Below are 107,128 nucleotides of genomic sequence, written 5' to 3' on the forward strand. Positions count from 1 at the left end.
AAAATCAGTTTAACTAATCTACTAATAATATAAATAAAAAAGTTAAAGTAACAAATAAAAAATATATAAATTATATAATTATAGTATTAAGTATTATATTTTATAATTTTTAATATTTTTTATATATTGGCTATTAAACTAATTAAATATTTATAAATCTTATATTATTTGATTTTGCATTTTTATTAATTTTTTGCAATTATCTTATTATTATAATCTAATAATTTAATTTTAATAAATATTTTTTCTTTATAATTTTTAATAAAAACTACAAAATGAAAAAAAATTATTTAAATTAAATAATAAAATAATTGTAAAAATTAAAATAAATATTATTACCTTTTCATATAATGGTATTCATTTTTATTTTATTATTAAATCTTTTTTTTTAAAAAAAAAAATAAGTATTTTTATTAATTAAAAAAAAAGTTTTTAATATACTGTATATAATAATAATAATAAATTTAATAATTAATAATATAAGTTCATTAGAAATATTTGCTAATTGAGTGAAGTATTTTAGAGGTTAATGTTTATAATTACGTAAACTTTTTACCATAATTAAATATCAATTTCTATAAGGATAAATAAAAAAAAAATAATTAATAATTATAATAATTTAATTTATTGTAAAATATAAATTATAAATTTTAAATAATATATTAATTAAATCTAAATAAAAACTAAAGTTTTTTATTTTTTTAAAAAAAAGTAATCAATTTTTTATTAGGCCAAGTAAATAAATTTATTCATTTCTCATGACCGGGCGGATCATGTAAATGTTACGAAAAGATAAAAAAATTTATTTTATTTGGTTATGTGATTTTGGTTTTGACCAATCATAATCATAAAAAAATGATTTTTTTTTCCATCGATGGCCGGCAAAAAATTTATTAAATCAACCAATCATCATCTAGGAATCAGCTAAATTTTTTTTGAAAATAAATTTTTTTTCCAGGCGGCCGGGTCAAATTTAGCAATTTTTTTTCATGAGAAACAAATAATTTTATTTCTTTGGCCTTAGTTAAAATAATAATATTTTTTTTTAACTGTATGGTGGCTATCACCTAGTATAAACAACAATAGTCCGAAATTTTGAAATTTATTTATTTATATTGTGTAACTTATTTTTTAAAGTACTTTATTAAAATATTAATTGCTGCGTGAAGTCGTGAACAGCAAAATTTTTTTTTTGCTATATTACATGGAATTCTTGTGGATTTCCATGGAATTTTTGTAAAATCCATAAAAATTACACAAAAACTAGTCTGAAATTTTATATTTTTATTATTGCTACTTATTAAAATTATCCAACTTTAACCCATAATATTAATTAAAATTCTTATTAAATTCTATAAAATAATCTGATAGAAATGTTCAGTACATGTTGCTCTATCATTTTATCGGTTTAGTTTTTTCTTTTTACTATTTAATTTACAATTTATAAAAATTTGAAGTCATTTAAATATTAGTGTGGTTATAGGTGACAGCCACCATAGTACATGTACATTTGTAAATTTATTAAAGTAATAAAAAAAATTTATATAAAAGGGTAAAAATTATATGCTATTCTAATATAATTAATCTATATTATTTATAAAAAGAAATTCCATATGTATACTATTAAATAATCATTTTGATCCTATAAGTATATTATATGTAAAATAAGTATTTTTAATATAAATGTCCTACTATTAATACTTAATAGACCATAAACCCCCAAAAATAATAATATTTAAACCAATCAGTCCTTTAGCTTGTTAATAGTTTTTTGATTTTCTTTTTTATTTTTAAATAAATAAAAAATATAATTAAATAATAATAATATGACTTTATATATTTATTAAAAACTATAAATATAATATTTAATGTAAAAAAATTTGATTTATTATTATTTTTACTTATATTTTTATTTTTTTCACCATTTATTCTAATTTAATTAGTATTAAATCCCACTTTTCAAATATATATAATTAAAAATATTAAATAAATTTTTTTATGTAAATTAAATTTTTAAATCCATTTTAACTAATTACAATTTTAATATATAGTATTTTATTTAAAATTTGCAAATAATATAAATAATATATAATATTAATTTTTATAATAATATACAAATATCTACTATATAATAATTGTTTTCCTGTGTGACAGTCACGTTTAGATTACATATTTATATCTGTGTTCCTGTAACGTTTAGACTACAATTTATACCTGTGTATCTGTAACGTTTAGACTATGAATTTATACCTGTGCACCCGAAAGACTATATAAAATCGTGTATAACATTTGACCGTCGTACCAATCACGTGTATGTTTATCTGACGTTGCGGAGCAACGGATTCAACAGCTAGTATTATATAATAGATAAATTTTTAAAGAATAAAAAAATAAATAAATTTTTTTAATATCTTTTATTTTGTGGTGATAGTGTGGTGATTATTAAATATTAAGGGTCAATAGCAATCTTGCTTTTTCTTCTGAATTTTAGTTTATTAACTTCTTTTTGTTTGAAATTAAGACTATTAATAATTTTATAAATATTAGACATTGTTAAAGATTTGAAAGAAGTAAAACAGAATGAATGAAAAATGATTTTAATCAATAAGTAATGACTTATTTTGATTTCCTATTTATCACTTTGCTGTAAACTACAATTTTAATAGAAGTGATGACTTATTTTGATTTCCTATTTATCACTTTACTGTAAACTACAATTTATTAATAGAAATGATGACTTATTTTGATTTTCTATTTATCACTTTACTGTAAACTACAATTTATTAATAGAAATGATAACTTATTTTGATTTCCTATTTATCACTTTGCTATAAACTACAATTTAATAAAAGTGATGACTTATTTTGATTTTCTATTTATCACTTTACTGTAAACTATAATTTATTAATAGAAATGATAATTTATTTTGATTTCCTATTTATCACTTTGCTTAAAACTACAATTATCACTTTTTATTTTTTTTTTGTTTGAAATCAAGGCTATTAATAATTTTATAAATATTAGACATTGTTAAAGATTTGAAAGAAGTAAAATAGAATGAATGAAAAATGATTTTAATCAAGAAGTAATGACTTATTTTGATTTCCTATTTATCACTTTGCTGTAAACTACAATTTTTTTAATAGAAGTGATGACTTATTTTGATTTTCTATTTATCACTTTACTGTAAATTACAATTTTTTTAATAGAAGTGATGACTTATTTTGATTTCTTATTTATCACTTTACTGTAAACTACAATTTATTAATAGAAATAATAACTTATTTTGATTTCCTATTTATCACTTTGCTTAAAACTACAATCATCACTTTTTATCTTCTTTTTGTTTGAAATCAAAGCTATTAATAATTTCATAAATATTAGACATTGTTAAAGATTTGAAAGAAGTAAAATAGAATGAATGAAAAATGATTTTAATCAATAAGTAATGACTTATTTTGATTTCCTATTTATTACTTTGCTGTAAACTACAATTTTAATAGAAATGATGACTTATTTTGATTTCCTATTTATTATTTTACTGTAAACTAAATTTATTAATAGAAATGATAACTTATTTTGATTTCCTATTTATCACTTTACTGTAAACTAAATTTATTAATAGAAATGATGACTTATTTTGATTTCCTATTTATCACTTTGCTGTAAACTACAACTTTAATAGAAGTAATGACTTATTTTGATTTCCTATTTATCACTTTACTGTAAACTACAATTTATTAATAGAAATGATAACTTATTTTGATTTCCTATTTATCACTTTACTGTAAACTAAATTTATTAATAGAAATGATGACTTATTTTGATTTCCTATTTATCACTTTGCTGTAAACTACAACTTTAATAGAAGTAATGACTTATTTTGATTTTTTATTTATCACTTTACTGTAAACTACAATTTATTAATAGAAATGATAACTTATTTTGATTTCCTATTTATCACTTTGCTTAAAACTACAATCATCACTTTTTATCTTCTTTTTGTTTGAAATCAAGACTATTAATAATTTCATAAATATTAGACATTGTTAAATATTTGAAAGAAGTAAAATAGAATGAATGAAAAATGATTTTAATCAAGAAGTAATGACTTATTTTGATTTCCTATAAATCACTTTGCTGTAAACTACAATTTTTTTAATAGAAGTGATGACTTATTTTGATTTCTTATTTATCACTTTGCTTTAAAGCTACAATCATTACTTTTTATGATCTAAACTACAATTTCTAATTACTTGACAAAGAAATTTTTTTTTTTTTAATATCAGTATTTATAATTTGCAATTATAAATAATCAGTAATTTGCTTAATATTTTTATTAGAAACTATGTCCATTTTGTAAGTTCTGTACATTGAAAATTTAAATCCTGACATATCATCCTTCAATTTTCTTCCAGAAGTTCTTTCTATCATGTTGTGAACTTGTGATATTACATTATTTATTGAGTATTTATAATTTTTACAGATTTTATAATAATATTTAACTAAATGAAATAAATATAATTAGATTTTTAAAAATAGAGAGGATGGGTAAGCAGAAGATTTCTAAAATTTTTAATGTTAGAGTATAAAATACAACTGGGGTTAAAATATTAAAATAAAATTTTGAATTTGAGCGTCAAGCTTTGCTAATTTATGATATGGTGGTACTAATTCATGAGGTGGTGTACGCCACAGGTATAATCTCTTTGTAGGTATCTGTTCTTTTCAGTCTAATATCTGAAACGTTGCACGCTGTGTAACTTCGATATTAACGAATTTTTGCACTTGGGGGGAGAGTGGGTAATAGCACAAAAAAAATTTCTTTTGGGTACTTTTGGGCAAAATCTGGCCTTTGGCCGTAGCCGAAATTCCAATATATGTTAAAACCAATTAGGTTAAAAATTTGGTGCGTCGGTAGTTGATCAATTATAGATATTAAATTGTAGGCTATTATACTGAATCAAGTTTAGAATATGTAAAACTAATTTTTTTTGACCTTTTTTATATTTTCGTTCAATTATTAAACTCTTTATAGTTTCAAATCATATACTGTATATTTATAGAATCAAACAGAATAGATAAATGTTATTGGGCAATTCATTTAACCAATGGTTATACGAAAAAAGCATACGAATTGATATTCATAAACTGATAATGTACAAATGATCGGCGTACAGAAACAAAAATTATGTGCAGTACTTTGCAATCCAAAATCAATTAATAAATAATTCAATGTTTTTTTTTTTTTGAAACGAAAATAGAAATATTGTATAATAACTTTTTTTTTAATAATTATAATTTTTTTTTACTTTTAATAGATAATAAAGAATATTTAAGAATTGATTTTAACCTTATTAACGTTAAAATAATCTAATTGGTTTTGAAAAGTTGTTGTATAAAATTAATTGAACATAGAAAATACTAACTATTACATTCTTAAATAAGACGAAAATTTTTTTTTTAAAAAAAATAAAAATCATCCAAAATCAGTTATGAAATTAGGGAGATGAAACTTTGAGAAAGTTCTGTATTCTAAACATAGAATCGCTCAATAGGAAAGGTCATGTAATATATCAAAGTTGGATTAATTTAAAAAAAAAGTATTTGTGTAATTAATTATACTTTTTAATCAATAAATCAATGTTTGAATATTATTTGTACATTGAGAAGTAATTGAAACTTGAATTATATTAATAACTGGAATTATATAATTATATTATTAATCAAAGTATTAAAAATAAAACCACATTTCATTGAAAACAAAACTTTCAATGTAATTTCAATTTTTTCTTTTTAATACCATAATTATTTTTTTACCTTTTTTATTCGGGAAATTTTCAACCGATTTAGTAGTAAATATGCTACTATTGCATATTGTTTGCTAATTTAAAACAATGTTTTAAAAATATTTTATAAATACAATTATTTTCCAAAAGAAGAAGATATAATTTGATTGAATTTGGGAATAGTGAAAAAAGAATCGAAACAAATATGCAAGTATTGTGTGATTATAATAACCAATCCCCAGGTATTAAAAAGTTTAAATACGCAGCTTTTTCAAAACATAGGACGATCTAGTTGATTTGATTGAAGGAAATTATTTAAAATTTTTTAAATACCAAAATTATGGCGCATATGTGCATGGCGTGTGCAAGCAAGCAATGCAGGCAATGCAGTGCAAGCTGCGCATGTTTTATCAATAAATACTCGGTATTATCACTTAAATATCACGCGAATTTTGTTTCTCTGATTGTTTCACGGGTTTTATAAACCTATCCCTGAAAAAAAAAAAAAATTCACCCCTTAAACCCCTAAAGAAACAGATAATATTTAGCATAAACAATTAATAATATAACCCGTGAAAATCAATCGCGTATATATAAGTTGAGTAACGATTAAAATAAATCTCCTTTTTTAATATATCAATATGATTATACCATTTTAGAATTTTAAATATGGCAACACCAATACTAACATTTTAAATATATCAATATACCCAATATAACCCAATATACCCAATATAAACATTTTAATATATACTTATATACTTATATACCGCTAATATAACTCAATGTAACCATTTTAATATACAAATATACCAATATACCAATTTTAGTAACAAACAATATAAAATCCTTTGTCATGAGATAAATTACCAAAAAAAAAAAATTAATATATATTTCTATTTTTATTATTTTTATTATTTATTTTAAAAATTTTTTTTATTTGAACCTGTTATCACAGTATACCTTTTATCACAGGTATATCCAGTATATAATTGAACCTGTTTATATAAATTGTACCTTTTTAGAGATTAAAAACCTTTTATTATAATACATATACAGTAGTACATTGTCATATATAATAGTATATTGTCATTATATATTAAAACAGTTTAAAACCGCGTTATAATGATATAATTTCCGATTAGGTTTTAAACAGGAATGTTTTTTGGGATGAGGTCATGGAAGTAAAAAAAAACTTGGATATCAGTGTTATGACGTAAAAATAGTCAAACCCCGCTGATTTTCTTGGGAGTTGAGTATTTTCATCATATTATTTACAGTTAATTACAGGCAGTTATTAAATGCAATTCTTATTAATGCCAAGGGATCTCAAGGATCAAATTTTTATTACAAAAAAATATAACTGATAAAATGCTAAAAAAGATATATATATGTGTAAATTATATACAATAATAATAATATGATAATAATAATATAATAACAATATATAAAAATATATAAAAATAATAAATAAAGCAATGAAAAGAAAAAAAAGAGAAAAAAAAGAAAATAAATAAATTAATTAATTATAATATAATAATAATAATAATAATAATAATAATAATAATAAATTATTAAAACCACAAAAAAAACTTTTTCCGTCTCGATCTATTTCCATAATAGGATGATAGGAAGAAATTTTATATCTTAAACGTTCATTAATTAAATCTTGTGGTCTATATAAAGTAGTTAAGTAGTCTAGAGGGATAGTAACAATTTTTTTCTATGAATTGTTCTTTTTTAGATTATTATTTATTATATTATATTAAACTAAATTGAAAAAGATTACGTGTATTGTTTTTTTTATTGTCGAATAATAAAAAAAATATTTTTTTTTGTTTTCTTTATTTGAAGTGTCTTTGGATGATTTGTAAAACGGTATCCGTAAAAAAAAAAAAAAGTGAAAAAAAATGGAAGAAAATCATGACGAATTAAAAAAAAAAGATAAGAAAACGTAAAAATGCTCGAAAAATGCTATGTTATAATTCAGAATTTGCCGATGTGTTATATTATTCAGATTAAATTTGCCAATTTTAAACGAGATGATCGAATTTTTTTCCGTTGAATATTATTTACAATTGTCCCCAACAGTCTAATTACAGAAATTTAAATAAAAATCTAAAAATTGTTTAAAGTAAAAAGAATACGAGGCCGAATAAAATATTTTTTTTTTTTTTGGTTTTTTTGGTTTTTTTTGGTTTTTTTTTGGTTTTTGGAATATCATGAAAAGTCATCTACATATTGACTGGTTTAAATTTTTTTGCACCAGAATGTGGAAGAGTAGCTTGAGCACAAGGAAGACCACTATCAGAACGAAGATGACGATTTAAAGCATCTAATCTAGCAAAAGCACGACTACAATGACTGCAAACATGAGGTTTGAAACCTAAATGTAAATTATAATGACGTTTACGATCATGTTGTCTTGCGAAAGCTCTCATACAACCTTGATATCCACAAAGGAATGGTCTTTCATCAGTGTGAGTACGTAAATGACTTTTTAAATTATATTGACGAGTAAAGGTTTTTGGACAATCTTCATAAGGACATGCAAATGGTGCAGCAGTTTTTGATTTACGAGCAGGTTTTGGTGGTGCCAAATTCATTGTATGTAATCTTTCTGCCATATCGCTTGGAAGAGATTTACGATGACCTCTATGAGAAATTGTAGATCGAGTTCTGCCACGTAATACATTAGAATCTGATTTTCTATTATTTGTCTTATTATTATTTTTTGGTTGATCTTGAACTTGTTGTTGTTGTTGTTGTTGATGATGTTGTTGTTGTTGCTGTTGTTGTTGTTGATGATGTTGTTGTTGCTGCTGTTGCTGTTGTTGCTGTTGATGTTGAACTCCTGCGAGAACTTCCTGTACTTCCTGTTCCATAATATCTATTTGAGAGTTTGTAATTGCCATTGTTGGTAATTGATCATCAGAAGTTGATAATTGCATAGTATAAGGATAAAGACTATCAGCAATAGCGGCAGCTTTTATAGGAGTAATTGGAGTAGCAGGTACAAAATTAAACATTGGTTGATCAACTGACAAACATTCAGCAAAAGTATTTGGAGAAAGTCCATTAAAATTATCGTTTAAAAAATTATTCGTACTAGTATTTTGATTAGTAGAAGTAATATTTGTATCGAGTTTAAGTGAACCGCCAACCGAATCAACGGTTAAATCATTATATTGATATTGAGAAATATCATCCAAAGAATTCGAAAATAATTGAGTAGAATCTTGGGTATAAAATTCATAAGAATCATCTCTTCTATTATCATGATCAAGATATGTTTGTTCATTTGGAAGATTTGGTGAGGAAACTCCAGAACTTATATAACCATCAGATGAAGGTTCATAATCTGAAAGTGAAGGTGATGATCCTATACTTGAACTTTGAGCTGGGGAACCATAAGATGGAGTATAATAATTATAATATCCAAAAGTTGGTTGAATAGTAGTAGTTGATGGATTATAATAATCAATATCAGTAACTGGGAGTTCTTTTTGAAAAAGATATGCGGTTTGAATTTCCATTGCTAATTATATTCGTTTTTTGTCGTTAAAAAAAATAAAGAAAGAAAGAAATACGATTTTTTTTTTTATGATCGATTTTACGAAGAAAAATTTTTTTTTTTTTTACGAAATTTTTATGGAATGATTTTAGACAGATCGATATATATATATGTAAAAATGACAATTAATATCCGTAATAGTAACAACAGATTACATTTAATGGTTAAAAATAGAAATTAAAATGATTTGCCGAATATTCCGTGTAATGTAATGCAAAAATAGTAAACACTTTTTTTATGAGAGGGTGATTTTTTTCTTTTAAAAGAGATATAAATAGACTTTTATCGTAATAGTTTATAGACTAATATAAAAAAATAATAATTGTATACTGTATATATATATAAAAAAAAGTAAAAGCTTCTTCTTCTTTTTTTTTTTTTAAAAAAAAAAAAAAAAAGTTTTTATATGATTTGAATAACGAAGAGAAGTGAAAGTACAAAAAAGAACTTGAACTTCTTCAAAAATATTTTAACTTTTTTTTACTTTTTGAATTATTTTTAAACACACGCTAAAAAGTGTTGGTGTTGGAAAAGAAAAAGGACATCCTTGTTGTTATATATATTTTTTTTTTCTGCATTTGAGGTGATACAAAATTGAGTTATTTTTGGATTTGAATAATAATATTTAAAATAACATCAGGTTGCATGATGGTTTCCATTATTAGAAATATCACAGTGATAACTAATAGTTAAAAGTACCTCAACGGCCGATAAAAATAGATTTTTGTTTTTTAATGTAATCAAAAAGATTCGGACAAATTTCCGTCTTTATTGTAATTTTAAAAAATATAATTCAAGTTGGTTTAAATTGTGTAACAAACAATTTTAGTTATAATTACCAAATTATTGGATTATAATACCTGTATTTAATGTGCCACTTCCCTTTGACGTTTATTTTTGCCACCTTTCCAGCCTTACCATATTTAGTTCATATTCAATGCACGTGCTTTCATTATAATACCCGAAGTTATTCATAGGTCGTCAGTCCAGCATTTCAACGATCTTTTTTTCAAATTATTTGAAATTAAAATTGATTTACGTTAGTAGCATAATGTCTTGGGATAGGACAAAAGTTGTGTGTGTGGGAAAAAAATAAAAATAAAGTTTTCATGAATTTAAAATTTTTTAACCAAAATCATCATATTTCTAACCTTTTTTCTTTCTTTCTTTCTTTCTATTCTTTCTATTCGAATGATATAATAATATATTTGTTAGTCATAATTAAAACAAAATAAGATAAATTAAGAAAAATTAAATAAAGTTCGGTTATTAATTTTTTCCCCACAATAATTAGACAAGAAAGATTAGATGTATTTTTAATCAACCATCTTTAAAAAAAAAAGAGAGAGGAGATATCATAAAATCTCGCTTTTTACATTGTAAAAAAAATTGTTATCCGATAATTCTCAGATATGATTTGTTTACTGTTTAAGGAATGGATATTAAATTTCCTAAAAGTAGGAAATTATGAGATAAGATAAAAAATATTATTGGTTGTTCAATTAAGATTATTTAGAAATAATCAGTTAAATATTATTATCATTGTTGAAAATTAAATTTTCATTAACATTATTATTTTCTCGCCCGAATTATGAATATTATGAATATCTTTATCAATTATTTTAACGGAATTGTCCGCTAATTATTTACCGCAGTATACGTGGCTTATCGTCCGAAAGTTACTCAATTTACCTATTTATAATAATATCGACAAAGTGGCGAGTAAAAATATTCATTATCTTATTATCAATGAAAGGGGTAAACTATAAAGTTAAACAAAGAAATTTGAAAAAAGTGCTATCTTTTACTAAGCCTACTTAAGCCATCGACTCATAAATCAGTACGACGTTCTTAACATATTTATCAAATATTAAAAAAATCATCTGATGCTTTGATGATCATCAAAGGTACCAAAAAAGTAACTAGGAGAGGACGGAGAATGGGAGAAAATATAAAATACAAAATTACATTTTACATTTTACATTTTTTTTTTTCTTGACAATCTGGCAAAAAAACTCCCATTTTAATTCACATTTTCACACTCTTTTATATGAAAAAATTCATCAAATTTATTAAACTTGGCACAACATTTGAAACATTAAAGAGAAAATTACTTAGTTCCATTACTTCCATGATTACCAGCCACTAAACTAAATTAAGTAAATGAGATGAAAGATCCATGGTGGCTTGATTAAATAGAATTTTCTTTTGAAGGCTGAAACATGCACAAGGAATTTTCGGATAATGTGGATGATGCAGAGAAACATGATAAGAATATGTTGGAATATGTATAGAATAATAAACAAATACATCATTGCATCATATGTAACCATGGATATTTTTAAATCAGTATAACCGTATAACACTGGTAAATTAATAATGTAATAATAAACAATTATAATTTTAAAGTATTATATATTATAGTGGCAAGAACCAATAATTATGAAATTCTAAAAATAAAAAGTTTTTGATTAACTTGACAATGGTTATATAATAAACAATGATATATCTGTTATAATGATATTCATAATAAGATGACGTATTAAATCATTTATCATCCCCTCAAAATAACAAAAATAGTTTAGCCTAAATAATAAATTAAGATGGCATCATGAATAAATAAATGAATAATTCAAATAATTCATATTTTTTTTTTTTTACAACTCTTTACCAGGTTTTAAAGAATATATGTAGTTTATCAAGATTTTTATGCATAATACAGAAAAAAATTTTTTTAAAAAAATTTTATTTATTTTTTATTATTTTTTATTATTTTTATTATTATTTTTTTTTATTATTATTTTTTTTTTATTATTATAAAAAAAAAATTAAAATTAAAATTAAAATTCTTATACATGTATATACATTTTTTTTATACATTTGATATTTTAAAATTACATTGTTTCGTACTCATTTTAGTAAGAAATCCTGAAACTCAAAACTATTTTTCATAAGGAGAGAATTTAAAGTAGATCATCCTTGTTATAATGTTACATTATATACAATTATATCATTACTCTAAATTCCACGTTATTTGCTTATTTATTCACCATCTATTATTTTTTTTCTGTAACATGAAAGGGGAAGGATAAACAAATATTTGGTAATTAAAATTTTTTAATAATATTTTAATAATTTATTATTATTATTTTTTTTTTTCAAAAATAAACAAATCAAGAAAAATAAAAAAAAACAATAACGCAAAAAACAAAAAAAGTAACTGTTATTAAAAAAAGTGATAATCAAAAATTTTATCACCAAACACTGAAAATTGCACCATATATACAATGACGTAATTTCTTAGATGTCATTCGTGAAACAAATAACCCAAATAAAAAAATTTGGTTTGATTATATTTGATAATATAATTTAAATCTATTTTTATATTCTTATCACATTTAAATAATACCAGGAAATCTGTCTTATTCTAATAATATAATTATTTGATAAAATTGGGGCATTGTTATATTTATTATTATAATTTCTTATATTATTTTTATCGAAAAAAAAAATCCATTAGATTATTAATGGATTCATTAATTAATTATTAATTGTTGTTTAATCATCATGCCAAGATCTTTTTTCCTTGTAATTGGAGAAGAAAGAAAATGGGAAAAAAGAAAAGTCCTGAAGAAAAAAATATGAAACACTGAAACATTTAAATAATTAATCGTATGATTTTGTATGATTTCACAGCCTTAATATGTCTGAGACCGTTTTTTTATTCTCGATCAATTACTTCTCAATTCTTTCATTCTATTTTACCCGTTTCATTCATGCATTTAATTAATTTGAAATTAAGGAGTAAATAAGTAAAAGTTTAAGATTAATAATAAAGAATTCATTTTTAAAAAAATTACGCGTGATTTTTTCTTCTCTTTACTTCTTTTAGAAATTTTTCCTCTATAAATGACTTAATTTGAATCACAATATTATTTCCTTTAATTCTACCTCATTGTAATGTTGTGACTACGAAAAATAAAAAAGAAAAGATGCAAGGAAATAATTCTAAAAATAATTTCTACCGAATTAAAAAAATATTTTAACGTGTTCTTTTAATGTATCATTTGATCTACCGTTAATCTAAGCCTTTTTAATTTTAGCTTTTTTGTGTTACACTATTACACTATTACACTAATGTATTATAATTGTATTATAACAAATGTAGATCATTTTTGTAAATCATTTTCATTTGCATTTTTTTTTATAAAAAAAATAAATAAATAAATTCTTTTTTAAAAAAAAAAGGGCGCAATAATAAGATTTGAATTTTTTTGGAGGGGTAAATCATTCTTTTTTGGTTTGATTATCATTAGTAAAAACCTGGTAAAAAACTTGATTTTAATTAAAATTCTAACCTAATTACGGTATTGTGAGGCGGTGTTTCTATTTATGATTATCTTGAGGTAATTATTTACTTTTTGGGAAAAAAAATTATTTGAAAAAAGGAAATTTAATTAATCAAATTTCTAATTTTGTACATTGAATAAACTAAACTAATCCATTTAAGGTTAATACTATGATGAAAATATTTATATTTTTGGAAACGCTTAGTTCATATTTTGTCGAAATTCGGTTAACTCCGAGGTATAATTATTATTATTAGTTATTTCATTCTATATTAAGCACACGTTACAATTTTATGATGATACCTTTTTTTTTGTTTGTAATGCATTATTTCATAATTTGATATGATTTTCTTTGTTCTTTTTTCATTTTTTTTTCTTCTTCTTCAGAATTCGGTGTAATTTTCATGCTTACTATCTTTTACTTAGCGTGATTCCCTCCCTCTTTTTTTTTTTTTTATTGTATGAATCGTGTTATTAAGATATACGTGTGATTTTCAAATATACTTGTGATTTTCGAATTATCCTGGAGAACCTTTTTTTCTTTCTTTGGTTAAATTTTAACTTGCTCGATCTGGAATATCCTATTTTGATTGTTTCATTAAATTTACCGATAGATTATCATGTAAATTATGTAAATTTAAATTACACGTTACTTCCACGTTACTTTCAACGCTACTTCCACGTTACTTCCACGCTACTTCCACGCTACTTCCACGCTACTTCCACGCAAATAATCGTTACTCCACAATCCACATAATAATCGTTATTCCGTTATTCCACGCAATAATCGTTACACCGTGTTTCCTCCATGCAATAACCTTGGAGTGACACTTTTTGTTTAAAAAAATAACGTCCCTTATGCCAGGGTATCGGAAGGTAAGTTCTAGTATACCCACAAACCTGGTGAAGGTATCATATGAAATCTATTTAAAACTCGTGATAATTAATCGATCTTCCGATAATATAGTATTCAAATGCTTTTCATTTTCTCCGATCATTGATTTTCTGTCCGGATTTATGAGTTCCTTTAATTGGAATTATATATCCCTTTTTTTTTATCGCTATTTATATATCCAAATATTAAGAAATCTCTATACATCTATAATATTATTTTAAAAACACAATCTCTTGATTATATTAAAAGATTGGTTTGATTATTATAATGCTTCATATGAACTGTTCTTGTTATTTTCATATCAACATAAAAACTTACTTATATTGTTAGTTTAATGTATCCAAGTCTATAAGTCTCTGATAATATATTCTAGTTTATATTACGGTATTAAGTCTCTGATAATATATATCCAAATCTCCGATATCCAACTTAATTATCCAAGTTTATATACTCAAATCTCTATTAATCCCGTCAGAATAATTCATATAAAATGTGTAGCAGATGCTAGCTGTTTTAATGCTTCTTTTCGCAATTTCAAATTTCTAGAATTCTAGTTCAAGTTCGAACATTTGTTTGGATGTATGTAAAATCGTTCTTGGAACTATACGTTTTGTTCCTATAAAAAATATTTTTTTTTTTTGATTGCTTTCAGTTGCATGCCATGTATTCGATGTGGAGGTAAAAATTATCGATTCTTATTTCTTAACAACATTTATTATTTCCAAAGTTATTTTTTTGTTGAGAGTATTGAAAAATATTTCATATCCTTTTGTTGTTAGTTCAAGTCATGATCAAGTAACAGCTAACTTGTTCTTTCCTAAATTTGCTGAACAGTTATTATATGATCAAGTAATAACAATCTTACATTTATCATCTCCAAAATCGCTAACTTGTTCTTACATTTGCTGAACTTTTATTATATGATCAAGTAATAAGAATCTTACATTTATCATCTCCAAAATCGCTTCCTTGTTCTTTCTTACATTTGTTGAACTTTTATTATATGATAAAAAATAACAATCTTACATTTATCATCTTCCAAATCGCTAACTACATTTGCTGAACTCCTCCAGCTGGCAATCACTGGAGCCCGCAACTTTTGTCATAGTTTAAGCATCCAATATCCTCTACTACTATCCCAATAATTTTTCTTTGAATATTCATTTATAGAAAAATAGGTACTCGAAAAATTCTCGAAAATTAAGTTGCATACAACGACGTACTCTGTCTACTTATTTTGTACCTCTTCTTCTTATATTCTTGTATTCATATTCAATTTTTAGATGAAAAGAGAATATAGAATAAAATTTATAAAATTTTAATTTCTTTTAATTATTATTATTTTGCGGATTTAGATCAATTTCTATAATATCCGTCTTAAAATATTTATTGTTCAGAAATTTATTATTTATCATTCAAAAATCATACAGTTTGTCCTAATGATTTAGGTCACTCTTTCGGGTAACCAATGTTTTTTTTTCAAATTCAAATAAAATAAAGAATATGCAACCAAACGTTACAAGGGTTACATGACTTTCAGTGATGACCATGGAAATCTAAATATATCAATTTATTCAATAAATGACAATGAAGATGTTCACATAATTAAATAATATTGAAGTTTCTTGTATATCGGTTGATACTGCACATTAGAATTGATAGAAAAAAAAAGATAAATAAATACAAATTTGAATAAAAAAATAATATTCAAAGATTAATAATAATACATACCATTATTAATCTTCTACAAGATAAAATTTTGTAGTTTGTACCATCTATTTATCGCCATTATCTACGTATCATAAATTTTATTTCTCGTTTATATCTTTTTTTTTGTTTATCGATGTAACAGCGGACAAACGGACTTCGCCACATGATCCAATATGTGATTAACGTTCATAAACATATACAGTCCTTCGCTTCGCTCTGGGCAATTAATCATGTTCAAGCCGATTACCATCACATTTCTTTTTTTTTGCGTTCGCTATACTGTACACAGTAGAGTTCATTATATATATCTAGGAATAAAGGTAATGGATGAATTGGAGAAAATTTTAAATCACTTTAATTTGTAATATACTTTAATTTTGTATACATCGCAATTTTCAAATAATAATAAACCATTACCTTAATTTACTTGATGGTCGTTTAATTAATGCTTAATCGTCTAATTAATGTTTACTAAATCATTCAATCCTATGCTTACTTATAGGACTGAATAAATTATGTTTTCTCTCCAAAAATTTCTTTCGCGTTCAGATATATTTGTTTTGAATATGATAGACATTTTAGGGTCTATATAACTGAAAAAGGAGTAAACCCGATGGGTAAACACCACCGAGAACAAGAATAATTTCCATAATACGGAAGCAACTCTGAAGAATCACCTACAAGCAATGGACTATCTTTTTTACAAGAGTATGTATAACTCTGCTTAGCAATACTTCAAATTTTGACAAGTTTTATCTAAATCTCCAGATAAAATTCAAACCACTTTATTCAGAAATTGTATAAATTGTCCAGTTTATCTATTACTTCAAAGCATTTGCTGAATAATAATTTACAGTTTTATTTTTACGAGAATATTATCTTACGGCTTGTGTTTGCAAAAAAAGCAGTTTAACCCAACTATTGGCTCTGCTTAGAGCATTATTATGTAAAATTGTAACCAAGCATAGTATAATAGGTTGAAGGTATATTTATGTTTTCAGAATGTAATTGCTAATTATTCTTGTAGGTGAAATGTGCTCGATTCTATTATTGTCCATTGTAGTCATTCGCCATATTTCAAGAAATATATATTTCTTCTATTCGAATTAAAGACCAAAATGATAGTAAATAATGACGTGAATGACAAGTGAATTCTTTTTTGTAAATTTAATATGAATTTTAACTATCGTATAATTTCTATTCTAACTTGATAATACCCGAGTATTATAAAGAAAGTTATAAAAAACCATATCTTTAGTCAAATATCAATGAAATGGAAGGGAATGGGGTTTGAATGATGTGAATAATGGAAGTTCTGCGAATTCTAGAGAGAAATTCTGAGAGAAATTCAGAAATTCTTTTTATTCTTTTCTTTTTTTTTTAGAGATCGATAATCGTGATCATCGATCATCTGGGTCTAGACCGTCTAAGACCTATAATAAATATGCAAATCAAATATATATACCTTTTTTTTCTCAATTTTCTTTTTTTAATATGATACGGTTATCTTCAACAAAATTATCTTTTTTTATTAGATTATCGCATAACAAAACAATATTTCATGTATGTCAAGTTAGAAAACCGCCAAACCATATTTTAGTTGCTTCATTTACTCAAAGTTCTACTGTATCTAATAGTTTTTTTAAAAGTACACCATTTGGAAGCGAAAAAGTTAAAGAAGAAGAGGAACAATTAAATGATGATAATTCAGAACATGTAGTTATAGATGAATTTAAATCAATTCTTAAAGATGATGATGATTATACTAAGAGGTTTCGTATTGAAATTTAAAAATTGATAATAATTATTATCATACATTATATTTATTATATAATATATATATATTTTTTCATATTTGATTGTAAAATTAAAATACTTATATTTTTCTAGCCCTAAAAAAATTACGGATCCTAATGAAATCAAGGAAAATATTTTTGTAATTTTACAAAAGTATATTGAATCATCAAAAGGAGATTTGATGCAATTTGAATTAAAGGATTCGAAACTTAAATTTGAGGTATGTTAATTTAAAAAAAACTAATACGAATTTACCATTATTACATAATATTTATATATATATTTTTGATAGGTTTTAAGAGATTGTACAATGATAATAGGAAAGAAAATACCAAATTTTGAACTTAACAAAATTAATACAGTTAAAGATGCTATCGATTTTTTTACTCAAGAAGAAGAATCTGATCAAAGAAAAGGTCATCCTGTTGCAGAATGGTTTATAAAACATAAAGATGAATTACCTTCAAATATGATGTTTATTCCTTATGTAAAAGAAAGAGGTGTAAACCGAGAAGATCGATCTAAAAGACAAAAATTCAAAATTAAAGAACACAATTAAAAACTTTTTTAACCATTGTTGTAACTCAAAATTTATCAATATTACATGCGGTACAATTAAACTTTGTTTTATTCGTTCAATTTTTTTTTAATTGCCACTGCTTTAGGAATTGAGTATGCAACGTTTGACACACTAAGCATTACATTATGCACTAGGTGATCACATTTGTACAAATACCAAACAAAACTCAAATGGGAGCACTGGGAAAGGAATGGTATTTTTTCATTAAGAAAAAAACCATACTAATTACTACTAAAGATGTTACTTTGCAACAAGGGTCCAATCAATTTGATAGTTTTGGTGGTAGTAGCATTTAGGGTATATTGTCACATTTCGTCGATATGTAATTTCTAGCCCGCCTTTTTGACTGGTAAGAAAAAAAAGAGAAAATTATAATCTTGGGGTTTTATAAAACCAAAGACTTTTTTAATCCGAACGTACAAAAAAAAATTTTCCCTGCGACAAAAGTCCAACTCTGTTCAATCTCTTTTAATTATCTTTGCAAAAAAATAAGTCGCTCCTTTTATCACTATACTACCTATAAAATATGCCTTTGGTACGTAAAAAAAATTTTATAATCTTTTCGAACTTTTACTTAGTACCAAGTTATATTAAATGGTTTTCTTTTTATCATTCGTAATCGACTTTTTTATTTTCTTTAGGAATACGCTCTTCAACACAGGTAAATAATAATCTCTAATAGAGACAGAGATGACCTCGAAATGTTTTTTTTTTTTGAAATCAGTATTAATTAATATAGTAGTTGAAAATTACGATGACTGTTATTGAAAAAGTTTATTCGATCAAATTTATAAAAACAAATATAATTAATGTATGTAAATTCACTTTTTTTATAATCAGAGGACTTTTCCCAGATCCTGGACCATGGAAGATTCCTCAAACTCGCGCAGTTATCCTTAGAGATAATCTAGGAATTGACGCTTTACCACGACAACGTTTTAATAAAACTAAAAGAACACCTTATGTACTTAATATTATGGTTGTTGGTAAGCATAAATAGAATTTTATAATCTTAATTTCAATCTTTTTATCAATATTATTTGAATAAATTTATACATTTTTTCATAAACTGAAAGAAATTGACGAAATTCATTCTTGTTGCGCGAATTATTAAATACATAAGGCGAGAGTGGACTCGGAAAAACCACTTTTATGAATACTTTGTTCAATACACCCCTCAAAGAGGAAATCCTCCCGAAAAATCCACAAGCCACACAGACAGTTGAAATTGTTCCCGTACATTATGGTTGGTTATTCCCTTTCGGAATAAATTTAACTTGTTGACCTTTTACAAGTTCAATATTTAAAATTATATAATATTATAGAATTGGTTGAAAATGGTGTAACTCTTAACCTAACTGTCGTTGACACGCCCGGATTCGGTGACCAACTTAACCGTGAACACAAGTACGTTAATCTTAGTTTTAATAAATGAAGTTCGTCAATATCCTCCACTATATATTCACATTTTTTTTTTTTCCAACAAGTCTCAATCCGATTGTTGAATATATTGATAATCAATTCGAAGCTTACCACACGGCTGAGCGCAGTTCCGAATTTAGACGTGCAATTCCAGATACTCGTATACATGCTCTATTGTATTTTATTCCACCAACTGGTCATGCGTATGTAATGATTCTTAATTATTATCACAAAAAATATATATATATATATATATAAATAATGATTTACTAATTTAAACTTAAATTAAAAAAGTCTTAAAGAACTTGATATCAAAGCCCTCCAAGTTTTATCTACTAAAGTTAATGTAATTCCCGTTATTGCAAAAGCTGATACACTTACACATGAAGAAAAATCGGCATTTAAGAAAACTGTATGTTATTCATTTTATTCAATTTCATGTTTTATTTGTTTCAAAGATAGACTAATTTATAACCTTTATATAATAAATATTATTATGATTAGATATTAAGAGATATCGATTTTAATAATATCAGAACTTTCCCCACAGCTTATCCAGATGATCGGGAGAGTGTTGAGGAACTTGAGGTATGACTAATTATTATTATTATTATAATAAAAATTTTGTAAAATATTAATCTTTTTTATATTACAACAGAAATATATTCCATTCACTGTTATTGGCAGTGACACATTTGTGGAAGTAGAAGGTAAAAAAGTACGAGGACGATTATATCGATGGGGTGTAGTTGAAGTTGAAAACGAACAACATTGTGATTTCATTCATCTTCGTGAACTTCTTATGACACATGCGCTTCACGATCTTCTTGAGACAAGTCATACCGTTCATTACCACAATTTTCGAGCTCAAAGACTTCGTTCAAGTGGTCGTCCAGAATCCATTCTTGCTTGTGATGATTCTTATGAGCACAGAATTGAAAGAAGCAAACAAAATATGGCCGAAGATATGATCAAAAAGGAAGAAGAAATGAGACAAAACTTTGTGTTGAAGGTTAGAGAGAAAGAAGCAAGCTTAAGAGAAAGAGAAGAACAGGTAATGTATTTTTTTCTGGTAGCCAATATGTAGTTGTTTACGAGGCTTCTTTTTTACTAAACGCATTATTATTTGTAAATATAGCTTAATCAACGCAGACAACAACTTATGGCAGAATTAGAAGAGCAACGTTTGGCACTTGCAGCTGAAGAACGTGAATTCCAAGAATTGTATAATGCAAGTCGGAGCACTAGGTAATTATTTTGTTCGAATTTAAGTTTGTAATTAATGTTATTTATATTACAAATAATAATTATATTAAATAAATTATATTTTTTTTTTATTTATATAGTGTCTCAAAAGGCAGCAAAATTTTTGGCAAGAAAAATTGATCACATTTAATTTCATAATTTAATTTATCCATTTATTTTTCTTGTATTTTTATTCAAATGTCATTTTTAAATTCATCAATCCTATTATTTTTTTTTTTATATAAATAGTAGAAAGGTCATTATTTTTGAAATTTCCTATTTTATTTCATTATCTTGTATTAGTTAAACAGTTGACCAAATTTATTGCTTTAGACAAATATTTTTTTTTTCTATTATGGTATATTGTTTGGATTTTATGTTGCTGGGTGACTAGAGTTTTTTTTTTTTTTACCTTGAAAAAAAAATATAATTACAAGTTTCTTTTTCATTTTATTATTATCATTATAATTAGAAAACATATATATATATTTTGTACTAAAAGTTATTATTTACTTCCATACCTACCTTATTATTATTATTTAATATAAAAAGGGGTGAATTACGATAAAAGTATAATAATCAAAGATTTTTTTTTTTTTTTTTTAATATATTTAGGTATGGTTTATTGATAACTTGTATTAATAATATTGTTGTTTTTGCTTTTTTTTTATAAAAATATAATTAATACTATTTTTTTTAAAAAAAAGAAATTTAATTTTTTTTTTTAATATAAAAGATATTAGAATAAATTTTATTTTTTTTTTATAATTCTTATTACAAAAGAATAAAAGTGATTATCAAAACAATGAAAATTTTATAAAATTATAAAATAAACAGAGTTTAATCAAAACTCTTTTTAACCATTAGTGCATCAATAACGGCTAAAATAGTCCATTTGCGATTTTCGGCTTCTTGGAATACAAAAGATCTTGGGGAATAAAATACCTAAAAAAAAAAGAAACACAATTAAATTAAAAAAAAATTGAATAAGAATTTATATTAAAAAAATTGTCAACCATTTACCTCATCACTAACTTCTTCCTGTTTCCTAGGTAAGCAATGTAAAAATTTCCAATCAGATTTTGCACCACCTTCTTTTGCCATTTGAGATGTGACTCGATATCCAGCAAAATCTTTTATACGTTGAGCTTTTTCTTCTTCTTGTCCCATACTGATCCTATTAATAAAGAAATAGAAATTTATTAGACTTTTTACTCCAATTTTCATGCTTCATATTTTTATAATCAATCTAATATACCAAGTATCAGTAACAATGACATCAGCATTCTTAATGGCATCCTTTGGATCAAAACTAAAATTTAAATCAGTGTTGGTTTTTCCAGCTTCTGTTTGTGCATATCTAACTATTTCTTCGTCAGGTTCATATCCTCTCGGTGTAGCAACATTCAAATGTACACCTAATTTAGGAAATGTGGCCATCATGCTGTGTAATATATTATTACCATCACCAACCCATGCTACACGTAGCCCTGGAAGTGTTTTGCTTGGATGAGTTTGATGAGCTACATATGATGATGATGATGATGGTTGGGGTCCATATATTTCGTGTAAAGTCATTAAATCAGCTAAAATTTGTGTTGGATGATATTTAGCAGAGAGAGCATTTATTACAGGTACTGTTGAATATTTTGCCAATGTCTTAAAAAAAATATATATATATAAGATTATAAATATTAACTTTTACACGTACGCAATTGAATATAATGCATACCTCAATATCAGAATGTGACCCAACACGAGCCATTATACCATCTACCATACTTGAGACCACTTTTGCCGTATCTAATAACGATTCATTTACTCCCAACTGAATATCTTGTGATCCCAAGAACATTGGCTGTCCACCTAAAGGAAGAACAATGAATTTGAATTTGCATGAACTGATTAGCCATCACGTGATATACAACGATATTTTGGCCAGAATTATGTAAAATTGAAAAATTCGGATCTTACCAAGATATGCAACTGCACTTTCAGTAGCAACCCTGGTTCTGGTACTTCTCTTTGAAAACATAACGGCTAAAGTTTTACCGGCTAGAGGTGCCCCTGAACTTTTATTTAAATATTTTACATTATATTTATGTTGTATAGCTAAAGTTAATAAATTATAAATTTCTTTCGCAGATAAGTCAGCATGTGTTAGATAATGAGGTATTCCTGGTGGTGCTGGTGCTACATTAATATCACTTCTCGTATGGGAAGTTGTTGAAAATTTGTTTGATTTAAGAAAAGATGAAGTTATAGGAAATAAATTTGAAGGATGATGCAAAGTGTAATTGATAAAAGGACGAATAATGGATGAGGAATGACGAAATTGAGTTGATATCATTTTTTATTACAATAATATTTTAATATTTGATTCTTCTCAATCATTAAAAGTTTCATCCTTTTATATAATTATTGTAACATAAATAACATAAAATTTAAGAAAATCTAAATGATCTTAATAATTTTGTTTACTAAAAATCAATCTTTTGATTTTTTGATCTCAAAAAATTTTTTACGTTTGTTACACATAATAAATGAAATTCCCGTGCCACAAGATCTTTTTAAATATCTACGCAAATTTTAATCGGGAATGGTGTAACCGCCACCTTTTTTTTTTGAACTTTGATGAAAATTCATCGATAAAAATTTTTTTCTATATTTCAAAAACAAAAACAAAAAAAAAAAATTTTTTATGTAAGAATAATTAACATAATTGGACAAAAAAAAATGGATATAACTTTAAATTCCAATTCAGAAAATGACTCCAAAAATCCAGATGATTTAATTCTTTCGAATGATCCATTACACCCCGCAATTCTTATCCCTGAATTATGTAAATTATTTTATCATTTAGGTTGGGTTACTGGGACTGGGTAAGACAATAAGACAATATTATTATAATTAAACAAGGGTTAAAAATAGTAATTTTATTTTCATTATAATACTTAGAGGTGGAATTTCTATTCGAAAAGAGTAAGTAAATAAATATCATTTAACTGATAAAATTTTGGAAATACTTACTTTATTTAAATGAATTTTTTATAGTGAATTGGTATATATTGCTCCATCAGGTAATTTGTTATCTAATATTAATTATATCTTTTTCATTCGATTATTTTAATTATTTTGAATTCAACCTTTCTTTAAATATTAGGAGTTTCAAAAGAACGTATGAAACCACAAGATATGTTTGTATTGCATCTTTCAACACGTAAAATCTTACGCGCACCTCCGGTTTATCGACCATCAGCTTGTACACCATTATTTTATAACGCGTACACAATGCGTAATGCTGGTGCATGTGTTCATACTCATTCACAAAATGCTCTAATGGTAACTTTAGTTTATCCTGGAGATGAATTTATTATTACACATCAAGAAATGATTAAAGGGATTAGACGAGGAAGCACAAAAGAAAATTTAAAATATAATGACATGTGCATAGTACCAATTGTTGAGAATACTCCGGAAGAAGTAGATTTAACTGATAGAATGGCAAAGGTAAAGCATAAAAATTTAAGAACCGATTATACTTTTTCTCTTTTCGTGAAATATTGATTAAAATAATTATTTGGATCAAAGGCTATGGAAAAATATCCTGAAACTAATGCTGTTCTCGTAAGACGTCATGGTGTTTATGTATGGGGAGGTAATTAATTATTTAGATAATTAGATAAAATATTTCATAAATTCCTTCATAAACTAACATAATTGATCAATCTTTTTTAATAAGAATCTTGGGAAAAAGCAAAGACTATGACAGAATGTTATGATTATTTGTTTGAAATTGCATTAAAGATGAAAAGTATTGGATTGGACCCAAAGAAAATACCCGATTAAAAGTGGTGAAGTATCACTTTTTAAGTACAAGACTTGAAGAATATAATCTTTAAAAAAAATATATATAGTAAATTAAAATTATAATCTTAAAAAAAAAATACAGTATATATTAATATAATATTAACATTGACATTGAAATTGAAATGGTCAAAAATCTATATAAATGAGATTGTAATATCAAAAATAATATAAATAATAAAATTTATATATTTTATAAATAATAAAGATTAAAAGATTATATATATATTATAATTAATTATCAAATTATTAATATTTTTTGCTATTATATAGCCAGTTTAAAATAAAATTTGCAAAATTCAATATGTTTGTTATTTATACCTATAATACTTGTATAAAAATATAAAATTTATATGTAATATTTGAATGAGTTTTTTGACAATTACTGGATTATTATTTATATTTATAATATCAAGTTTGTATAAAAATAGAAAATTTTAAATGTATAATTGCATAGGTTCTTAGCAATTTCTGCTTAATCAGTTTGAAATATTAAATTTATATAAAGATATAAATTTGTAAATAATAAATAAATAGTACTTTTAATCTGTTTTTTTTTTGATATAAAAAATTACAAACTATTTTATAATAAATATATAACTAATAAGATAAAAATCAAGTACTATAATTATTATAATTATTATAGTCAAATATATATAAATTTTATGTTTTTATATAAATTTTTAATTTTTAATATATTTTTTATGAAAATTACATATTTTAAAAAATAATTTTTAATGTAAAATATAAACAAATATTATGATTTGTTTATATATTTTTAAAGTATAAGTTGAGTACTTTGGATGTTAAAATATTTTATATAATAAAATATAAAAACATTAATTTTTTGTTATAAAAATATTTTAAAATAATTTATTAATATTATAAAATAATAATTTTTATAAATTTTTATAAGGTTAAGTTATACCAGTTTTTTAGTTTTATACTAATCAAAAACAGATCCAATGCTTGTTTTAAAATAAACTGAATAATTATTTTCTTTCAGAAAATATTTTAAAATATATGATTATAATATTTTATATTTTTTAGTAAAATGTTTTTTTTTTTAAAATGTAATATAATATTTAAAAAATATTATTTTTCAGTATTAATAAATTGTTTAAAATTATAAATATATATATTAGTATATATATATATTTATTTAATTTGTCATATTCTTTAATAAATTAAGATAAATTATATTTATTTTATTTTTTGACAAAGTATCATAATTTAAATTATTAAACTAGTTAAGCCTTTAAAAAAAGATAAATTTAATCACAAATCACAATTAACAAAATAAATTATATAATAAACCATATTGTCTGTTAAATTTTAATAATAATAGATATTAAAATTGAATTTACTTCATTTATTTCAAAATCTAGAATAATATAGGCCATTCCAAACTACTAATTGATAATATATTTTAACAAGAAATTAGACTTAGAAGGCTTCTAATTGGCTAATTTAAATAAATTTAAGCAATTACATGATTTCATGATTTTTAACCAATCATAATTATTAAAAAATGTTAATTAAGAGGGAGGGGAGGATTTTGTTAAACATATTTATCACTAGGGCGGCCAATATTTTAAAAATAATAAAAAATGAATTTATAAAAAAAAAAACCGATCTAAAAATAAAAAAGGATCGGATAATTATATTACGTAAAAAAATACCCTGCTACAAAATTTATTAAGCTAATTTATTTTAGTAGATTTAATGTTATCTTTAAAGATGTAATATCTCGGAAAAAAACGTTTAATTGATTATCTCAAAATAATATTAACTTCAGGGATATTGAAAATTTTTAAATTCCGTTTTACTAATATTGTAAAAAAAACTGGTAAAACAATTTTTTAAACCGAAAAAAAGAGGGTAATCTAAATTAATTTATTTTAATTTATTTGCTATTCAAAGTTTGTATAAAGATTAGATTAAATTGGGACTGAGAAAGATTACGTGATCGATATGCTCTAACACATGCGCTTGGACCTTATTGATAATCAAAATATAAAAAAAAAATTTTTTTTTCTTTTATACATAATTTGTTTCATTTGTTTCGCTAAAAAATAATAAAGATTTTTGTAATCAATTGATTTTGCCAACGGGACTACCCATCAATTGATGGATGAACGGCGCATTGGCGCTTTCCTTATTGAACACAAAATTATAATTATCTTCATTTCAGATGAATTTATTGGCTAATATCTGATAAATTTGAGTCATCTACTGATTCGTCGATCCTATTACCTAATGAAGAAGATTGATTATCTTTCATCGTTTCCTTATCATCAACAAAACTTGGTTAAAGGTATTTATAAACCCTTCATAAAAGAGCAGGTAGGTCTCTTCTACGGCTAACAATAAAGGGCCAAATAATACTTTATTCAAAAAATTTTCTATGAATGATAAATATTTAATTTAATACACGAAAAATTCATAATTATGTATAATAATTTTATTAGGTCTCCAAGTCCTGTACGTCGAGTTAGTTCAATATTATTATCCAGAGTTCAAACTTCTATACCCAGGGTTTCTCGGGGTTTTCACAAAACTACAACTTCTACAACTCGTAGAATTTTAACCCCTTCCATTACCACCACACCATTCCAAAATTCGTGTGTTACTCCTTCTTTAGGTGCTTTTACATCTCCTTATTTACGTTCTTTTCGACCAACAACAGCTCGAATATCTTATCACTTTTATAATACAAGTGCGGTTCAACATCAAGAAGAAAGTGCTCATAAAAAAGTGATAGATGAAACTCGGGATCTCATATTTGCAGATGTCCCTAAGGTCGATGTTAAAAAAGTTCTTGTAGTAGGATCTGGTGGTCTATCTATAGGTCAAGCTGGTGAATTCGATTATTCTGGTAAATATAATTTATATCTGAATTAATTTTAGTTATGATAAGTAGAACTAATAATCCTATTATTATGTTAAATCTAGGTTCACAAGCCATTAAAGCTTTACGAGAATCAGGCGTTAGCACGATTTTAGTTAATCCAAATATTGCCACCATCCAAACATCACATGCCTTAGCCGATAGTGTATATTTTCTCCCTGTCACAGTCGAATATCTTACTCACATTCTTGAACGTGAAAGACCAGATGGTATCTTATTAACTTTTGGAGGTCAAACTGGGTTGAATGTGGGTATTAAATTGGAACAAATGGGAGTTCTTAAACGATTGGGAATTAAAGTTTTGGGTACTCCTATTCGAACCTTGGAAGTGAGTGAAGACAGAGCTCTTTTTGCCGATGCTTTGAAAGGTAATTAAGATAATTTTTTTAGATATGTTGTTATTATTTTTGTAACAATTTTTCCCAATTAATATTTTAATTCTTTTTATACAATAGAAATTGATATTCCTGTCGCTCAATCAACTGCAGTCTCTACGATTGATGATGCCCTTGCAGCTGCCGATAAAATTGGTTATCCTATAATCGTTCGATCGGCATTTGCACTTGGAGGTCTTGGTTCTGGATTTGCAAATAATCCTGAAGAACTTCACAGTTTAGCTGCTAAATCTTTATCATTATCACCGCAAATTCTTGTTGAAAAATCAATGAAAGGATGGAAAGAAGTAGAATATGAAGTTGTCCGTGATGCTGCAAACAATTGTATTACAGTATGTAATATGGAAAATTTTGATCCTCTTGGTATTCATACTGGTGATTCCATTGTGGTCGCCCCAAGTCAGACTTTGTCCGATGAGGAATATCATATGCTTAGAACTGCAGCCATCAAAATTATTCGTCATTTGGGTGTAGTCGGTGAATGCAATGTTCAATATGCGTTAAACCCTGAAAGTCTTGAATATAAAGTTATTGAAGTGAATGCTCGTCTTAGTCGTAGTTCGTGAGTGTTTCAAACGTTTAAAAAAATAATTTTTTTTCTTTAAAAAAAAATGAGCAATTTGGTAACTCCATTCTATTTTGATTCAACAGAGCTCTTGCATCCAAAGCTACAGGATATCCTCTTGCTTTCGTTGCTGCCAAGATCGCTTTAGGACACACTCTTCCAGAACTCCATAATGCTGTTACAAAAACCACCACTGCTTGTTTCGAACCATCTTTGGATTATATTGTTACAAAGATTCCAAGATGGGATTTGAGCAAATTCCAACATGTTAATCGTGAAATTGGTAGTTCTATGAAGAGTGTTGGTGAAGTTATGGCTATTGGTAGAACATTTGAAGAAAGTTTACAAAAGGTAAATTTTAAAAAAATTCGCTTTATATTAATGAACCTGTATTCTAATTTATATTTTTTTCTTTTTCTTTTTTTTTCTTCAGGCCATTCGTCAAGTCGATCCTTCGTTCAAGGGTTTCCAATCTTTACCATTCCCTGATCTTGATAAATCTCTTACAGTTCCAACTGATCGTCGTTTATTTGCAGTTGGGCACGCTATGCTTGAAAAAAATTATACTATTGATCAAATTCATAACCTTACGAAGATCGATAAATGGTTCCTTTATAAATTGGGCAACATTGTAAACGTTGAACATGACATTAAACACGCCGAAAAACTTGAAAATGTTTCCAAGGAATTGTTACAAGAAGCAAAGAAGAAAGGATTTTCGGATGCACAAATTGCTGCAATGTTAAATACTAATGAAGATCAAGTACGCAAAGTTCGAAAAGAGTATGGCATCACACCATTCACCAAAAAGATCGATACCCTCGCAGCTGAATTCCCTGCCAACACAAATTATTTGTACACAACATATAATGCTTCAACACATGATGTTAAATTCGATGATCATGGAACCATGGTTTTAGGTTCTGGCGTTTATCGTATCGGGTCATCCGTCGAATTTGACTGGTGTGGTGTATCAGCTATTCGTGCTCTTCGAGATCTTGGACTTAAGACTCTTATGGTTAATTACAATCCTGAGACCGTTTCAACAGATTTTGATGAATGCGACAGACTATATTTTGAGGAACTTTCTTACGAGCGTGTAATGGATATTTATGAACAAGAAGCTGCTAGAGGAGTTATCGTTTCTGTGGGTGGACAATTACCACAGAATATTGCACTTAGAATGCATCAAAATGAAGTTAACATTTTGGGAACAAGTCCCGTTAGTATTGATAAAGCTGAAGATCGATTTAAATTTTCCCAAATATTAGATCAAATTGGAGTGGATCAACCTGAATGGAAAGAATTATCAAGTGCTGAAGAAGCTGAGAAATTTGCTGATAAAGTTGGTTATCCAGTTCTTGTTCGTCCTTCTTATGTACTTTCTGGAGCTGCTATGAACGTTTGTCATACGCGTGAGGCTCTACATGAGAATCTCTCCGAAGCTACATCAGTTTCACCATTGCACCCAGTGGTTATTACCAAATTTATTTCACCTGCAGCAGAAATTGATGTTGATGCTGTTGCTTATAAGGGTAAAGTTTTAGTCCATGCCGTATCTGAACATGTTGAAAATGCTGGTGTACATTCTGGTGACGCTACTTTGGTATTACCGCCTCGTGATATTAATGATCATACTATGGCTAGATTGAAGGAAATTGCTCAAAAGGTTGCCAAGGCTTTTGAGATAACAGGACCTTTCAATATGCAAATTATTAAAAAGGACAACCCTGATGGAGAATCAGAATTGAAGGTTATAGAATGCAATCTTCGTGCTTCCCGATCATTCCCATTCGTATCAAAAGTACTCGGTACAAATTTCATCGATGTTGCAACTAAGGCTTTGTGTGATAAGAATGTTCCGGAACCAGTTGATCTTATGGCTGAGAAGAAAGATTATCAAGCAGTTAAAGTGCCACAATTTTCATGGACACGTCTTCAGGGAGCTGATCCATTCCTTGGAGTTGAAATGGCATCAACAGGAGAAGTCGCATGTTTCGGTAAAGATAAATATGAAGCATATTGGTCAGCAATTCAATCCACACAAAATTTCCGAGTACCTAAAATTGGAGGTGGCATTTTGGTTGGCAGAGATGACTTAACCAACAATGATGATTTTATCACAGTAGCAAGCACTCTTTCTAAAGACTTGGGTCATCCACTCTACACAAGTTCACCAAAAGTCACAGAATACTTGGCACAAAATAATATTAAAGCTACAACATTAGCATTACCAGAGAATGATAAGAAAGCACTTCATCAAGTATTCGAAAATAATAATATTGACTTTGTATTCAATCTTGCTCAATTGAGAGCTTCTCAAACGACAGATGAAAATTATATTGCCAGAAGATCTGCAGTCGATTTTGGCATACCATTAGTTAATGATAGTAAATGTGCTGTATTATTTGTAGAAGCTGTTAAAAGAAAGAGACAAGAATCAAGTAGTCAAGCTCCTGGAGAACATCCGTCCGAAGTTAAAAGTTGGTCAGAATTTATCGGAGGAAAATTTTGTTAAAAAATTAGGATAAAAAACAAACTGGGTGGGATAGATGAAAAATCAATTTTGGACAGACATTTTTTTTCATTATTTGTTAAATAATTACAACACTTGAAACAGACAAAAAAAAAACTTTAATCAATCATCAAAATTTTTTTATTTTATTATACTGAATTAAAAAAAAAATGTAATTTTTCATATTTTATTGTTTCAGTTTTTTTAATTGTAGAATAATTAATAAAAAACATCACATGACTTTTTTTAGTCGTGTATTTTAAATATAGAATCGAGTCATTTTCGCTTTTTAACATCTCTTAACCAATAATTTAGAGACCTCATGCTACATGAGTGATTATAAATATTTCTATATGCCATCTATTCTGTTTATTGCGCCATCTGAAGCGCCTAACTAAAATACAGGTTCGTAAATTACCTTATATGTTATGATCTCGAAAACAATGACATTCATTGGCCTGCATTACGTGCAAAAAGGGGTGCGACTATTAATATGTTAAAAATAACTATTATTCATATAAACGTAAATTCGGTATGTGTCGAATACTGATATTTTTTTTTCCCCCATCCATTATATTTAAAAAAAAAATTTATCGGAAAGAGTTGTGATTTATAATCAACTTTTTGCCAACCACATTATGCGAAGTTTTTAATTCATATGATAAATATAACGTTTAAATGATATGAATGATGTAAATCATCAATTTGTGCAAATCTCGAATCAAATGTGGAGTATTTTTGATGATTATTAATCCAAAAAAAAAATAAAAAAAAATCTTGTGTTACTGAATTTTTTATAAAAAAAAGTTCTTGATGTGAAATCAATGCATTTCCTCTCTTTATAATTTAAAATTGAAGTTTTATATTTTTAACGATAATTATCAATTTTAATAGAAAAAAAATTTTGTTGATTATAATTCGAGTTTTTAGCTTCGAATAAGTTAAAAACATGACATCATCATTAATAGGAGCGGCAAGAATCGCTTATTCAGTAAGCGATTTAATTTATATTATAGAATCGAATTCACCAAAATCTTCATTAAAATCTTCGATTGTATCAGATTTAACAAATCAAACAAGAAAGAAAAATATTTTTAGTGGAACACCGGAATTAGAAATTTTAAGTTCAATTTCTGATCCATTTTCAAAATTACATATTCAATTATCAAAAGGTTCTTTAATTAGTGTAATTATACCTTCAAATTCTTCAAATAATGTTTTAATTAATTCTATACCACACCTTTATAAAATATCTAATAATAATAAGAATAAGATTGGTGGTAGTTTAGTTATTCATATTGCTTTAGATAAAAATGAATCATATCAATTAGGTGATTATACCAATATTATGGCTTTAAGGCAAACTGGATTTGCTTTATTACATTCTAATGGTGGTCAAGAAACTTCAGATATGGCTTTAATTGCTCATTCAATTGCTTTAAAAACTGGAGTTTCCGTTATACATTTCTTTGATAATGATGAATCAAAAGGAAAAATTAAGAAGTTCGGAAATGACGAGATTAAAAAACTCGTCGAAGAATCTGATATTAAACAATATCGTGATTATATTTTAGCTTCAAACGAAAATAAATCTACCGAACTTTACTTTAGATCTTATAATGGTATTCCATTATCAGCCGATGACCAACAAGATGAAACAACTGCAAATGAAGATTCTAAAAATAACAACAAAAACAATAATAATAATGATGATTTTTTCATTATCACCGAAAATATATTTGAAAAGTTTAAACAAATAACAAATAGATCTTATAAATTAATTGATTTTTCTGGTGATGAAAAATCAGAATCAATTATCATTACTTTGGGTTCCGGAGCGTCACTTTTAAAAAAAAATCTTTTTGAAAAAACTGAAATTACAAATATCGGTTTACTTAAAGTAAGATTATATCGTCCTTGGTCTGATCAATATTTACTTAAGAATGTTCCAAAATCTGTAAAAAATGTTGCTGTATTAGAACAAGTTATACCTCGTACAACCAAATGGACTCCTTTGTATTTAGACGTTGTATCAGCTTTTCAAAATCGTAATTATTGGTCTGGACAATCACCTCTTATTATATGTGGTCAATATGGTGCTTTAAAAAAAGATTCAATTGATACCGAAGTTTCGCAACTATTTGAAAATCTTAATTCAAGTGAACCTTCTCGTAATTTTATTCTTGGTAAAGAATTACCCAAATCACATACGAAAGATATTACCGATTTTAATGATAATGATAATACGGATTATATTGAAAATTCACCCGTGTTGGAAAAACCTTACCTTAAAATGCTTAGGGAAGTTTTTGGTGAAAGATTATATATTGCTAATTCTGCTTTAAAACGTGATGCTGGAAATTTTGAAACTGTAAAATCTACACCAGAATTTGGATTTGGAGTTTTATTAGCAAAACTTCATGAACGTTCTCAATTAGTGGATCTTGTGACACGTGTTGCCAAAGACAATTCTATCAACGTTTCTGAATCCCTTCATACAGCATTATCACAATGGCTTTTACATAAAGATGATTCTATTCTTTCAAAAAAATATGGTAACCAGATTACAGAAATTCTTACATCATCACCTCCAACTCATCCTTCCATTACGGAAATTTTTCAATCCAAAAATTTGTTCGTTAAACCATCTCAATGGGTAATTGGTTCAGATGCATGGGCTTATGATATTGGAGGTTCTGGCGTTCATCACGTAATTTCTTCTGGAAAAGATATTAATATGTTAATTATTGATTCACAACCTTATACAACACGTACTGCAGCCGATCCAGAAAAACGTAAAAAGGATATTGGTTTATACGCAATGAATTATGGTGACGTTTATGTAGCTTCCGTAGCAATATATTCTTCTTATACTCAAGTTTTGCATGCATTAATGGAAGCAGAAAAATTCAAAGGTCCATCAATTGTTTTGGCTTATCTTCCTTATCATTCCAAAGAGGATACTACTATTACAGTATTGAAAGAAACAAAACTGGCCGTAGATACTGGTTATTGGCCATTATATAGATGGAATCCTCAATTGGAAAAGGAAGGATTAGAACCATTCCTTTTAGATTCTGAACGAATTAAGCAAGAACTTCAAAATTTCTTGGATAGAGAAAATCACTTAACACAATTAGTTCGTTCACGTCCAGAATATTCTCCATTAGTAATAAATTCTCTTGAATCAGAAATTAAAACAAAACAAAAATCTCTTGCAAAATCAGCTTATGATAAATTATTAGGTGGTTTAACGGGTCCACCATTATTAATCTTATTTGGATCGGATAATGGTAATGCCGAAGGTATAGCAAGAAGATTACAAAAAGGTGCAACAGCTAGAGGAGTTAATGCACAATGTATGGCAATGGATGATTATCCGATTGAAGATATTACTTTAGAAAAAAATTTAGTTTTTGTTTGTTGTACAGCTGGTCAAGGAGAATTTCCACAGAATTCGCGTGAATTCTGGAAACATGTTTCTTCTACTACGGATATTTCGTTTTCAGAGTCAAGATATGCAGTTTTTGGATTAGGAGATAGTCATTATTGGCCAAGAGAAGAAGATGCAATTTACTATAATAAACCTGGTAAAGATTTAGATGCAAGGTTAGAATTATTAGGAGGAGTAAGATTGACACCACTTGGCTTAGGAGATGATCAAGATGCTGATGGATATGAAACTGGATTTCAAGCTTGGGAACCTGAACTTTGGAAAGCTCTTGGAGTTGAATTACTTGGTACAGTTGTTGAAGAACCTAAAAGAACTGATGATGATATGAAAGTGGAATCAAATTATTTAAGAGGAACAATTGCGGAAGGTTTAGAGGATACTTCAACAGGTGCATTAACTGAACGAGATACTAAATTAACGAAATTTCATGGAATTTATCAACAAGATGATCGTGATTTGAGAGATGAAAGAAAAGCTCAAGGTTTAGAAAAGGCTTTTCAATTTATGATACGAATTAGAGTTCCAGGAGGAATTTCTAAAGCTAGTCAATGGTTAGCTATGGACGAAATCTCTGAAAAATATGGAAATAAATCGTTGAAATTAACTACTAGACAAGCTTATCAGTTACACGGAGTTCTTAAACGAAACTTGAAACAAACTATACGTGATATTAATAAATGTTTATTGGATACGTTAGCGGCATGTGGAGATGTTAACAGGAATATTATGTGTAACCCAAATCCACTTATCTCTGGAGTGCATGCAGAAGTACAAGATTTCGTAAAGAAATTAAGTGCACATTTGTCACCGAGAACGACAGCATATCATGAAATCTGGTTAGATGATAAGATGGTAGCAGGACAAGCCGTACAAGATTTTGAACCATTGTATGGGCCTACTTATTTACCACGTAAATTCAAGGTTGCGATTGCGATTCCACCTAATAATGATGTCGATGTATTTGCTCACGATTTGGGTTATATTGCAATTTCCGATGATAATGACAAGCTTTTAGGATATAACGTGACAGTTGGAGGTGGAATGGGTATGACGCATAATAATAAGAAGACATATCCTAATTTGGGTCAGTTAATTGGATTTTGTAAACCAGATCAAGCAATTGATGTTGCAGAAAAAGTGATGTTGGTTCAAAGAGATTTTGGAGATCGTTCAAATCGTAAACACGCAAGACTCAAGTATACAATTGATGATCGTGACTTGGATTGGTTCCGAGAAGAAGTTGAATCTCGATTAGGATTTAAATTGGATTCACCAAAAGAATATAAATTTGAAAATAATGCGGATAGATATGGATGGACAAAAGGTGTTGATGATAAATGGAATTTTTGTATGTATATAGAAAATGGACGTGTTATAGATTTACCCGGAGAACCTATAAAAACAGGATTAAGAGAGATTGCAAAAGTTCATAAAGGAGATTTTCGGTTAACACCAAATCAACATCTTATATTAGGAAATGTATCAGAGCAAGATAAGGAACAAATTGAACAATTATTGAAAAAATATAATTTGGATAATTTACGATTTACTGGTTTAAGATTGAATTCAATGTCGTGTGTAGCATTACCAACATGTGGATTAGCAATGGCAGAATCCGAAAGATATTTACCAACACTTGTAAGTAAATTAGAAATTATTATTGAAGAATGCGGATTAAGAGAGGATGCGATTACAATTAGAATGACAGGATGTCCAAATGGATGTGCACGACCTTACGTAGCAGAAATTGCTTTTGTAGGTAAAGCAATGGGAACTTATAATCTTTATTTAGGAGGAGGATTTTATGGGCAAAGATTAAATAAATTATATAAAGAAAGTTTGAAAGAAGATGACATATTAAGAGAATTAAAACCTATATTAAACAGATACGCTAAAGAAAGAAATGATGGGGAAAGATTTGGAGATTTTGTTATTAGGATGGGATACGTTAAAGCCACAAAAAATGGTAAAGATTTCCATGAATTGTGAGAGAATTTCGTAAACATATTTTTTATTTATTTATATTATTATTATTATTATTTATTATTCATCTTTTTTATTTTTGTATTTGAAAAAAATAACAATAAAACTCCGTATTCTATATTGATTGTTTTGATTGACAAGATTTACAAGTGTTACCAATTATAAACAAATAAACGAAATTTTTTTTCTATTTTAAAAAAAAATTTCGAAGTCTTTAAAATGGGAGACATTGAAATAATTCATGTTACAACTCAAGAAGGTTTAAAGTATTATTTATATATTAATTAAAAAATTAAAAATTTAAAAAATAACACATTTCCCTTTTTTTTTGATAAAAAAAGAAAAGGAAAAATGCCTTCAAGTGAGAAAAGAAGTATTCGTTAAAGAACAAAGTTGTCCTATTGAGGAAGAAATTGATGAGTAAGTTTTTTTTAAAAAAAAATAAAACGAATAAAAATTCTATTATAATAAATATATACTAATTTTATTATTGGATCTTTAGACATGACTCATCATTAAATTGTAATCATTTTTTAGCACTAAAGAATACACAACCAATTGGTACATTAAGAATATACCCTTATGATGATAATACACCAAAAATTGCTAAAATTGGACGATTATCAGTTTTAAAAGAGTATAGAGGAAAAGGGATAGGAGCTTTATTATTAAATAAAGCAGAATCATTTGCTAGATCACAATTAGGTTATGAAAAATGTATTCTTCATGCACAAAAATATAAATCATCATGGTATGAAAACAGAGGATATAAGGTGTTGAGCGATGAAATTTTTTATGAAGCTGGGATAGAACACGTTAAAATGGGAAAAGATTTTTAATTACTATCAAACTCTGCAAAACGAACTGTTCGATACTTCGACATATCGAACGATTCGTAAACGGAATTATATATCGTTATTATATAAAAGAAAAATCATTGATCTGATGATAATCAATTTTCATGATAATCTGCTACATGAAACAGTATATAAGAAATTGGCCCATTACATGGGTTCCCTGTTGAATAATTTTTAGATGATATTTTATCCGAGGTAGGTTAAAAATGAATCCGCTCTATCTTCTAAAAAAAAATTCTCTAAGTTGGCTTTCACAATACGTTAATAAATTTGTTATAGTTTCCATTTAATATTTTTTACTTTTAGCATTCAATTATATTATGTTTATTATACTTACACAATTAAATAAATCCTTTTCTTTTTAATTTTTTTTTTATTGCAAAGATTTTAGATATAATGTTTTTTTTCGTTATAGATGTGTGAATAAAACAAAAGAATATACCTTTAAGAGTAAGATGATTTCTTGTTAATCTGTCTTTGATTATTTTTTTCCCCTTAAACATTATATAATTATAAGGTAATCATTTATAAATTGCAAAGGAGAGAAATAAAGAAGTTTTTTGTTACGAAGTAATTTCTTTAACAAAAAAGAAAGGGAGCTTTAACCCTTAAATAGGATCTTTAGTTAAATGATAATAATTATAATTCACAATTAAGAGCCATTACTTCTTTGTGTCATTATTCGTTGAAATTTGTCCTGTATTTGGCAATGATGATGTTGTTGAACTTTCACTAGTAGCATTAGTAACATTTGATTTAGATTTTTCATCTTGTTCAACTTTTTGCCACCCTAAAAAAAGAAAAATGAATGAAAAAGTTATACCATTGTTGAAAATTTAAAAAAATTTAAAGCTTTTTTTAAAAATTAAAATTCAATTATTTTATAGATTGGTCAATAATGACAATGAATCATTAACTTACATTCTAATTTTTCGATTGGTCTAGTTTTAGCAATTTCTTGAGCTCTTCTTCTTGCATCAATGTCTTTTTTAGCATAATAGAATGCACCTCCTCCAGCTTTTTTTATTAAAAAAAAGAAGAAACAATTATTCTTGTTAGAATAATGTTTTCAATAATTATAAAAAAGTTAAATCTCTTACCTACAATGAGAGCAACCCTAGTAATTTTTAATTAATGATTGGAGAAAAGAAATAATAATTAATATTGTAAATAAATCAGTTAGAAAAAATATATATATATTTTTATTATTCTACCATCCAAGAATCATGGACCCAGGTGTATTCATTTTTGTACTATTATTCTTTTCGATTTCGATGATCTCGATAAAGCAATTGATTAATTAAATTTTCCCAATAAATGCTACATGACAGAATTTATAGTTATTTTTTTTTTGTGCAACAGGAAAAATTTCATCGATAAAATTAGTTTAGTTTCATGGTTAGTTAGGGTCTTTTTCCATTTAAAAGAACGTCACTTCGTATTTAGGAATTAACCACGTGAGAAATGATTTAATTATTACTGGCTTTACGGATCAGTTCAAATAAACATATTGACGCATCATACCAAATAGTAACCAATTCCCATTTACTATGAAATTATCACATGCAATGCGTCAAATCAGCCCATACGATAAAATACATGTATATAGATAGGTGTTTCGAATTTACATATTTTAATTTCGAAGTTCGAATTTAAAATTATCATACATAGAAAATTTGAAACAAAATCACGTGATTGTTTGAGTATAAACTTAGACTTCCGACACCATATAATCTTAATTTGTAAAAACAAAGAATAAATTTTTTACCGCCCATAATTAGAAATTGACTATTATGTTTCGTTTCAAGAAAGTTTATCCCGAATCATGTAATAATAAATTTGGTTTGTAATATTCTTTCTTTTACCTTTCAGTAATAATTTTTACTTCTAAAAAAGTAAAGAAAATGGGAAAAGTAAAGAAAACGGAAAATTTTCGGAATAAATTGTTCTTGAATATCCAAATTGATTGGAATAATAGAATTGAATATGAGACAACTTCTGTTTATACGTCGCTATTGCTGCAATCCTAAGAGGCAAGAATTCTTTGATCGGCAATATCAGGTGACTGTGTGCGTTACATAATTGTTTGGCATTTAAAGTTCTCAAGTTACATTCACAAGGATTCTAAGTAGAAAAAAATTTAATAAAGATAATCCTAATTTGATTTTAAACTTAAAGGCGCAAAATTGAAAATTAGATGGTGTTACCGTTTGCCGGTGTACAATTCCGATGTTGAAATGACTTGCAGGTAATATTTAGAAAATGCCTGCAGAAAACTATTTTTTTTTTTAGAAATCAAGTACGAATTCTAATGGTAATATTACAATATGGAAATCCCGTTTGATTGTAAAACAGTTTATTATTACAATAAATTTGAAATTGGTCTTAATTAAAACGCATATATTTAAATTTTTTTTTTAAATATTTAAACTCAAAAAAGCTTGGGGTTTTTCCTCAGACATGAATAATCCATCAATTACTAAAAAAAAAGAATGGCATGTGCTAAATTAAACCACACATTATCAAAAAAATGGCAACGAATTACCGAGTCAAAATATACAAAATTATTTGTAGCGTTATCAGCTATACAGACCGTCATATTGATCTTCCTACAAGTTAGAATATTATCTCGTAATGTAGCTTTATATTTGAGTGAGATTTATCCATTCGTTACAAATAACGAAAGAAACATGTGTACTTCAGTTATTGTCGTTTCCAGATTTATGATGATAATTACCGAAGATGTTATGTTCATTTTATTTAATCTTTATCAATTCTATTTTTGCTTGAGCACGGTGAGTGTGATATTTTTATGTGTGTTGATTAAAAAAAAAAAAAACTTTAATAAATTTAAATAACAGATTTTTCATCAAAACACAATGCAAATCTTTGCGATTATCATAATTAATATTGGATACGTAATTCTCGGAATAGTAAATAAATTTCAATTTTTCTACGTTCTCAAATTATGTGACAGAATTATAACTTCTCAATTTTTAGGTTCAACTGATTGATATAAAAATATACGGAAATAAAATTGAATCAATGTGCCCGGGACTTCAATTAAATAACAATTTAGTATTATATGAATTACCTCATATTTTAGTCTTAGCGGTCACAGCAGCTTTGATTGCTACATTATCTTGGAAGTTATATCAACAATTTGGTTGGAATATCTACAAGAAAATTGGTGGTGACATTGAAATGCAAAGTAAGATTTTAATGCAACGCATTTTTTCGAGCAACCATTTTATGAAATTTATTGTTAATGATTTGTTTTCTCCTTTTTATTTTTAAAAAAAAGAACGATTTAAAGCAATACTTATTTTCAAAATGTTACTAAAGGTTGATTTACTTTTCGTATTTTTATATAACGTCTTAATATTACCGCCTTTGTTATATATTATTATAAATTCCGATGAACTTAAAAGAGAACAAATAATCCTAGTTTTTGGATGTTTTGTAATTACGGTCCTAGTATTATTCTTTCAAGCGCTGGCATATAAATCGGTAAAAAAAATATACATGTATGATGTATAATTGTAATTTAATTATTCTTAATCAACTAAAAAAAAATATTATTTTATCAGATGGAAAAAGAATGGAAATTCGGAATAATCGCGTTTATCCTATTCTGGATATTTGTTGTATCGGATTTTGCTTATTTGGCTCTCAAACTTGGAGTCGCATCATTTATTCAATTTGGAATATATTCTTGGATAATATTAAGTAATTTTGTGATATATATATATATTAATTATTAAAAGATTGGTTGTTAATTTTTTGTTCTAAATAAAACTAATAAATTTATTTAATTCCTTGTATATATAGTGTGCAATTTCACAATTTGTGCATTGGTAAGTATCAGAGGGATTATTGTAGTTTACAATAATTATTTATAACTAACACTTACAATACATTTTTTTTTTTCAGTTAACATTTGCATATGCAATAATTGTAATAATGAATTTTGGAAAAGGTTTAAGAGAATATCGTAAGTTACATTTTATTGCCTACCATTCCAAAATTGTGATTGTTATTGATTTTTTTTATTTAATTGTTTAGTTGATAAAAATCTTCCTAAAAAACAAATACATGAAGGTTTAAATATTTTATCTGATGATGATGATATAGTAATTGATAAATTTAAAGATATTGAAAAGGGACAGAGTAGTAGTAGTAATGTAGAAAGATTTATCATTGATGAATAATAATTCAGAATTTAAAATGTATATAATATTTGTATATTTATTGTATTTGTATTTTAATAATTATTATTTTAGAAAGTCATAATTATTAAAGGTAAGTTATAAACAAATAAAGCTAAACTGACTTCTCCATATAATACTCGGTATCAAACAAATTTGGTAATGTTGTTGCATAAGCATTAAGCCCAACATAACGGATGTAGGGTTCTACAAATATAGAATCAGGCTTTTAAGTTTTGGTAAAAAAGACATAAAATATTATATTAAGATTAAATAATCGAATTCTGTTTTTATTTCAAAAAAATAAAAAAAAATAAAAAAAATAAAAAATTAAAAAATTAAATCACTTACAGTAATGACTTTAAAACACTCCATATCAAAAAAGTGGCAACGTGTCACAGAGTCGAGATATACAATAGCATTCGTAGTAATATCAATTATACAGGCCATAACATTGATTACCCTACAAATTCGAATATTATCTCGTAATACGAATATATTCCTTTCCATTTTAGACCAAGAAGAATGTTCTTTGGCTAGCCAAATATTTGCATGCCTAATGTTTGAAAGTATTATGTTTGTTGTATTTAATTTATACCTACTGTATTTTTGTTTGAATGCGGTGAATATTTTATGTATACATGTATATATACTTTATCCGTTTATCCGTTATATACTCTATGGCGCTAAACTTTCCATTAAATAATTTAGATTTTCCATCAAAATTTCGTACAACTTTATACGATTATCGTGATTAATGGTATAGAAGTAATTCTCGGAATCGTAAATATAATATTTTTCAACAATAAGTGCTGCGGCGCAATAACTTTTAAATTTAATTATCGTAACCAAATTTCTTCTCAATTAAATTAGATCCAAATGATTGGAGTGAAAATAAACGTAACTAAAATCGAATCGAATTGTCCGAACATTCAAATAGATTACACCATTAAATCGTATGAATTGCCTCACATTATAGCTTTAGCGATTATAGCGATTACTTTGGGTGCATTATTTTTTGGAAAGTTATCTCAACAACTTGATTGGGATATTTATAAGAAGATTGGTGGTGACATTGAAGTTAGAAGTAAGTTATTAATGTTGGTGAATTCAATTTAATTTATTTATTAATGAATTTGGGTTTCTTTTTTTTATTAAAAAAAAAAATAGAGCGGTACAAAACAATTCTAATTTTCGAAATGTTATTAAAAATTGATTTATTTTTCGTAATTTTATATGGTTCCATAACAGCTCCGCTTGTATTTTATGATTTCGTAACATCGTATGATCAATATAATACTGGTTTTAAAGTTTTTGTTTTTGTATGTCTGTCAATTTTGATCTTGGTATTTTTCTTTCAAGCATTAGCGTATAAATCGGTAAAAATGATACTTATACTGTACATTATATCTCATGTTTTATTAAATTGATACATTATATCATTAATTATATATTGTATATTTATAATAGATAAGAAAAGAATGGAAAGTCGGAATGATCATTTTTATTATATTCTGGATATTTGCTTTATTAGATTTCTGTTATTTGACTATTGATTTTGGAATACTCATGATTAAACTTGGAATATATTCTTGGGCAATATTATGTAATTATATAATATTAATCAATCCTTATTATTCGTATTTAACTCTTAACTTTTTTTTTTCAAAAAAATAAAAAAAAATTCTAGTGTGCTTTTTAATAATTTGTGCAATAGTAAGTTGTATTTATTTTATAGTAATGACTTTTCAACTATTAAAAAAATATTAATTAACTTTAATTCTTTATTATCAGTTAACATTTATATATGCAATAATTGTGACAAGAAATTTCAATAAAGGTTTAAAAAAATACCGTAAGTAAATTTTTATTATATTTAATTTTCATTATTATTATTTATTAATGTTATATTTTATTTTAAATTTAGTTAATAAAAAAAAGAAAACTGAACAAAAAGAGTCAAATATTTTACCTGATAATGATGATAATATTAAAGATGTTCAAGATATTGAAGATGGATCAGGTGGTAATAATAATAATAATACGAAAAAACTTTTTACTATTGATGATTGATTTTTCTTTTATGGTATTATTCATCATATAATTTTATTAATGTTATCCAAAAAAAAATTGCAAAATTAAAAAGTTAAAAAGTATTTTTTAACTTTATATTTTCATTATTTTTATAATTTTTTAGAAATATCTAATATTAGTAAATAAAATGAATTAAAATAAATAGAAAATTTTATAATTCTTAAATGAATATAATTTGATGATCTTATATTGACTATTAAAGAATATAGGTGAATTTCTTATGGATAGAAAACTGACTTTGTAGAAGAACTAGAAAGTGATTATACTGATGATATATTTAAAATCATGAAGGAGGAAGTATTGTATAATCAATTTCAAAAAAATCAACAATATCTTAATATGGCAAGCTATCAAATATGTCAAAATAACATTAAAATTGGATATTAAATTAATTAAAGCTAAAGCACATTCTGAAAATGAATATAATGATCCAGCTGATATATTAGCTAAAGAAGAATGTTAGTTTGAAATTTTAATAAATTAGTTATATAACAGATGTTAAATTGCACTACCTTACAAAAAAAATATTTAAAAAAAAAACAAATATGTAATAAAAATAAAATAATAAAAATAATAATAAAACTGCTAAAATTAATCTTTATTTTTTTAAAAAAAAACTGTTAAATATAAAAAAAAAAATTTTTTATTAAAATTTAAAAAATTAATACTATTAAAGAATTATTTAAATAAATAATTTTAAGTGAATTTTTAGAATTTTAAATCTATTAATTTATAAATAAATAAATCTTAGAATTAAAATAAATTATATAATTTATTAAAATTTAACTTATAAAATATAATAGTATAAATTTATCTATAAAATTCTAAGAAATCTAAATAAACTTTAAAAAAACTTAACAAATTCAAACAAATCTAAAAAAATCTTAAAAAAATCTAAACAAATTATTCTAAATAAACCTAGGCAAAATGTAGCTGGCAACCCGGGTTGCCATGGCGACCCCTATAAATAAATCATATAATTTTGTATTACACGTATATTTATGACATCATGCATATGATAGATCGCGAGTTATCACATATTATCACACGCGTACATATTCATAATAATCACGCGCGTGACCATCGTATTACCAAATATCAATAACTAATTTTTTTTTTTCACTCTTGTTTGTTTTATTCACGTTTATTCAGAATAAATGGCCTGTATTTCTTAACTAAAATACATATTTTACCTTGATTATTTGACAATAAACTGCTTGTTTACTTCTTTTAAAACTAATTACACACACTTTACCTTTGTTTTTTAACTTACAATTGTGTATTATGGAAAAAAACATTCAAGACGCCGAATTAGAAGCTTTGTTGAAATATGATAGTGCGGAAGAATTTTCTGATACTGACAGATTAAGTAATAAAGATTTTCTTAGGTAGTTAGAATATATCTAATGATATTAGCTATGCCTTTTGTTACTATAGTTTAAATGGCATGTCCGATAATGAATATGAAATCGAAGATATTGCCGGAATGGAAGAACATAGAAGAGGAGCAAGGAGGAATGGAGGAGGAGGAGGATACTATGAAGCTTTATGTTGGCAAGACCTTTCATAATTGGAATCGTGTAGCAAATTTTATGAAAAAATACGCTGCTACCGAAAGGCCATGGAGTAAGAATTGGTGGAGGAGGAAGGGTAGATAAAACAACACAAGAAATAACAAAACGAACATACTTGTGTCGCCATACTGGAAAAGCTAAGTCCAAATCGTGAAAAGATGCAAACTTCATCTTGCCGAGTTGAATGTCCATGGAGAGTAAATATTTGGGCAAAAAAAAGTAAAAGGTTGTCGAGGTCGCAACTTTACATGATCGACATGTCGGTCGTGAGCGTCCATCAGCAATTAAATTTGTCCCTACATTACGAAAATTATCAGATGAGATTATGGAAGAAATTCGCTTTTTAACAGTTGTTGCTAAGGCAGATGCAACTATACAATATCGAATTATTAGAGAAAAATTTAAAATTAGAATACGTAGACCAGATCTTTATAATGCTATTAGTAAATTTCGTCGTGAATCGAACACCAGGTGAAGCAGATGCGGGAATCTTGCTAAAAAGACTCCACGAAAAAAAAATAGAAGATCCTCGATGGGTAGTCTCAATGAAATTAGATCCTATTACTTCTTGATTAACTCATCTTTTTTGGATGAGTCACGAACAACAAATATTATGGTTACGTTATCGTGATGTGATAATGCATGATAATACTTGTAAAACTAACCGTTATAATCGACCATTATCCATCTTTGTTACACCTGATAATAATTTGAAAACACGAATTGTAGCTCAGGGCAATTGTTGATGATGAGCACAATTCTCGCTATGAATGGGTTTTTCAATGTGTAAAAGAGGCTACCGGTATATCGCCGAAAGTTTTTGTTACAGATAGTGATCCAGCAGTTAGTGGTGCTGTTGCAACACTATTTCCTGATACTTTTCATATGCATTGTATTTGGCATATAGGCCAAAACTTGCCAAAGCAATTAAAGGGAAAGGAGCTTGGATCTAATTTTGATAATTTTATGAAGGACTTTTACGTGACAAGAAACAGTTTAACAGAAAAACAGTTTAACGAAAGGTATACTTATTGTGTTAAATTGTTTTACAAATTTTCTATTGTACTTACAATTTTGCCATTCCTACCATTGTTTTTTTATTGTAATTCCATTAACCTTTTCATTGTAATCATTAGACTTTCGTCATTTTTTAATTAGGCTCCATCATTAATTTTTTTGTTGTAATCACTAGACTCTATCATTGTTTCATTAGACTCCATTATTTTTTTATCATAGTCTATTCAAATTCTTCCATTGTTTTACAGTATATCATCTATTGTAGAATTTTGTTTATTGTGCTTTGAAATTAAATAAATTTAATTGTTCATTTGTTTATTGATTTTAATAGAAAGTATATTGTAATTAATTTATGTATTTGTTCATTCAATAAAAGGTGGGAGATATTACTACAGAATTACCCACAAGCTAAAGATTATTTGATAAGGTCTTTAGGATGTAATTTTCAATCGTAGGCACGAGCTTTTACTAGCAAATATTTTACTGCTGGCTGCACAAACAACTTCTTCGCAATGAAGGTGAAAATTCAGTATTAAAACGGCTTTTTGGAAATTCAAACCTTTCATTATGTGAATTATTTGATGCATTAGAAGAGATATCAAGAAGAAGTTGACTATTGCGAATTCATAAATTGGCATCAAACTATACCTCAAATCAGACCTCAAAATGTATCAACATCTATTTTTGGACCAGTAGCGTAGCAGCTGAATGAATTTGTAATGCCAAATATTATGAAGAAGCAGGAGGAACAAATGGAACTAAGTCTTTATTATCATGCTGTGGAAATTGAGCTTGAAATTTTGCATTCTAAGGAAATGGTAAGACTTACGCTATTAATTTTAGCTTAATTTGCTTTCTAACGGCAATAATTTTTAAAAAATAATTTATTAACTTCTACTTAGATACTTGACGAGTCAAATCAATGTATTGATAACCTATTTGATTGCCCACAAGTACAAATAAGTTTATTTTTAGAAGATACCTCATTGATTCTTGAAGTATGGGAGGTTGTATATTTAACAAGCCAAAAGACATCCCACTTTGTATGTCTTTTGAATAATGGTACCTTTCTCTGCACGTGTATGATCAACAAGACTCATGGTTATCCATGTCGCCATTTTTACCGTGTAATGACTCTTACGTCTACTGCTAGATTTCACATTGGTTTCGGTAAACCAGCGTTGGTATAAAGATATACTTCAAGGGACTGATATATCAAATAAAGAATTTGTTGCCATTTCTTCAATGAAAATGTCGGCATTAAAGACGCATTCTCTGCCAACACAATTTTTGAATTCAAATGGATCTGCTATTCAAGTTGGAGCTTCGGCAATAAATACTGAAATAACTAAATCTATATCAAAAAAACGTAAGTTTGGAGAACTTTGGGGTTTAGGAAGAAAAGTAATGGTTGATGTAATTGAAAACAACAATGAGGATACTTACCGAGAACTTTGTGAGGTTTTTCTGTCAATTCAAAAAAAATTACAGCCAAGAATTGTTGTTGATAATAGTAATGGTGGTGTTAGTAACAGTAATAACAACGGCGAAAGTGATAATATCATGAATATTCGAAATCCTGTTGAAAGAAGGCCAAAAGATCGTCCTAAATCAAACAAGAGAATGAAAAATACTTTAGAGTTATCTAATACTAAAACTCAATACACATGTAAATTGTGTAAACAAAAGGGACATAATAGCAAAACTTGTAAGGAAAAATTGGATAATGCTAATAAAGAGAATGAAGTGTTTGAAAGGTAAGCTTTATTCAAATGCGTTAATATGCTTCTAATCACATGTGATTTACTGTTATTATTACTATTAAAGCTAACGAAGTACAGTAGTACAGTATATGAATAAATCCAATAAAAAATGAGTCAAATTTCGTTCATGAATACCTATAATTGCTATTCAAATTACGGTTACAAATTATTATAAATGTCATAAAAATTAAAGTATAAAAATTACGTAGTACAACTAAAAAAAATTTTGAGTATCGCCATGGTGACGGGTCGTCAAATAATGTTACCCATAAACCTAAATAAATCATAAAGAAATCTAAACAATATCTAAAAAAATAAACTTTACAAACTTTTTTTTTTAGTTTTTTAGATTTTTTCTTTTTATATTTTTTTTCTTTTTAGTCTTTTATATATTTTTTTTTTTTTAGATTTCTTTCTTTTTAAATTTTTTTTTTAAAAGTTTTTCTTATTAAATTTTCTTTTTATTAGAACTTTTTTTATATTTTCTTTTTTTTTAAAGTATTCTATTTCTTTAGATTTTTTTTTCTTTTTATTAGAATTTTTCTTTCAGTTTTTTTAATTTGATAAAAAAAAAGAAAAAAAGGAATATAATAATAAATGATAATATTTTTTTTTTAATAATCGCAGTATATTTACAAATTTATTAGTATAAGGTTAGTGATTATACAAAAGTAAAAAAAACTATAAATTATACTAATATTATTAATTTGTAAACCATTCGTTATTTCTCTATAGAACCTACATATGTACTATTAGTGGTTATGATAACTAATCAAATAAATGATATATAAAATACATCATTTTAATATATAGCCTTGACATCTTCATCTGGTAGACCACAAGACTTACATAAATAATAATATCATTAATAATAAATTATATTAATTAATATATAATGTATTTATAATACAGTCAACTCTTTATAAATGCATTTCCCTTGAGACTGAATAAAAGCATGCGATTACAAAAGGTGTGCATTTATAAAGAGTAAATAATTAGAGGTCATATATACTTGGAACTGAATCAAAGTGTGCATTTAAAAAGAGAATGCACTTATAAGTAGTGTATTTATAGAGAGTTGACTGTATATGTTAGATAATAAAAATTTTCTTTAATATATATATTTTTTTATATAATTTTAATAATAAATTTTATAATATTCTAATATAAAAAGTAACTAAAAATAAATTATTTTATACAAATTTACCTATTAAGTCTAATTAACTATCTAATAATGCATATATAGAATACTCTATCTAACATATGATGAATAATTTGTGAATCAATTATATTAAAGTTAATAATATTAGTTAATTACTTTGTAATTGTAATTATCATCTAACCATTACACTGGTAAAAAAATGATTTATCCTACACATATCTTACACATATTGGGTACTTAAAATGTAGAAAATCATACATTACACATATCATACACATATCGTACTTAATATATATATCATACATATATCAGGTACCTGATAGGTATACTATATATATAAGTACCCGATATGTGTATGATATGTGTATTATTTGTGTATGATTTTCTACATTTTGAGTACCCGATATATGTAAGATATGTGTAGGATATGTGTAGGATAGACCATTTTTTTACCAGTGTTAATAAGTATCTAATATTTTTTTTTTACCATTTATAAACTATTTAACTAGTATAATAAATTATAGTTAATTGAATAGTTACAATTTATTGATTTTTATTGGTTTACTATTATTATAATATATTAATACATTCACATTTAATTTTTACTAATATTTATAGTTATATTACAATTAATAATATGAACTTTTATTTTCTTCAAATCAAGAGTTATTACAGTATTCTTCTATACCAACATTTTTAAATAATAAAAATGCAGAAAAAATAATAATTACTTAATAAATACCTTTAGAAACTACTTTAGTTGAAATAGAAAGAATTTTTTGTAAACTCAAAGTTTCTTGTTATATTCTATAATAAAAATAAAATTAAATATTGTATATATTATTATCAAATAAAATAACTTGCTTTTTATATATTTACTAATATATTATTTTTACCAATATTAAAAGAATTTGATCATGCTAGAAAAATCTTTTTTGTTACTTCTATTATTTCTTTTTCATTAGGCATTCTGTATATATTACTTGACTTCTATTAAAAAATAATATTCAGAAAATGCTATAATTTTCTAGATTCTGAATAACAGATTTTTTTGTTGAATAATTTAAAATTTTTATTAACAGTATCAATTTCAATTTTAGTAGTAATTATTTTAAGCATTTAATTTAAATATTCATTAATTTTTAGAATTAAATGAGTAATTAGTTATAAAATAAAAACTAAAATAATATATAATAAAAAAATTACTTTTAATATTATTAATAGGCTGTAAATAAAAGTTAAGTTTTGTATTTTCAGATTGTAAATATAAATATTTTGATATATCATGGCAAGGTTCATTTAATAATTATTTTAAATTTATTAGATAGTATGATAAAAATTTGTAATTGGTTTATTTTGCCTTTTTATAACATAAATTTAAACCACCTTATTTAATCATAAAATAAAAATGAATAATTATTATAAAATAATTTGCTGATAGTAGAAATTTGATATATTTACATATAATTTAAACTAACTATTAATTTTTTTATTTAAAAAATAAATTATTAAATAATATAAAGTGTAAATTATTTATTTAATTTTTTAAAAGTAATTATAATTTTTCTTTTAGTTTAATTTTTTCTTTTTTTGGTATTTCAGGATTTTTCCTTTTAATTGTTTTTTAATAAAGACTTAGGTATTGGAATATTAATCAGCCAAATTTAAAGTTTTGGTAATATTAATTTTTTTGGACTTTATAAATCAATTAAATAAAAGAAATTGTTATAATTAATTTAATTTGTTTTGAATTTTATTAATTTAAGTTGATCAGCAAAGGTTTATTTATTAAAAATAAATAATGTAATATTAGTTATTTTAAGATGTAGTTAATTGGATGATTTAGATCTAATATATATATCTATTATATCAACTTTTTATATTTAATTCTAATTCATCAGAATATGTTTACACTCAATAATAAATAGTATTGTTCTCTTATATAAGTTATTTTGGTTATAAATCCTGAAAATCTAAATAGTTTTTACAGTTCAAATGCAATTATAAGATTAGGAATTTTATAGAAATTATAGAAGAATTTGACTAATATTATTTTTAGATTTTAATGTTATTATAATAGTAATACAAATACATTAAAGTACTATTCTTTTTTTAATAACATAGTAAATTTTATAAAATATTAAATAGATATAAAAAATAGAAAACTAATGATTTTTAATAAATTTGATAGTTAGTTAAATCCTATTTTATTGAGTTTAAATCTTTATCTAAAAGTATATCTATAAAATACTTTTTAGTATAACAAGTAGTTTAGTAATTATAAATATTAGAGTATTGTAATTAGTTGTTAATATGCACTTTTTTTTAAATAAACCTATTAAATACATTGCAAAAATAAAAAAAATATATATGGGCTGATTTGTTTACCTTTAATTAAAATATTAATTTTAATTATACAAAATACTATATAATATACAGTAAATTGGAAATGAGTATTAAAAAATTTTTATTTAATGTTATTATACTATAATTTGGTAAATATTTCTTTTAAATTAATATAATTCTTAGCACTTACTATATATGTTAAAAATTTATATCTCAACTTAAAACGTAAATATCTCCAGATCCAGTGATCCAATTGGCAAGCTCTTTTTTCGTTCATATAGACCAGATCAAGGGCTTTCCAAGAAGCCTAAATTTATAAAAAATGGATCAGTGAATCCAAAGATATTTGCATTTAAGCATATTAAAAAAGTTTATACCTCAACTTTAAACGTAAATATCTCCAGATCTAATAATTCAATCGGTAAGCTCTTTTTCGCCTATAAAGTCCAGAACAAGGGCTTTTCAACAAGCCTAAAATTATAGAAAATGGATCAGTGAATCTTGATATATTTGCATTTAAAGATGGTAATACAAACTCTGACATAAAATAATTATTTTTATTGTTTGAAAATATTTATTATGATACCATCTTTTATATGATATTTTTATTATACTTTTATAAACATTTATAGCTATTAAGGCTATATAAATTTTTATTTTACTTTATATTTTATTAAAATATACTTACTTTTTAATAAAAATTTCATATATATGAGAAATGGGTTTTTTATTAGTGAAATGGGGTTTTTCACAGCTCTTTTCAGTTACATTTAATAATTTAAGTTTTGCAAATGTAAATTTTTGTTCAACTTATTATTTAGTCAAGTGATCATCAATCAAATGATTTTTTGGTATTACAAAACAATTTTGAGTAACAAAAATTATGAAAATCAATCAATAACTCTTTTTAATGCAGTAGACAAATCAGTCTATATATAGGGTTGATCACCTTATCTCAGTAGTTGGTTATTGAGACCCTCATTAAGCTTGAGTATGATGAGATCGCAGGTTCGATTCCCATGATCACGGAAATAAAAAGAATTTTACTGCAAATGCTACTACCAATAGCGTGAAGATACAGGAATTAGGTAGTTAGACTGCACCATGGTGAATTAATGTGTACAGTTAGGCTGCACATTTCAACAAAGGGTCATAGTGTCCTTCTAACATTCCCTATGAGGTCATTGGGATGTTTGGAGTCCTGTCCATGAGGTCACTGCTTGCATACTTTAGGGGTAATTTCCTGTCTAGATGGTCATTCAAATGATACCGCTTAAGGTCCAATGTGGCTAGATGGTTATTATAGATGGTAAAATTCTAGGTGCAATGACTTTGTGGTAGTTTACCTTCTAATAGGTTTAGGCCAACTAGGATATTCCCAAACAGACAGATGTACTAGATGAGGTATGGGGTTCAACTCCCTACTAGGCGGGTACGGGTGGCAGCTGGAGTGGTAGGGTACCACTGAGAATAATCCCAAACAAGCAAGTTTGTACTATCTCATGTTCTCTCTGTCTCAGTGGTCACTACTATACCATTGGCGGATTCACAACTGTACCTTGGGGCTAAGGAATCGTGGGGCTGTAGCGGTGCCTTAAGTAAGTCTTAGTTCAGTTCTGAAGTGTGAATGTTGGTACAGAAGGATTTCTAGATGATTGCCATTACATCTGACACTGAAAGTTCTCCATTACTAAGACAGGCCAGGGTGGCATAATATAAATTCAGTTGCTTTTGCCTAGAATGGATAAAGGATGAGTAGGGGTTATAGCTAGCCAGTTAATATTCCGTTGATGGATAGGGACTATCCTGAGGTCAAACTAAAATGGCAGTTGTAGTGATAATAAGATTTGCCTACTGACACCAGTTGGATGGTAGTCATTGGTAAACGTTGGACTACCATGCTATAAATAGGTTCTTAAATGTGAACCTTTACCTTGAGTCAAATGACAAATCAGCCCATATGAAATAAAAAATATATATTTGCTTTTTAAAAAATCTATTATTTATATATTATATATAAGTAAAATTTTTTTTTTTAAAATTCTTTACTAAAAGAATTATTTTTATAAACAAAAAAATATTAGTATTAATTGTCTGGTTTAATATAAGATTTTTTTTAAAAAAAAGTTTATAAGTAAAATAAATGTAAATCTAATTATCTAATATTTCTTTTCTAGCACTTATCTCATATAATTAAAAAATTTTATTTAAATTTAATAAAATAAAAAAAAATAAAAATATTTTATTTAATTATATTTTTAAAAAAAAATTACTAAAATTCACTTGTAAATAATAGTTATTATTTTCTGATTAGTACTATTTATATGATTATGCAAATGTAGTTATTCCTACTAAATAGCAAATTTTATATATATTTATTTATCTATTTCTAGAAAATTTTGTGGTAAAATTAACTATTAATTATACTATAATAGACTGATTTGAAAATTTGAATAATTTAGAAAGATTTGCATTTTTCAAATGAAAAAAACTTTCTTTTAATTTATTTGTAATTTTAATATTATTTTTTAAGTGTAATAATAATAGTTCTGAAGCTTTTAAAATTCAATTATCTTTTTAAAACCTTTTAAAATAAAAAAATTAAGTGAAAGAAAAATAAGATTCAATAATAAAATATATTATATTATTTTCACAATATATTATAAACCATTTACTATTATATAAATAGCAGGAAATAAATCAATTATCTTCTAGTATGGCTAATTGGAATAGTAAAATTTTACTTAGAATCAGAATATAATCAGCCTTCAACTGATTATTTATCCAATTCTAGTAAAATTTTACTTATTTCTAATTAGCTATAAAATAAATAATACTTATACTAGCATTATAATGTATTTTTAACTAAAATTAAAAATTTAATAAAATATTATTATAGTTAACATTATATTATAATTTTATTATTAATAATATTTAGTAGTATAAGACTAAGTTTAACTTGAGGTGATTTAATTCAGGTGATTTAACCTACTAGTAAATTTTATATAATTATATAAATTATTCAATCCCTATCATGTGATAAATTTGATTGGGCTGACTAATATTTATAGTTACACTATCTGTTTATATTATTTTTTTCGTATTTTTCTTCTTCTTATTTTTTTTTTCTTTCTGTTTCGTTTTATTTTCTTTCCTTTTTCCATTCCATTTTCTTTTTTTGTTTATTATTTTTATCTGCTTTCTTTTTTTTTTTTAGTACATTTTTTTTAGGTTTTTAGGTTCTTCTTAGATTTTACAACTTCTAATATAATATTATATCTTAATGTGTTAAAAAGATACGTTTTCTTTTTTTGTTGATTTTATTTTTTAATTTTGTTTCTTACTAACTATATTTTTTTTCTTTATGCCGTTCTTTAACTCCTTTCTCTTTAACATTATATGACGCAGTTTGCTCTTAACTTGCTTTTTATATTTGATCATTACCATTTTTTATGAGTTTGCTCTTTAACTTAATTATGAGGGGTTTTTTTTTTCTTTGTGATGGATATCTTTTTTTATTCTTTAATCTTTAGGTTCTTGCTTATTTTCTAATTTTTATTTTTTATTAACTATCTTTTCTTTACTCTATACTATTCTTTGACTTAATATGTTTTACTTTTCTGTCACGAATTTTACTTTTTGACTTCATAGGTTTTATCATTATTTCATTCTTAACTTTTTACATGAGTTTCATTCTTTATTTTTATAGCTTTATTCTTTTGTTTGCTTTGTTATTATCATGTATTTTTTTGTGTATATGTACTATAATTACTAGTCCTGTTAAAAATAAATAAAATGAGTTTTGTCTAATTAATAAACTTTGATTAAATTATAGTACAAAAAAATTTTGCGAATAAAAGTGTTGCAAATTTTCAGTAATGAAAATAAATTATATTAACCAATTAAAATTGATTGATATAAAATATAAATTTTTAGGAAGAGAGTGATTTAACTTGGATTATTTAACCCAGGAGGCAAGTTAGCAAAACTCTATTTAGTAATATTTTTAAAAAAATTAAAAAATAATAAAAATAAAAATAGTAATGAAGAAAATAAATTAAAAAAAAAATTTTAAAATAATTTTATTTATAGATATTAATTTATAGCAACTTTATTACTATAGTGACCCTAATTATATGACTTTATACTCTATTTTAATTAATTAACTTTTAATTAAAAATTTACAACAATTTAATTTGCAAGAAGTTTTTGGATTTTACATAATAAAATAATAATATACTATATGGTTAAAAATCATTTAATTAAAATTTACTAATAGAAAAATATTGTAAAATTTATATTTTATTTTTAATAGAACTAGTAATTTTAATATATAAAAAAAAAATATGATAATGATAAAATAAAAAGTAAAATCAAGATGAAGAACAAAATACATAAAAAAAGTTGAAAAATTAAATAATAATGAAATCCATAAAATCAAAAAACAAAACTTATGATATTGAAAAGTAGTTTAGTTTTGCAGAAGTAAAAATTTCTTTGATAAAAACCATTTTCAGTAAGTAACTTCTTTAAAACTGGGAGTTTTTAGTCTAAATGAGTTTTGAAAGAATTTCTTTAAAGTTTTTAATAACTTAAAAGTACTTTACAATTACTCAACTGACTCAAGTAAGAAAAACTAAGCTTTTTCTTTAGCTATTTTCCACTGAAAAAAAGTTTAAAGATCAGCAAATAAGAAATATAGTTTAAATTTTTATATTTATTTAATATAAAATATCATTTATTTCATTTATTATAAATAGATTTCCATAATATATATCTTTTTTATCAAAAATTCATATTTTTATTAGAAATAATTTATTTATCGCACGTGCGATGCAAATTTTTATGTTTATCATTGCCATTTTAAGGGGGTGGCGATGTATAAGCAGGTTGATCAACATAAATAATTTACAAAAAAGGAAAGTGGCGATGCATCACATGTGCGATGAATAAATTTACTCTTTTTATTAAATATTAATTATATGGAATTGTATAACTTTTTTTAAAAAATAAATATAAATCTATATTTTTTTTATAGAATTGTATTTATAGTTATATAATTTTTTTCATTATTTGTATCAGTCATAATTCTTTTTTACTTATATCATATATTTTTTTCTTACATGTTGATTTTATTAATTAAGATATTAAAAAAAATTATAAAAATTATAGTGAAAGTTTATATTTATATTTATATAATATATAATTAGTTTTAAAAAATCCAATTTGTGCAAAAATTTGTATATATTAAAACTATTTTATAATTCAACAAAATTTATGAATAATTTCTTTTTTAAGTTGGTATTAAAGTATATTAATAATAAATTTTATTTAATAAATATTAATATTAAAAATACCAGTTAATAATTAAAGATTAATTTTACTTTTTACAAATTAGGATTTAAGGTATTTATTCCATTTACTAAAAAGTCTTTTATTTTTTCCACCTTTTATATATTTTGAAATATTTCTGTAAAAATATTATGCTTGAGAAAATCTTTACAAATACTGAATACTTGACAAAATACTATACTTATATACTACTACTTTCTGACAAAGTTGTTGAGATGCTAACTCCTGAAGTCTAACTAACTGATTTCCCATCATCTTTACATAAATGTTAGAACGAATTTTTCATTGTTTAATTTTTCTTCAAGCAAGATTTCTTCTACTTGTTCTTTTATTTCAACAAGAAGCAAGAATTTGGAGATTTATTTTTTGATAATTAATATTTAAAATATTTAACTTATATTACGGACTTTAGTTAATTCGCGATTCCGCAGAAATGTGTGATTTATTTATGGAAAGGGTCAGCGTGATGAGTAGAAGTGATAAATAACACGAAGGCCAAGCACGTAATTCAATGGGCCGAGATGCTTATTCATCACTTGAGTATACTTATGTTACAACACTGCTAAATATCACCATACGCTACTCAACACGCTGACACCTTTTATATGGACATGATCTGCACTATTTCACTAAATTACTTCATGTGATTTTTTCATGTTAGCAAGGACAAGAACGAAGCAACATAATACTACATAAGCTTTGTGCGAAAATCGTTGTTACCCGTTATAGAAGTTGGCTAGTTATCGACTTAGAGGCGTCTTGAAGATTTTAGACTTTTCAGCGGTACATCTATTGCAGATTGCAGTCATAAAAAGAGCCAATCATGTAAAGTCTTTAGTATTTTTTGTTTTAAAAAAAAAATTAATTAATTAATATTAGAATACGGATATCTCCAACATAAAACCCCTCGATTTTCCATTTAAAGAACATCTAGAGAAATAATAGTAATAATAACAAATGTGGATAAATCTGGACATTAAAAATGTGGCAAATTGATATTAAGATATTGTTCTTATTATGTTATTGTTAGAAAGTATAATCAACCGATCCTATCACAAATATAGAACCATAGTCGCACTTATAATTCAGAAAATATATAAGCTTGTGATTGAACCAGAGTGTGCATTTAGGGGTGCATTTAGAATCAAGTGTATTTTTTATATTATGCTCAGTAATATCCGAAATACATTATACACACTTTCTCTGTAGACTGGCGTAGTTAATCCTCTTGTCCAAAATTAATTTAATTCTTTATTTATTTGATATGCTTATAATAAACATATCAACGGCTTATAAGTAAACATTACTGAATACGGTCGACTGAAGATACTCAGAAAGCACTTTAGTTAACCATTATTGATTATATTAAAAAGAAAAAAGGTTTAGCTACAACATATCATATACGTAAATAATTATGACTAATAAAGGTTTGAAACTTTAATAAATGCATTATCTCGTTATTCTAAAAATAATATACCGGAAAAAACAAGATGGTTTCGTGCCAATTTGCCAAATAGTATCAGATGCATCATAACATATATTGTATTTTACATTTATGATAACATATTTGGAATGCAATTGGCTTTGGCGTTTACGTGAGAGTAAAGTTTAATTTCACTCGTTAATTTATATTATAATACTGCGGTAATCAGCAGCCTATGTATTATAATTTGATCTGCATGTTTCGTATTTTTATATTTGAATAATTCATTGTATCCTAAAACAGTAAAGAATGTATGCATGTGTGCTTTATATATATTGTATGTATAAAGCTCCCTTGATAATAATAATAATATTTATAGGGGGGAGAGAAAAACAACGAAAGTATAGAATGAACAATAATAAATATAGTGATACAAGTTTTAAAAGTTACGTTTCATTTTTATTTTTAAACTCCTTGATGAAAACTTGGATACTATCATGCTGGTACGACATTTCCTTTTTTAATTAGGTATGACCGAAAATTTCCGAATTTATTGAATAAATGCTAATCGTCCAACTTCGTTAACAAGTTTTAAACAAAGAAAAAAAATTTTCTAGGGTTTTCCTGAAAGTGTGTCAAAAAAAATTTTTTGGGGTATACCTTTTTTTAAAAAAATTTTTGTTTTGACCTTTTATTTATTTTTTTTATGTAATTAATGTTACATATTATATTAATTCCTTTGTTAAATATTATTCGTCTGTATTATTATGGTAGGGATGGATGAAATATAAATATAGGTCAATTTTTGTGAGGTTTTTTTTTTAAAAAAAATTATTTTATAGAAAAAACCTGCACCTTGAAAAAAACAAAAATAAATTTTGATAATTTATAATCAAACGAAAAAAAAAAGGTTTATAAATTTTGATAATTTATAACCAAACAAAAAAAAAATTAAAAAGAATAAAATAAGATTTTGATAATTTATTATTTCTAAAAAAAAAATAAAATAAAATGGTGAATGTACACGATACTTTATCTGCAACTCCCGAAATATTAAATGGGACGATTGAAGTAACAAAATCTGTGGTTGAATTAGGAAGTAAATTGGACATAGCAAAGGGTGCAATACAAGTAGTTGGCAATGCAGCTGATTCAATCACACCTTTTATTCCTTTGATAGGTTTGGCGACAACAATTATTAATGAAGTTATATCTATCTATCAACAAGCTGAATATAATAAAAAGATAATTAGTGCTTTATACGATAGAACAAAATTAGCAGAATATGCCGTTGATACTTTGCAACGACGCAAAAAATTTTATGAAAGTAATTTTAAACGTCAAGATTGGTACGACGCATTTAATCGTTTCGTGGACGTTTTAAAGGATATTAGAAACTTTGCCAAAGAAATATCTACAATTCGTGGGTATCAAAAGTATCTTAAAAGTTATTCTATTAAAGATAAATTCGAAGAACTTTCGGTAAAATATGACACTGTTATGAAAGATTTGAATTTTACTTTGGCTGTCTCAAACGAAGAACAGAGACGATATGATAATGAATGTTTAATGGATGATGTTGCTGAAATGAAAGAAGTAAGTTTTTTAAAATATTTATATTGTCTTGTTTAAAAATTTGCTAAGTTCGAATATTTTTTTTTTATATTTCGCAGTTTCTTCAAAACATTGATGGTGGTGTCATAAATACCAATCAAATGATGAACACTGTTATTGAAGAATTAAGACTTATGAGAATAAGCTTAGAAAGTGGAAAGGGACCAGTGACAAAGCCTAAACAGATAGCTCAAAGCGATTTAACGGACCCTTTGATTGCAGATGATTCCGATTTTCGTGGTTCTAATAAAAAAATTGTAAGAAAAAGTTATAAAACTACTATAAATGTTGCCTGTATACCTTTTGTATTAAATGAAATGGATCAAGAAGGATACGACCGAAAGGACAAACAGCTTGTCATTTTATCTAAATTGTCTGAATGTACGAATATACTTAAATTTTATGGATTGGCGAATTTAGATGGTTTAAATCATTTAGTAGTGGAATGGGCACAATATGGGACTTTGAGAGAGACTTACGAAGCGTATGATATTCCTTGGACTAGAAAATTACATATTGCAACTGATATATGTCGGGCAATCACTTTCTTACACTCTGCAGAAATTTATCATCATGATTTACGATGCGAGAATGTTATGTTGACGGATCATTTAGAACCGAAACTTGCAAACTTTGAATATGCACGCGGAGCATCTGGCACAACTTCTTCAATTGGTGACTTAATGAGAATAGTTCATTGGTTAGCTCCTGAAAAAATGATCGATAAAAACACTCGATATACTGCTAAATGTGAAATTTTCAGGTAATTTATTTGCATTAATAAATAATTATTTTAAACTATTTAATTAATTTATTAATCCTATTACAGCTTTGGAATGCTACTTTGGGAGTTAACGTTTGAAGTAAGTCCATATCAAGGATGGGACATGGATAAAGTACAAGCACATGTCCTTCAAGGCAAGAGAGAAAAAATTACATTTGGACCCGCCGCTAATGAACGAGAATCAGATATTCAAAAGTGTTTAGAATATGTTATAAGAGAAGGTATGTATAAAATTGATACGTTTTTCTGGATTAATTCAGGTTTATGTAATAATTTTCGTTTTATTTTCTTTTTTTAATTATAAAAGCGTGGAAACAAAAGCCTCAATGTAGAATTTCGCTTCTAAACCTGTTTAACACACTTGAACGATTACAAACCAAATATAAAAATGTGGTGGAACAAGAGTTAGGTTTACTTCCACAAAAGACTTTGGACTTAGATGGTACAGGTACTCCTATATTTAGCGATGCAGATGCTGAAGGGGAAGGAATGGAACTACCTGAATGCGAAAATTTCACGCTTGATTTTGAAATAGATACAATGATAACACTTGAAGAAGGTATAAAGGCGCATAAAAACCGTGATTATGACAAAGCTTGGAAATGCTTTGAATATCATGCATTAAATGGAAGCGCATACGCGAAACATTGGATGGGTTATTATTTATGGGAAGGGAGATCTGTTGAAAAAAATCAGGAAGAGGCTGCTAGATTATTTAAAGAAGCAGCTGATAAAGGTATTCATGACGCACAACTTCGTTATGCATTCACACTTCAAAAGAGCTTAGGTAAGAAAAAGGAACGTGATGAATTTATTAAATATTTAACGTTGGCAGCTGACGGTGGAAATAGTACCGCTCAATTTAATTTGGGGGACGCTTATACAAACGGAAAATTAAACATACCAAAAGATGAGAAAAAGGGACTTCACTATTTGAAATTATCCGCTTTGCAAAGTCATCCAAATGCGGTTAAATTGTTAGGAAAAATGAAAGTAGATTTTAATAATGAAGAATCAACCTAAAAACATTGATTAGTAAATTATATATATTAATTGTACCCATTTTTATTTATTTGTAAATTGAAATAAAATATATAAAAAATTTTCTTGAATTAACCGTATTTGATATATGTTGGATACACTTAATAGATCCAATACTATTGTAAAATAAACAGCTGAATCAAAAAAACGAACCTACCCAATCACCACAAACTAAAAATTATTTAGCTAAAAAGAGTGGTGCTGTGGTGGTATACAAATAACTATTATAAATTTTATCTATTACAATAAATTGAAAAGTGAAGTAACTATATTAATTAACAAAACTTGGTTTTTTTATTATGCATTCGGAATCATTAGTAAAAAGAGAGGTATTAAATACTATTAGTAAAAAATGGCTGGTTGGTAGAAAAATATCAGATATCTAATATATCAAAATTTTTAGTGAATTTACATAAAGTTATATTAAAAACAGGTCAAAATTAAATTTTTCAATTGATATACTTTTAATAAGATTAAAAGATAATCACAAGTACTTCTTTAAAAGTATTATTATATTTTCAAAAAATTAAAGTATAATAATACAGTCAGACTTGTTTACAATCACTCCATATATAATTACATTCTATTATTACAATATTCCAATATTATAAAGCTAAAAATACATTTTTTATATTTACTATCAAACCTTTCAAAATCCTTTAATAATGATTTTTCACCATATTTTCTGATCACATTTTACTGGACTTAATTTTCAAATCTAATTGTTTCCAGTTACTGAATCAGAATTATTAAAAAAATCTAATAAATAGGTTATAAAATACTTTTAGTTAAAATCACTTTTTTTTTGCTAAATTTAAAAAATTATTTTTATAATATTTTTTTATAGAAATTTGTATTCTACATATCATGTATGCTATGTGTACATTTTGTATATACTAAAATTGATATGTAGGAATAATATACTTTTTTTATTTTCAAACATGATATTTAATTTATTAAACTTTTAGTGACTTTTACTTATTATTTTTCTTAACTTCCTACTTCTTTTATAATAAACTTTTTATACTATATATTTCTTTTATTATACCAACATAAATAATACAAATTCTATGACCAGTAGTGACTTTGAAACTAAATATTTTTCTGAAAATTTTCTTAAAAATATTTTAAAAGATAGTGACAATAATAAAAAAAATTAGTTTAAAAGCCTTAAAAAATAATACTGATTTAAGTTTTTTAACTTTAATCTTAGAAGTTAGCTTAAAATTTTCTATCTAAAAGTCTGCATATAATCATATTAAAAAATGGTTATTTTAGTAAAGGTTTTCTATTTGAAAAGAAAAAATAAAGAAATTGCAAAAAAAATGTAGAAATAAACATTATTATATTATTGTCAAGAAATATATATTATTAATAAAAAAAGAAAAATCAATTTAAACCTTTAAAATCCCAATAAACTAATTATAACTGATATGTTGATCTTTTAAAAACAATTCAATTAAAATGATTATTATCAATATATTGTTTAAAGGCAAATAAAACTTTTACTAATAATTTATGATAAATGATATATGTATATAGTTGTTTAAAGCTATTATCTATTAAATAAATATTAAAATTCAAATATAACAGGAAAATTTACAATCAAAATCTTTATAAAGTTATTTATAAGTATCATCAAATTAGTTCTTATTAACTAGATATAATACATCACAATTATTTAAATATTTTGAAAAATTTAAAGAAATAAATGCTTATTAGATAATTTATAAAAATTGGAATTATAAAACCAATACATTAATAAGAATCTTTTGGATTAATTGAAAATTTGATATAATATAGTGATGTAATTCTTAATGATAATACTCACTACTAATGCAAAATAAACTGATATAAAATAGTTCTTTTTTTTTATTATAATACTAGATAATAATACTATAAAATCTCAAATTATAGTATAAGTATTAATAGATAAAAAACAAAAAATACATATATTTAATTGGTTATTTCAATATATACATTAAATACTACTAGAATTATTCTAAAAGTTTTTTGGTAGATCATAAGATATTTGTAAAAAATGGAATTTTTAAGTTTTATTTGATACCTGAAGGTACAGGATCAAACTCCTGATTTTTGCAAGATATCTGAAATACTATGGTTTATAATATACAGTAATTGGCAGAATATTTTTCTATATATTTAATCTGAAACTTTTATTTTAAATTACTTTAGAACTTAAAAAATTTACAATTTTAAAAATTCATAAAATACATTATAATAAAATGAAGATATTTTTTATATTAGATTAATCTTATATTAATAATAAAGAATTTTAAATTAATATTTTATTATTTTTTTAAAAGTATTATTTTATTATATTTAATTTAATATATATTTCTATTTAATTAATTGTCTTTTGGAATTAATTATTCACTTGATGATTTTATTGAAAAACAAAAAATTTAGTAAATTACATTTTAGCATTTTTTAATGTCATATAATCAATTATTGATAAAAAGTCTTTGGGATGTTAATTACATAATATCTTTTAAAATACATCATCTTATTATTTTATTAAATAATAGCATTTATAAAGAATTCTGCTTATTACTAAGTTATGTTATTAGTAGTGTTTTGCACAAATCGATTTGTAATACAAATTGCTTCTAAAGGATAAAAATATATTTTACGAATAACTTTTAATCTAGCAGTTCAATTTCAATGATCATTTTTTTACTTTGATCAGGGTAATAAGAGCTATTAATTAAAAAAAAAAATTATCAAATTGGATTATTAAATCCCAAAATAAGGTTAAATTTTGAATCTGAATCAAATCTGAATTGAATTAAATTCAAAGGAAAAATTTGATTTATGCAAAACACTAATCATTAGTGATCAGTAGAAATTTTACTTTTATATAAAACCTTATCTTAGGATTTTCTTAAATTCTATTGGTTAATTAACTAAAAAGAAAAAAAATTATAACAATATAATATAAAATTTCCTCTTATAGAGAACGTCTAAAGCAGTGACAAATCATGTGACTTTGAAAAAAATTGTTTTTTCATAAATAAATTTTTGATTATTTCTTAATATATACTAGTATATGAAACATGCATCATATAAATTGACTATGAATAAAATTTTATTAATATATGTAGTATGACTATGAATAAATTTTTTATATAACTTTTTAAAATAAAGCCTTTGGCTATGCAAAAAACATTAATTCAACCTGATATAGTTTTTCTTTTAATTTTATTAATTTTCATTTTTCTTTTAATATAGATATCACTTCCCTAGTATAGTTTCTACCTCTTACTATGTTATGGACTAACAGGCCAATGAGACTATGCTTGGAAATAACTGAAAAGGTGGGCGGCTTCTCAAGTGGGAGTTTCACATAAAAATAAAAAATAAAAATAAAAATGTTTGGTAATTGAGTAGTCTTTTTTAATAAAATGTCAGATAGTAATTCAATATTGTTATAATTTTAGTTATTTTAATAAAATTAATTAAGTAAATTAATAGGTTTTGGTTATATTTCGATATATAAAAGTTTCGGAAATTTTGGATCAGTTTTGAGTTTCGAGTTTTGGGAAAAAACACCCATCCCGAAACTAAGTTTCGGTATATACCAAAACCTAAAGGGTTTTGAAAAGTTTCAGTTTGGGCCCCACTGGCATGTTTAGATTATTGGCCATTGGGATTGTATTATTAGGAATACTGAATACAGTTAAACTTTTATATAATGATATGTCAAGACATATATGAAATTTTTAGAAAATATCGTTATATCAAAGTTATACTGATATTTATATGTCCTCACATATAGTGGAAAAATAAAATTTTATCAGTATAACAAGTTTTTAATAGTATATTGATATATCAAAGTTAGACTGTATTCGTTTATAGAATCATTAATTGTCAAATTATTAGGTTATTTGAATTATCATATTGTTAGGATCAAGTGGTCATTAGGCTTGAAATCATTGGGTCATTAGAAGCATTAGATTTGTTAGTTATAAAAAAAACCAAATTAACTGCAATAAATATTGAAGTTATAAATGATAAAGAATATTGTATGCTATGTATTGAGCACAACTGCTTAAGCTAAATAAATTCAACTACAAGAATGTTTGTTAGTTTTATTTGGTTATTTCATTAAAATTTGATGGAGTTCATAATTCATTAAAAAATAATGTAAGAAATTCATTGGTTTAAATCAAAACTTTTATTTTTATTATAATCACATGACCTGTGTTTACACATGTAATATATAAATAGAAATCATCTAACTCTTTTTACCATATTAGTCACTGGACATTTCTGGCAACAGGGATGTCAAATGGATTTACTAATTAAATATGCAGATTGTTGATCACTTTTTTTACTATGATTTATTAGTGTGAACTTTAATTTTTATCCAATAAATATGCGTAAAAAATTTTTTTTTCTTACTCTCTAAGTTCTAACTGACACGTCGATATAATTTTCCAAGGGTTGTTTATTAATAACAAGTTAGAAGAATCTCTACTTGAAGTTGGCTATTTTTTCGTTAAAATACTATAAAGTTACAAACATATAGAATATTTTTCAAACTATAAAAGCCAATTTAACCTTCAAAATTATACTACTTCTAGTGCTCCTAACAGATCGGTTCAGACCGGATTCAGCTTAAATCTGATCCGATCTGATTTTTATTTTAATAGATCTGATCTGATCCAAATCCGATCAGATCTGGTTCAATTTGATCTGAATCTGGTTCAGATCCATTTGAATCCGATTTGAATCTGATCCGAATCTGGTTTGGATCTGGTCCTTGTCCTAAAAAAGGAAGGGAACGTTAATTACGTTCCTCAAGTAAAAGAAAAAAACAAAAAAAAGAAACGAACTTACCATAGTTCGTTCTTTTTTTTGAATCCTGGTCGTTCAGCTTCGTCTCACGTCCAGGTTTCCTAAAAAAAAAAGAAAGGGAACGTTAATTACGTTCCCTTAAATAAAAATAAAAAAAACAAAAAAAAGAAACGAACTTACCATAGTTCGTTCTTTTTTTTGAATCCTGGTCGTTCAGCTTCGTCTCACGTCCAGGTTTCTAAAAAAAAAGAAAGGAACGTTAATTACGCTCCCTAAGTAAAAATAAAACAAAAAACAAAAAAAAGAAATGAACTTACCATAGTTCGTTCTTTTTTTTGAATCCTGGTCATTCAGCTTCGTCTCACGTCCAGGTTTCCTAAAAAAAGAAAGGGAACGTTAATTAGTACGTTCCCTTAAGTAAAAATAAAAAAAAAAACAAAAAAAAGAAATGAATTTACCATAGTTCGTTCTTTTTTTTTGAATCCTGGTCGTTCAGCTTCGTCTCACGTCCAGGTTTCCTAAAAAAAGAAAGGGAACGTTAATTACGTTCCCTTAAGTAAAAACAAAAAAAAAACAAAAAAAAGAAACGAACTTACCATAGTTCATTCTTTTTTTTGAATCCTGGTCGTTCAGCTTCGTCTCACGTCCAGGTTTCCTAAAAAAAGAAAGGAAACGTTAATTAGTACGTTCCCTTAAGTAAAAATAAAAAAAAACAAAAAAAAGAAACGAACTTACCATAATTGTTCTTTTTTTGAATCCTGGTCATTCAGCTTCGTCTCACGTCCAGGTTTCCTAAAAAAAGAAAGGAACGTTAATTAGTACGTTCCCTTAAGTAAAAATAAAAAAAAACAAAAAAGAAACGAACTTACCATAGTTCGTTCTTTTTTAGATCCTGGTCGTTCAGCTTTGTCTCACGTCCAGGTTTATCTAAAAAAGAAAGGGAACGTTAATTACGTTCCCTTAAGTAAAAAAAAAATAAAATAAAATAAAAGAAACGAACTTATCATAGTTCATTTCTTAAATCCTGGTCGTTCCTTCGTCTCACGTCCAGGTTTCCTAAAAAAAAAGAAAGGGAACGTTAATTACGTTCCCTTAAGTAAAAAAAAATAAAATAAAATAAAAGAAACGAACTTACCATAGTTCGTTCTCTTAAATCCTGGTCATTCCTTCGTCTCACGTCCAGGTTTTCTAAAAAAAAGAAAGGGAATGTTAATTACGTTCCCTTAAATAAAAAATAAAAAATAAAAAAAGGAACGAACTTAAATCCTGGTCGTGTCGTTAGGCTTCGTTCATCCAGGCTTTCTACTAAAAAAGAAGGGAACCGTTAATTACGTTCCCTCAAGTAAAAAAACAAAAAAAAAGAAACGAACTTACCTAGTTCATTCTTTTAAATCTTGGTCGTCCGGCTTCGTCTATTCGTCCAGGAAAAGTTTTTTAAAAAAAAAAAAAATTTTTTTTTTTTTATTTAAAAAAATCTGATCCGAATCTGTTCAGATCAGATCAGATTTTCTTGTGTTATGATTTGATCTGATCCGAAATTGATCAGATCAGAATTTTGAAAACCGAACTGGATCTGACTCGGATCAAATCTGCGGATTCAGATCAGATCAGATTTATTTCGGAGCACTAACTACTTCTATTTAAGATCTCATTTTTGAACAAAACTAATATTATTTTAATTAATGGCCATCATATACTGTAGTTCACCCTCTCCATAGTGAATTTTTATATAGTGAATAACGCTATAATAAAGAAAAGTTCAGGTACAGATTTTTTTTATATATAATAAATTGACCCTCAGTATAGTGAATTTCTCACTATAATGAATTTTAATCTCCAGCCCATATCTGATGTGGAAAATGGATAATAGAAAAAAGTTGTTGATTAGTATAGGTAAAATGCTGATCAATTGGATACCTACCCGATTGGTAACTTTTTTTTTGATCGGTTACCTGATTTATTCAATAGTTAGAAATTGGTGTACACTTCAATCAGGTATCAATCAGGTTAATACCCGATTAATAACTATCATTCAGTTTAAATTTACCGATTGATTTCTATTGTTTCAATTAGACTATTGATAAACTATTTTTCTTTAACTAAAATTAAACTATTTTATACTATTGAAATTTACACTAACATTTTTTTCAAACATTTACTTTTGAAACTTAAAAAAAGTTTAAACTATTTCATACTATCTTTAACATTTTTTTTCAAACATTTACTTTTAAAACTTTTAAAAAAATTTTTTTTTTTAGGAAATTAGTTCTGTTTTGGATACTAGAATCCCACAAAAGTTTCAAACATTTTACTTTCAAAACTTTATTAAACTGAAAAAACCATTTATTTGAAAATATTAATAAACGATTTTTAACATTTTTTTTTAACATTTTATTGTAGGAAATCGGTTATAATGAATCCCATAGGTGAGTTTCGAAAAATGATTTTTTGAAACTCACTTTTTTTTTTAATATTCAATTGTAGGGAATCGGTTATAACGAATCCCATAGGTGAGTTTCGAAAAATAATTTTTTGAAACTATTAAAAAATGTTTTTAACATTTTTTTTCTAATACACTATTATAGGAAATCAGTTACAATGAATCCCATAGGTTAGTTTCGAAAAATAATTTTTTGAAACTATTAAAAAACGTTTTTAACATTTTTTTCTAATACACTATTATAGGAATCGGTTATAATGAATCCCATAGGTGAGTTTTGAAAAAATTTTTCAAAACTCTTTTTTTTTAATATACAATTATAGGGAATCGGTTATAACGAATCCTATAGATTAGTTTCAAAAAATAATTTTTTGAAACTATTAAAAAACGTTTTTAACATTTTTTTTTATTATTCAAATATAGGGAATCAGTTACAACGAATCCCATAGGTTAGTTTTAAAAAATAATTTTTCGAAATTATTAAAAAACATTTTAACGTTTTTTTAAAACGTTTTTTTTAATATTCAATTATAGGGACAAATCCCATAGGTAAGTTTCAAAAAATAATTTTTTGAAACTATTAAAAAACGTTTTTAACGTTTTTTTTCTAATACACTATTATAGGGAATCGGTTACAACAAATCTCATAGGTTAGTTTTGAAAAATAATTTTTCGAAACTATTAAAAAACGTTTTAACGTTTTTTTAAAATGTTTTTTTTTAATATTCAATTATAGGGACAAATCCCATAGGTAAGTTTCAAAAAATAATTTTTTGAAACTATTAAAAAACGTTTTTAACGTTTTTTTTCTAATACACTATTATAGGGAATCAGTTACAATGAATCCCATAGGTTAGTTTTGAAAAATAATTTTTCGAAACTATTAAAAAACGTTTTAACGTTTTTTTAAAACTTTTTTTTTAATATTCAATTATAGGGACGAATCCTATAGGTAAGTTTTGAAAAATAATTTTTCAAAACTATTAAAAAACGTTTTTAACGTTTTTTTTCTAATACACTATTATAGGGAATCGGTTACAACGAATCCCATAGGTGAGTTTCAAAAAAAATTTTTGAAACTCTTTTTTTTAATATACAATTATAGGGAATCGGTTATAATGAATCCCATAGATTAGTTTCGAAAAATAATTTTTTGAAACTATTAAAAATGTTTTAACGTTTTTTTAAACGTTTTTTTTAATATTCAATTACAGTCAACTCTCTTTATAGTCACACATTTGGGACAGTTCATATTTGGTGATTATAAAGAGATGTGACTATATAAAAAATTTCTTATATTTGTATATCATAATTCCGGCCAAAAATTAACATAATTTTAGCCAGAATTATACTTAAAACTTTATTGTATCGTAACTTCGCCAATATTAATCGTAGAGAGATGATCTTACCGCCATTCGATTCGTCTTGATGAGACGGTTCTAATGGTATAAAATACGTCGAAATCCAATCACTAGATTAATTTCCGAAATTAAAAAAATATTAATGGTTTTTGTGTAATAACTCTGCCAATATTGATCCTAGAAAGACGATCTTACTACCATTCGATTCGTCTTGATGAGACAAATCTAATGGTATAAGATACATTGAAATCCAATCACTAGATCAATTTCTCAATATTGATCACAGAGAGATGAGCTTACCACCATTCGATTCGTCTCGATGAGGCGATTCCAACGAGCTATAAATCATCATTTTACAATCACTAGGTACCGAGAAATCTAGCAAAATGTTAAATGGCGCAGTAAACGTAAATCAAGAAATATTATAATGCCGATGTTTAACATTTTGTTGAATAACTCGTCAGCCAGTGATCCGAAAAGGATAAAACTACCACCATTCGATTCGTCTCAGTGAGACGATTCTAACAAGCTATGATACATCTTTGTACGATTATTAGATGCCAAGTTATTTAATATATTCTTTATATAACTGTGATTATAAACGGTTCTTTTTAATATAAGATTTTTGAGGATAGGTGTGATAGTGACTATAGATAGATTGTGACTATATAGGATAGATTTTAATAATAAAGTGTTTTGAACATTCAACTGGTGTGACTATATAGTAGAATGTGACTATAACGGGAGTGACTATAGAAAGAGTTGACTGTATAGGGACGAATCCCATAGGTTAGTTTCAAAAAATAATTTTTTAAAACTATTAAAAAATGGTTTAATGTTTTTTAAAATGTTTTTTTAAATATTCAATTATAGGAATGAATCCCATAGGTAAGTTTCAAAAAATATTTTTTCAAAACTATTAAAAAAACATTTTTAACATTTTTTTTAAATGTTCTATTATAGGAAATCGGTATAACGAATCCCATAGAATCCCATAAGTAATAAGTTTCAGAAATTTTTTTTCAAAACTATTAAAAAAACGGTAATAAACGTTTTTTTATTATTCTATTATAGGGAATCGGCTCTGATAGATATATATACCGGAATCCCATAAGTAAGTTTTAACTTTTGAAACTTTTTTTAAAAAACTTTCTTTAATGTTTTTTTATTTCTTTTGTAGGGAATTTGCTCCAACCTGGATACCGGATTCCAGATAAAATTTCAGTATTAGTAGTATTTCTGATTTTGTATTTTTAATAATTAATAAATTTAAATTATTAAATGTAATTATTGTAAAATATCAAATAAATTTAAATAAAAATGTATGCAATTGGCAGATTTCTTATTATTATAAATTTATCAAAAAGTTATCAATCGGTATACTGATATGTCAAATAGTAAATATCCAGTAAATATCCTATTGGTAACTATTAATACCCGATTATACTCTATTGAATATCCCAATTGGTACCCGAGTATCCTCCTTTTGCGCCATCTTTTGGCAGCAATCGGGTTTACCCGATTGATGAAAATTTTTAAAAAAATAGGGACCAATCAGGTGGAATTCAGTCACCTGATTGGTTCCCGATTTGACATCGTTCGACTAGTGTAGTGAATATTATTCTGAAACATGTAATTAGAAATTTATTTAAATTATTGATATTTTTTTAATAAAATTATATAAAAAAGTTGAATGTGAAGTTTAGAAGTGTCTGTAAACTAAACATTTTTTGGTTCTGACGCTTACTGTATAATAAGGAATTTACCTTCTCAGCTATTTATCAACAGCGCACATATAAACTTCTAACCAAATTTTACAACAATAAAACTATACTAATAGTTGGTTTGTCACATAAAAATCTTTTTGAAAGAACTAATATTGGCAGAAGGATCTCAGTTTAAAGGTCAAAAAGTCATAGAAAAACCTTATATAGTGAAATATTTAAGGAAGTGAGGTATTTTGATAAAATTAGTGTCATTTGAAAGTTCATATATGATACTTTTAATGTATTGTAAAAAAAGTTATATTTTGTTAAATCTTTGTCCCGTTCGAACTAAATGAAGATAGGCTAATTTATGTAGTACAAAATTTTTAATTAGTGATTAGCGCTGCGCTGGAAATGTCCAGTAACTGATATATATAACCATTTTAAATACATATGCTAAATGAATTTTTGCCTGCTCTGCAAGTTTACTTAAAGCGCAGAGTAGGGGTTTGAATCCTATTTTTGATTTATTTGACTTTTTTCATTTTGTTATCCATTTTTAAATATGATTGGCAAAGTTTCGTTCATTCATATGTAAAGTCAAAACAATATTCAAAATCCACTTTTTTTCCTTAAGTAAACTTGCAAAGCAGATTAAAATATGCTTATTTTATGATTTTAAAGTTTATATTAATCTTTACTTATAAAAAATTAATCTAATCAAAATTATACAAAATCATGTGATTTACCCTGCTTTAGATGACCTCTTTTTATAGTAGAATTTTTAAAGTTTTGTATGTAAACCTTACCTTAGGTCACAGGATGACCTATCTTAATAGTAGGCAAGGCCTTATCTATAAATATTTATGTTTATTTCTTATAATTTGTGGTATTGTTTATAAATGAATATTACTTCAATGTTATATTATAAACTTCTTAAACTCAATTTTATATTAAATTTCTTGGCTTAATTTGACTTATTTGGATCTTAAAGTCACCTATTTTATTCTATTTCAATCATATGCGAAATAATGATTGCTGGAAAAAATATCCATACCCGAATATTGTTTTACTGATATGATAATAGTGTGGCCAGAGACATGACATGCAAAAAATAAATGCAAATCAAGTCAAAAAAAAAATAATGCGAATATATACAATATATGCGATTCGCATGTCGCACAGTGCCACAGTCCCTATTCTTCGGCAAGAATTTTCCCGATATCGTACTGCGCATTTCAAGTGATCGATTTTACATGACCGGGCCCAGTGATGTGGCGGGACAGTGTCCCACAAAATTTTAATGTCCTGTCCAAGTCCAATTTCATTTGTCCCGTCCAAAACATTGTCCAATTTATTAATATTATATATAAATCATATATCCTCTTATAATGAATTTTTGTCCTGGACATCAACAACATCTTGTCCGAGTCCTGGACTGTCCTGTCCTGTCCCATCCAAGGACATGTCCCAGTCCCAGTCACAACACTGACCGGGCCTATGCTCTAAACATACAACTTATTTGATAAGATCCATCCCATGTCTCGTCCGAAGCTTTTAGTAACTCCTATCAAACTTGCGGTATATTGGATTATTTCATAACGTTTAAGCTTAAAAAGAATAAATGAAGTATAAAATATAATTTATAAAAAGCCAAATACAACTTTATTGGATGATTACACCATCATCGCGTGATTTATGAATTTAAAGTACACATAGCTCAAGTATTTCATGATTTACATAGACGATTAGCAGTTTGGAAAGGGTAAAAATTGATAAACAAAACAACAATCTTCGTTAATGAATTATTCAAAAACTGGGTGAGTTTTTCCTCATCTGTACTATCTAAAAATTTTATTGGACGTTTCGGTTCGTGTGCGTATGCAAGTTGATCGGTAATATCATTACCGATGAGTGCATGCTCTACTTCATCGCCAGGATCTTGTTCCCAAACTGAAATCTTTGCTTGGACCCATTTTGTCCAATCATGTTTATCACCTAGGCGGACTTCAAACATTCTAGTTGCATAGATTTCATTTGCACCCTCTCCATAGCCTGAGCTTGTTATAGGATTTTTTTTCCATCCTTCATCTCCCCGGAGTGTTCTTTTAATGTGAAATGGAAAGATCGTCGAAGGTGCACCCGTATCTATAACACATTCGTATATTTTATTATTATTATACTTATCATACAAGGTATAATTGATCAGAGCAACTAGTCCAGGTTCTTCAGGTCTTCTAACGCTAGCTCTGACCTTTATTTGAAAAAATCAAATTGTTTCGAGATCTATATATATATTTTTATGTACTAAAATTTATAATTTAAAAAGTTTTAAAACTAATTTTTTAATTTACGATCAAGTACGTATTCAAACCTTGTAATCACTCGCATTATTAACATGATTAGTAGTTACCATCTTTCTTTTTTTACTGCGTGGAAGACGTTTCTGATTGACTGGAAGTTGTATGGCACTAGGCATCTTTTTGAAAATGTGGTTCAATTCATCATCGCTATACAGTTTTCCATATGCTATTATTTCCTGGTTGTATACCATCACCCAATCATTTTCGTGTCCTAAAAATTCCCCACTTTCAAGTGCGTTGTAAAAGAATATGATGTTGTACCCACTTTGAACATCAATATTAGACTCGGAATCAGTGATCTGGTTGAAACAAAATCTCCTCATATGTTCCGGCATTGAGGGGGTCAGCTAAAGTTATTGCTCATACAAGCTATAAATAGATCAAGAAAATAAACATCAAAACACTACTATATGTATCGCCACTATGCTATTCAAGAAATAAAAATTTATTACCAAGAAACATTTTCACTTGACCAGGCATTCTCTCATACTTTAAGAGAGTTTGAGGCGTTTCAGGTAGAATTTGAACTGGCTGAAGAGATCCTATTGTTCGAGATAAATTAAAAAACCTAAAGAGACGTTAATTGATCTTAGTATAAATACTTTTGACAGTACGTGTTTATTATATATTTACTCGGAAAAGATTTATACCAAGCAAACGAGACTGCAAACGGGAGCCAAATGGGAGTGAGCACAATAATTGTAATAATTGTGCAAGTTATAAAAAGAAAAACAAAGAATACAGAAGGAAGTAATAGAATAAACAAGAAAACAATTAAGAAAAGGCCAAGCAAAGGGCTCTTGTCTTTATTAGTCTTGTTTTTAGTGTCTTTAGTTACAGTAGGATGGGAATAGGCATGACGAATTTGTTATATATCTAATAATTTTTTTGTACGTACTAATGATTAATGATTAAAAAACAATTAACCAATTTTTTTTACTTATTTATATAAAATCTATTGTCACACAGATTAATGATGATTAAAATCCGTAGCAAAATCGATACTGCGCAAGACTTTTGCATGTGTTGAGATTCATGTGAATAATTTCACTGCGCCTATTATACGTATGAAGTATATATATCCTCCGAAATTTTCATGGACGTCAAATATAACAATGATTCGATTAGATGATCTCAAATGGCCAGTGCGCATACTATTAATTTTTATTTGCGGAGTTATTTTCAATGATTTCACGATGTTTTTGCCGATTGATGATTTGACATAGCAGTAAGAATTATATCAGTTCCCGGCACTTTCTCGTCACTTTCGAGGGATATGCTTGCAATATACGTGTTGCGCCTCTGTTACATTTCCAGTATTTTCAAATTATATTCCAAAGGTAATTCCGAAATATGCTTCTAAGTTTCTGAGGGATATTGGAGGGATATTGTAAGCACTTCCGAGGCCCGATCATGGTTTAATCTGGGTCGAGGCAATGAGTATACTAATTTTTGAGCGTCCCTAGGAAAACTTGGTATATACTTACTGGGGACGCTTCTAGGGACAGCTTTGATATCCATTTCTGCGTTCCTAAGCTTTATTATTCTGCTCTTCTATGTTTGTCCCTAGTGTCCCTAGTATCCTGTCTCTGCAAAAATGAGATAAGTCCTTCAGTATCATTGATTCAATTGGATTAAATTCAGTAATTTTCCTATTTTTTTATTCATCCGCTAACATGAGCATCTCATAGTAGCAGAAGTGTATGGTGTATCTGTCATTAATAGCGATATTGTTACGTTCCGGAGTGATAAAAACTTTATTTGTGAAAGCACTGAGCATTTTATGTCACACAGACATGTCTCACATACAAAAAATTATAATCTTGCTTTATTTTTTAACTTACAAACATATCACAATTACACAATTACATAATTACATAATACGAATACAAATAGGTAACATAAAATATAAAAAAAAAATAATATTTAATGCTGTAACACCCATGATTGTGGAACAGTACTATCAAGAACAAAAGGAGATCCAACAATTGTTGATGCAAAACCACTTGTGAGTGCGGATTGAATTGTGAATTCTTTACCACCTAACACAGGAGTGGTATCAATGCGAAAATATTGGCTTTGTTGAGCATTAGCGTTGTTATTATAAGTAAGCGCTTGGCCTTTACCATTGTCTTGAACGAATTGGTTAGGAGAAGTAGCGGGATTAATTTGGTAAATTCCTTTAACAGTAGTCTCTTTCAATTGCCAGATAGAACCTGGATTTGTTAGAACAATTTTACCAGTAGTATCTATCCCCCAAAAAAAAAGCGGTGTTTGCTTTTGCTTTAATTCTCCCTATTGCTAGAGTTTGAGTCGACACGACAGCAATAAGAGTGGTCAAAAGGAGCAAAAAAAGGTTGAATTTCATTTTGATTTTATTTTTACTTTTTTGTTTTTGAAAATTTTCTCTACTTTTCAAATCGTATAGAGTGTAGAGGTATTTATATGTATAAAATTCAGTACAGAGGCTTAATGTTTAGTGAGTCTCGGGCTATAAACTGATGCTTGGATTATTATTCAAAAATAATTCTTTCATCTAAAAAGAATTATCGATGCTTAGGCTACGGAAATAAATTATAACACATCATTATGTATTATATAATAACTCAGCAGGCTTTGAAAGACAAGATTTTTAAGTAAAATGACTAATGATCCTGAGGAAATCTCTATACATCTGATTTTTGTTATGTGCTGTTCATCTTGAAAATAGTGAAGTCGAAAATGTAGCCATGTGTTCGATTATTTGCGGCGCAGATAGCAAAATTCAATAATTTGAGGATCCAACTCAGCACCATGGTAGCGTCATAGAATTGGCAGGGTGCCAGGTTGTCATCAAAATTATGACGATCACGGACCAATCAAAATTTTTCTAATCGATCTTCATCGCATGCTCTTAAATTTGACGCATGTAGCTCATATTTTACTTAAAAGAGCTGAACGAATAACCGAAATAGAACCGACGAACCGATCACCACCCCTATTCAGTATCCAGTTTAATATTGAAGTAATAAACATCACAGAGAAATTGTAAGACTCATTGAAAAAATTTTAAAATATTAAGAGAAAAAGTTCATGAGTTCATGAGGTAACTTTATGAAAAAATAAAAATGTTTATAATTTCTTTTCAATTAATAATAATTTATTATTTATTATTTTAATATTATATAAAATATACACAAAAAAATTAATTGATAATAACTCATTATCGATATACATTAATACCATATTTATCCAATATTTCTTTTGCCTTAGCTTGCTTATGTAAGGCAGCTTGTTTCAAATAATGAATACCTTTTTCCTTGTCCTTTTTAATACCCAGTTTACCAGAGAAATATACATCACCAAGATTATAAAGAGCCGTAGCATTATTATTATCAGCCGCTAGTTGTAAATATTTCATAAATTTACTACTATCGATGTTTTTATTTTCCTTATCAATTAAACAAAAAGCATATCGTAATTGAGCATCAGCATTGCCAGCATCTGCTGCTTTTCTAAATAAATCCATTGCCTTTTGTTTGTTTTTATCAACATATTTTCCTTCCAAATAATAATAGCCTTGCCAATATATTGCTAATATATCTCCGACATTTGCATTTGCTTCAAAGCATTCCCAAGCTTTCTTATGATTGCCTTCTTTATGAGCTTGTAAACCTTCCTTAACTGGAATTAATGGTACAACGATTTGTATAACTGATTCATTTTGATCTTCAGAATCCGAAAGACATAAACTATCTAAATCCGCATCTCCTGTAGTAATTTCGGTAGTATTTTCCTTTAACGGACGTATTAATGGAGAACCTTTGTTTGATAATACATTTTTCTCATATGACTCCTGTAACATGTTAAAGAGAAGTTGGATTCCCGGACGTAATGATGGATCTTGTTGCCAAGCAAGTTTAATAATTTCACCAAATTCTCTTTGAATTGGATGAGGACTTAATCCGAAATTCAATGTCTCTCTTTTGCCTTTTAGAACATATTTTTGTACATCCAACATACTCATACCGTCGTATGGTATTTTTTGAAAAGCAAGTTCCCAAAGAAGCATTCCAAAACTAAAAATTTCACATTGAATGGTATATCTGCAATCATCCGCTTTTTTAGGCTTTTTGTCCTGTTCTGCTGAAATATGACTTAATTTTTCCGGTGCTAACCAATGTATCAGAGCATTTATATCATCAATTTGAGTAGTATTAGCATGAAATTCACGGGCAAATTTGAAATTGGTAAGTTTTGGTTGTATGTTCTCATTAATTAATACGTTTTCACATCGAATATCATGGTGCAAAATCTTTACTGTAAAGTGAAATGACAAAATTAAGAAGTTAATGATTGCACCGAAATTGGATATTTACTAATGAATAAAAATTATCATACCTGATTGCAAAAAAGCTAAACCACGACAAATATCTCTTGCAATAGAAATCTTTGCCTCCCAATCAATCTTATAATTTTTATAAACATTTTTTAAAGTTCCAAGCTCTGCCCATTCAAAAACCATTACTTTTTCTGTAGAAATTTCCGATAGCCCATGAAATTTAATAATATATGGGCAAGCATCCAATTTTTCTAAGATAGCAAGGTGCTTTTGAGTTTTTTGGATATCGTCTACAGAAATGGGTTTACAAGCAACTTCCAATGCATTATAAACTTTTTTTTGAATTTTTACTCTGCTACCTTGACGTGGTGGTACATATTTTAGAGGATCTTTGAGTTCTGAAGCTTTAATTTCTTTTGCTTTAACTACTATTGCTGAATTTTGTTCATTCACTTGTTTATTAAGTAAGAAAATAGAATCAATTACTCTATTGAGCGAAGTAAATTTGATCGTTTTATTTTCTTTTTTGTCTTCATCGAGTCTTTCATTCATTTCCGTAAGTCGTTTATTTTGTTCTATAATATTTTCAACTATGATTTTTATTTCATTGTTTTGAATTTCCAATTTGTTCACGATTGTTTCGGTATTATTAACTGTATCTGTGATACCACCTTCAATCTTATGTAAAAACTATCGTATGTGAAAAAAAAATGATTTTTTCCTGTATCATTAAAAGTACTTGGTCAAAGGAAATTAACTTGGAATAGGAAATTTATATGTTTACGTACCTTATTCATTTCAATCATATCATCATGTAAAATTATCAAATCCTTATTCAATTGATCTTGTGTAGCGATAGAAATTGCTAAATTTAAATCATTAGAGCAGCTATTGAATTCTTTGATACTCTTTTCAAACCTTTCTCTGATACTTGCACTCGAAACAAATTTTTTAAATTTAGGTAATTGAGAAATATCATCAAATAATTTCTTAATTTGTTTTAAACAATTTGTAAATCTTATAAAAGTTTTATAATAATTTTGATCCCGAAAATTTTTAAGATTCTCTTCTTTTTGTCTCATCAATGCTTTAATTGAAGTTTCGGCAGCTTCAACTCGATTGACTAATGCACTACAAGTTTTTTTGTTATATTGAACATTTTCATATGCTTCTACAATTTCTTTTGTTAAAGTAGCCACAAGCGCCGCAAGAGGTAGAAAAGGAGCAACGGCTTCTGCTACAGTCACGATTGCTTGAGTAGTACCATTTGGAATATTGCTTTTGAATGCATCAACCATTCCTGTCATTACTTCTGCAGATTTATCAATGATTTCTGCTGCTTTATCCAAGCGTTTTGACTTCGACATTTTTTATATTTATATTTGATTTCCTAATTGTACAAGCCGCAGTATTAAATCTGTAACAATTTTTTTTTTGAATGATAAATTCGGGGTTTATTTATAAAAAAAAAGAACAAAGTGAATAGAAATAAACTCCGGTTCATTTATAAGCATGCACAACAAATAATTTACAAATTCGGATGATCTACTCCCAGTATGATTGGTCGGAATGCTTTTTAAGAAAACGATTTTTTCTATTCGGAACGTCATAAAATTTTTATAAACCGAATTGCAGGAAGTTAAGAATGAAATTTATTTTGTTTTGTTCTCATTTATTGCATACAAAATTTCACAGGATTATTTTATTTCAATAGTATAATTTCTTTATTTGTTCATTATAGAGATCCAAATATTACGTCAATATATTATACATGTATATATATATATCCGGAAAAGACTGTAATACAATTCATGATTTTTATCTGAATTTATAGACTACGAACTTTGAAACAATTGACAATGAATCTAAAATATCCTTAACAGTATTCAATATATGCCAAATTTAGTATCTATTCAACCAGTAATTTTATCGCGTTAAATAAATGCGGAAAATTTTTAAACGTTGTACGAATGCATTCATTACTTACAAATACAGTAATAAATAAATTAAATAAAGGAGTGTCCGTGATTTTAGAATGTATATAATGATGATCGAAGCGAGACAAACAAAAAAAAAAATATTTAAAGAAAATTATCGTTAAAAAAACAATTTGAGTCGATTTAAATAATCCACAAAATTTTGTATTTTAAATGATTGGTAGGCGAAGTCAGATAGGCTTTTAATTTTAAACTTGTGATTATTGGAATTTTGGAAATACCGGAATACCCGGAATCTGGATCCGGTAATACTATTTTTTCCTTTTATGGGCGCATTAACGGATAGTGCCATAAGAAAATTGATGATCTTTAATATTAATAAAAAAAAATATTGAGAAATTATTTTAAAAAAAACTCAACGCTAATAATTGATACTTCTTGATAAATTCTATTTAACTACGTTGAGATAATTAAAACGGATTATTGCATCAAAGTTATAAATATGGAATTTTATATATCTGATTCCAATTTGACCTTGGCCCACATTATGATATTTTTAGCCAGAATTACACGTGAATAAAATAATGTATTCCGATATTATATCGATTTTATTCCGATAAAAAATTACCAATTATAGTAAGAAGCATTTGATAATTCTAGCCGGCTTACATCTTAATGCAGGCCAACTTAGGTTGCGCTAGTGACACGACAATAATTTTAGCCAAAAACGATTGAAATGACTAGTTTTTTTACGATATAGTCAATAAAATATGCAATAATGATTGGCTAGTTGTCACGTGTCGGAATAAAAGTCTCTGAGTCTTAATTATGATTGGTTTAAATGTAAAATCATGTGATTTAGATTAAATAAAAGTTTGATGTCACCATGACCCTACAGCAAAAGTAATTTACACTCCTTACGTACGTTCTTCGTTATCCAATAAAAATTTCAAAACCAAACTGGACATATGACACTAACTTTGGTTGCCCATTATGAAGAAACCTGGGCTGGGTCGAAAATGATCTAGAAGTACTATGAAGGACATTAAAAAAAGCACCAAGGGAAATATTCCAGATTTCCGGATAAAAAAAAATGTTGATTTATTAAATTTTATTTTATTTTCTTAACCACCCTTATTAATATATTATGCGGGTAAAGTCAAATACGTAGTACGGGTCAAGAACGATATCTTTGCAGCAGTACATCTTTGAGTTGGATTCTACTTCAAACCTTGAATTTCTGATTTAGGTAATTGAGAAATTTATAATAGTTGTTGGGTAAATATCAGTGACTTTCAGATTATATTTAATCATATGGAATCGATTGTGAAATGGATTTTGGAAAAAGTGTGTTAGGGTGTAGAAGTATTAATAAAGAAAGGATGTATGAAGGATTATTTACAAATAGAGAAAGTGGTGGATCTAGTAGTGGACCAACAGAAGAAGAAATTGAAAGAGTACGAAGATTTAGAGAAGAAGATAAAAAATCTCGAGAACAAGTAAAAAGACATAGAAAAACATATCAATTAGGAGGGGATAAAGAAAGGGAATTATATAGAGAAAATCAAAAAATATTAAGATTTTATATTAACAAAGTTAAAAATTGATAAATGGACAGATTAGATAGATGATCTGATCTGTTAGCACCGATGATATGGGAACTTCAAGTTTTCAGACTGCGAGTAATGATCAGAGGAGTGTATATATGTTTGCTAATCCAGGGTATAAAAGATTGAGTATGGATACGATTATATGGTAGAAGGAAATTATTTGGGAACGGGTTTAATAGTAAGAGAGAAGATGAATTTAAGAAAATTGTATTTGAAAATTTTCCTAAAGAATTTAATTCACATTTGGATACAAAGAAAATAAAAGAGAGGATTGATGGTCTCAGAGATTAATTGAAATTCTGAGAGAAGAATATTTGAAAGAGGAAATACCAATTGTAGATACCCAAGATTATACGAGAATATACAAGAATAAATAAACTAGAATATTTTAGTGTAAAATTAATTTTTATTTATATTATAAATAATTTAATTTACAAACCTGTGAAAAGAATAACGTACCAAAGTTGACATTTTCATACTGAATTTCGTTTGGAAGTTCGATTCAGTGATAGGCATTATTTAAAAGATCAATTTTTACATGATTGGTCGGAATTCTTATCGCATGCAATAAATACAATGAATTATAATAACGGAAAGATTTCTGTCCAAGTTATAGACCGTAAAGAAAAACGATGAACCGAAACATCTAAATATTATTCCTCTTCAACCAGTAATTTAACATTTATATATTTTTATGCATTAAATAAATAATATCTAAGTGAAATTTTTTTTTAATATTTGATCCTGTACTAAATAAATTTTCGTGAATGAATGATTCATTACTAAATACAGTAAATAAAATAATTAGACAAATAAAGAGTCGTTATGCCTGACCAGTAAATAAATTTTAATTTTAAACTTGACATTAGCCGAGGAGAGAACGAGATTCCACAAAAACAAGATTAAATTATCGTCAAACAATATATATAATTTAAAGAGCTTAAATCTAGATGGTATACTTTATTTTAGTGTAAAATTATTTCTTATTGACATTTACAATATCATTGTGATTTCGTCATAATTATTTGTCACGTGTGTTAATAACTTACTTGTTATTTTTATTTCGAAATAACTTAGCTCGAACTCGTGTATAATAATTAACCATATATACTAATGTATACTAATGCCATTTTTGTCTAGTACCTCTTTTGCCTTAGTTTGCTTATGTAAAGCAGCTTGTCTCAAATAATGAATACCTTTTTCCTTATCCTTTTTAATACCCAGTTTACCAGAGAAATATACATCACCAAGATTATAAAGTGCCGTAGCATTATTATTATCAGCCGCTAGTTGTAAATATTTCATAAATTTACTACTATCAATATTTTTATTTTCCTTATCAATCAAGCAAAAAGCATATCGTAATTGAGCATCAGCATTGCCAGCATCTGCTGCTTTTCTAAATAATTCCATAGCTTTTTGTTTGTTCTTTTCAACATGTTTTCCTTCCAAATAATAATAACCTTGCCAATATATTGCCAATATATCTCCAACATTTGCATTTGCATCAAAGCATTCCCAAGCTTTCTTATAATCGTTTTCTTTATGAGCTTGTAAACCTTCCTTAACTGGAATTAAGGGTACAACAATTAGTGGAGTCTGTTCATTTTGATCTTCAGAATCTGAAAGACATAAACCATCTAATTCTTCATCTCCTACAGTACCATCGATAGTACTATTTTCTTTTTCTTTTAATGGGCGCATTAATGGAGAACCTTTGTTTGATAATACATTTTTCTCATATGACTCCTGTAACATATTAAAGAGAAGTTGGATTCCCGGACGTAATGATGGATCTTGTTGCCAAGCAAGTTTAATAATTTCACCAAATTCTCTTTGAATTGGATGAGGACTTAATCCGAAATTCAATGTCTCCCTTTTACCTTTTAGAACATGTTTTTGTATATCTAACATACTCATACCTTCGTATGGTATTTTTTGAAAAGCAAGTTCCCAAAGAAGCATTCCAAAACTAAAAATTTCACATTGAATGGTATATCTGGCTTCTTCCGTTTTTTTAGACTTTTTATCCTGTTCTGCTGAAATATGACTTAATTTTTCCGGTGCTAACCAATGTATCAATGCATTTATATTATCAATTTGAATAGTGTTAGCATTAAATTCACGGGCAAATTTGAAATTGGTAAGTTTAGGTTGTATGTTTTCATTAATTAATACGTTTTCACATCGAATATCATGATGCAAAATTTTTACTGTAAAGTGAAATGACAAAATTAACAAGTTAGTGATCGTACCGAAATTGGACATCACATTTTACTAGTGAATAAAAATTATCATACCTGATTGCAAAAAAGCCAAGCCACGACAAATATCTCTCGTAATAGTAATCTTTGCCTCCCAATCAATCTTAAATTGTTGATAAACATCTTTTAAATTACCAAGTTCTGCCCATTCAAAAACCATTACTTTTTCTGTAGCTATTTCCGATAATCCATGAAATTTAATAATATATGGGCAAGCATCCAATTTTTCCAAGATAGCAAGGTGCTTTTTAGTTTTTTGAATATTGTCTACAGAAATAGGTTTACAAGCCACTTCCAATGCATTATAAATTTTTTTTTGAATTTTTACTCTGCTACCTTGACGTGGTTTTACATATCTTAGAGGATCTTGGAGTTCTGAAGCTTTAATATCTTTGGCTGTAACCACTACTGTTGAGTCTTGTTCATTTACTTGTTTATTAAGTAAGGAAATAGTATCAATTACTCTATTAAGAGATGTGAATTTGATCGTTTTATCTCTGTCTTCATCGAGTTTTTCATTCATTTCTATAAGCCGTTTATTTTGTTCTATAACATTTTCAACTATTATTTTTATTTCATTGTTTTGGATTTCCAATTTGTTCATGATTGTTTCGGTATTATCAACTGTAACTGTGATACCACCTTCAATCTTATGTAAAAACTATATACGTATATGAAAAAAAAATATTTTTTTTATATCATTAAATTAATAATTGGTCGAAAGAATTCAAATTAGGCAATTTGGAAATTATATGTTTTACATACCTTATTCATTTCAATCATATCTTCATGTAAAATTGCCAAATCCTTATCCAATTGATCTTGTGTAGCGATAGAAATTGATAAATTTAAATCATTAGAGCAATTATTAAATTCTTCAATATTCTCTTTAAACCTTTCTTTAATATTTGCACTCGAAACAAATTTTTTAAATTTAGGTAATTGAGAAATATCTTCAAATAATTTCTTAATTTGTTTTAGACAATTTGTAAATCTTACAAAAGTTTGATAATAATTTTGATCCTTAAAATTTTTAAGATTCTCTTCTTTTTGTCTCATCAATGCTTTAATAGAAAATTCAGCAGCTTCAACTCGATTGACTAATGCACTACAGGTTTTTTTATTATATTGAACATTATCATATGCTTCTACAATTTCCTTTGTTAAAGTACCCACAAGTCCCACAAGAGGTAGGAAAGGAGTAACAGCTTCGGCTATATCTCCTGCGGTTTTAAAGAATGCTTGAGTAGTACTGCCGCTTGGAAGATTGTTTTTTAAAGTATCGACCATTCCAGCTGCTGCTCCGCCAACTTCAACAGCAATTTCCCCCATTTTGCTCAAGGTATCAGATGAGTTTGATAATTTTTCCGTTGATTTTTCCGTTGGTTTTTTCGGTGTTTTTCCCGAGCTTTCTGAACTTTCCGAGCGTTTTTTAAACATATTAAATATAAGATTATTTTACAAAAAAAAAAATTCAACTAAATTTATACACTCCCCGCAGTATAAAAAAAAAAATTTTTGAAAATTTTTTTTTAAAAAATTTGGGTTCTTTTTATGAGGAAAAAAAAAACAAACTCCGTCCCATTCATTGTAATAAACATTTTAAGCATTCATACATGTAATGTACAACAAATAAATTTTTACGAATTCGGTTTAATAAAGATGATCTCAAATAATCAGAATTATGGTTGGTCAGAAATTCAATATTTGACACTTTGGCCTACATTAATTTTATAACGCTAGTCAAAACGTTGGGCAATCGTGGTGTAACCAAAAATATTTTTATTACAACGTGCGGCTTCAATTTGAAGTCTCTTTGCCGTAAAAAAAAAAATAAAAAAAATATTTTTATTAGGATTTCTCGATTATTTGTATACAAAAAAAAAAAAGAAAAAAAAATATATATATTTAAGTAAATTATTTTTTTCGGATCATAATAAATGCTGTTGATCATAATATTACGTCAAAACTCTATTGTTTTATATTCATGTATTTCGGAAAAAAACAATCGATCGGTACCAGTATAAAATGTAAATAGATTTTTGCCTGGGAAGTTATAGACCATTAACTTGACAAAAGATGATGAACTTAAAATATCCAGAACAATGTTTCCATTCATGCTAAATTTAGTATCTGTCCAAACCAGTAATTTTATGAGCAAGTGATCCTGCACTAAAGCTTATTGTTTCAAGGAAGGACGATTCCGAACTAAAACTTTTCTGATTCAAATAGGGCCCCTGAATATACTAATAGAAACCTCGTTCACTCGTTGTACGGATTTAAAGAATTTGGGTCAAAGTTTGTCGGTTCTTATTGTACAGATATGAGAAATTGACTAAAGTTTGAGTACAGATAACATTTACTTCGTATGTACGGATTTGCAATAAATATTACCTCCACGTACAAATTTATCATAAAATTTTGATATATATTCATGATGAATCTTTGGATGGATTAAATGCAGGTTACATTTATGTCATTTCATATATAAACAAGATATCATAATCTTAGATCCGTACAATTTTAACAAATTTTAGATCCATCAAGAAATTGTTATCCCTTTCACTTTTTTTTTATTCTCAGTTTGGGTAATATCGAAATTGGAAGTCAAACAACTTCAAGTTTTTTAGGAAAATATGTTAAATTGACAGCAATAAGCCTGGGAAGCGTCAGGTGAAGCAGCTCGTTCAGGCGGGAGAGTAACTGTAGGAATAGGCTCGGGACTTTTGCCTTTGTCCAACCCACCGCACAATTGCAATTGTATCAAAAGCTTAGTGTAGAAGAAACAGCAAACATAGAATCTAACATCTTGGAAGCCGAAATACTGATGAAAAAGAAAAAAAAATAACAAGGATGATTCAGAATAATTTTATTTTATAAATAATTTTTTTTTTTTACAAAGCTTCGTCTGAATGATAGTTCTTAGAAGCTTTTTTTGTTTATTATTATTGTAAAATGTAAAATTTTTCTTTCATATATCGTTCTTAATTTTACACTTGACAAAAAAAAAATTTTAAATGTTTAGCGTACGGAATTGTAATTATTAATAAAAAACTTCAATGTACAGATCAGGGTACAGATGTATAAAATTGACTTGTATCTCTTTTCGCTTCTATTAATAGAAACATTACGTATTCAGGGATCATATTCAAATACAGTAAATATAATAAAATAATCTTCTATATTACTACGTGCTTCAACGTTTGGCATACCAATTGGATTATGTGATTGGCGGGCGTATAATAGAAATTTTTTAACTCTTAAACTTAATACTAGCCGAAGCGAAAGTCGACTTAAAGTTAATTCAAAGAAATTAACATTTGATTTAAACGTGGAGATGTTTTAGCAATATATTGTTAAAATTTTAATATTAAAATAATGCAAATATACAAATTAATATAATGACGATAATATCAATTAATTTCTATAATGTAATAATGATAATGCAACAAAGCATTAATACGAAATGATTTTGACTACCCATTATATATAATTATATTTCAATTTCAATTAGATGTGCAGCTTTAAACGATTCTGCATTTTGAGAAAAAAAGCATATAAAGATTAAGGATACGATTTTATTATTAGCAAAGTTACGAGGCCATTTCTTGCATTAACAATAAAATAAAATTCCTAAAAAAATCAGATCTCAAAATAGACAAACTACTTAAAGTTCAAATTGCGAAATAACTTACTAATTTATGTAAAAAAAGCTTCGTAGCTTTGTAAATATGGTTTGGAGGAACTAATAAGTGTCAAAATATTTGAGAAAGAAGAAGTTGTTCGATCTGTGCATCCAAAAAAAATGGTCATTTTTTATAGTAATTTATTATGAAAACTTCGTTTATCAAATTTAAACTCCAAAAATATTAATTATGTAAAATATTATATAACTTGATATACTTTTGATTTACATAGTTGACATGTTTAAAGAGTAGACATTGGAGTATAATAAACGAAGATTTTGTATTAGATCAGGAGAGGTTAGGTTTCTAGGAAAAATTTTGCGGTGTTCTAGAATTACGAAGGGAATAACCGTTGCATTGAAGCAAACTATCGATATTGATTTTGAATTTTCTATTTTATATAATTTTTCTAACATCAGGTAAATGTCCGTGCACCTAATTGTCGTTTTAATGTGATTTATTATGTTTTATATAACGACATCAAAGGAATCCAAAAAATGGTAGTTATAACGAGATGTCGTTATAACGGGCGATACTCGTATTTTATAAAATTATAACAAATTGAATATACTATATATACATAAAAAAGATTATCGTCTAGAAATATATAATTTAAAGTTCGACTTAAACCTTTGTATTTCTTTTAAATAATTGTATGAAGCTTCAGCGTATTATTGGACTCTTTTCGTATGTTTTAGAATGACGATCGGATTTAAAAATAGAGAAACTCAGTTTTTGGTGATGTTGGTTTTTTGGGAAATATTAAAAACAAAAAAAATGGGATCGCTCAAATGATTATCTCCTGTAAAAATTTTGTCCGAATATTTCCTGTAGATCTGCTCGTGAAATATGTTAATTTTACGGGAACATTTACCTGGTTCTAATTTTATTTTGGGCAATAATTTGATATTTGGTTAAGTACTTTCTTTACTATATATATATATATATATATATATATGTATATGATCAAATTATTTCCTGTACAGTATCCCCAAGTCCCGGGGTAATACTATTCAATTTAGCTTGAATAAGACTAATCAGAACTATAGAGTAACAAATTCAGTTTTTACTGGTAAATCTTCAGATAAAATTGAAACCATATGTAATAATTCGTTATACTTTGCTTATGAATCTTTACATTTTTCATATTATATTATTATATTCACTCACGTTTAATTATAGTGCTAAAAAAAAATTCCTTATTAGGAATTTTTACATTAGGAATTTCTGTAATTCTGGTAATTCTTATCATTACTTTAAAAATTTGAATCTTGATCCATCACGTGTTTACCTGACAAAGTCGACAACGCTCTTTTGCCTACTATTCATCATTTTTTTTTAAAAAAAAACTTTAAAAAAACTTTACTATAAATAAATCTAAATTTAAAAACAATTCAATTAATTAACCGAATTAAGAATCATATATGACTCTCATTGATTAACACCTTTTAATTTTAATATTTATTATTTATTTAATATAGTTGAATTTGATAATAATTATTGTACAAATATACGAAACATTAATATTAAATATTGTTATTATTGTTTTTATTGTTTAATATTGTTTAATATTAGGAAATAGGAATACGTCGGATTACCGATATTTTTTATTTTTATTTTATTTTTATGAATTTATGATATTTGTCAGCATTAGTTAGCATCCTATTGGTCGCCGGCCTCGCCGTAGTATTTCAAATTTTTTTTTCGAATATAACATACTGAATAATCCTATTTATTATTAAAATAAAATACAATTTAATATTTATTTTGCTATATTTTTCCCGTAAAAAAGAATCATAACTATGATCGGAGTCATCGGACGTTTAATTACTTGATGTAAAAAAAAATTCGAATTGAAATTAATAAATTATAGAGAAATCTCAGATCCATTCATCCATCAGAATATAAACATTGGGATATGTGAAATCCCGAAAATATTGGGATATGTGAATATGAGGAGATAATGGGATTAATGAGAATTATATCTTTTATTTTTCAATTATAGTTTAGAATTTAAAGAATTTAAAAACGCGGGTAATTTTTCTTGGAACTTTTTTTTGTTAGTTTTTACATTTACTTATTTGTATACATCTTTTCGAACCATTTAATTAATTTAAACGCCATAATAGCCACACAGAATCAATTTTTTTTCAATACAAAAAATTACTCATATTGTATATAATAAAAGTGAGATGAGGCTATTGTTCCTGTTTTTTTTTTTTTTTTTTTGTTAAATATTTCCCACACATAATGTTTAAGGTTTCTGAGTAAAAAAAAAAGGTTCCACGTATTTCTAAGAAAGTTTTTAAAGTTTTTGAAGCCAAAAACTTTACTTTTTTCAGTTTTTTTTTTTTTCGCGGAACATTCCTTTAACTAAAATATTTGATATTTGTAATCTACTGCGTATAGAACAATTTTGTACGCTCGTAAAAAATTTTATCCGGGAAACTTTACCCGTGTTAAAAATTTATCCGAATAGCCACCGCCAACAATGCGCCAAGCAGCCAAATACCAAATTTGTTAAATAAAAGATATTCTACCAAAAAAAGATAGAATTTCTACACACATTAAAATAAACAGTGTGGCAACATTATAAAAAATTAAGATCGTTCTTCATTTGGAAAATAAGAAAAAAATTTTTTTTTTTTAATATAAAAAAAATAAAATGTATGATACCTAAATAAGGATTAGGTAACATAAATACCTTTATTAAGAAAAACATAGGTAAATTACCTCGGCCGTTAAGTTAATTTATTTGTTTTTTTGTTTCAGCATAATGTGAAGCAAAAATAAGAAGAACAATAGTTAGCAAAAAAAAATTGGTAAATAAAAAATAAATAAAAATAAAAGATAAAAATAAAAAAATAAATAATAAAAAAAAAAAATAAATAAAATAAAATAAAAATAAAAAATAAAAATAAAAACTAATTTATATTTTAAATGCTTTAACATATGAAAAAAATATTTTAAGAAACCTAATTTATTAAATAATTGTTTTCTTAATTTAGTTCAAAATGGAACAACGCGAAGTACAAGAAAAAAAAAATAATAATTAAATTACTATATTAATAACAAAACGCGTGTAATCCGAATTCCAAAACGAGAGAAAGCATTCGATCAAATATTTTTTATGTTACAAACAATCCAAAGTTACGAACAAAAAAGAGTGAGAAAGACTTTTTTAAAATTTTCATGTGAAAAATGTGAAAAATTATTTATATCGAATAACATAACTTTGTTTAAAAAAGTAAAATATCGAATAATATAACTTTGTTTAAAAAAAGATACCAAAGAAATTTATTGTATGAAGCACCAGTGATATTAAAAAATCTAATTATCGAACTTTTTGAATTTTTTTTTCTTTTTTTTTTTTTTTTTTGACATCATTTCGCAACATGAATATGTTTAATTCATACTTGCATAAATAACCATTCTCCTATTCTGGTATTTATTTTATATTAAAAAAATTTGATTGGTTCCCGTATTTCAATTTTATGGTTCGATCAACTAAAATAATGATCTTTAAATGATCTCTATTTATTTATGTTCAATGCGAGACTATGCCTAAATATTATTATAAGCAGTTCGGAATAACTCCGAATAATAAAAATTTCCTTTTCGTTAAATCTAAAAAATTTTGTACAAAAAGTTATTGGTTAATTTTAATGACGAAATATGATAGTAAATTAGAAATATCGGAAATTCCATGAAAAAATATTTGTTATTTGGTATCCGGTTTGAAAGTTTTTTTTTTTCTTTTAATTTTAGGTTTTTTAATTGTTTTGATTTTAACCAATCAATTTTTTTGTTTTATACCTTTTTTACCAATAAGAATGGATTATTAATTCTTCGCAATTGATTAATAATCGAACTCAATCTTTAAAAGTTTTACTTTTCTAACATCAACATTACTCTATATTTCATCATCACACACGTTTCACAGATCCTTTTAATTACCTAACCAGTTAAAACAGGATATTTTAAGCTTAATGGGAACTAATAATTTAGTTAGTTGTCATTTTCTATATTTAATATATTTATATTTATGCGTGTCAAAGCAAGATTAAGCTTACGAAAAATTAAGAGCATGTGTATGTGAACTGTGGAGCATTTAATTTATTATTATTTAATGCATATCTAGATTTAATTGCCCAAGAAAGAATTCCACATGGTTCCTACCAAGGGATATGATCGCGAATATATACAAACTTTAAAAAAAAACTTATATTTTTCTTGAAACATTTTTATATTTCCCCTTAATTTTTCATTATGTTAACGATTGATGTGAGAATAAAGATCTTCGATCAACATGGATTTTCCAATGTCACATCCATAATTTAAAAAACGCATTACTCCTGAAACACATGGTACTTGTGTTCATTCTTTTAACAATTAAAAAAAGTCTATTAAACGAAGAAATCTTCACATTCTTTTGTTGTACACGGAAAATCCAGCGAAACTTTTTGTTAACGGATAATAGTATAAAATTATTATTACAACGAGGAAAAAAGAAACATGATTTGATTACAAAAAAAAAATATATATATATATATATTTTTTAGATATTTTTAAAACTTTTTTTTTTTTAGTGATTTTAAATATAACTTATTTGAAACCTTTGAAAATTGATCCGTTGTGCATAAAAATGTTACCATAAGAAAAAATAATAATTTAAAATAAATTATAATTATAAGACAATTATGATACCATTTTATCACTCCTTGCATTTAATTATTTATATTTCATTCATTCGTTTCGTTTCGTTTCGTTTCGTTTCGTTTGATATACTTTTAATCTCTGTCAATTATTACCTGTCGGGGTTTTTTTTTTTTTTTTGAAACCCGAAAATTTTAATTTTTCTTCTGTACGCAGTTAGTTTTTTTTTTGTGTACGTATCACGAAAATTCTAGAATAGAAAATAAGAAACAAGTTTTAATGGCATCATAATATTTCAAATATAGTAACGTTTGGGCTAAATATGCAATCATGATGCAGAAATAACTTGATGTGCTTCCTGATTTTCGGAGCACAAAATTTTAATGCGCATAAATATGTAACTTTCCATGCTAACATATTTTATGTATGAGTTAATATTTTAACGCACAGGTAATTTTTTTTATTTTATTTATTTATTTTTTATTTTTTTATGCTAGTACAATTTTAGTTCTTCTTGTTTTAATATGTGACTCAGTATGATTTTTTGTTGGCCAGTTCCGATTAGCCGGAAAAGAAAAAAAATTTCAAAAAGTTAGTGTTCAAATAATAAATTAAAAAGTTAAAAGATTTACAATTTGTTTACAAAAAAAGAATAATTTGTTATTTAGTTTTTCCGTCACCGACATATTGCGAAACGTAATATATAAATATACACATGAAATTCAACTTATAGAAATGCTATGCTATGCGATAAGTCTGTATTTTAATTTATTATTAATAAAAAAAAAAATTTTTTTTTTCAACTCAAGAAAATAAGCTGGCTGTTATGTTTCTCCGCATAATACCATATTAAAAAAAAAGGAGAATGTAAAAGAAATCTTTTTTGCCATATGATCTCAATTATATTGTCACTTGTTTTTTTAAAATTTATTGGTTTATCAAAAATAAAAAAAAAAGCTTAAAAGATAACACCGGTACATATTTCATTTATCCGTATGAATTTTATTAAAAAAGGACTTTTTTAAAGCGCACGGAGCAAAAATATAAGCATAAAGCCGATTGTTTTTTTTTTTGTTTTTGTCTTACAGAACTGCGTAAAAAAATTCCTAAATGGACTTTTAACTAAAAGGAAATCACAATAGTGACAATGTAAAAATGATGTGTGATAATACTTTTTTCATTGACTTTTTTGAAAAAAAAATTTTTTTTTTCTCGTGCCGCCGTACAATTAATTGTTTATTATTATCATCACGAGGAATCATTCTTTGGAAAACAATAAGGTAGTGTTACGATTTTATTAAGGATCATTATGTAGATTTTCTTTTTTTTTGATATGGATGAAATCACGGAAATTTTTAAAAATTTTATGCGGGGAAAAACTTTTAAGCCCGCTTATTATTATAATAATATAGGAAATTGTATACATTTATATATATATATAATAATATACATATATAGATATTATGTAATACAAGTGTATCACGGTATATCAATTTTTTTTTAGTTGGATTAATAATAATAATAATAATAATAAAAGAAATAAAGAATGTTTCTTTTCTTTCTTTTCTCATGATTATGAAATCAATGAAATTTGGGAAATCATTTAAAATTATTTTAGAAAGTTAAAGTGCAATTTCTCTTCGAAATTTTAACTGCACAAAATTTGAAACATGTCAAATAAAATTAATCATTTAATATATTATTGCATTATGCATATATATTTTCTATTTTCTATCGCACGCATTCATTCCAAAAGTCAATCGTCAAAAAAAAAAATAAAAATTCCAGTGAATTTGGTTTGTTACCAAAATTAAGTATTGAAATTGAATTATTTAACCTTTATAGAATAGGCTCGGTTCTAAATATTATTATAATGAACATACGTATATGTGTCACTATCTGTACCACGAAGGAAAAAATTTTTAGCGGTTAAAAAAACTTGAATTTTTTTTTTTTCAATGAAACAATACAAGAAATTCACAGAAGTACAAATTTTATCATATCTCCGTGTAGTACAATTGTTATTTATATTATGATAAAGTAAATATAATGTATAATGTTTAAATTTGGTTAATGAATATTTGTAATAAAATCTTATCAGACCTCTCTCAAGATCTATGTAATAATAATAGTTTTGATAAAAAGAATACATAATAAAGATAAGATGCAAGTACATAACTATAATTATAATTTTGGTATGATTAATTAATTCGAGGTAACTTTTGTAATTGTAATATTTTTCAACGTGGGCCATTGAAGATATGTTTGTTTTTTTTTTTATAGGAATTTTTATTTTCCTCGGGTACTCGAGTAACCTCAAAATTCAAAATAAAATAATAAATAATAATAATATAATATTAAAAATTAGAAATTGAATTTGATACAGCATATATTGAATTAAAAATGAACAATAAGTAAGATTACAAGAGAAAGAAAGAGAGGTCATGAGTTCAAAAAAAAAAATCATTTTGAATGATAATTCTAATAATAAGAAATTTTTTTTTTATTTTTATTTTGATTTATTTTTAGTTTTTTAGCTCCAAGAATTAATTTTTTTTTATGCATAAAACAAAAAGAGTCAATTTGTATCTCGGATTCTCAACAAATCAGATAATCTCGAGGATTAGCGTCATTATATCAATGATTTTGATGATTCGACCGGAATTGTCCGAAAAACTCTAACTATTTATATTTAACCTACATCATCTTTAAAAAATTACTATGTTTATGTATTTTTTTTTTAAAAAAAAAATTATTTATTGCTCTAATTCACAGAATAAAAGTTAGTATGACAGATTATTTTATTTTTTTTTCTAAAAAAAATTGACCTTATTCACGTGATATATGTGTATATCGTTTTTTAAAAAAAATTAATATATCATTAGTATGAAATGTAATGTGATTGAAAATCCTTTAAAAAAAATCATTTTGTACTCCCAATGCGCCAAATGTCACAACCTTAACCTTAATTAGAGAAAAGTGTTGTAACATTTGTGCGAATTTTTTCTTGGGGGATTTCATACATTTTCTACATAATTTGACGTAGAAAAGTTTCAAATGTAAAAAAAAAAAAATTTTCTTATATATAATTGGTTTCAAAAAATTCAAAATTTGAATATCAGAATATTAAAAAAAAAAAAATTGTGATTAAGTGATTTAATTTCTCTTCGGAGATTTTACTTTAACGGGGTAAATAATTCATGATTTGGGATTTACAGTAGAATTATAAAACCTTTAAGATTCTCCAACAATAAACCAATAAACTTGTTTCTTTCCACTTTGAGACTAAAGGATTTCCCGAAAAATTCCCGAATATTTTACACGAAAAGGGTAAAAGAAAAGTAGTTGTGTTTAATGAGTGTGAGAATGAAAGATTTTCAAACTAAACCAATTTTGGAAGCCATAACAAAGAATTATGGAATTTTCTAATTACTCCCTGCCATGTGGCTAGCGTAATACTGAAAAAAGAAAACATCACATGTGATATTTGATATGTGATTCCTATTTACCCGCTTCCCCCCGCTTAGATTATACAATATACTTTTGTGATATAAATCATTCAATTTTATATATGCTGCGCATAATTGTACTTTATAAATTTTTTTAGAACCCGAGTTAAATCGATTTTCAACCAATTGGCTAAGTTTTTAAAAATTTCCGCATTCATTAATAAGTAGTACTTGTACTTTATAGTAATAAATAAATATACATTTATATATATATATTATATATATATTATATATCATATATATATTTTTTATATATACATACATTTAAATTAAATTAAAATTTTATCTTTTTTTTTTACCGCTTTCTTTAAAAATTATTATATATATATACATATATATATATATCACGTTTTTTTTGATTTATTATATTCGGTTCATTCAAAAACTAATTTCCCTTTCTTTATTTAAAAAAAAAAAAATTATATATATAATAACAACGTCCCAATTTTTCTACCAACTTTTTTTCTTCTAATTTTTTTTTGTCATTAACATCTCAATAATTTCTCTTTTTTCATCATCCATCATCCTTATCTAATTTTTTTCTATTCATTTTTTTTTTTATTTTTAAAACTTTTTTCAAACTTTTTTTTTTTATTAACTTTGATTTAACTCGTTTTTGTAAAAACTTTTTTCTTTCCTCTCATAAAAAGAAATTCAGAGAAAAAAAATATTTTTAATTGAAAAAAAAATCAGATTAAAATTTTTTTCGATCACGAACATTTTTTTATTTTTATTTTTTTTTTATGTAAATTTTTTTTTATAATATATAAAAAAAAAAAACATTAATCGACTGTTTTTAAAATAATAATAATATATATATATATACACAACACATTATAATATATATTCAATATATATTTTATTTTATATTTGGCAAATCATTTGATAATTTTTTTTTATCAACATAATTTTTTTTTGTATATATAAACACAACAAAACACACTACTTACTCCCAAAAAAAAAAAATTTTTTTTCTAAAAAAAAAAAATTTTTAAATTCATAATCATCATATTTTACTTCTTTTTTAATCTTCCTTTTAAATCATCATTTTTTTTTTTTAAAAAAAAAATTTATAATCTCTAACTAGATTTGTATTATAAAAATTCATATTAATAATCATCATGACTACAATGTTTAACGTTGAAGAATTAAAAAGAAAACTTGACTCGGATGAATCCCGTCCACAAAAACTTTTAAAAAGGTCTTCCACTGATCAACTTTCAGATTTTTTTTCTTCGGACCAATTTTCTCTTCCTTATGAGGACGACGACGAAGACGATTTCGACGACGAAATGAATGATAATTTAAACGAAGAATCTTTGAATCAACAACAGGAACAACAACTTGACTATCAACAACAGAAAGAACAAGACCAAAAACAACAACAACCTACTACTCCTCAGAGGAAGAAACCTGGTCGTAAACCGAATCCTGCTTCCCCTGCTTTACGTAAAGCTCAAAATCGAGCCGCTCAAAGAGCTTTCAGAGAACGAAAAGAACGTCACCTACGGGAACTTGAAAATACTATCAAAACTTTACGTGAAAGTCAATACGAATCATTAATAAAATGTCAAAGAGAATATTCTCATTTTCGCTCGTTGATCGAGCAACTTGAAGCTGAAAATAGCTTTTTAAAAGAAATCGCATTCACTTTTGAATGCGCATTAAATAATTTAAATGGTAATAATGAAGCAACGACAAAAATGAAGAATGCCGTATCTCAATCTATTCCTCGTACTTCAGTTCCTTCTTCATTACCTTTGAATGGTAATGGTGTTAGTATGATTGGATCTTCTATTACTACTTCACCTTTCGGTTTAAGTGCTATGCAAATGAGACAAGCAAATTTACCTTCACAATTATCAGTACCGACAGCTCAACAAATTCAAAATAATTATCTTGGTTTACTTCAATCTCAAGCTGGACGTTTAAGTATTACATCACCTGTTACAAATAATATTGTAATGTCACCTAATGGATCTGGTAATATATCTACTTCATCTGTTAGTGCATCTAGTTCACCTCAAACACCAGAATCAATCATTCCAGGATCAATCTCACCGTCAAGTACTTTTTTTGCTGAAGAATTTGCTCGTGAAATTACACTGGCTGATATGAAACCTTTTGTTTCACAAAATTCTAATTTACAATTTAGTCATGAACCATCATCATTATTTACTGATGGAAATACAAATATTTATAATACTACAAATTCATCAATATTTAAAACAGATATTGGTGTATTATCATCATCATCACAAACAATGACAAAATCGAATTCTACTTCTTCAACAATTTCTTCTGTATCATCAAATAACAATATTTCTGTAAATAATAATAATAATATATCATATGTGGCAGAAGCAGCTTCAATGATTGATAATGATGCAGATTATTTTTCAGCTTATTTTTTGAATGATGAATTAGTACTTGATGATGAATCGAAACAATTGTTTTCAAATTTTGATATTAATACAACTGAACAAAATATAATGAAAAAAAAATTAACGAAAGATCAAGAACAACTTATAAGACTGAGTAAGAAAGTAGGACAATCAATTCTTACACCTGTTCCTCCAACAATGAGGTATCCACTCACAACTCATCAAAAGTATTATTTGACATTAGAACATGATCCTCGTATTGACATGATACCATGTCTTCACTTACGATCTCGTATGATTCAATATCGGGATCAATATGATCTTTATGAATTAGTAGAGTTATTAATTAACAAAGCAAAATGTCACGGGGATCCTCATGATCCTGATAGTTGGGAATTACCAGAAGAATTCTTTGAACGTTATGGAGTTTTAGTATTTCAACAATGTCGCATAAAAAGTGATTTATATAAGAAATATGGTGTATTACCAAAAGACTTTGATAATTTTTATAAGAAAGGTGATTAGTCTTTAAGGATTTTTAATATAGTTTATGACTTTATATTCCTGACATCATCTTTTTTATTCAATTAGGTTTACATATGATATCATGAATTATTCAATTTTTTATGTTTCTTTGTAGGAATTTGACAATATCTCACACAATATTATTATTTTTTTTTCCTTTTATTCTTGGATTGAGAGAACAATTCCATCATACATAATAAAAATGAATAGATGATGTCTAAAAAAAAAAAATTTGTATTGTATACAAAATATTTACAATAACTATTAATTTAATGGTTGGGATTTTTTTTTTTTTTACATTTTCAAACATTTTAACATTTTAAAAAACAATTTTTTATACATTAATATTAAAAAAAAAACAATAACAAATATTGAATATTTGGAATTTACAATAATTTTACAAAAACAATTTATTATATATATCACACATTAACATCAAATCATCTCATCTATTTATTCTATTTTTTTTATTTTTTTTTATTTATTCATGTATTTATTTCATCTCTCTCTCGATTTATATTTTCTTGTTAATATTTTTTTTCTTTTCTTTTCTTTTCTTTTATATATATATATATATATAATATATATATATATAAAAAAAAATTTTTTTTTTTTAACATTTTTTTTAAAAAAAAATAATAATTATAATAAAAAAAAAATATATAAATAAAAAAAATATATATATAAATATATATTAGTTTAAAAAAAAATCTCCCGCATGATTTTATAGTAGTATGATATAATAGTAGTATGATTAGATGATTTTCATCATCATCTTTTTTTTGTTACACTCATTTATTTATACCATAAAAACGATTTCGGCGAATTTTTCTTATCTACAGTTTTTTTTTTTTGATTGAAAAGTTTCACTACATGAAACACATTTTTCATATCAATTAAAACGTTTGCATATAATCTAAACTGAATAAAAAATAGTTTTTTTGATGATCAAATTATATGAAATCATGTTTAATTTAAATTTTTTTTTTTTAAGTGGGGAAAATATAAAAAAAAAAAAAATGCAACTTTTCTTTGCACATGGAATTTTTTTTTATTTACTTGTTTAATTTTAATTTGCGTGATTTTTGAAAAAAAAAACTCGTTTTTTTTTTGTTTCAACAATTTTATATCAAAATTGAATGAAAGGATAAAAAGGGGGATTATTTTCATATGATAATTTTATCAGATGTTTCAAAAGGGCGTAAAAAATTCTTGTTACACACGTAGAGTTTAATTTTTTTTTGTCTTTTTTATCCAATCATTAATTAATTTTTTTTTATTGATATTAAAAGTTGAATGAAGAACCAAACAAATTTTTGGATTCACCAATTAAAAGATGTTATATAAAATTTCTAAACTAAACAAAAACTTTAAAATGAATTTTTCTTGCTGCGGTGGAATACTTTTTGGAACGCCTTATCCTTAAATTGAATATAAATTTGGAAATGATAAAAAAAAAAAGAAACCAAAGCTAGTTGATTGTAATACGAGAATTTCACATTTCGGGAGATCGCGAGAAATCCGAAAAGAAGCGCAGATACGCAACCCAACCCAACGTAATAAGTTCAGAACTTTCCATTTATTGTAAAATTTTTGATTACTTATTTTTGACGGTGATATTCCCATTAGTTTAACATAATTTTTTCTCAATTAAGAAATTTTCGAAAGCAAAATAAAAAGCATAAACTAAACAAACTAAACATTTATAATTTATAAACTAACGCCATTAGTTCAAACTCAGATCATAAGACGTACATGTACAATTTAATTTATCATATGATCAAATAAAAATAAAAATTATTATGACGTCATGAAGTCTTTGAACAAACAAAAATCAGAAAATCATTTGTTTACTCAAATTAGGGAAACAGATTTCATATTTGGAAAACAAATGGTGCAACATTTTGAAAATGAAAGGGAAATGATGTTTAATGAGAGGTCTATTTTTTCCGATTTTCTTCGTTTATTAGGTTTCATTAGGTTCATTATAAACCCTTTGAATAAAATGGATTATAACGAAATTTGGATAATAAAAGAATTATATTTCACGTGCTTTTCAGAGTATGTAATGGGCAATGTATGAATTCTCCGTTTTTTTTTTCTTTTGTTAGCAAATTATTTTCTCCGGTTTTTTTTTCTTTTGTTAGCAAATTTTTTTTTATTTTAAAAAAAAAAAAGTTCTCCATTTTTTTTTAAAACGTAAACTTTTAATTTCTGTGTGTCAATCAAACAAGTTGTGAAATAAAATTAAAATTTTTGATCATATGCAAGTTTTAAAATTTTCATACAGTTTTGTTTTTAAAATGATATCTTTCAAATACAGGTATATCATAGTATATATTTTGTACGTAATATATATTTTGTATAATATATATATATAGATATATTATTTTCTTCATTGTTTCACTATATGCGAAAATCAATTATCGGATTTTCCTTTCATAACAAAAAATTAAACAAATAAACACAAAAAAGAAATTAAGTTTCATAAAAAAAAAATATATATATCATTTTTTTTTTAATCCATTTTTTTTTATTGTGCATAAAATAATGAGATACAAGACCCAGGAAATTTTTCGGAAGACCTTCCGAAATATCCGAAAAAGAAAGTATTAGAATTCTTGGAGAGATTTTTTTCAAACGAAAAAAATAAAATAAAATAAAATAAATTAAATTAAATAAAATAAATGAAGTATAATTAAAAAAGGTTATGAAACAATGATTCATTGGTTTACAAGATAAATTAACATTTATTATGAGTAAGAAAGTAATATAATTATTTTTAACTTTCTAATGAGAATTTCTTTTTCCGCTAAAGAACGGTAAAGACCACATTCAGTAAATCATAAGGGAATCTTTCATTCTTTTTTATTACATATTTTAATTTGTATCTTTCCCCTGCCGAAAAATTAAATAATATATTAATAGAATTTTTATTATGTATTTATTCGTTTGATAATTAATAACATATAATGAATAAACTTTGATCATATGTAACGAAGGTTAAAAATATCTCAATGATTTATATTTTGTGTATTGAATTCTTTTTTTAATATACAAATCATATTAATATTTTTTTTTTAGGTTTTAGAAATAAACAATAAATTATGCTTATTATGCTTAATAATTCACTTCAGTGTATTAATAATAATGATTCTTAATCCTTTTGATATTGTTCTTTCTTTTTTTTCTTTAATTATTTTTTATTAATGATAAATACAAACAAAAAATATGATGAAATAAAAAGGGGGTTAGAGAAACATCGGAATAACTTTAAAAAAATTGTTTAAATTAATCCGTTCATTATTTTTTTTTTCTTAAACAAAGGAGAAAATAAATGAAAGAGAGAGAACTGTAAGAAATATAAATTAAATTTGTTTGTTTTTTTTTTTACTTTTTTTTAAATTTTGTTTATATTATTAATGTATGAAAGTTTTTTTGTGATTATTTGATTATTCGAAATTTTTTGTATTTTTTTTTTTTCGTGATAATAATATTTTTTTAATATTTATTTTATCACATTTTTTCATATCTTTTCACCTCGGAAAAATATTGGTCCATTTTTCGTACACCTCTTTTATTGTGTGTTACACGGCCCGCAAACTTAAATTTCTTTGCCCCATTGTGGCTTATTAAAAAAAAAAAGATTTTCGATTAAAATATTTGCCATAGTGGCAGTGCAAATCTTGCACTACAAAAAACTATAGAAACGCGAATGTGATTAAGATCTTTAAAAATGAACAAAAAAAAAAAAAAAAACAAATTTCCTTAAAATGAATGATTCTCGGCCGTAATATAAACGAAATGTTTCACAAAAATCTTAAATAATAAAACTTTTTCCAAATCGTACATACAATATAACTACTTTTAACTTATTCAACGATTTTTATCCTATTGTTATCTTAAAATATTCGCATCAAATAGGAGAATATCTATTAACATGTGTCGATTGTATCATGTATGCATGAGCTCATTTTTTAAGAAACAAACATTGATTTATTATTTTTTTTTTGTAAACCAAATAAAGTAAAAAATTCTTTTTTGAGTCCGATAGATAAAAATTTATTATTAATTACCTTTTACCAGTATCATAATCAAATAAGCCAAATTATTAAAAGGCATAAAAGCCCAGTAACTGTTCAACTGCATATATCCCGTCGTTCTACAATCGATGGTATTGTTTTCCTTTTGCAATTATTCAGTTTATACTGAATTATGATATTTAGTTCCGGATGATATTTTGGAACGTGATATTTTTGAACGCGTCCCAACGGTCAATCTTTTACATTTATATGAGTATATATACACAAAATAATAATTTGCAACGCAGTAATATCCCGTTAACTTTGCACGTGAAATAAACGGCTTTTTGATGCTTTGATGCCGTTGATTTGCGTTAAGATTAGTAATACTAGCTTTAACAGGTAATACGGGTAATACGGGTGATAATCATTATATCTCAAGTTATATATATATATACAAGACTTTCAAATTTTATCATTTTTTTTTTGAATTTTTTTTTCTCCTTTAAAAAAAAATTATATAAAAAATGGTGGTTCAAAGTATCGCAGATCAACATCGTATAAATGGAAACGATGCAATCAAGAATAAAGATTATATTAAAGCTTGGGAGGAATATACAAAAGGGTTAAAGATTACTCCAAAAGATCCTGTATTATGGTCAAATCGTTCTTTTGCATGCTTAAAAGCTGGATTTCCTGAACTTGCTTTAATGGATGCTTATAGAGTTATTACTTTATGTGATCAAGATACTATAAAGGATAATGAATCATTAAGAACAGTTTATCAAAAAGGTTATTTTCGTTATGCTGAATCTTTGGATGCGTTAGGTTTACCACGTTTAGCTGAAATAGCTTTTAATATTATAGTAAATGATAAATTAATTAAAGATATTGATCGAAAAAAAGCAATGGATCGTAAATTTAAATTATCTAAAACTAATTTGGATCAAACTCGTCACATGGCTAAAGAAGGTCAAAAAGGTTCTGGAAATTTTAAATTTTTAATCACTGAAGAGGATGTTGGATTTTATAAATTTGATGGAAAATATCCTTGGGATATTAGACCTGATGATCGTATTAAAGAATCAAATTTATTAAAAATTCAACATAAACTTGATTTAATTAGTGATAATAAATTAAAATTGGATTTTGTCAAATTTTCAAGTGATGATGAAAATCCATTAATTCAATTGGGTGTTATATCTAAAGTTGATTTTAAAAATGAAGATATTATTATGGAAGAAAATCCTTTCTTAACTATTCATAATCATTATAATCTTAGATGTGATTATTGTTTTCATTTACTTGATAAAAAATCTTCAAATAATAATGTTGAATATCCTATTGTATATCCTTGTCCTAATCTTTCATGTGAAGAATCTTTTTGTAATGAAAGATGTTATAATTTGGCAAAAGATCTTTATCACGATGAAATTTGTGGTAAAATTATTGATGATTTAATTGATTTTATTCAAAGAAAAAGAGGTGATGTAAGGAATAATAATATTTTATTTATATTGAAATTATTTGCTATAGCGAAAAAAAGAAATATTTGTCCTTTAGATATTGAAGAAATTAATCATCTTACAAGATATCATTCAACTCCTCATAATTTAGAAAATCATGATTTATGGGATGCGGATTTTGAAAAAATTTATTTGGAAATTTTAAAAATCTTGGATATTTCAATTTATGATTTAAATTTTGATTTTTGGATTTTTATTACATTAATTACTACTCTTGCTACAAATACTTTTGGTGGTCCTGCTATTGATTCAAGTGTATATGATACGGCTGCTATTTTTCCTTTAATTTCTTTATTTAATCATAATTGTAAAAATAATATTGAAGGTCAATTATTTTTACAAGAATGGCCAAAATCTATTCAAGATCCTATACCAGCAGTTTATAAAGTATTACGTAAAACTTTACGTTCTATAAATTGTCATTCTTATAGAATGACTATAATTGCCAATGATGATATTAAAAAAGGTGATCAACTTTGTTTAACTTATTGTAATCCTGATTATAATAAAAATGCACGTCATAGGCAATTATTAAGAACTTATGGATTTATTTGTTATTGTGATCGTTGTAAAGGTGAATCTGGTGGATATAACCCTTTACCTATTGCTTGGTGTTTATATTTTCCGGATGATGAACGTGGTAAAGATTTGTTGGATAGATAATCATTAGTGATAGATTTTATTGGCGATTGGCGTGATAAATTGTTGGTCTGGTGAGTGGTGACATGAATTCTTTCTGGATCACGAAAATTTGATTAAAAATCTTGTAATGTTTTATATTTTATTTACCAGTAATTAAAGAAATTTGTGATCGAAATAATTATATTAATATGAGTAAAATCCACAAAATCATAATAAAATGAAATTTATACAATTGTATAAAAAGTCGGCATAATTATAGAATCAACAATCTTAAATTGTTGTTATTTTTTTTTTCTAATACTATCTAATTCCTATCATCATCAGAACAATTAAGCTATTTTTATAATTCCTGAACGATATCAAAATTCTTAAATAATCTTCTGAATAGTATTTCGCATTTTGGAACGGTGACTTCAATGTGATAAAAATTTTAGAACCTGGAAATAAATTGATCGAAAAATGTTCTCAACCCATTATTTTTCATATATAATAAATAATTGATAAGTTGAAAAGTAAACATTAGTCCAGATCTATCAACTTGAAGCAAAATATCAAAAATTAATTAGATCAGTTTGCTTGTATTCAATTTGAATTAATTATGGTACTGAAAATACATTTTATTTATTACTACAGTACTTTTATTTTTATAAGTATCTGAAAACTTATATATGACAAAAAATTCAAATGATTATAATAATTATTAGTAAATAATATAATTGATTTGCAACTGAATTAAAAAAACTTATTATTTATTCTAATTTACTAAAAAAGATAAAAATCCTTCATTCTTTAAATAAAATTTTAAGATGGTGAAGATAATATTAAATGAATTTTCTTTTTCTATAAAAAGTTAAAGTCAATAACAATTTTTTTAAAAAAATAGTTCTTGAAAACCTATTTAATTTCATAATTTAATTTGATTTTTAAATACTACATTCAATAACTAAATATATGTTAGATCTGTTTTAATTGCAATTTTAATTGCTATTATTAACAACTGAACAGTACTTTTTCTAATACTTTAATTATTTAAAGTAATAAATAAAAAAATTTTTATTTAACAAGTTAA

General features: G+C 25.8%; 18 protein-coding genes across 19 annotated transcripts; 12 read left to right on the forward strand and 6 right to left on the reverse strand.

The window, feature by feature from the left end:
- The first annotated feature begins 17,794 nt into the window (after positions 1–17,794).
- OCT59_019632 (uncharacterized protein) lies at positions 17,795–18,700 on the forward strand. Its single transcript, XM_025318760.2, has 3 exons — positions 17,795–18,089; positions 18,208–18,334; positions 18,407–18,700. The coding sequence occupies exons 1-3, from the start codon at positions 17,812–17,814 to the stop codon at positions 18,671–18,673; spliced, it is 672 nt and encodes a 223-aa protein (XP_025175407.1). The 5' UTR covers positions 17,795–17,811; the 3' UTR covers positions 18,674–18,700.
- A 520-nt stretch (positions 18,701–19,220) lies between these two features.
- Positions 19,221–21,502, forward strand: OCT59_019633 (uncharacterized protein; the record flags this gene model as incomplete). Its single annotated transcript, XM_066143668.1, has 11 exons — positions 19,221–19,229; positions 19,336–19,355; positions 19,535–19,680; positions 19,818–19,940; positions 20,020–20,101; positions 20,182–20,319; positions 20,411–20,528; positions 20,621–20,704; positions 20,775–21,170; positions 21,255–21,364; positions 21,463–21,502. The coding sequence occupies 11 exons, from the start codon at positions 19,221–19,223 to the stop codon at positions 21,500–21,502; spliced, it is 1,266 nt and encodes a 421-aa protein (XP_066005397.1).
- Positions 21,503–22,089: 587 nt separating this feature from the next.
- On the reverse strand, positions 22,090–23,827 carry OCT59_019634 (uncharacterized protein). Its single transcript, XM_025331159.2, has 5 exons — positions 23,336–23,827; positions 23,094–23,227; positions 22,620–23,020; positions 22,385–22,538; positions 22,090–22,306 (listed from the first exon to the last, which is right to left on the reverse strand). The coding sequence occupies exons 1-5, from the start codon at positions 23,709–23,711 to the stop codon at positions 22,202–22,204; spliced, it is 1,170 nt and encodes a 389-aa protein (XP_025175405.1). The 5' UTR covers positions 23,712–23,827; the 3' UTR covers positions 22,090–22,201.
- Positions 23,828–24,097: 270 nt separating this feature from the next.
- Positions 24,098–25,210, forward strand: OCT59_019635 (uncharacterized protein; the record flags this gene model as incomplete). Its single annotated transcript, XM_025318759.2, has 6 exons — positions 24,098–24,243; positions 24,320–24,343; positions 24,416–24,441; positions 24,525–24,871; positions 24,953–25,019; positions 25,104–25,210. The coding sequence occupies 6 exons, from the start codon at positions 24,098–24,100 to the stop codon at positions 25,208–25,210; spliced, it is 717 nt and encodes a 238-aa protein (XP_025175404.1).
- A 2,469-nt stretch (positions 25,211–27,679) lies between these two features.
- On the forward strand, positions 27,680–31,883 carry OCT59_019636 (argininosuccinate lyase; the record flags this gene model as incomplete). The annotated part of the gene is made up of 5 exons (XM_025318758.2): positions 27,680–28,106; positions 28,184–28,507; positions 28,595–29,096; positions 29,186–29,450; positions 29,533–31,883. The coding sequence occupies 5 exons, from the start codon at positions 27,680–27,682 to the stop codon at positions 31,615–31,617; spliced, it is 3,603 nt and encodes a 1,200-aa protein (XP_025175403.1). The 3' UTR covers positions 31,618–31,883.
- A 557-nt stretch (positions 31,884–32,440) lies between these two features.
- Positions 32,441–37,175, forward strand: OCT59_019637 (uncharacterized protein). Its single transcript, XM_025318757.2, has one exon. The coding sequence runs from the start codon at positions 32,564–32,566 to the stop codon at positions 37,055–37,057; it is 4,494 nt and encodes a 1,497-aa protein (XP_025175402.2). The 5' UTR covers positions 32,441–32,563; the 3' UTR covers positions 37,058–37,175.
- A 95-nt stretch (positions 37,176–37,270) lies between these two features.
- OCT59_019638 (uncharacterized protein) lies at positions 37,271–37,890 on the forward strand (the record flags this gene model as incomplete). Its single annotated transcript, XM_025318756.2, has 3 exons — positions 37,271–37,310; positions 37,393–37,471; positions 37,554–37,890. The coding sequence occupies 3 exons, from the start codon at positions 37,271–37,273 to the stop codon at positions 37,888–37,890; spliced, it is 456 nt and encodes a 151-aa protein (XP_025175401.1).
- A 322-nt stretch (positions 37,891–38,212) lies between these two features.
- On the reverse strand, positions 38,213–39,215 carry OCT59_019639 (uncharacterized protein). 2 transcript variants are annotated; one of them, XM_066143670.1, is made up of 4 exons: positions 39,123–39,215; positions 39,013–39,025; positions 38,830–38,925; positions 38,213–38,698 (listed from the first exon to the last, which is right to left on the reverse strand). In XM_066143670.1, exons 1-4 carry the CDS (start codon positions 39,123–39,125, stop codon positions 38,571–38,573), a joined length of 240 nt encoding a protein of 79 aa, XP_066005398.1. In that variant the 5' UTR covers positions 39,126–39,215; the 3' UTR covers positions 38,213–38,570. The 2 variants fall into 2 exon arrangements, with proteins under 2 accessions (XP_066005398.1, XP_025175400.1); XM_025318755.2 differs by having other exon boundaries at positions 39,009–39,025; positions 39,123–39,210.
- A 1,185-nt stretch (positions 39,216–40,400) lies between these two features.
- OCT59_019640 (uncharacterized protein) lies at positions 40,401–42,119 on the forward strand (the record flags this gene model as incomplete). Its single annotated transcript, XM_066143671.1, has 8 exons — positions 40,401–40,703; positions 40,770–40,841; positions 40,909–41,119; positions 41,213–41,418; positions 41,499–41,637; positions 41,740–41,765; positions 41,842–41,902; positions 41,974–42,119. The coding sequence occupies 8 exons, from the start codon at positions 40,401–40,403 to the stop codon at positions 42,117–42,119; spliced, it is 1,164 nt and encodes a 387-aa protein (XP_066005399.1).
- Positions 42,120–42,403: 284 nt separating this feature from the next.
- Positions 42,404–44,300, forward strand: OCT59_019641 (uncharacterized protein). The gene is made up of 8 exons (XM_025333113.2): positions 42,404–42,738; positions 42,828–42,899; positions 42,990–43,203; positions 43,287–43,495; positions 43,587–43,722; positions 43,807–43,832; positions 43,911–43,971; positions 44,044–44,300. The coding sequence occupies exons 1-8, from the start codon at positions 42,472–42,474 to the stop codon at positions 44,187–44,189; spliced, it is 1,131 nt and encodes a 376-aa protein (XP_025175397.1). The 5' UTR covers positions 42,404–42,471; the 3' UTR covers positions 44,190–44,300.
- Positions 44,301–59,588: 15,288 nt separating this feature from the next.
- Positions 59,589–62,366, forward strand: OCT59_019642 (uncharacterized protein). The gene is made up of 4 exons (XM_025318753.2): positions 59,589–60,443; positions 60,521–61,224; positions 61,291–61,466; positions 61,553–62,366. The coding sequence occupies exons 1-4, from the start codon at positions 59,859–59,861 to the stop codon at positions 62,266–62,268; spliced, it is 2,181 nt and encodes a 726-aa protein (XP_025175395.2). The 5' UTR covers positions 59,589–59,858; the 3' UTR covers positions 62,269–62,366.
- A 4,965-nt stretch (positions 62,367–67,331) lies between these two features.
- On the reverse strand, positions 67,332–68,114 carry OCT59_019643 (uncharacterized protein; the record flags this gene model as incomplete). Its single annotated transcript, XM_066143672.1, has 7 exons — positions 67,332–67,345; positions 67,425–67,483; positions 67,566–67,625; positions 67,700–67,762; positions 67,843–67,899; positions 67,977–68,034; positions 68,108–68,114. The coding sequence occupies 7 exons, from the start codon at positions 68,112–68,114 to the stop codon at positions 67,332–67,334; spliced, it is 318 nt and encodes a 105-aa protein (XP_066005400.1).
- Positions 68,115–74,343: 6,229 nt separating this feature from the next.
- Positions 74,344–75,312, reverse strand: OCT59_019644 (uncharacterized protein; the record flags this gene model as incomplete). The annotated part of the gene is made up of 2 exons (XM_025311067.2): positions 74,344–74,868; positions 74,989–75,312. The coding sequence occupies 2 exons, from the start codon at positions 75,310–75,312 to the stop codon at positions 74,344–74,346; spliced, it is 849 nt and encodes a 282-aa protein (XP_025175393.2).
- A 1,591-nt stretch (positions 75,313–76,903) lies between these two features.
- Positions 76,904–80,665, reverse strand: OCT59_019645 (uncharacterized protein; the record flags this gene model as incomplete). Its single annotated transcript, XM_025318751.2, has 4 exons — positions 76,904–77,226; positions 78,200–79,276; positions 79,358–79,988; positions 80,087–80,665. 4 exons carry the CDS (start codon positions 80,663–80,665, stop codon positions 76,904–76,906), a joined length of 2,610 nt encoding a protein of 869 aa, XP_025175392.2.
- Positions 80,666–82,134: 1,469 nt separating this feature from the next.
- On the forward strand, positions 82,135–83,502 carry OCT59_019646 (uncharacterized protein). Its single transcript, XM_066143673.1, has one exon. It carries the CDS (start codon positions 82,567–82,569, stop codon positions 82,840–82,842), a length of 276 nt encoding a protein of 91 aa, XP_066005401.1. The 5' UTR covers positions 82,135–82,566; the 3' UTR covers positions 82,843–83,502.
- Positions 83,503–83,559: 57 nt separating this feature from the next.
- Positions 83,560–86,680, reverse strand: OCT59_019647 (uncharacterized protein). Its single transcript, XM_025318750.2, has 3 exons — positions 85,875–86,680; positions 85,146–85,770; positions 83,560–85,058 (listed from the first exon to the last, which is right to left on the reverse strand). The coding sequence occupies exons 1-3, from the start codon at positions 86,547–86,549 to the stop codon at positions 83,956–83,958; spliced, it is 2,403 nt and encodes an 800-aa protein (XP_025175390.2). The 5' UTR covers positions 86,550–86,680; the 3' UTR covers positions 83,560–83,955.
- Positions 86,681–97,526: 10,846 nt separating this feature from the next.
- On the forward strand, positions 97,527–99,955 carry OCT59_019648 (uncharacterized protein; the record flags this gene model as incomplete). Its single annotated transcript, XM_025318748.2, has 2 exons — positions 97,527–99,861; positions 99,936–99,955. Exons 1-2 carry the CDS (start codon positions 98,082–98,084, stop codon positions 99,953–99,955), a joined length of 1,800 nt encoding a protein of 599 aa, XP_025175388.1. The 5' UTR covers positions 97,527–98,081.
- Positions 99,956–104,027: 4,072 nt separating this feature from the next.
- OCT59_019649 (uncharacterized protein) lies at positions 104,028–106,306 on the forward strand. The gene has a single exon (XM_025311066.2). It carries the CDS (start codon positions 104,419–104,421, stop codon positions 106,078–106,080), a length of 1,662 nt encoding a protein of 553 aa, XP_025175387.1. The 5' UTR covers positions 104,028–104,418; the 3' UTR covers positions 106,081–106,306.
- The last annotated feature ends 822 nt before the right edge of the window (positions 106,307–107,128 follow it).

Source organism: Rhizophagus irregularis, chromosome 29 (genome assembly GCF_026210795.1).
Source record: "Rhizophagus irregularis chromosome 29, complete sequence".
In the NCBI taxonomy this organism is placed as follows: Eukaryota; Fungi; Glomeromycota; class Glomeromycetes; order Glomerales; family Glomeraceae; genus Rhizophagus; species Rhizophagus irregularis.

Coding starts and splice junctions, on each gene's coding strand:
- OCT59_019632 (XM_025318760.2), top strand. CDS start 17,812: ATGATACGGTTATCTTCAACAAAATTATCTTTTTTTATTAGATTATCG. Junction 18,090..18,207: donor GATGATGATTATACTAAGAG/GTTTCGTATTGA, acceptor ATATTTTTCTAG/CCCTAAAAAAATTACGGATC. Junction 18,335..18,406: donor ATTCGAAACTTAAATTTGAG/GTATGTTAATTT, acceptor TATTTTTGATAG/GTTTTAAGAGATTGTACAAT.
- OCT59_019634 (XM_025331159.2), bottom strand. CDS start 23,711: ATGATATCAACTCAATTTCGTCATTCCTCATCCATTATTCGTCCTTTT. Junction 23,021..23,093: donor GGTCACATTCTGATATTGAG/GTATGCATTATA, acceptor ATTTTTTTTAAG/ACATTGGCAAAATATTCAAC. Junction 22,539..22,619: donor GTCATTGTTACTGATACTTG/GTATATTAGATT, acceptor CTTTATTAATAG/GATCAGTATGGGACAAGAAG.
- OCT59_019637 (XM_025318757.2), top strand. CDS start 32,564: ATGACATCATCATTAATAGGAGCGGCAAGAATCGCTTATTCAGTAAGC.
- OCT59_019639 (XM_025318755.2), bottom strand. CDS start 39,154: ATGAATACACCTGGGTCCATGATTCTTGGATG. Junction 38,699..38,829: donor ACCAATCGAAAAATTAGAAT/GTAAGTTAATGA, acceptor TTCTTTTTTTAG/GGTGGCAAAAAGTTGAACAA.
- OCT59_019641 (XM_025333113.2), top strand. CDS start 42,472: ATGACTTTAAAACACTCCATATCAAAAAAGTGGCAACGTGTCACAGAG. Junction 42,739..42,827: donor TGTATTTTTGTTTGAATGCG/GTGAATATTTTA, acceptor TAAATAATTTAG/ATTTTCCATCAAAATTTCGT. Junction 43,204..43,286: donor TGGTGACATTGAAGTTAGAA/GTAAGTTATTAA, acceptor AAAAAAAAATAG/AGCGGTACAAAACAATTCTA.
- OCT59_019642 (XM_025318753.2), top strand. CDS start 59,859: ATGGTGAATGTACACGATACTTTATCTGCAACTCCCGAAATATTAAAT. Junction 60,444..60,520: donor ATGTTGCTGAAATGAAAGAA/GTAAGTTTTTTA, acceptor TATATTTCGCAG/TTTCTTCAAAACATTGATGG. Junction 61,225..61,290: donor GCTAAATGTGAAATTTTCAG/GTAATTTATTTG, acceptor ATCCTATTACAG/CTTTGGAATGCTACTTTGGG.
- OCT59_019646 (XM_066143673.1), top strand. CDS start 82,567: ATGGATTTTGGAAAAAGTGTGTTAGGGTGTAGAAGTATTAATAAAGAA.
- OCT59_019647 (XM_025318750.2), bottom strand. CDS start 86,549: ATGTTTAAAAAACGCTCGGAAAGTTCAGAAAGCTCGGGAAAAACACCG. Junction 85,771..85,874: donor ATATGATTGAAATGAATAAG/GTATGTAAAACA, acceptor ATACGTATATAG/TTTTTACATAAGATTGAAGG. Junction 85,059..85,145: donor CTTGGCTTTTTTGCAATCAG/GTATGATAATTT, acceptor TTCACTTTACAG/TAAAAATTTTGCATCATGAT.
- OCT59_019649 (XM_025311066.2), top strand. CDS start 104,419: ATGGTGGTTCAAAGTATCGCAGATCAACATCGTATAAATGGAAACGAT.